Consider the following 143,587-nt stretch of genomic DNA (forward strand, 5'->3'; position numbering starts at 1 on the left):
ACTAACTTTGGCTGAGAGGTCAAGCAAAAGTTCCAGTCTCTCAGACTATAAGAGGTATCTTTAGAATATGGCATCACCACGATGTTGGCTGAATGTTTGCCACATACAGCACTTCCATGCTCAGATATATTCCTTCTGTTCTGGGTTTCTTCAGAACCTTTAAGGTGAAAAGATGCTGGAGCCTGTCTTCATGCCTTTTGTACATCTAAGGAGATGACCGTGTGATTCCATCTGTGAGTCCCTTAAGATAATTTACAACACTGAATGGTTTGGGTGTATTCAGTCACCCCTGAAACTGTGCGATAAACTCAACTTGACCATAGTCACCTTCTTGAACTTGGTTTGCATCCCCTGGTGGGGTTTTAATATTCGCACATCGCCTAGCTTTCCCTTTACCCTTTATTTTTATATAATGATATTTGAAAATGAAGGTTCAGCCTCGAGGACAGTGATCCCCGTGGCTTAGCTGATTGTGTTGAGGTTCGGAAGTAGAACGGTGCTTAAGAAGAGTCTCTGAGAGAAGCTAGGAGGCTGGTAATGAGCGCTTCGACTCTGCCTGGGGAGTCTCTTGAGCTGAGGCTCATCTGTGGGGCTGACACAATGATGCTGAACTCTCACCCAGTCTGACTCTGTAATTTTGAAGGTGAGAAAAATGCACTGCACAAAGTGATTGTGATTTTGAGGAGCGTATTTTTTGTTTGTCTTTTGAGAGAAAAGGTCTCATGTAGTCCAAGCTATCTTCAGACTCACTGTGTAGCCAAGGAGAGCCTTGATCTTGCTTGTTGTTTGTTTGTTTGCTGTTTTGAGAAAGAGTTTCTCTGTGTATCCTTGGCTGCCCTGGACTCATTTTGTAGACCAGATTGGCCTCGAACTCAGCGACCCATCTGCCTCTGCCTCTGCCTCCCTGGGTGCTGGGATTACAGGCTTGTATCACCGCACCCTCCTGGCCTCGAACTCTTGATCCTCCTACTTCTACCTTCCAAGTGCTGGGAGACGGATATACGCCACTATGCCCAGTTGTGTGTATTATTTCTAAGCCATTTTATAATTCAAATTCTCATTAACAATATTTATATCCTACTAAGCTGCTGAAACCCTGTATTTGCCAGAGAAAAGGGGAGACTTCTGTTCATGTCCATGAAAGGACTGAAAATTTCATAGGGCAAAACTTGGATCTGATTAATATGATTAATTTGTATTTTAATTACTTATGTCCTTTATATCCAAGCTACAGCTGAGCAAGGTCGTTCATTCCTATAACCCATGAGAAATGAGGCAGGAGGATCCCAAATTGAAGGTCACACTCACCTACATGGCAAGTTTAAAGCTCACCTGATCTACATGAGACCCTATTCTAAAAAACCCTTCTAAGTATGTAAGCTAATAATAAAATAGTATTATGGAGGACTAAATGTTCAAACAATAGAACCATAGCATATCTATAGTTAATTTTTTAAAAGATATTTAAATTTTCACTTCCTTAAGTCAGGTGTGGTAGTGCACTCCTTTAATCCCAGCACTCTGGAGGCAGAGACAAGTGGATCACTTTGAGTTCTAGGCCAGCCTGGTCTACAAAAAATGTCCACTACAGCCAAGCTAAAATAGAGAAACCTTGTCTCAGGGGGAAAAAAATCACTTTCTTAAGTCAGACATAGAAACATATGCCTGTAATCCCAGTATTTGAAGAATAAAGGCAGAAAGATCCATAGTTCAAGGTCATCCTCACTACATAGTGAGTTCAAGGCAGTCCCAGGATTCTACACTGTACATAGACTCTGTCTCAAAACACAAACAAAAGCTTCCTTCCTTCCACATCTGTGACCCGTGTAGCTCAGACTCATTCACTTACCATATAAACAAGATCACAACTTGGAGAAATGTTTGTGGTTACAAACAGTACATGGTATGATCTAATGAAAGAGAGATGTTATGTTAGGAAACAGCAGTTGAGTATATTTCTGCTATTTCTATATGTAGCCCAAAACATTCTAAATGAGAAAATGGTGAGGCTGTGTCTACTATGAATGTGTCTCCATGACCCGATCTCAGCATTGTTTTGTATAAAAGCTAGTGAAACTGGACACTTGTACCTTCTTTTGTACCCTACCCGCTCTTCCTATTTTCTTTCTTCCCTTCCTCCTGTTCTTCTCCCCTTTCTTCCTTCTTCCCCTGCTCCCATCTCCTGCTCCGTGTGGAAGGTAGGGAATGGGGTGATAGGGTCCAGAATGTGCTGAAGAAAAGACCTCATACTCAAATAGTATGCAAACAACAAAGAGCATTTATTCTGTAGACATCCAGCATGCTGGGGTCACCATTCAGACTCAATGGTGGGAACACACACACACACACACACACACACACACACACACACACACAGACACACAGTGAGCTCACAGGCTCTATTTAAACAACAAAGAGCATTTATTCTGTAGACATCCAGCATGCTGAGGTCACCATTCAGACTCAATGGTGGGAACACACACACACACACACACACACACACACACACACACACACACAGAGCTCACAGGCTCTATTTAAACAACAAAGAGCATTTATTCTGTAGACATCCAGCATGCTGAAGTCACCATTCAGACTCAATGGTGGGAACATACACACACACACACACACACACACACACACACACACACACACAGTGAGCTCACAGGCTCTATTTAAAGGCTTTTAGGGGAATTCCTAAAGGGGGGGTTAGGTAATCATTAGCATGTTGGGAACGCCCCTCAGAAAGGATGGCTACCTTCTGTGAGCTCACAGGCTCTTTTAACAAGTATTTAAATTCCAAAGGGGGTTAATCATTTAAACTAGAAAGCCAAGGCAAAACTGGGTAAACACAGGTGACTGTAGCCAGGTCATGAGTTCATCGTCAGGCAGAAGATCTCCAGATCGGCAGTATATCTTTCTTAACCAATTTTACCAGCAGTAAAAACCATTCATAAACCTTATCTTCCTCTGGACAGGTCATGGCTGTCTCTGGTTGGCTGCCCACTCTTTGCAGCATTTCCAGTGTCTTCTGAACCCACCACCTCTGAGGAATACAGGCCCAGGCCTGCTCTGAACTAACAGAAACTGAAGCCTGTTGCTAGACTTATTTAACCAGGCCTCTCAGGGGATGTGGTTTGATTCTGTTAGCAGGCAAGATGGCATCTTGGTAGTGCCAAGGGCTTGGAGGATCCCAGGCTGCCTCAAGTTCAGTCTGTTGAGGCAAGAAACACCAGAATGCCCACAACATGGTAGGAAGCCCACTCCACTCAGGCCAGGAAGCCCAAATCTTGACAGCCTCAGGCCCAGGCCACCTCCAAAGTGATTCGCTGCAGATGTAAGTTTCTTTCTCCTGCAGCTGATGCTGAGCAGTAGGTTCTTGGGTTTTGCCTTCTTAGCATCTCTACAGGAGGACAGTTTCTTGTGCTTCTGTTAGGCTGCCCCTGGTCAGTAATTGCAGGAGGAACCAGGTAGTCAGGGATGCCGCACAGGTTCCTGCTCACCACAGCAAGGGCAGGGCATGGCAAAACAGCTGGTGGGCACTCAGGTTGTCTTCAAAGTATGTCTGAGCTTCTCTTCTCTTCAACTGCTCCTATTTGATTTCCTAAAGTCCTCCCTCCCAAGTGGCCTGTTAATGACTGATCACCTATTGCCCTTTCAGTAACAGCAGAAGCCCCTTCCATCTCCTCCATTTGGAGGCCAGCAAATCAGTATAGTCTAGTTGGTGGTCTCCACGCCAATGAGAAACTCTGCCTCAAAGACAGACAGACAGACAGACAGACAGACACACACACACACACACACACACACACACACACACGTGGGGGGGCATCACCTTATAATGAGCCCTCTTCCTAATTCCACAATAGCTCTTATAACCTTATGGGTAGAGGCCTGATTCTACACAGACACTATCCACTAAACCTTCAAAATTCACAAACTTAAGTGTAACAAGTTCTACGACAGAATAAATATCATTTTATTCAATCCCTCTTTATTCTATTCCATTAGGAATGTCTTGTGTTGCCACATAATTTAGAAAAAAGTCAAAAAATGAGAGGTAGTCACAGGGTTCTAGATTTCTCAGACAACAAAAAAGTTGTTTCTTCCATAACATCGAGATGGATTCCCCATACATAGCAGATTGCAGTGTATCATTTCATTCAACAGTATGTCAGTGAGTCTTCCTCAGTCATAGCTAAGGGTCCACCCAGCAATGCAGACAGTACAATTACATTTACGTGCTTCCTGTAGTCTGCAATGTCCAAAGAAAACCAACCTTTCTCTTGGATAAATCCACTCTAACTGCTATTCTCAGTGCTTTGTGGAATCCGGTTTTGTTTTGGATTGGTTTCTTACAAAAATTAAACATAGAAATACCACATGGCTCAGCTATTCTACCCCTGAGCATGTAACCAAAGGTCTCTATATCGTACCACAGAGATAGTAGTGCAGCTATGTGTTGCTGCTCCGTTCAAAGTTGTGCCAAAGTGGAACCATCCTTGATGCCCGTAGATGGATGGAAAATTTTTAAAGTGGAATTTTACTCAACTGTAAAGAAAAAATGAAAAGCTCAGGAAAATGGGTGGATCAGGAAATTATATTAAGTGAGACAACCAAAGCACAGCAGACAAAAAACCATATGTTCTCTCTCATGTGCAGAGAGAGAGAGAGAGAGAGAGAGAGAGAGAGAGAGAGAGAGAGAGAAGGCTGAGGATTAGTAATGGGGCTTGGGATGAGGAAAGCCCTCCTCTACCATAAGCTCATGTATTTAAGCACTTGGTCCCCAGATGATGGTGCTGTTTTGGGGAGATACAGAGTAGAACCTTTAGAAGATGCTGCTTCGCTGGGAAAATGTTGTCACTGGAGGCAGGCTTTAAAGTCTACAGCCTCACCCTGCCGCCTCTTCCTTCTCTCTCTCCTTCAGCTTCCTGGGTGTGGGTGGCAAGCTTACCAGCCAGCTTCCTGATCACTCTGCCAGGCTCTTCCCATCAGGATGGACTCTAACCCTCTGGACCTTCTTTCTTAAGCTGATTTTTGTCAGGGTATCTTAGCACATCAGCATAAAAACGTAATGCAGTGTAAAGCCTAAAAAACTAAAAAGGAGGCTGGGTTAATTACTTTTTTTCTTGCTATGATGAAATACCCTGACAAAAGCAACTTAAAGAAACAGCTCATGTTTGGCCATATTTCCAGGTCCTTAAAGTCCATCATGCTGTGGAGGGAAAGTGGGAGCTTGAAGCAGCTAGTCACATTGCATTTGCAATGAAGACTTACACAAAAATAAAGAAACAGAGAGGGATGATTGTCCTCAGCTTACTTTTTTTTTTTTTTAATGGAGTCTAGGATCCCAGCTCAGGGAATGCTGCCGCCTATAGTGGGTAGGTTTCAGTTAACCTAAAGAAGAAGCCCCCACAGGCATGTCTAGAGGCCCATCTCCAAAGTGATTCTAGATTTCCTCAAGTTCGCAATTGAGATTGCCTCTCTGGTTTTTGTTTGGTTGTTTGGTTGTTTGGTTGGGTTTTTTGGGGGGTTGGTTTCTTGTTTGTTTGTTTTGTTTTGTTTTGTTTGTTTGTTTGTTTTGAGACAGGGTTTCTCTGTGTAGCCTTGGTTGTCCTGGAGTCACTTTGTAGACCAGGCTGGCCTCGAACTCATAACGATCCGCCTGCCTCTGCCACCACACCCAGCTGAGCTTGACCCTCTTTAACATTGCTCCCTGTCCACATGATACTCAAACCGTCACTTTCTTTTTATCGTTTATTATTTTAATTTTTAGTATTTATTTGCTTGTTCTTGAGACAGAGCCCCAGGCTGGGCTTGAACTTACAGAGAGATCCATCTGCTTCTGCTTCCTGAGTAACGGGGATGCTTTAATTTTTAAATTGTGTGTGCATGTGTGTGCATCTGAGCATATGTGTTTGTGTACATCTGTGCATGTGCATATGTATTCTCTCCTTCCAGCATGTAGGTTTCAGGGATTGAACTCTGTGTGTCAGTCTTGGCAGTAAGTGCCATGATCCGCTGAGTTCTCTCGCCATCCCAAATACATCACTTTAAGTCATAACCTTCCAGCCCTTTCTGCCAAAGTCTCATGTTCATTTCATAATGTAAGATATAATACAATTTCAAACTCTCCTTAGTTTTTTAACAATTTCAGCAGTATGAATGTCCAAAAGTCCAGTCTCATCCAAGACTCAAAATAATCTTTCTGTGAGCTCCTACAAGTTATAGACTACTTGCATAAATGACATAGAATAGATATTTCCATCCTAAAATGGAAGAATTGAGGCATAGCAAGGACTAATTGGAGAAAAGAAGGACAAAAACCCACCAGGAGAAATACTGAATTCTGGAGTGCTGTGTCCAGCATCTGGAGCTCATGATGAAATTGGTTGTGCTCCCAACGGTTTAGGTAACCTCAACCCTCTAGCTCTGCAGCCTTACAACATACGCAGTTTCTTTATCAGGCTAGCTCCACTTCGTGCCTGCTGCTTCTGTCGGGGCCTATGCCCTGGTCCTGGGTCTCCAGTGTCCTGCATCCACACTGCAGCTCAGGCTTCAGCTGCCTGGCTTCACACAACGGTCCTTGTCCCTGCCACCCACTGCTCGCCTCGGTTACTCTCCGAAAGCATTGCATCTTCCAGGACTACAAAAGCAGTATCCCATGATGACACTCTCATGTGATATTTCCAGCTTGAGATCTAGCTAGTCTGTGTCCCTTGGACCTCAGCTCTACAAACTTTTATGTGCCAATCCTTCAGGAACACTTCCCTAGGCAGTTGTCTCCAAGAAGCAGTGAACCCCTTCAGTGTTGGGGTTGAAGGCTTTGAAAGGGTTGAAAATTGATCATCACAAGGCAGGTGCTCCCTCCACACGAGGGGTTTTGCCTTAGGATGCTCTTCCTATTTCTCGGCATAAAACAAGAGCTCTCTCTTCAGTGGCGCGGATTTAACAGTTCCAGTTGCTTTCTCTAACAAGCCTGAATGCTTTCCTCTCTTGATATTCCCCTTCAAAGTAACTGGTCTGTTACTCTTTAACTCAACTCCGTTCAAATCCTCAGGATATAGGCAAAATGAAAAAGCAGATTGTAGACCAACGTGCCTCATGGCTGGTCCCCTAGTGCAGTTCTTCATGGAAACCTTGTTCCCTCTCTGAAATCCCACAAGCCTACCCGCCATTGTTAGAATTTCTCTCTGCAGTCTCGCCATCCAAGTTGCCACCAGAATGGTCTAGTAAGTTCTGCTTAAGCATGCCAGGGATTTTCTACCCCAATGTCCCAAACTCTTTTACACTCCATCTGCAAGTAAATTCGAAAAGCCTAAAAGCCACATAGTCATGTTTATTACAATGGCAACAATTTTCATTCCCAGCTTTCTATTTTAGTTGCTTTTCCAGTTGCTGTTGTAAGATACCCTCTACAAAACCTATTTACAGGAAAAAAAGAATTTATTTTGGCCCATCTTTCAAGGTGATAGCCAGGCACAGTGGCACATGCCTCTTGGGTCTGGGATACTCAGGGTTGAGGCGGAAGGGACACTTGACCTCCCTGACCTTGTGGGCTGTACCAGCTAACTAAGCCACAATAAACCATTTCCCCCCTTAAGTTGCATTTGTCAGTCGCATTTTGCCAACAGCAGCAGAAAAATAAAATAAGACTGAAACAGACACCAAGAAGTGAGGCTACTGCTGTGGTAAACCTGACCACGTGGTTCTGAGGCCTTGGAACTAGTCTGCAAAAGGAATGTGGAAGTGTTTGGAAGTTTAAATTAGAAAAGCCTTTGAGTACTGTATGTAGAGATTAATAAAGGATTCTGGTACGTGCTTTAAAAAATGTAGAGCGAACTGTAGCCTGGGAGCCCAGTTCATGAGGTTTCAGAGGGCAAAAGTGACTCTATCCAGAACAGAATAGGGTCAGGGTTCCAATGTGTGATATTATGGCCAAGGCTGAAGCTTTTTTGTTTTTTGGTTTTTCAAGACAGGGTTTCTCTGTGTAGCCTTGGCTGTCCTGTCCTGGACTCACTTTGTAAGCCAGGTTGGTCTCGAACTCACAGATATCTGCCTGCCTCTGCCTCCCGAGTGCTGGGACTAAAGGTGTGCGCCACCACACCCAGGGTAAGGCTGAAGCTCTTAATTCTGCACCTTTTCTGTGATCTTGAGTGAAGCTGCTTTTAAGGATAACGGACTGATTTGTTTGGTGGAAGAGAGGTGTGCAGGCAGAGGTGAACGTCTCAGCAAAGGAGATTATAGACAACAAAGCAACCAAACTGTTAAAGAGACTAGAAACACACACACACACACACACACACACACACACACACACACACAAACCTGGAGCTCAGTCCCAGATAAATGGGAAAGCACCCTCAAGACAAGACCACACCCAGCAAAAGTTCCAACTTGTAAATGTGTGAACAGAACTAAAAGACAAAAGCTTAGCATGAGAACCCAACTGAGGAGTTCCGTGATCCACAAAAGCAACTGACTAAGAAAGTGTTGTCTAAGGGTCAGCACACAGGAGCTGATAAAACTGACATCCAAGGGGCCTAGGCTTCATCCCAAACTTGAGCAAAACTGTTACTGGTCTCAAGAGACATGAAAGATGCAAGACTGGAGGTGGGGGCACAGAAATGGAGTCTTGATCCCTGGTTTCAGAGAGCCATGGTTTCAGGAAAGGTTGGAGTCCCCGAAAGGTGGCCCTGAGAAGCTGTTCTGTGAAGCTAAGTTTTAGTTAGAAACCAAGATGTTGGCATAATGTTCTTGTGGACTGTGAACAGTTCACCCTTGTCCACGCAAGTGCTGGTTTCTCTACCCCACTATCTGGTTTCAATCTAGACATTGTATTGTGACATTTATTCTAAGTATCTCCTGTCTCAAGTTTGTGTAAACATGTCATCATTTGCCAATAAGAACCAACTAGCCAATGCTGAGCAGTGACAGAGAATAAGGTGGGATACCCTGGTCCAGTGAGGGGAGGAGAAAGACCGTGAAGGACAGGAGGGATGCACATGGAGAGGACCAGGAAACACCAGGAAGAATGAGCTGACCTAGGACATGAGGAAAAAGCAAGTATAGTGTGGGAAATCTGAGTGGGAGGAAACTGTACTAGCTTGGAGGTTTAGGATGGAGTAATTATTGTCACAGCATTGTGCTATAGGCTAATTAAATAGATCCTAGTCTCTCTGTGTGGTTATTTGGGTATAAAGCAGGTTAAGGAGTAACCGCTGAATTATTAAAAGAATAAATCAATATTAATATTATTAATCCTTCAATAGCTAGAAATGGAAAATCCATAGTATGTCCACTGAGGAAAGCTGCATTCACAGAATGGAGTGAGCTCAAGAGAGAGGATCGTGCATTTCAACATTTAGTCCCTAGCTAGCGGCACTGGCTAGAGAGGTTGTGGAAGTTTGAGAAGGTGAAGCCCCACCCACCCAGGAAGTGGCTCATTAAGCATATAAGCATTATAAGCCTGGTCTGCTTCTGCTTCCTGATTGGTTCCTATAATGAGCAACTGCCTCAGGATTCTTCCAGTACAGTCCCCACTGCCAACATAGACTATAGCCCCTCAATCTGTGAACCAGAGAGATCCACCTCCCCTTAAGTTGTTCACCAACAATTTTATTATAGTGCTAGGGAAAGCAACTATACACTTCCTACAGCCCAAATAACAAACAAGACTTTCTCCTGTTATTCACTCTCTCAAGACTGTAAGCCAGGGTGCAGCAATGAAACCATTGAAATGACCATTCCAATAGTTAGGAGGAAGGATTTTACTGTAGGCGAGAGAGAGAGAGAGAGAGAGAGAGAGAGAGAGAGAGAGAGAGAGAGAGAGAGAGAGAGAGAACACAGCTAGAGGCATCAGGAGAGTCCAGAGCAGAGAGAGAAAGAAGCAGATTGACCACGGCCAGGCCTAAATCATGCAGGTTATAAGGAGGATGAGTAGCTGTGGGGAAGAGAGGCCCATAGACTAGAGCATCCTGGGAGCTGAGGGTAGAGGAGGAAGTGAGCAGGCTCAGGAAGTGGATTTGCTGTGTATGCCAGGTTCATGTGAGTAGGAACTGCAGGAGTCTGGAGGCTTGTGCAGACTTTGATACGCTGCTAAGTGCCACAGGTATGTCAATGGAAAGGCCAGTGTCCCTTTTGTCAAAGGCAAAGCCTGAGTCCTTTTATAGTCCAACTTGAGCTGGGCCAAGACTGTCATCTTGGACCAAGGAAGTGGGCCTGCCCTTTCAGGGTGTTTGGGGTTCTCTTTGAACCTGACAAAGACCAAAGAAATAAGTTTTCTAACTTAAGAAACAATGTCAAGACAGTCTAGGCCATTTGTTTGGATACACACGCAGATGTAAAGCTATGTGACTTGAGCCTCTTTGAGCACACTGCCAACCACCCAGCAACACTGGGGGTGTTGACGACTCTGACCTTAAACTGTTCTCTTTTGCCTTCCAGAGCATCTACAGTCAGTCTCCCACCCCTCCGGCAGCCCCATCACCTCGTCTTTCCTATCAATTCGTTGTTACTACACTTACATTTAATTGTGTTACTTGTGGTTTTCTTTTGCATTTTCTATTGCATTTCTACTCTTATTTCTTGGTTTCCGCAGTTACCTTAACCCAGATAATTACCCGATTGTACCATGATCCTATGAGGAAAATTAATTTACACATGCACAAAGTTCATTATGAAAAGAGTGTTAACAAACCACTTCCTCCAACATGCAGTAGATGGGACATTAAGAACTTTAGAAACACGTCCTGCAGTGGCCCAAGGCTATAATCCCAGCACTCAGAGAGACAGAGGCAGGTGGCTCTCTGAGTTGGAAGCCAGCCTGGTCTACAAAGCAAAACAGAGAAACTCTGTGTTGAAAAAACAAAACAAAACAAAAAGCAAATGAAAAACCAAAACAAAAGAACTTTAGAAACAAGTCTTACATCTCTGATTTAAACCTTGTAGCACTAGGCATGGTGGTGACACATGCTCCTCGGGTTAGGTGGTTAGGAGGCTAAAGTGGGTGGATCCCTTGAGTTCATGAGCTCCAGGCCAGTCTGGACAACATAGAAAGCCTTTATTTCAAAAACAACAGAACCCAGAACACATCTGTGGTTGAGTGCTTGCCTAACGTATCCCAGGTCCTCGTTTCTATCTCTAGCACCAGAAAAGGAAACAAACACACTTGTTTGTTTTATCTAAAAAGTAAATGATCAAGGTTTTACTCTGAAAGCCAGTATTAGTAATGTTACCATTACTGCTACAATTACTTTAACTTTTCTGTTACAATTAGAAAAGTTGCAAAGTCAGATTTTTTTTATTTATGCTTAAAACGAAAAGAGTATGCTTAATACTCTTGAATACATTTTCTCCAAGCCCATTAATTCATAAACTTTTTGCTATTGGTGTTAGCTATTCATGCAGACTCAAGCGGCAGGTGGACTTCCTTTGTAAACTTTGTGAGCCCTCAGGACAGGAAAGTACCCAGGCTTCTGCCTGAGGAGTTCCAGCAGCTAAGTCCGTAGACCTCTCTGTCATAACAGTGGTTTCAGCTTCTGTAACTGTCACAAAGGTCATCTCAAGCCCCTCAACTAGACTCTTTGCAGATTATGCTAATTTTAGGTGAAAAGTCAGCCACTAATCCCTGAACAGGAAAACACATCAATCCTCACCCTTGAAATCTCTGCCCTAGAAAGCTCCACTCTCTCAGAAATCCCATATAAAGGCTATGTCTGCTCAGTTCTCGGCTGTCCTCCTGGGACCATAGGCAGCCAACCCTGGATTGTCCAGGACCCTCCCAATAAATTTCTTTTATGAGATTTGCAGCCTGGTGTGACTCTCTCATTGAAAGAAGCTAAGAAGCAACGAAAAAGGAAAGATGCAAAGAAGTGGAGTGGGGCTGAGGCCCCTGAGCTCCTCAGCTCATCTGGGGATACCCTTTCTTGGGAGCTGCAACACCTCTGCTGAGGAGGCTTTCTCTCAGAGCTGTGGTGTCTCAGGTTAACATATCATCCCAGCAGGGAGCCCAACATTGTTCAGGATTTCATGTAACCCATGCTGGCCTCCAACTGGCTACAAAGTTGAGGAAGAAAGACCTTGAACTCCTGGGCTTCCTGCCTCCACAGACCACATGCTGGGATTACAGACATGTACAACCATGCCTATGTCAAATTCATAATTTTTTTGTTTGTTTTTTGTTTTTCAAGAAAGGGTTTCCATGTGCAGCCTTGGCTGTCCTAGACTCACTCTGTAGACCAGGCTGGTCTCGAACTCACAGCGATCTGCCTGCCTCTGCCTCCCAAGTGCTGGGATTAAAGGCATGCGCCACCACGCCCAGCAAACTTATTTATTTATCATTTATTTATTTGAGACAAAGTCTCACTATGGCTGGCCTGAACTCTCTATGTAAATTTGGTTGGACTTGAACTCACGGATATCAACCTGCCTCTGTTTCCTGCATGGATTAAAGGTATATGCCGCTATGCCCAGCTAATTCATAAATATTTTAAGAGTGTCATTTATACTATCAAATTTCCGTTAACAAATAAGATGTCAGCCTCCATATAGTTTAAGTGGGCTTTTGCAGGAACACCACTCTTAGCAACAGCCTCTGGGCAATGGTGTCTATGGAACAATGAGTTTCAGACAGAATTTAGAATTCTTCGGCAGAATCTTGGGCAAAGTGGAAATCCTCCACTTCATCTGCCATTTCAGGCACCATGAAACCCTTCCTCAACCATAACATGGAGCAAGGATTTAACTTACGTTCACACCCTTTCTACACTACAGAAAAGGACTTTGAGAAAAAAGGCAAAGTGCACTTCCAGCAACCTAAGTACCCACTCTCAAGGCAATATTCTAACCTGACTTTGGGTGGCAAAAAGGTACAAAAGTATTATTATGTCTGGGTTTCTTGGACTGGGACATATGCTTTATTTAGGAGGAGTAGGTGGTGTTCCCTCTGAATCTGTCAACAGCACATGTGCCCCAGCCAGACATTCCCTATAAATGCTTCTAATTGACTCCCGTTTTTCTCTGTATTCTAAGAGTATAAAATCAAACATGGTTTCTATATAGTTCAGTAAAATCATGAATAAAGGTGACCATTTGCGAGGAATAATATGCCAGAATATCTTAAAGGGAGGGAATGGTGGCTTCTTCTGTAACCCTGATATTCCATGTAGATAAATGACAGCGATAAACCCTTCTGGTACAAGGGGACTTCCAGCATATTACCATGATGTTGAAGTAGAGCTAATAACATTTATTGTAAAATTTCTAACTATTTAAAGGTATTTGTGGAGACACTGAAGCCTAATGTTGCTTATAGTCAAATATGGCTACAAATATCTCCCTTTTTATTGTTATAAAATTATTTTGATTGTTTTGACTATGTGTATGTGTATGAGAGAGTGGTGCACATGAGGACAGGGGCCTGCAGGGGTCTGAGGTGTCAGGTACCCTGGAGCTGGAGTCCCAGTTGGTTGTGAGCCTGCCAATGTGATGCGTGGAACCTAACTCGGATCCTCCATAAGAGCAGCAGTGTTCTTACGTGCAGCAGCATCTCTGGCACCCTTCTCCCTGTTTCTTAAGGCTTTCTTTTCCTGTCGTTTTATTTCTTCCTCAGTACTAGCCATATCTCTGAATTTTTTTTCTTCCATCATTGAATAAGGCATAGAAATGAGTGTTTCAGTTTTAGCCTATCGTAAAGTTGATCATAACATCTCTATTCATTCTTAAAACAACTTCCAGCTTTTGTTTGGATTTTCCCACCAACTCAAACTCTTCTTCTTCTTCTTCTTCTTCTTCTTCTTCTTCTTCTTCTTCTTCTTCTTCTTCCTTCTTTTCTTCTTTCCTTCTTCTTCTTCTTCTTCTTCTTCTTCTTCTTCTTCTTCTTCTTCTTCTTCTTCTTCTTCTTCTTCTTCTTCTTTTCAGTTCTGGAGATTAAACGCAGAACCTTTAGCATACTAAAGTTCTGTAGTTTGCACGATATGTCCAGCTCAAACTTTCCATCTTCATTTGTATTCAAGCTCACCTCTTCTTGAAAATCAAAGTTCTTCTTTCTCTTAATGGTATCAGTAGTTCTGGTCCCCTTTACTTTTTAAATTTTTCATATTTATGAGAATTTTGTCTGCATATATGTTGTGTAACACATGTGTGTCTGGTGCCTATGGAGGCTAAAAGAGGGTGTCAGTTGCCCTGGAGCTCAGCTGGGTAGTGAGCCATCATGTAAGCGTTGGGGCTAGAAACCCCATCCTCTAGAAGAAGGCCAGGTGTCTTAACTGCTGAGTCCTCGTTCCAGCTGTCTGGAGCTTGAATTGTAGCTAGTCACACTGCACCCTCCATCAGGAAACAGAGGGAGATGGGTGCTGGTGGCCAGCTGGTTTCTGTTTCTTTATTCAGCCCAGCACCCAAGCCCAGGGAATGAGGATGTCTTCCTCTTTTAGGGTGCATCTCCCCACTTTAATTAACCTAATCAAGACACGGTCAGAGGCTAGCCAAATCTTGCCTATACCTTATTGGTGTGCCCAAATGACTCATTGTTAACCATCACAGTTAGCTATTTGAAATGCTTGCTTTTACAGGGCCATCTGGTTTCCCTTTGTACTCAGCATCACACCAAAACTTAATGGAAAGAGAGAAAGGGGGAAGGAATATCAATCATCATTATTTGGTTTTAGCCATGGAGGGAAAAGAGGCTTTTAAATGGGTACCTTGGATTTATCTCTCAGTGGGCTCAAAATAATTACTTTTGATGTCTGTACTGGTTACATGCCTCTATTTTATGCAGTATGCCCAAAGTTAACACAATATAAGTTGTGAACAGTGGAGAACTGGCAGGGTATATAGGAACAAACAAAGCAGGCTACCTTTAGGTCTTGACTGATTGGAGCTATTGCCTCCATCCGTGCACTGTAGATATGACACATAGAAAAATAGCACATAAAAATAATGAAATTCTCATAAAAGGGATGTTAACAGACTGCCTTTAAAATGGCATTTTATTAAGCTGCCGTGGCAGAACACACTGTCCTCTTTCATGTAGATAAAAAGATTTTAAAATGGAGCTGGGGAGGTGACTCAGTAGATTTAAAGCACTTTGTTGCACAAGACTGGAGACGTGAGTCCAAATCTTCCCTGGACTCTGGGATCTACAGTGGGGTTGGAGGCAGAGCGAGGGGAATCCCTGGGAAGCCTGCGTACAGCTACCCTGGCCAATGCAATGGCAATCAGTAAGAGAGAAACCCTGTCTCCAACAAAGACTAGGACCCAAATTTATCTCCTGATAACCACATGTGCACCACGGCAGGTAACCGTGTGTGTGTGTGTGTGTGTGTGTGTGTGTGTGTGTGTGTGTGTACCCTCGCGCACGCGCACACACACACACATACACTACACAATATAGTTCACACACATAAAATTAAAAAATATATTTATAGACAATCCACTATTGTAAAAAAAAAAATGTAGGAGGAAACTTGGGGGCAATTTTAATGGAGCTTGAGAGAAAAGGCAACAGGGTAGACAAGCTGGAGTTCTTCATGGCTTCCAGGAAGAGGGGGTGGAGAGGAGCAAGAAAATTAAGCTGAGAGGGCAAGAAAGCAGCCAAGCCCTTAGCAGTTGGTGGCATGGGAGTGGGAAGGGAGGAAGGGTGTGGGATGTGGGAGAAGGGAGTAATCTTCAGAGAAAGAATGGGAGGGGAGAAAACAAGACCACTTAGAGAGTCAAGCAAGTTTGGAATGTGGGTTATTTGAGAAAGCGAGCTAGGCTGGGGTATTTAAGCACCCACCATTAAGGGGAGAGTTGGTTCTCTCATCTCTTTTCTTTACATTTTGTGTGTGTGTGTGTGTGTGTGTGTGTGAGAGAGAGAGAGAGAGAGAGAGAGAGAGAGAGACAGACAGACAGACAGACAGACAGACAGACAGAGACAGAGAGATGCAGGTGCCTGCAGAGGCCAGAAGAGGACATCAGGCTCCCTGGAGCTGGAGCTCCAGGCAGTCATGAGAAGCTCAATGCGGCGCTGGGAACTGAGCTGTACGCTAAAGTCTCAGCCTGTGCTCCTGACCACTGCGCACTTCTCAGCCCCTTCCTCCCACCTTCTTAGAGTTGCTGGAAAGTCTGTGGGGCCCCATATTTGGCACTTATATGTTACCAAGGAAATTAGGGTTTCCTTTTGGGGTTGCTAGTCTTGTCGCTCAAATGTGATAGGAAGCTTGAAGGGGATTGTATTAAGAGATTGAGGGAAAATAAGAGTGCAGACAGACTGTACACCTCATCAGCTCTGTAAAAGTGTCTAAGTCAGGGTTCTAATGCTGTGAAGGTACACCATGACCACCACAACTTAAAAAAAAAAAAAGAAAAGAAAGAAAGAAAGAAAGCATTTAACTGGGGCTTACTTACAGTTTCAGAGGCTTAGTCCATCACCGTCACATCAGGAAGTCTGGTGGTACAGAGGCAGATGTTGGCGAAGTAGTTGAGAGTTCTCCATCTGGATCCACAGGCAGCAGCAGGAAGAGAGAGAGAGAAAACTAGCATACCCGTCTCGGGCTCTGAAACCTCAAAGCCCATCCCCCAGTGACACACTTTCCCCAACAAGGCCACACCTACTTCAACAAATAGTGCCACCCTCTAGGTGTTCAAATCTGTGAGTCAGTGGGTGCCATCCACTCTCTGGGCCCCATAGGCTTCTAGCCATATCAGTGCAAAAATGAGTTTAGTCCAACCTCAAAAGTCCCCCTGCTATATCAGCGTCTCAGCACTGTTTAAAAGTCTTTTCTGAGACTCAAAGCAATCTCTTACAACTGTAACTTCCATTAAAACCAAAAAAAAAAAAAAAAAAAAAAAAAAAAAGCAGATCCCATACTTCTCCCATAGAATGGCACAGGATATCCATTACCATTCCAGAAGGAAGGAAAGGGAGAATCATGAGGAAACACTGGACCAAAGCAAGATTGAAAACCAGCTGGCCCAAGTGCAAACTCTGCATCTCCATGTTGGATATCAAATTGGTCTTCAGATCTCCAACTCCTTTCAGCTTCATTGACTGCAACTCAACTCCCTCTCTCTCTCTCTCTCTCTCTCTCTCTCTCTCTCTCTCTCTCTCTCTCTCTCTCTCTCTCTCTCTCTTTCCACTCCCTGTTAGCAGCTCTCCTCGGCAGGTACCCGATAACTCTGGCATCTCTGGTATCTTGGGGTCTCTAGTGAAATCCAGGCTTCGCCTTCACAGCCTCACACAATGTTCCTCCACCCCGGGTCTCCATACAGGGACACCTCTGACACACGCCTAACAGCAGCTTTCCTTAGTCACAGAGGGAGACTCCATAATCCCTCCCTTGTATTCTCACAGTAAAGACGTAAAGCGAGAACCACATGTCTGAAGCTGCAAAGTGCTGTTGCTTAATGGGGCTGGAACATGGCCCCCTCTTTCAGTTATATCTGCATCAGATTTCTATTGTTGGTTTTCTTCGCTGCTCAAGCTTTTCCTTTTTAGAAATTGGAAGCTTAGCTGGGTTGGATTTTTGCCCTGAGGTCACTACTCCCTTTATTCCATTTAGCATCGGGCTATTATTAAAAAAAAAAAAAAAAACTTTTTAAATTTTATTTTTATTTATTTTTTTATCTTTTTGAGCACTGGACTTAGTTCTAGTCTATTTCCTGACGCTCCTTATCTCGTCACACTGTACAGTTTGTATTTTTGCTCAGCTTGCTCCTTTCCATTATGGATCGGCATGAGACTGACCACTAATAACCACAGGACAGAGTCAATACTAGGCTGCCTTGACATCTTTTCTGGGAACGCTTTTTAGGCCTCTGAATCGTCTTCAGTTAGGCCGTCATAGTGTAATCGGTCTCGGCGCCACCCTCCCTCTCCACAAGACAACTAGTATGACCCATTCATCCCCGCTTGAAGCATTCAACTGCTTTTCTAGTCCAAAATCCTAAAGTGCACATCCTGCCAATGAGCATCAAGGTCAGGCCTATTACAGCAATACCCAACTCCTGGTACCAACTTCTCTTTTAGCCACTGTTCTATTGCTGTGGACCATGGCATGACCATGCCAACTTTTATAAAAGAAAGTATTTAATTGGGGCTGGCTTACAGTTTCAGAGGCTTAGTACATTATCACATGGCAGGAAGCATGGAGCACACAGGCAGACATGGTGCCAGAGAGGTAGCTGGGAGTTCTATACCCGGATCCTCACAGGAAGAGAGAATGCCATTAGAACTGGCTCAGGCTTCTGAAACCTCAAAGACCACCCCTAGTGACACACTTCCTCCAGCAAGTCTGCACCTATTCCCACAAGTAGGGCCTCACCCTAAGCTTTCGAATATATGAACCTATGGGGACCATTTGTCTACAACTCACCACAGAGAGGGTTTTAAATATAAATTATGAAATATGCGGCACACAACAGATAGATATGGAGAAGTTTATATGAGGATGGGGGGGAGATGTAAGGGAAAGCACAGAGAGAGAGAGAGAGAGAGAGAGAGAGAGAGAAGAGGGCAAGAGAGGAAGAGAGAAACAAGAGGAGGGGGCAAGGTAGGTTTGTCCTTTTATGTCCTGGCTAGGGCCACTCCTAGTGGCAAGTAGGTAATGATGTCATAAGTTGCTAAGCAGACTGGGGTCATAGTATGCTAACATTCCTTCCTTTACCTATAATTAAAAAGCATGCTGGGCGTGGTGGCGCACGCCTTCAATCTCAGCACTTAGGAGGCAGAGGTAGGTGGATAACTGTGAGTTCAAGGCTAGCCTGGTCTACAAAGCGAGTCCAAGACAGGCAAGGCTACACAGAGAAACCCTGACTGGAAAAACCAAAACCAAACAAATGAAACAAAAAACATGAGGACATTGGATTGTTTTTTTAATGCAAGGTAGATTAAAGTATATAAATGTAGGTTCATCAGAAGCAGCTTTGGCCTGCCATGTAAAGGGAAAAGAGAGAGAGAAAAGCAAGAGCAACAAAATGTCCAGAAGATATGGTGAAGGGGAAGGGAAAGTTCTGCCTTGCAGAGTTCAGTGTGGAGGGCAGGCTATGTCAGCCATGTCCTACCGCAGATAGGGACGAGGAGTGCTGGGAGAACCTGGAGCTGTTCGTCCCGGGTCTGGAGCACACAATTTCAGCCATTTGTAAGTGGATAAGGGATAAAGAAATCAATATCTTTGACTGCCTCCTACTGACAGTAGGGCAGTGACGGGGATTAAAGGGCTGAAATGTTGGCCAGGTCCTGGAAGAGCAGGCTGTGCATTTGCTGTCCAGGGTCTGAGAACATGTGCAGCTGGGAGGGGCAATGCAGGGACAGCTGGGACGATCAGTGAGGTTAGACTGGAGCATACATAGTGGATGTGAACATGTTTTTGTTAGGATCCCATGTGTGAGATGTAAAACAGACTTGTGTAAGGGTGTGCAGTGTTTTTTTTTTTTTTTCACTGAAAACAGACTTGTGAGAGAACCAGTGATGTTTGTCCACTGGAAGAGAAACCATGTCTTGTGGCAGCATGGTCTTTGCCAACTGATAACATCCTAGTATGGACGCTGAGAGGATATATATATACACATACACACACACATACATATATATATGTATATGTTCAATGATCCCAAAACAAGAGGCGGGGTTCTTTTGGTCTTTGCTGTTCATCAGGACAATCATAGAGTGAATTGCTCCAGTAAACACTTTGAGGCTCTGGGTTCCGGCTGCTGCTCTGGTTCCAGTGGCTGTGGTTGCAGTCACCTTTGATGAATTGCTGCTTTGCTAGTTAACTGGTCTTTTGGAATCCTGCTGGCTACACCAGTGGAATTGCTCCAAGGAACTGAGTTTTAAAAGGTCTACTTCTCCTGTTCCTATTAATCTCTCTTCTCTCCTATCTAGGGTAGATGGGTTGGAAGGGAGGTAAAAGCATTAAAGAACACCCAATAAATTAGGTTTGAAAAAGTTCAAAGCCTACAGCACCTGTGGGTAGCTGCTTTGACGATGTCCTGGATGTAGGAAATCTGGCAGGATACGGGAACATATATGTGAGCAGAAGGCAAAGTTAGTAGGTTAGGGAGAAATTTTCCTTTCTGTGTACATTTGAAACTTCTGGGAAAGTGAGCAGAGATGGAAGTTTTGGACTGAAGAAGAGAAAAGCTTGAAAATTAGGAGCCTTCCTCCATTTTACCTGATTGCTGGCAATAATTAAATGGTCTTGTTTTTGGGTCTGTCCAAGTTTAGTTGTAGAGGTGTGTAAGCTTAGCAGCCCTTAATGGTGGGCATAGGCATTTGAAATTCTCCAAAAGGCATTCCAGAGGAACCTGGAAAGGTGGCAAATGGACTATTTCTCATGGGGAGGTGAAGTCAGTAATCCTAGCGTGTACCCAGAAATGGATTGTGACTCAAAAAGGCAGGTACAGACTGTCCCAGCAACTCGTCAGTGCGGGTTAGTTACCAAAAGAGCACAGCTCGGTGGATGAGCTGGTCCAGGGACACAGCCACCTAGTGCACTAGGATTTTTTGGTGGCCCGGCTGCGTCTGGGAAAGGGAATGGATGTTGGAGGTCTTGCCCAGTGGGGTAAGTCCTAACTGTAGGTCAGTGAGAAGGACCAGCCTCTGTCACGCAGACTGGGATTGGGTACCTCTGCTCCCAGTGAACCAGAGAGGTGTCAGCCTCTCGGACAGAGGGAAGCACTTACACTGAAGGGGGAACTCATTTAAACAGTTGGTGTTGGGTGCAGAAAGGTGGCAATCAGGTAGTTAGTGGGGGAGTCCCAACATCACTGAAAGCGGGGGAGGGGGGAATCCCACCCTCTGAAATAGGCGACGGTGGGAAACTTAGACTGCTGATTGGCAGTGCTTATCCACAGCAGAGGCGGGTTTCCTGTAGCTTACAAGAATCCCTTGAAGTTTGGAAAAGGAGATACATTTTAGGCATGTTAGCATCATCATTGTTTACAGACTGCAGTGAAACACACATTGGAGGAATAGGCAGTAGACATATAGCATAGCAGAGGCTGGGGGAAAAAACCTTGGAGTTAAAAGCATGGCTAACCTTTGAGGTGAGCTTAGGAAAGGCAGAGCCTTATGGGACTTTTCTGACATCACAGGAACAGTAACATGGGGAGGACAGAAACCTCCTATGGAGCAGAAGGGCGAAAGTTGACCGGATGTTAATTTTTTAGCGTCAGTGCACATCATGAAGGAAGGGCTTCTTCCTCTGTTCAGAAAACTGGATGTATATAATGTATAATGAGAAACATTTTAAATCTATACTTAAAAAACAAACCAAAGGAAAGTTAGGAAATTTGGAGTCTCTCAGCACTAGCTGTAGTCCCCCCCTCCACTCCCACACCCCCCCTCTGGGATGGGACACTGGGCTCCTGCTGAGTCTCAAAATGTACAGGACGCCTACTACTCTCCTTGGCTGCTGAAGTGCGCCACCACACTGAGCTCAGTGCTGCCAGTGCTCTGGCAGCCACTGCCCTTCTGCCATTGGACAGGGCTCTGCCCCCCACACCCCCCCCCCCGCCCCAGGCCCAGCTTAAATGTGCTTAAAAGTCCAGGCTTAAAGTGCAGTGGCTAGAGTTAGGCAACTAGCACTTCCCTGTGCACAGGCCCTGCAGCCTGGACCCAAGTCCCTGGCATGCAGGTGATTTCACTCTGCATGCAGGTCCCTGCTCCCTACCACGCGTTCCCTACACTGCACCCTGAGTCTCTACAGCCTCATGGTATTTCTCAAAACCTCTCACCACTGGCTGCATGGGAGGAAGAGCTATTGCCTTGTCGCCATCTTGGCTGAGGGCAAATACGTGACTAGCTGCCATCTTTGTTTTGTTACAATCATGGCTAAAGGGGTGAAATTTATTATATGAGCATGTGGGGAGAAGGAAGGGGGAGCACCCCAGAGGAGAAAAGAGATAGAGACAGGCAAGAGAGCAAGAGAGGAAGAGAGAAACAAGAGATGGGGTGGGGGTGAGGCAGGGTGTCCTTTCATATCCTAGATAAGGCCACTCTTAGTGGAAGGTAGGTAATGATGTCATAGGTTGCTAGGCAGACCAGAGGGAGCTAGAGGAAGAGATCCTTGCCTTTTGAGTTAGGAATGGAGGTCAGCGAGCAGCCACACTGCAAAAGAATGATAGCCTCATAGGGAAAAACAAAACAAAACAACCAACCAAAAAAAAAAAAAAAAAAAAAAAAAAAAGTGCAAGAGAAATCATGTATAGGCTTTGGCCACCATCTGAAAGACAGAAAAGAAGAAAAAGGAAGTTGTGCTTTTCTGAGTTAGGACTTAGAGCTGCATGGTGCTAGCTCCACAAGTGACTCTGTGAAGGTAGGGAAGGAAGGAAAAGCGCATTATTTCATTAAGGGAGTAGTCATTCCTTCTGTCTCTTTAGCATGGGTTCAAGTGAACCAGCTTCTTGGCTAGTCTGACTGGCCCAGATGGATTAACTCATAAATGAAGAGATAACAGTGTGAAGTGTTCTAATCTTTAGAGCAGATCAGAATGTCATGTCTTCGGTCAAGGTCTGAGGTGTCCTATTCTTTTGGTCAGGTCTTACGGAGTGACAAATCTGATTGTTCATCTTTCCAGTGCTACCAGACAAGTGCGCAGAGGACTCAAAGCTTCAAATGCCTTCAAGGGTACTGTAGCCGCCCCACACTGGGGGTAACCCTAAAATCACTGGAACCAGACCAGGGATTTGGAGCCTACCAAGACTTGTGATATTTCTGGCCTCTAGCTACCACAGGGCCAAGGGCATTGCTGGGGGTTTTTGCCCAGGGGAAAATTGTCCATTTTGGGGTCCTCTTACTCTAAACTACCTACTCCACTTCTATTTCCTGTCAGTATGATTAACGCAGTTTCAGGAATATGATGTTCCTTGGTTTCTGAAGCAGAAAGCTTCCCAAGAGGCATGTTCATGTCCAGGTAGTAGACTAACCTATTTGATTAACTCTTTTTAAAAAGGGGGGAGGGGCAATAGCCTGTTTTCATTCATTACGAGCAAACCTCTCTTAGGTAGTGATCCTACGGCTGTTCACACTGTCTTGTTTCTCCCCAGGGTCAGAGACCAACTCAATCCCATTCTTTTCACAGCAACAGCAGCAGCATAATAGTGATAAATGTATTTAAAAATCAAGTAACACAATAGATTAAAAAGAACTAAAGAAGAAAACATAGACCTATAAAATGGCCAGGCTTTACCATGAAGAAATAACCTTCTTTTAATGAACCAACGAACCTCAACAAACTGGCTACCTCCATCCCTACACACCCCCATTCATATGGTACTGTAAATGTTAAGCAGGGGCTATTATAATGCTTTTATCTTCTTGAAATTAGTCTCACCAGAGCCACAGGAGGTGAGGTCTAAGCTGGCTGTGATGGAGGGGCGCTTTTTTTTTTTTTTTTTAGATTTTTTAAAGAAAGATTTATTTATTTATTTATTATGAATACAGTGCTCTGCCTGCTTGTACTTCTGCAGGTCAGAAGAGGGCATCAGATCACATTATAGATGATTGTGAGCCACCATGCGGTTGCAGGGAATTGAACTCAGGACCTTCAGAAGAGCAATCAGTGTTCTTAACCCCTGAGCTATCTCTCTAGCCTGGAAGCATACTTCTTAAAGTACCCCTAAACCTGCATTAGCAGTGTCATGCATGCTCTATGGCAGAAACATAAACACATGTGTGCCTTTCCACAAGTTCTTCACTTATTGAATAGCAAAAAAATTCATAAGGTTTTGTGGTTTCAATGGCAGCTGTGGGCCAAATATTTGTTTTCCTTGGTAACCCTGGCAGAGACAGGCAGAGGCTTATCTTCTGATCTTATCTTCTTCTACTCTCAGGTCATGTAATAAATGTATCTGTAGATACATCAATTACAAAGCAAGAGGCCACAACAGAATTCAAAAGGTTTTCCTGGTATGATAGAAATGTAGTTTGTTTTGATGCTAAATTAAACCGCCTGGGCTTTTGGGAAGCTGCTGGGAGTGACACTGCTTTAAATAGGAAGCTACAGAGTTGAGTTGGGATGTAGAGGCCAAAGAACCAGATCTAGGCCCAGATGAAGGAATGGGTGGATGGTCCAGATGGGAGATTAGATAGGCAACTGCGGCTGAGCAAATATCACTAGTGGTGACTTAGCTGAGCTAAAGCCTCAGGGACAGTCAGGAGTTCTTTTTGTCTATCAGTCCCAGTCCCCAGGATGGTCAGATGACAGGTTGGTGGGGGTTGTTGTCATCACAGTGCTAGCTGTCTCTTTATGGAGTCCAGGTGAAGGAGCTGTACTCTTGGTCTGATATGTCCATCGCATTCTTGTGTCTGGTTTCCCAGATACAATTTTAACCATCTCATGTGCGGTTACAGTTTCAGTGTGCTCTGATGAATTCATAAGGTGACACCCTTTCTACTCCAGGCCATAAGCCATTTATCAGTCAGTACTGTGTAAGTGGAGCTGGACACATGGTACCATTCACGTGTCCACCCTGGGGCAGTTATCCTCCATCTTCAAAATGGAGTCAAAAGTCATACAGGCTAAAACAAACAAACAAACAAACCAAAAAACCAAAAAAACAACAAAAAACCCTACTTTTACAAAAAGATGAAGGAGTTAGAGCAGGGCATATCCTGACCTTAACTTTCTGACTCTTCAAAAATTGCTTAAAATAAATGACTGCACCATAAACATGTCATCCCTACCATACTTCTCCTACCAAACCTGCCCCCCCCCCGCCCACCCAATATAACCTCACTCCGTGTACCTCATTACGTACTTACTTCTATGGTAAGGTAACTGCCACTATTACGGACACATTCCTATTAAATGGACAAGAGGGCAATCTGTCTCGGAGTGTTTCTCTTCAAGCCTCCTGCACCAGCTGAAGGGCAGCCTGGAGGTGGCGGTGGGTGGAGTGGGAAGCAATCTCTCCACTCTTGTTAGTGGTTCTCCAGGGAACACGCTGCAGCTAGCTTTAGTTCTCCTACTTTTCCATCCGCGTTTGACTCTACAGTGTGAACTTGCCCGTGCTTGGCCATAGTAACACAGCGTCCACAAGAGCCGCGCAATTCTGTGGCGGGTCCAGTCATTTGCCCCATTTCCTCCACCCAGAAGCCTTCTTCCTGCTGGCCTTCCTTCAGTCACATGACAGGAAGGGTGCCTCCGCCGACGTCCAGACGTCTGCCTCTTCCCCGCCCCCCAACTCCCCGGCGCACCGTACGCAGAAGGCACTGGCAGTGAGCAAGCACGGAGCTCTCCGCGCACTCCGGTTGGAGAGCGTTTGCACGGCCCGGCGCGGGTTCCCGGATGTCGGTCTCCCGCAAACCCCGCCCCGCCCCGCCCCGCGCTCGCTCCGCCCTCTGCGCGCCCTGTTCCGTGCCTTGAGGTTGCGGTCAGCGAGAGCCGCTGCAGCAAGTCGGGCTGCCCGCGAGCGTGAGGCTGCAACCTTCTCCTCCCGCCGACGAATCTCCAACCCGGACTCCGCCCGCCCACGCTCCGGGCCCAGGTCCCGTTGCACCTTGCCCGGCTCCGGAGAGCAAGCCACCGTCGCCGCGTCCCGAGGAACCCACAGCCGTCGCCACCGCCGCAATCGCCAGCCGAGCAAGATGGTGAGACCTGGGCTCCCGGATCGGGCGAGGGAGGGCCCGGGGTGTCCTCCTCGGTAGAAAATTCCAGAGGCCTGGCCGGTGCGCGTGCAGGGCTCCAGGTCCTCGGTCGCTTGCTCGTCCCCCGGCCCTGCGCGCACCCGAGCCTTTGCAGCCTTCAAGGCCCTTTGCGCCAGCCCCTGCGCGCCTCCTTCGGGCCTCCGCGCGCCCCCCGCCCCCTTGCAAGCGCCGGACGTCCCCGCGGCCCCCGGCAAACCCCTAGGCCTCCGCGCGCCCCGAGACTCGCCGCCCCCGCCCTCCGGGCGCCCCTGGGCCTCCGGGCGCCCACAGCGCCGCCGCCCCCGGGCTCTTAAACCAGCGGGCCTTCTTGCAACCCTGGCCCCGGCGCCTCGCTGGGCCTTAGCTGAACCCCTAGTCCGGCGGGGCTGCGCCCTCCCTACCCTCCTCCACGTGGAGCCCACTTTTCCGCCCCCAGATGGGTTTCCAGGTTGGGTATGCTGAAATCCTGTGTTAATGATAGTGTGCGGCAAATGGCGCTTTATGTAAGACCCACTTCTCCAGAGTTGTGCTTCCTCCCCCTCACTCCGCATTTTCCAGCAGCGAGCCTTGGCAGGAATCCTTCCACTTTGCTGCCTTCGCTCGTTTTCGTATTTCTCTCGCTGCTGTTTGCAACCGTAGGGGCTTAAAAAAAAATTTTTTTTTCCGCCGCTGCTTTCCTCTGCGTTGGTGAACATGCAAGGGCCAACATGTATATTCGTTAAGACACGGCGCAAGTTGGTCCTGGAGAAATGCTTCTATGGGTTTTTTAATGTTTTCTTAGTATTTTTTTATTTTGTTACCCTCGTCTGTCCGTTGCTTGTGGGAGTTTTTGAACGATGGCGATTTAAAATTTCCCTTCCTTACTTTCGTATTAATCCCTAGGTGGAATCCACCATGTAGTGTTTCTGGCTGACGCTAGGGGTGTGCCTCCTGCCTGTCACGGTAGCCAAGAAATCTATGACGCCTTTAGCTTGTTACCTTACTGGTTCTGTAGCTCCACTTGGCCCTGTTTCCTCTTTGCAATCAAGAATTGTGTTCATAGGAAAACGTAGCCGCACTGCGCTTATGTGTCAGTTATTCAAACATGGCATTGGATTGTAACACAGCTAGTAATTGTCTTTGAGCACTTACCAAAGAATTTCAGACTGATTTGGGTTACTTACAGCTTTTAATTGTACAATGTCCCGATGTGTACGATTTAAATGCTTCAGATGTGGATTGTTTATTGCAATTGAAAAATCGTTTAGGTGGTGGTCAGAGAGCGTGAAGTCAAGTAAGTCAGCTTTTTATTTTATTTTTTAAATATAGGGCTTATTGCCATCACTCAGACCCATGTTAGGAGCAGTTTTAATGAATGGTTCGTGATTTTGGAATGTAGAGGAGTTTTGTTTTTTGTTTTTCCTTAATTTGGGAAGCGGTTCAGACGATTTGGCGCCTTAAAGAAGTATAGAACTTCGACTTTTCCAGACCATTGACGAGCTTTAATAGAATAGTAGCAATTTGAAGTTAGAAATTGCACTTAATATTTTTGTTTGTTTGTTTGGAGACTGTTTTTCTCTGTAGCCAAGGCTAGCCTGGAGCCCATCGCTGGCCTGCTTCAGTCTCTGAGATATGTACCATCGTAACTTTCCGACAGAGGAACTGATAGAAAGGCTATCTGTTCAAAATAGGCCTCCATTCCTTCCTTCCTCACTCTCAGGCTTAGAGTGGATGCCTCAAGGCAGTTACATGGTTTATACGGTCTGCAAACCTGCCAGATTGGGCTATTTTATAGCAACAAAGTAGCCGAAGCTAAGAAATACAATGTAGCCAGGGTCTACCTTGCTTTAATCCCAGCACTCTGCAGGCAGAGGCAGGTGGATCTCTGTCAGTTCAAGGCCAGCCTAGTCTACAACTCAAGTCCAGGACAGCCAAGGCTCCATAGAGAAACCCTGTGGGGCTGGGGTGGGTGGGTGGAGCGTGGGAAGCGGCGGTGAAAGGGGGGGGGTGTGGAGAAGAAATACAATGACTCGGGCTGAGAAGATGGCTCAGCAGGCAAAAGCATCCAATGGCTTCTTTGAGGGCTTAATGAAACATTGTTCATTGCAGTGGTTTAAAAAAAAAAATTTTTTTTTTTTTAATTTTAACTGGTTATATGTGGGGAAAGGGAACGTGTATAAGAGTACAGTTGCCTCAGGAGACCAGAAAGAGGGTCAGATGCTCTGCATTCTCAGTTACATGTAGTTATGGACTCCCATCCTGGTGCTGGGGACCAAACCCAGCTTCTCTGCAAGTTCAGTATGCGTGTGCTCTTGGCCGCCAAGCCTCTCCAGCTCTCATTATTATTATTATTTTTAAAATTTTGTATTGTTGGTACTGAAAATTAAGTGTAGGATTCTGTATGTTGGATCTCTTTACCACAGCTGTTCCCTCTGCCCAGTGACTTTTTGTTGTTGTTGTTTGGCTTTTTTGTTGTTTGTTTGTTTGATATCTTTTGAAATAGGCTTTCTCTGTGTAGCCCTGACTGTCCTGGGACTCGATCTGTAGGCTCTGTAGACCAGGCTGGCCTTAAAGTCACAGAGAGAGATCCACCTGCCTCTGCCTCCAGATTGCTGAGACTTAAAGGCATGGTGCACCACCTCTACCCAACAGCCCGTCGACTCTTAAATTCTTCATCTTCCTGTGGCTCGGTGTCATTGACAGTATTTTAAGATGCACTTTATAATGTCTTCCAGGCCATTATTTTCCTGGCCCTTTCAGCTTCCTAGAATACTTTCCCAGTTCATATTTGTCGTCTTCTCCATCCTCCCAGTTCTGCCCGAACACAGGACTGTGTGGGTGTGGATCTCTCAGGGTTGTTTGGAAATATCAAGACCATGTGCGTAACAAGATGTGGCCGTATGGAGCACCGATTAACTGAGACTATGCTGGGCTTCCGAGTGATCTGGTTAATTTTCCAACTGAAGTCTACGTTTCTGGAAGAATTTGTTACCTTCAGAAAAACCTATAATAGATCCTGTAGCTTAAATTTATTGTCACCCAATTAGTTAAAACGGGAAAGTAAAAGTTTGAGTTTGTTAGGGAATCTTGTGTATGTGTGTATGTGTGTGTGCGTGCGCGGGCGCGCTTAGATGCATGTGCACGTGTTTGTGTGTATGTTCCTTCACATGTAGAGGTGGATGTTGGGTGCCTTCCTCAGGAGATCACCACCTTATTTTTTTTAGACAGGCTTCCTCACTGAACCTGATACTCCCTTATGGATCTGTGCTGGCCAGTGGACGCCAGGGACCCTTCTTCTGCCTCATCCCCAGCACTAGTGTAACAGGTGTTTTCTACCCCCTCCTGGATTTTTACATGAGTCCTGAGTAAGTCAAGAACTCAGGCCCTCATCTGAGCCAGACCTCTAAAAGACTCATTTCTGGCAAGTGTTTTTATTTGCTGCTTGAAAAGCAGTTAATTTCAGTCCGGCATGGTGGTGCATACCGCTAACCCCAGCATTTGGAAGACAGGCAGGCAAATCCTGAGTAGTTTAAGGCCAGACTGGTCTGCCTACCCAGTTCCAGGGGTTTGGGTTAACTTCACTTGCTCCAGGAGTCGAAGCCTATCCTGCCGTCACTCTATTTGAATTGAAAGCTGCTAAACATTAAGGACGATAATAGTTTAGGTATAAGATCTGTGGGTACAGAGCAGCTAGGAATGTCTCCTCAGTCATATTGTTTGTATGGGTGCTGGATTAGATAATACTGATTTGGGCTGTTGAGACGTCCCTTCGAGTAAAGATGCGTCCCCCCTCCACCACTCATCTGCCCCCGCCCCAAGCTTGACATCCTGAGTTTGATTTCACACTGACATCGTGTGAGAGAACGGAGGAGACCTGAAACTTATCTTTGGACTGTCATGCGACCCTCACTCCGCCATACACACAAAGGAACAAAATCAATACTATCTTAGTTTTAAGACAGTTTTAAATTTTAAAGAGATTTATTTCTTAGTCATTTTTAGCTTTTTATAAATGTTTCCATTTCCACAAACTGTGTGTGTCAACCTATTTTATTGCCAGTAGACTTAGAAATCTTTTTTTTTTTTTTTTTTTTTTTTTTTGAGACAGTTTCTTCTCTCATTTTCTTCTCATTGTGAATGAGAAGCTTGAAGTGGATCAGACTATGGGATGCCGAAGCCAGCTAAGAATCAGTCAGCAGTGAGAGGGATGAGCAGTGTGGGAGAGCTAGGTGTCTGCTAAGGCAGGACAGCAGGATGAGTAAGTCAGCTTTGGCCAGGAGAACAAAGCCAGGCTGATCCGTGCACTTCAGTCTGAGTAAAGCAACAGGGATTCATTCATAGCAACAAATATCTGTAGACTATGTCGGTCACTGCTTACTGTTCTCTTTGTTGTAAAGATATTAACATCTGTTTTCCTGTAAGTAGGAAGCATTAGACGAATGTCACTAGTTGGAAATAGCATGTGATGAATGGTGTGACTATTATAGACAAAGCCTGACAAAAATTGAGCAAAGAGCACAGGGAGTTGGGAATTAGAGAAAATTTCGTGATGTAGAGACTTGTGCTCGGTCTAAAAAGATGCTTAGTCTACCTCAGAGGAGATGCGACGGCATCTAGGAGATGTTTCACAGCCTGAAGGTAGGAGGAGAGTGTGTTTTTAGTGATCCTCAAATGTGGGTCTGAGAACAGCATGGTCACTCATCTGGAAGCTTGGTGTGCCCTTCCCTACAACAGCCTGGCCGAACACTGTAGGCTTTATTTTTTATTTATTTATTTTTCTTTAAGGTCTTGAGGTGATTGTGATGCTAAAATGTGAGAGCCACTGCTTAAGCCGTTACTTATCTAAATTGTAGTTGGGTCTGATAATCTACTTAGCACTAACAATGTAAACATTGAAGACATGATTATTATCTCTAAGGAAAGTCAAGGTGAGTAAACAAGCAGTGATTATGGGATATGGGGCGTGCTTTTGACACACTAAACTTAGGATGCTGTAGCAGTGAAGGAGGTGAGAAACAAGTTGAATTCAGATTGGGGTGAGAGTCCCAGCCTCCTGCCAGACTCCAAGCTGTCTTAAAAGGATGACGCACTGTGGCATGCATGCTACAGCTTCCATAATGAGGTCTTTTTTTTTTTTTCCCTATGCTTTTTTTAAAAAAAAGAGTATTTATTTTACATGTGAGTACTCTATCTGCATATACATCTGCAGGCCAGAAGAGGGCATGAGATTACATTATAGATGGCTGTGAGCCACCATGTAGTTGCTGGGGATTGAACTCAGGACCTCTGGAAGAGCAAACAATGCTCTTAACTGTTAAGCCATCTTTCCAGCCCCTTGTGTGCTGGCTGCAAGGCTGGATATGAGGGGATGGCGAGATGAGCAGAACTGGGGTGCATGATGTTTACGAATCAGTAAAAAAGTTAAGAAAGAAATAAAAAGAAGGATGAGCCTCAGTAGAGTGCCTCAGTCACCCGGGAGGCACTCTACGTTCACACTCGTTCACACTCACAGAGGCATGATGGTAGAAAGCCGTTCACACTCACAGAGGCATGATGGTAGAAAGCCGTTCACACTCACAGAGGCATGATGGTAGAAAACCGTTCACACTCACAGAGGCATGATGGTAGAAAGCCGTTCACACTCACAGAGGCATGATGGTAGAAAGCCGTTCACACTCACAGAGGCATGATGGTAGAAAGCCGTTCAGGGACCACAAGTGGAGATGGAGCCCAACGTGGTTTCACATAGGATTTTTTACTTTTATAGGAGTGTGATCTGCTCAGTAGATAAGGCACTTTGATTAAGCATTAAATGCTTACTACTTCTGTTAACAATTGTTTCACTCCAGTATAACATTCAAAAAGTTACACTAGACATTTGCTTTATTAAAATAGGCTTTGTGCGAGACGGTTTTGCTTGGCTGTAGGCTAGGCTAGTCACAGTGTTAAATATATTTTGGGATTACATTGTTAAATATATTTTTGAGATTTATGATACTTTGGACTTATGTACAGTGGGTTTCTCAGTTCATTAACGTCTTTACAAACTGAGAAACATCTGTGTTTAGCATGGCTGTAGGGTAAGGGGTGGGTGGGAGAGAAATGTGAGAAAAATTAATACTAGATCTTTAGAGGTGCTTGCGTGTGATTTCTGTAAACACATTTGAAGCCATTATTTTTAAGCATTAAAGAAGTTTTTAAGCAGCAGAATGACATTTATTTTTAAGAGAGCTTACTTTGTAGTTTGGTTATTTGAATAAGAGGTAAATCTAGATGTGGGAATTAATTAAGAAATCATTACATTAAAGTGGAGCAGCTATTGTGGAAGTCAATCCGGAGGTTGTTCAGAAAAGTTAAAAGTAGAAGTGCCCAGTGAATAAAAGTGTATACTGCCTCAAGATGCAAACCTGACACCTGAGTTCCATTCCTGGGGAAGGAGAGAGCCAACTCCACAGCATTGTCCTCCACATGTGGCATGCATTCATGCAAGCATACGTGTGTGCTCGTGTACACACATACTTACTAAAAAGATAGAACTACTGTGTGATCCAGCTACACTATTCTTGAGTGTGTATATATATAGCAGAATCTAAGGCAGCGTTTTACAGTTTCTTGTGTGCACTCATTGCAGCGTTTTCACCATAGCCAATGCATGGTCCTCCCCTGGGTGCTCGTCAGCAGTTGAATGAGTAGCAAAAATGTACTATATACATACAATGAAGTTTTATTCAGCCAGCGAATAGAACGGAGTCATGTTATTTACAAGGAAGTGGATAGAGTTGGAGATTGTCATGTTAAGCTAACATCTAGATTTAGTGTTTCATACGTGGAACAGATTTAAATCAGTGGTTCTCGACCTTCCTGGAGTGATTCTTTAATACACAGTTCCTCATGTTGTGATGACCCCAGCCATAAAACTCATTGCTACTTCATAACTGTAATTTTACTGTTATGAACTGTAGCGTGGGTATCTGATACACAGCCCCTGTGAAAGGGTCATGTAACCCCACAGGGGCCAGGACGCGCAGGTTGGGAAACACTGGTTTAAATGAATGTATGCATGCATGCGTTTGGTCTGAAAGTAGAAGGGAGACAGTTTGGGAGCAGGAAGGAGGTCAGTAAGGAGAAGAGAATTGGCTATGAGTGAAATACATGAGCAAGTATTACAAAGATTTTTTTTTTTCATGCAACCAAAATAAGTAATAAATATAAAAATGACAAAAAAAAGCAAATGTAGTAATTCATTTCAGAAATGTCTTGGTTGGGGTTACTGCTGTTGTGATGAAATACCATGACAAAGATCAACTTGGGAGGAAAGGCTTTTATTTGGCTGTATACTTCTGTATGACTATTCATTGGTGAAGGAAGACAGGACAGGAATTTAAGCAGGCAGGAATCTGAGAGCAGGAGCTGATAACAGAGGCCATGGAAGAGGTAGTGCTTACTGTCTTGCACAGCCTGGTTTGTTGTTGTTTGTTGTTGTTGTTGTTGTGTTGTTGTTTGTTGTTGTTTTTCCCGAGACAGGGTTTCTCTGTATAGCCTTGGCTGTCCTTGACTCGCTTTGTAGACCAAGCTGGCCTCGAACTCACAGTGATCCGCCTGCCTCTGCCTCCCAAGTGCTGGGATTATAGGCGTGCGCCAACACACCCGGTGCTCAGCCTGCTTTCTTACAGCACCCAGGACCACCTGTCCAGAAGTGGCAATACTCAAAGTGGGCTGGGCCCTCCCACATATATCACTAATTGAGAAAATGTCCTACAGGCTTTCTCGCATACAACCCCACCTTCTGGGGACATTTTTCTCAGTTCAGGCTCCCTCCTCTCAGATGGCTCCAGTTTGTGTCAGATTGTCATAAAAGTAGCCAGCACAGGTAAGGACCTGAAAGAATGCCCTAATGGTGCAGATGGAAAGGAAGGACGAGATGTGTCTGTGCTTAGGCGGAAGAGAGGGCCGGGTCTGTGTTTCACTGTTGGGCAGGACTGAATCCTGCCTTGGTGACTGGGTGAGTGGTGAGCCTGTCTAATTCAAGCACAGGCCTGAGTTCCTTTTAGGACTTAGCTCTGTGTTAGGGATTTATGGGGAACACTAGACCCACCCTCAAACTTAAGTTTCCTCAGATGCCTGTTATATCTCTAGTGCTATCCTTTGGTGATGTTTGCAATACCGCATTGCAGGATTCTAAGTTCTGTAGGCCAGAGTGTGAAATACAAATGACGCTGCTTGTGTTTACTCTTTCAGTTTCATACACACCTGATTTACTTTTTATCATACGCCCCCATTGCACCCTTCCTTATTCCTTTCTCCCTCCCACCAAGCCCCCTATTGATACTAGCATGCGACTACATTTAATTAGGGTTTCCTGCAAAGTGTATGGAGGTTGTTTATTTGAGCAGCGGCTGCAGTTCTGAGGAATATGACTTCCTCTTCCCCAGGTATTCCAAAGTGCTTATAGCTGCCCAGGGAGCGAGCGGTGGGGCTTTAAATATGGGTTTGGTTTTTGTTGTTGCTTTCTTCTTCTTTGTAATGCAATCACTAATAAAGATTAGAGGCCAGGCATGTTGATATACGCCTTTAATGCTAGCATTCAGGAGGCAGGGGCAAGCATATCTCTGAGTTCAAGGCCAGAGAGGGCTATGTAGAAAGACCTAGTCTCAAAAAAAAAAAAAATTAAGGTATGGGTGATAGAGGTATGCACATCTGATGTGTGCTTATAATTTTTCCTTTATATTTACAATAGAAATTAATCTCCAGTTGAGAATGAAGTTACCAGGGAACTGCTGTGTATTTTCTGTGCCTCTGCCTGGCTGCTGCTGTGTGTTTTTTTTTCTGCTTCATTTTTCACTTAGCTTGTTTTCTTATTTTTCAAGGCACTGCCTTGCTGTGAAGTCCAGTTCAGAGGTGGTAGCTATAATGTGGTTGAATTTTAACTAAGCTTAGACCCTGATTTCAGTTCCTTAGTGGCAGCAGTGGGGGTTACAGGAGCTCAGTAGTGCAACTAATTAGTGCCTACTAATGTGTGTCTTAGTGTTGAGGCTGGGATATTCATGAAAAAAAGCCAGTTAGAGTTCTTGGTGTGTCCGAGTGGTAGAAGGCATCACAGGAGTGAGTAGACTATGCAGGCTTGGGCCTGTTCCTCCTATAAAGCCACCAGCTCCGCTACAGGGTTCTGCTCTCATGACTTCTCACAGACTGTGCTTTCAGATGCTATCAACATCCTAATTTGATGGTTAGGTTTCAACACAAGAACCTTCTCAAGAGTATATCTGTGCCCTAACTTTCTGCTCCCCTAGACTTCCCCTTCTGGTCCTAGAATCCAAATCTGCAGTGTCATTTGAACCAGGTATAAGTGAGATTAAGCGCAGCAGGCATGCCAAGGTAGAGTCCTCCTGGAGCCCTGAAATTGAGTTAACACTCTGCTAAAACACAGTGGTAGGACCTGCAGAACAGGTGTTCTCATTTCAAGCCCTGTGGCTTTGACTTTTCTTTGAAATGTCCTAGTTTGTAACAAGGATGGCCATTTGCTCTCGTTTCCAGCACCTTTTCATTTGCATTTTTGACCCCGCCAGAACGGCTTTAATGGGCTGCATTTCTTTTTTTAAGGCTTATTTTTGTTCTTGAGACTGGAAGAGAGATTTGGTTCCCCTGAGGCTGGCACCTGAGCCATCCGATGTGGTTGCTGGGAACTGAACGTGGATCTGTCAGCTTGCATGCTGAGCCATGTCTCCAGCCTAAGTAAGCATATTTCTACCAGCATTCTGGGTAGGAGCACTTAATCACTGAGAAGTTTTAGGCTTTCTGTACAGCCCGTTCCTGAGCCTTCACCCCAGTAATGAGGTTAGTTCATTCACAAAGGCAGTTTCTTGGCCCTTTATAGTAATTCAACAGCAGTTTCAGCCAGGTATAGGCGAGACAGCCAAACCATAGTATTGTGGTGTGTGTTGCTTAAGTTTTTCTTAGGTAGTGCTGGTCTAGAGTGGTTATGCATCTCTGGTGACAGTAATCTTAAGGACTAGAATGGGGTTGGGAGTTGAGAAAGATGTGACTTTGGATTCTGGCTCTGGCAGCGGCTGCTGCTGCTGCTTCTTCTCTTCCTCCTCCCTCTCTTCCTCCTCCTCCTCTTCTTCTTCTTCATTTAACATATTTGGCTCTTGACTCCTTTTTTTATATCGTTGGGCCATCTGCAAACTTAAGAGTTGGCTTCTGTGACCAGATTTTCTATTTGCTGTTCTACTGCTCTGACCACCGTTAGCCTCTGTTTCTAGACTCTCATGTGGGTTTGGTCCAAGATTCCCCTCCCACACACACCACTTTTTAAATCACTTTCCTGTTTTAAAGTCTCATGTATTATAACGAGATACATTTTTATCTCTTTATTATTTTTTTTTATTTTTGCCACCCAGCAGTGGCAGCTGAATCCCGAGTACACTAATGTCCCTGAAAACAACGAACGACAACAGCACGTGGTGCCATGTCCAGTGAAGAAGAGCAGAGTGTACTGTTCACTCACTCCGTGTTCTCCCTTGTGACTCACTTTAGTCGTTTACCTGGCTTAGAAGAATTTATTGCATAATTCCTATAGACATTGCCCATCTATTCCTTATTTCCATACTTGGCTTCAGTTACCCCTCACGCCCTGTCAGTAATTTGTCTGTGCCTTTACAAAGCTATCTATCAGATTTATTACCCAGAGCAACTGTGTTAGGATTTTTGTTTTTATTAGTACGTTAGCTATGGAATGAACGATTCTGAGTGTCTATGCCAAAGGGCTTTCCTTAAGCCGAGTCTGCCTAATGTCCCTAGGTGCTGGGCACTGCAGTAGGCACTGCCCATGCTAGGCAGGCACTCTGGACTGAGCTACAGCCTCAGCTAGGGCATCTTATTTCTCAGATACAGTTTTAAGAACATGAAGGCTTTAGGGTTTGGGGGGTAGGGTGGGGTGAGAAGTATAAATGTTATAATAACAAAAGTATCCTATAATTGAGATCTGTTAAGTGCCTTCTTAAATCTTTTATCCATTGTCTCTGCCACAGTCCCTTCCTGGACTGTTTCTGAAGCCAGTGTAGTGCTTTTCAGTTTTTTTTACCTTTAGCGTCTTCACTGTTTCTCATGGTGCCACTGTTTCTCATGTTGCCACTGTTTCTCATGGTGCCACCAGCTGTGCTGTGGAGAGGAAGGCTGCCGGCCTCCTACCTCCAATTACAAGTCACTGCTTCTCTTCTACGCCTAGATTTTAAACTCCTTTGCATGGCATGTTTGCCCTCACCCTTCATTTCTTGCCATTCTGATTCTTTTCTTTTGGGGGAGTGGGGTTTCAAGACAGGGTTTCTCTGGGTAGGCTTGGCTTAGTTTTTGTAGACTACTGGCCTGGAACTGACTCCTTCTGCTTCCCCAGCGCCGAGATTAAGGGTGTGCGCCGCCACACCCAGCGCCATTCTGACTGCTTCTTTAACCAAGTCAGGCTGTTTCTCAAACCCCTCATCCCTTTTCACTTTTTGGTGCTTTGTTTTCCTTTCCCCTGTCTGGTTTGCCTTCCTCTTTGTTTGACAACTTCTGTGCCGCTGGCATTTAATGAAGAACTGCTCATTGCCCTGTGTAGTTAGTGATCAGCTGTTCGTCAGTGACTTTCACTGTAGTCCATCCTGTGTTAGTGTGCTTATATATTTGTTGTCTCTGGTTAGGGTAACTTAACGAAAGTCCTGTGTGTAAATGCCTCCGTAACCATCAAGCTGTGTATTAGGCACACTGGGAAGCTGCCTCGGAGGAAAGTGCTGTTGCTTCTGAAAGTTAGGGAAGTGCTTTTGCTTAATGATTATTTCATGTTTGAATAGGGTGTTATGTGTAAGAATGTTATTTTTATTTGTCGGTTGTAAACTTTTTTCAGTTTTTGGGAAACTCAAAATATGAATAGCAAGCCACAGGTGGTGGCACAAAGGCCTTTAATCCCAGCACTTAGGGAGGCGGAGGCAGGCAGATCTCTGTGGGTTCAAGGCCAGCCTGGTCTACAAAGTGAGTCTAGGACACAGAGGAACCCTGTCTGAAGAACTCTGTGTGTGTGTGTGTGTGTGTGTGTGTGTGTGTGTGTGTGTGTAAACAGTGATTACTTTTCATTACGCCGAATTTGCTTTTTCTAAATAGTCTAGGAACAACTGATGAACTGTGAGTATAATTCTAAATCTTTTTATTTCATTGAGTAAACATGTAATATTCAGTACATGAAGTAGACATTGCCAGATATAAAGATGGAAAAAAAAAAAAAAAGACGGCAGTGGTAAAGAAATTCATAGCATGCAAGAGTCAGGTACTTGGAATGAAGAAGTATTAATAAAACATAACACTTGTGCATAAGGTGCTGTTTCTGCTTGCCCAGTGTGAACTTCATATGTAGCAGTTTGTGAATTTGGCTACATTGAGTCTAGTCACATTACTCAGTAGTGTATAAAGTCAAGTAGTCCTGTACGTGTTGAAGAGCACTTAACTCTGTTATGTGGCCTCCCAGAGTTTCAGGTGATAATCTGTAATGTACCCATGCTTCAGAGCAGTGGGCTTGTTTGGTGTGGTTCCCCTTCCCCCACCCTTTATAGATGTAACGTACCACGAGGTAATTATCTAATGTATTTGATGAATTACCCCCCAAAAAACTTTTTTTTTTAACTTTTTGTTTTAAGAGAACTCAACTACTGAAAAGCAGTATGTAACACTGCCAGGCTTAGTTTTTGTAATGTGGTCTCTTGTCTGTCTCTCTGTGTGTTCTCACACACACCTGCTTGACTGTACTTGGATCTTAGTTACATTTCATGTTGCTCTGATACAGTTCCTCAACACAGGTACTATAAGGGAGACTGGGCTGTTTTTGGTTTACAGGCTCGGGCCATCTTTTCAGCCATCAAGGCACGGAAGTCTGTTCAGGTGAAGAGAGGTGAGAGTGCTGTGAGTGATGAGTCTTGAGCTAGCTTCCTCCTTTTGTCCAGCCTGGGACCTAAGCCTAGTAAACTATGGCCCACACTTTTAGGGGGTCTTCCTAACACAGTGATCTAATCAAGGCAGCATTTCACAGCATGTGTATGGGAGGAACGGAAGTTTGGGAATTATGTGCACGTGGGGAGACCAAAGGTTGACATGTCATCTTGGCCTGGATTCCTCTCCGCCTTACATGCGGAGGCCCCAGGTCGCTCAGTTCAACTTACCTATTAGGCTAGTCTAGCTGGCCCTCCCTGCCTCTGCCTTCCAAGCACCAGTATTTTGCAGGTCGGCTAGTGTGCCCTCCAGGTCTGTGGACATTTGGGATCTGAACTCCAGTCCTCACTATGGGCAGTACTAGCTTTTTAACTCACCCAGACATCTCTTCAGCCTACATAGTCTGTTAAACCATCCTGTAACTCTCTGGCTCTGCATTTATAATTCTATGAAGCAATGCATGTCTTACTGTTTAAGCCACCTGGATACTTGTAACCAAAAAACCGCAATTGATACATCTTTTACCTTAATAATCAGTGTGCTGTGCAGACAGGGTTGCACAGATAAAAACAGATGATGTAGGCTGCCTGCCAGGAGAGGACCACTGCTCCCTCAGGCACTGAAGGGTGGGAAATTATTTCCTCCGTTGTCTGTTGTGTTGAGAAGAAAGTCTTCGCTGCGTTTCTCATAGAAGGCGTTTTCCTTGGGTCTCATTATTTTATCAGTGGCCCGTTTACACACGAAAAAGATTTGGCTCCTATTCTGAAGGTTGAGTTCTTGTAACCTGGCCCTATGTTACTCGCTCCCATCAAAGAGGCTAGGCCTGAAAGCACTGGCAGTTAAGTTACCTCTTTAATCATGTGCTCTGAACGGAGCTCACAGATTACCGATGAGCTTGTAGTGAAAACTGCATCTGCCTTTCAGAGTCTTGCTGTATTTCATCGCCTGTGGTCACCTTCATCACATAGATGCTGCATCAGAAAGCCCAGAATGACAAGCATGTGAGAAGTTTGGTGGTGGGAGCGTAAACATTACAGTTGTTTGGGAAACAGCCCATCAAATGCTAACCATAGAACCACTATGTGGTCTATGAATTCCATTTTATGTATGTTATCCTATGCTCCTCTGCTGGGCATGGCAAGTCGTGTCTGTAAGGATCTAAGCACTTAGGAATCCGAACAGGTTTGTGAATTGGAGGTCAGTTTGGAAAAGACTATCTGAGAAAAACCAAAAAGAATCAGTATACTTCTTTTATTGTTGAACAGCTTGCTGTGTTGGATATGCCACTTTTAATTTAGTTATTGGTCAGGGGTTGCAGGATATTTGATCCCATTGTGAACCCCAAGACTTCTGAACTGTGAAAACCTGTTTCTCGTTTGGTGTGGTTGAGCCCTAACATACACCTTTAATCTAAGAACTTTCTTTTGTTGTAAACTAGTGATTAAGGTGTGTTTCAGCCAGCCCTAGCACACACCTTTAATCCAAGAGCTTTCTGTACACAGGATTTAATAAAGTTAACCCTAGGTCTACAGGCGGAGTAAGAAACCAGCTGACGGAGATCAAAGACTAGGAGGAAGTGTGGATAAGGAGGGGTTTTTGAGCTTTGAGTTAGCAAGCTCTTTGGCTTAGTTCTTTTGGCTTTTCCTCCTGGGCTGTCAGCTGAGCAAGTGAGCTTCTTGTGCGTTTTCCTCTGAGAGAGCTGAGGAGGAAGGTCAGCTGGTGCTTTCTCTGCCTCTGTGAGCTAGCAGGTTCTCACCCCAGTATCTGGCTCCTTTGGTAAAGCCCTTTGGTAAACAATTGGGATTTTCATTTCTTTAAAACAATAGTCAGCCCCCCTCCCCCCCCCAAAAAAACTTGTTCATGAATGTTATTAATAGCATTAATCAGGATAGGCAAGAAATGGAAACAGTCCAAATGAGTGGATAAATACAATGTAGCCATATAATGAAACATTACAGAGTAGTAAAAGGACACATACTGATTTGGTTTTGCTGTGTAGTCCAGGCTGGTCTCAAATGTCAATCTTCTGAGATTATAAGGGTGGGCTCCCATGCGTGGACATTGTATGGGTTTCATGTAGCCGTTGAACTGACCCTAGTGTATTATTGTTGAGTAAGAGCTAATTACTTATTGTGTGTTTTTATACTTTTTAGTGTGTCATCACTAGAGTATGTGTAGAGCCAGGAGGTAAATCGGTGCTTCCCATGGGTGCTGTGAGTGGTATTTGGGGGATTACTAATGGAGAAAGGCAACGTTGAGGGGTGATTGGGTGTGGTGATGGTTGTACAAGCCTATGATCTGCTAAAACTTTTTGTTACGCTTGTGATGAGTGTATGTTGTATGATTAAAAAGCTGATGTTAGGCATAGTTTGGCTTAGGCCATAGTTTGTAAGCCAGTAATGTAAGCCTGTGACTATTTCCATTCTCCTGCAGAGTGATTTGCTTTCTGTTGGACTGTGCTTTCCTTTATTTCTTCTAATGCTTTTATCATTTGCCTTCTGTATACTACAAGTTTTTCATTCACAATTTAAGTGCCTGTCCTACAGTGTCCTTCTAGGTTCAACTATCACTTGATGGTAAACACACACACACACACACACACACACACACACACACACACACACACCACATATGCGTTAGTGTTCTTTGACTATTCCCTGTCTTACTTTGTATTTCAGCTCTTGTGGCCATTAGTCAGTATGTTTCCATAACCTGGCCTTCTGCTAGGACTTTATTATCTTTTCTGTTGGAGGTCATTCTTTTCAATTGTAATAACTGAACATATCATTCCTATGGAATTTTCTAGTTTGAGGTTGTGCTCATTTTACGTAAAAGTAGAATCCAGTACCAAGTTCACATTACAGCCTACAGGAATGGTTGGACAAGACAGTTTCGTGTCATACTGTTTACATTTGCTCACTTGCTCTTTTCGGTTCCCCTCACCTGGCCCATATTGTCTGCTGTCTGCTTGTTAATTTTGACTATTGTGTTAGAAATCAACATTGCTATGCCAGTTTAGCCACTTGGGTCCGTTTTCTCAGGTGGGAAAATGCCTTAATAACTTCATGTTTTTCTTGTGTAATACATACAAACTTTTGTTTTGTGATATATTGTAGCAAAGCTGAGCCTTTTATTTTTTAAATTAAAATTAGCATACAAAGTCTTAAATTTGATTATGGCATTCTCAAAGTGGTGTAGTGATTCTCTTTCCCCCTCATCCCCGTTACTTTTCTGTTACCCTCTTATCCCTCCTGTATCACCACCCCCTCTAGTCTGTTTCCTCTTCCATATCTCATGTATTATTTTCCTCACCCTGCCCCCACTGCCCAGTGTTTCCTTTATAGTCCTATTCCCTTGCTATTATGAATATAGCAGCAAGGAGCATGAGTGTTTAAGTATCTGTGATAGTGTAATGATACCAAGGAGTGGTTTTCTGTATCATATGATAGTTCAATTTTTAATTTTTTGAGATGCCTTCATACTGATCTCCATAATGTTGTACTGGTTTGCAGTCCACCGGCAGCGAATACAGATTCCTTTTTCTTCACATCCTTGCCAGCATTGTTAAATTTCTTGATGCTCTTTGCTGCTATGTCCATAATAGCAAGGAAGTAGGACCAGGCTGGAAATATCCTTCATGGTAAAGTAGACAATGAGAATGTGATATAATTATTATATTAAAATAAAATCATGGAATTTTCAAGAAAATGGATCAGAAAATGATAAATGACATGTTACCTCTCATGTGCAGATGCTAGTCTGTAAAGAACATGAACACACACCCACGCACGCATGCGCACGGGGGTAAAGTCTTAAAAAAAACTATAAAGGAAATATTGGTCTTCTAAGAGGAAGACCTAGGATGATGCCATCTATTTTTGTATGGCTAATAAATAAAAAAGTATGGAGAGAGGCTTAGTTTTTAAGGGCTCTTACTGCTTTTCTTAATTTGTTGTTAATGCTGTTATGAATCTTAGTAGTAGATGATATATTAATGGAAACATACTTATTCTAATATTACAGAATACTGTAGATTATGATAGTGCCAGGATAGACTATTAAAACCTTTACCATAGAACCATGTTCAGTTGGATTAGATTTTTTTGTTGTTGTTTGTTTTGAAATAGTCTAATGTACGTGAGGCTGGTCTTGAACTCCTGACTTTCCTGGATTGGCCTCCCAATTGCCTGCACATGACAGTTAACCATTTGTGAGTCCGTTCCCTGGGGAACCTTGGCCTCAAAGGGTACTAGACTTGCAAATGGAACACATGCAAAGTTGCGGGCCAACACACCCATACATTTTTTTTTTAAAGTGTGGGAATTAATGTTAGACTAGATTAGCAAGCCATTGTGAAAATTTCATCTCCTAAAGTCATTATAAAGACAATTGACAACTGCGCAGTGGTGTTGCACACCTTTAATCCTAGCATTTAGGAGGCAGAGGCAAGGGAATCTCTCAGTTCAAGGACAGCCAAGGGTACATACAGAGAAACCATATCTCCAAAAGCCAAAACCAACCAACAAACAACAACAACAACAACCCCAATTGCCAAGGAGGAAGGGAATGCACAATAATGTGGGGGATTCTTGTTACCTAGCAACCAGCATAGTTTTCAGTTACTGACCAGATTTGGTTTGTGCTGTTCTTGTAATGTGAGTCTTAGAAAATACACAATGAAAAGAATCGGAAATTAATGTCCATATTTTTATTCTTTAACCCTGACATACTTAAACTTTTTTCTTAATTTGTTTCTAATCCTGTTATGAATCCTAGTAATAGATTATATATTAATGGGATACATATATTTATCCTAAGAATACTATAGAATAATGTAGGTTATTATGATAGTGCTATGATAGATTATTAGAAGCTTTACCATTGAACCATGTTTAGTTGGATTGGATTTTTCTTGTTTGTTTTTTTTTTTTTTTTTTAGATTTCTTTATTTATTGTGTATACAATATCTTGCTTGCAAGCCAGAAGAGGGCACCAGATCTCATTATAGATGGTTGTGAGCCACCATGTGGTTGCTGGGAATTGAACTCGTGTCCTTTGGAAGAGCAGTCGGTGCTTTTAACCTCTGAGCCATCTCTCCAGCCCCTGTTGTTTGTTTGGAAATAGTCTAGGTGAGGCTGGCCTTGAACTCCTGATCTTCCTGGGTTGGCCTCCCATTTGAAGGTATGCTGCTGTTAAAAGAACTAAGCCACAACTCTCACCTTCTATTTCTCTTTTTTTCTTTTCCCATTTAGTTTATTTGCAGCTGACAAATTTTTCTTCATTTTTTTTTTTAACTTTTATTTTGGTATGCTATTTGTTTTGATTGATGTTTTAGTTTTAATTTTACTTTTTGTTACTGTTTTGAGACAGTGTTTCACTGTATCGCTCTGGCTGTCCTGAAACTTGATGTGTAGACCAGGCTGGCCACAGACTCACAGATATCCACCTGCCTCTGCCTCACGATGGCTGGTAATAAAAGTGTGAGCCGCTGTGCCTACTCCTCTCCCCCTTTTTAGTTTAAAAAAAAAAACTGTCTCAGCTGTGTTTCCCAGGGTGGTTGAAATAACAGGCTCAAGTCATCCTGTTGTCTCAGCTTCCTGATTATTAGAACTAAAAGCAAGTTCCCTGTCCTTTGGATTTGTAGGGGTTTTGTTTTGTTTTGGTTTTATCTCTCCTTTGGGTGGGGTAGGTTATCATGTATATGTAAATAATTTCAATTATCAAAGTTGTATCTCTACTGACAGTCTAGTCCAAGCCTATGTTCTGTCAGTTCTTCACACACACACACACACACACACACACCCATGCATATCCACAGACCGTTGACAATCTCAAAGTTGTGTGTTGTGGGGACAGTACTGAGAATGTACACAGTTGATCAGGCCTACCATACTGCATTATATGTGTGCCATCTTCCTTTTAACTTACAAGTGGTTCTGTTAAAGATGGTTAACAGTAGACTCTGGTCTTTACATGCATGCAGAAAAAACATAGTACATCGGTTTTTAACAGATGTAAGTTTCCATAGTGAAAGTTACATCCAGATAGCACCATGAAAGAATGGCGTGTTCTAGGGATCAAATCATAGTATAAAGACAAAGTATGAATAAGTCAGTTTTAAATTAGGGCCTTAAAAATTATTCCCCTTCCAAAAGTAACGAGTTCACTTGGAGTGAATTGTTGGTTCCTGGCCCTAGGATAGCAAAGTGAAATGTGGTCAGAGTGTTTGGAAGGATATGTACATGTCGGAAGGGCACAGGGAACCATTTGCCCAATGAGCAGGAACAATCACCGGCCACGATTGAAGTGATTTAAGCATCAGATTAGATGATATTGATAAATTATTATAGCTCAATGTAAAAATCCATGAGTCCATGCCAAGCATGGTTGTGCGTACCATTAATCCCAGCACTTGCAGTAGAGGCAGGTGGATCTCTGAGTTCAAGGCTAACCTGGACTACAGAGTGAGTTGCACACCAGCTAGGACGTGCAGTGAGACCTGTCTGGAAAGAAAAGAAAGGGAAGACAACCCTTAATAACAAAGAAGCCACACTGGAAGAATGATAGGAACAGAAAGTTGCCACATACAGATGTATCGGTTCCCTATTTATTTGAAAGCATCAGAATACCACACAGTTAAAATTTCAGTGTCTAATATGCTTAGCTCTGACTTACTGTGTCTCTAAAAGTTTGGATCACAGGGTCTCAAGGGAAGGTTTGGTTGAGAGAAAGATTCTTACCTACATTAATTGACTGTGAGCAGCCCTCAGTTCCTTGGCCGTTGGCTGGAAGCCACCTTCAGTTCCTTACCCATGGCCAAAGCATGCAAGCTGAAAAATACAAGACTATCAGCAGAATAGAAAATGCAGTTACTTCCAACCTAATACAGAATGATCATACCTTAGGTTTATATCAGAGTATACAAGTGGAGAGTAACACACAATTTTGTGACCGTCTTAGAATCTGTTATGATAGTAATGGCCACATGCAGTTGGCTCATATTGTCTGTATTTGCTAGAGTACCTGTGTGAGGTTTAAGCTGAGGTTTTGAAATTTACCTAGTCTGAAAATAACTTCCCACAAGGTTTACATACTAAATAGCCAAAAAGACAGCATGTCTTTAGTGGGCAAACTGAAGATGCTTTTATTCTTTAATCCAGGGCCTCATGGCTAGCTTTGAGTTCCTAATCTCCCTGCCTCGGTCCCCCAAGTGCTAGATCACAGGCCTTTGCCACCATGCCTGCCTCTAAAAAGGACACCTTAAGTACTTAAAATGAACATTACTAGCACTAGGACAATTTAGCATTTCTGCTGCTTGGCTATCCCCCGCCCCCAGTGTGCAGTGCTGAGGGCCAGACTCTTTATAAAAATCTATGTTCCTGTTCTCTGATGACTGGGGAGAAGTCACTAGCACCTTATGAAGAGGCATCAGGCAAACATGTTGAGATCAATCTAAAAAAAATCATGAAGAAGTATAAAGACATAAATAGACTGAAGAGCTGTTCAGCTGAAAATACTGAAGAACACAGGACAATTACCAGGCTGTTTGAGGATTTCTTTTTTTAATTAAAGAATATTGTTTTAAGGTTTCTAAAAGCAACTCGGGGAGGAAAGGTTTTATTTGTTTACACTTCCACATCACAGTCCATCCTTAGAGGAAGTCAGGGCAGGAACCTGGAGGCAGGAGCTAAAGCAGAGACCTGGAAGGCTTCTCTCCGTGGCTTGCTCAGTCTACTTTCTCACCCACCGCAGGCCCATGCTGCAGGGCTGGCATTGTTCCCAATGGGCTAGGTGCTCCCAAATAACTCTAGATTTGTGTCTGGTTGACAAACAAAACAACAACAAAAAACAGGACAAATGCTATTGAGACAACACCTCACCTTACACACATCCTAAAAAAAAAAAAAAAAAAAAAGAATGGTCTCATGTAATCCAGGCTAGCCTTACAAAGTCTGTGAGGATTGCCTTTGACTTAACTGTTCTCCCTTTATTGCCTGACTCCTGGGTCACAGATGTGCTCCACTATGCCCGATTTATTTTTATTGGGGAGGGGTATATTTATGATCTATATTATAGAAGAATAAAGCTGAGTATAGATATATATTTATTTACCTTATGATATTTCTTATAAATTAGGTGATAGGATAGAATTACGGACTTTTAAGACATTTTAAGAAATGTCTTAACTCAAATTTTAACATGCTTTTCTTCACTGTCACATGTTGAGCCCCGTGCTCTTTGGCTGGGCTTTGTGTTTTCCTTTAGTGTGCTTGCTGGTTCTGTCCCACTCTGGAGTTAGCTTACTGATCTTAGAAATCTTTGTCTATGGTTAAGCTCAGAACAGCCTTTTCATTCATGGCTGATGCGGACATTGTGAGGACTGTACCTCAATCAGTGCCCTGTGTGTTCAGACCTGCCCATCCCTCGTGGCATTCCCAGCTTTCTGAGCGTCAGAGCGTTCAGTCACTGCTAGTCCTTTCTTTGGCTTTGGGGGTTGTGCTTCTAATGCAGCAGAGGATGGAGGGAGCTCTCTACAGATACCAGCTTGCTACAGATTTTAGGCCTAGGTATCTGTTCCCCACGAATGCAGCCTTCTCAGACGTCTCGGCCATCCAGGGACAGACCCCGGGCTCCTGTTTGTCGGTGATTTCAAGTCATTTCTGAAAAGTGTTCTTTCATGCAGTTCCCTGACTTACTGTTTTGCACTAGTCACCCAGTTGGTTAACATTACTACTGATTTATTTGTTTGTTTATTTGTTTGTTTTTTTTATCAGCATAATGATAGTTCTTGGTTTTTCAAGACAGGGTTTCTCTGTGTAGCTTCGCTGTCCTGGACTCTCTTTATAGACCAGGCTGGCCTCGAACTCAGCGATCCGCCTGCCTCTACCTCCCTGAGAACTGGGATTAAAGGCGTGTGCCACCACGCCCATAGTGATAGTTCTTATGCCGGGCATGGTGGCCCACACCTTTAGCACATGCTAGACAGAGGTAGGCAGGTTTCTATGAGTTTGACTGTGGCCTGGTTCACATAGTAAGTTCCATCCCAGACAGAGTTGCATGCCCCAAAGCCAGATACATAGTTTATCTTGAACGTCAAACAGATTTACTTAAGGATTTTATCAAGTGATCTTGTAAATAACTTGGTCATATTGTACAATGCCTGAATTCTGCACGCTTTCTTAAGTAAATTTAAAACATGTTAGCTTTAGGAAAGCTAGGCCTGTAGTTTTTTTTTTTTTTCTTTCTCTCTTTCTTTCTTTCTTTCTTTCTTTCTTTCTTTCTTTCTTTCTTTCCTAGAATACTCTTCCCCTTCTCTGATATGGGGAAATACATAAATTAAGGAACAGGATAACTTTTTATGTAAGGAAATACCTAGAAGTAAGTTTTAAGTGGATGGCTGTTTTATAACGTTCCTGTTAACATCTTGCTAATATTTCAGTTGTGATTTTGAAAATGTTGTTTTACTGAATGTTCATAATTGGTAACAAGGATTTTCTTAACAGTTCATTTTGCACTCTTGCTAACTTTAAGCGGAAATGACAGGAGTGCTCTCATTCTGAGCTTTATATCAAAATAAGTTCATTGTTCTAATGTGCTGGCAACAAGCCTAAAGCCCCAGCAGTTTGAGGGCTGAGATAGGAGACTCGGCAGTTCATCGTCACACTTAACCTACATAGGAAGCTCCAGCCAGTCTGGGCCTCGAAACAGCGTCTCAGAAAAAGAAATAAACAAAACAAGCGTAGTTCACCCAGCAAGGCATGTAAGTGCGTCGCTGGTCTCTAGTGTGTGGGATTCTGTCTGTGGAGTATTTATGCTATTAAACATATTTGAATTGCATTTCAGTAGAATGGTTGCATGTCTTAATGAGAACTTACTCTTTGTCCACCATATTGTTTAGTATGTTTTCTTACCAGTTAAAAAGTAAGTATACTTTATAATTCTGAACATAAATTTGTTTAGAATTTATGTTTCATTTACCTGTTTTGTCATGTAAAATAGTTGTTTAATATTGTAAAGACGTCTGGGTGTGTTTCATAACTAATTGATTCTTTCTTCTTCCCCCAGGGAAATGAGGCGAGTTACCCTTTGGAAATGTGCTCACACTGTAAGTTGAATATAATGTCAATGAGCATTTGTTTTGCTTATAAATCTCTGAGGGGAGTGTGTGTGTGTGTGTGTGTGTAGGATATGTGTGTGTGTGAGGGCAGGGTACATCTCTGTGATGTGTACTTACTGTTTTTGTATCAAATGTAACCTACATTTAAAATGGAGAATGAATGGAACATACTCTTTTTAGGTTATCAGAGTAGGGAATATTTTTAAGAAATAGATTTTATTATTAATACATGTACAATATTGTAATTATAGATTAAACCCTCAAATCTTTGCAACCCAAGGAAGAGTTCTTTTCAAAGTGAATTTGTAATCATGTTGATTTTTGTTTTTGTTTTTATTTTGTTGTTGTTGTTGATCCATGGATCTGGACTTCTTTGTTTTGTAATGTTGATAGCTGTACCTGGAATTCCCCATATCATTGGAGAAAGGGAATTTCAAGAATATGAAAGGTGTACTTTAGTGGGCTAGAACTTGTCACATAACCCGGTCAACTGCCACCTGGACTGGGGAGTAGAGCCTTCCATGCATTTAGGAAGGAGAAACAGTTGTGTTAAATTTGTATTTTTTAATTTGAACGTTGAGAACTTTGGATCCTGGTGGAATGGAGAGGAGGTTGACCATCTGAAGATCAGCAGATTTATAGAGGGAAAGCTAGTTGTCAAAGACTTCTTCAGCTACTGTAAATATTTCTTTATAAGTTTGGGGATGGTTTTTAATTTTTAATTACATTTTATTTACTTGTACGTATGTGTGGGTTATGTGTGCCACAGTGTCAGAAATCAGGGGACAACTTGTGGGGGTTGGTTTTCTCTTTGCACCATACAAGTCAGGTCCTAAGGATCCAACTGAGGTTAATAGGCATAGCAGCAAGCCTCTTTACTGGCTAAGCTTTTTTTTTTTTTTTTTGGCCAGCTCCTTGTCTGTCTGTCTATCTGTGTATGAGGCCTTGGCTAGACTGTAACTTTTAATGTAGATCAGGCTTGTCTTGAACTCACAGAGATCTGCTTGCCTCTGCTCCTAGAGTCCAGGGATTAAAAGCATACAGTGTCAAGTATTCTATTGCTGTGAAGAGGCACCATGACCATGGCAACTCTTAGGAAAGAAAGCATCTAATTGGGGCTTGCTTACAGTTTTAGAGGTTTAGGCCTATCATGGCAGGGAGCGTGGAGGCATGTAAGCACACATGTGTATATAGCTGAATGTTCTGCATCCAGATCCAAAGGCAGCAGGAAGAGAGAGAGTGACTCTGGGCCTAGTTTCTGAAATCTCAATACCACTCCAGTAACACACTTCCTCCTACAAAGGCCTACCTCCTAATCCTTTCAAATAGCACCACTCCCTGTGGCCAAGCATTCAAATCCATCCACCTGTGGGGGCCATTCTTACTCAAACTGTACATCGTGCCTGGTTATTTTAGTCTTATTATGGGTTTGCCTCTGTGGACTACACACATGCGTGGAAGTTGAAAAACAACTGTGAAGTCAGTTCTCTCCTGCCTGTACATGAGTTTCAGGATTGAACTCGGGTCTTCTCAAGGCCCTTTACCCAGCCTAGGTCTCTCATATATATACTAGATGGAAGTTTAATGTTTGAAAGAGTGGGTGCTAGTTTAGAATTGGAATTGGCTTACTTGAACAGTATATTGTAGTAAAGATCTTTGGAAACATTTAGGTCGCTTCTGTCTGTCCACAGTGCTGGTTGGTAGCCTGTATAGGCTGCTTTCTGGAGGTTTTCTGTTCTTGTGCATGGCCCTTCAGGATAGTTGCTGTAATCCTAGCACTCAGGGAGGCAGAGGCAGGTGGATCTCCCTGAGTTTGATTTGAGGCCAGCCTGGTCTACAGAGTGAGTTCCAGAACAGCCAAGGCTACATAGAGAAATCCTGCCTTGAAAAAACAAAGCCAAAAACAAAACCAAAAGATAATTGAGGTTTTACTGCCAATTATCTGTCTCACCATATTGTAATTCCTGTTCAACCTTTAGGGTTAGAAATTATGTCTTTAGAAATATTTGATACACAGGATGACATTTATTATTTTTATTTTGTTCAGTTTCGTTTGATAGTGTGTAATTAGAAATAAAAGACGTGTGGTTTGTGTGCTTGGCATGCTGTTTTTATAATCAGACTTGCATCACGTCAGTCCTGTCTGCCCTCCTGTTTGTGCACCTGCCACCCCCCAGTCTTGAAGTCATAATTCTGTTGTATCTGAACAGCTTCAGTCTCGCAGTTGCTTTTGGGGTTGGTAGGTTTTATTAATAAAGTCTTGTGTAAGCACCATACCTGTCGTGGTTTTCCAGGTACAGTAGGTCTGTTAGTGTGGGGACTGCACCTTTGTCATTATCAGCAACCACCAGCATAATTTGACCTTGTTCTGACACTCAGAAGCTTTAAAACTAGCAAGCAGGTGCCAGACCCCTTGGCAGCCAGAGTACTCATGTCCCTCTGTTTCTGCAGCAGACATAGCTCTGTGAGGTTTGGAAGGTGGAGGCTGGTGTGATTTGTACCACTGTGTTGTTGCAACGTTTCTGGAGCCAGAAGCCTAGCGTTGACTTCATGGCTGCCTGGGTTTAGGGTAGGCAGGACCTGCTCTGATAGTGCCGTTCCACTAAGTGTGGCTTAGAAATGTTCTTAAGACTTTTATGCAGTGTCCTTCCCTCCCTCTGCTCTTCTCTCTTTTCCTTCCCTGCCCAGACCCAGGTATGGTGGCATACACCTGTAATTCCAGCCTTTGGACGCTGGAGAAGGAGGAGCATAGTGAGCACATGTAATGCAACCGTGTCTTAAAAAGACAACAAAAGACTGTGGTCGGTCAGCTGACTCACTAGACTTAGGTGTCTGTAGTAGGGCCCTGGAGAGCACAGTAGTTTTAGGGAAGGTGTATGGACAGATTGTACCCTCACAGGGGAATGGAGCAGTGACTGACCTGGGCTAGACCAGGAGAAACGAAGGACCTCTGTAGAAAAGAAAACAGACAGAGGGACTAATGTGCTCCTCTTGACGTGTAAATAAAGTGATTCTAAGAGAGAACCTTAGTAACAGCAAGTAATTACTCAGAAATGCTGGACATCAAAACTGGAGAGCATGAATGTGGATAGGCCGAGGGCTTGATACCAGAGAACTCCAAGGGAGAAGAAGTCTTAGTAATTCTCGTTTTAAGGACTGGCGGCAACCAGGTGGCTTCTTTGAGAGATGTCAGGTCTCTCATGTAAAACGGCCTTCCTTTATCAGGAGAGGGTGGGGACTTTGGAGCTGGAACGGGGACTGTTGGTAGGTTATGAACGACAAGGTTCCCAATCACTCTGCTGGTGTCTGTAGAAACAGCTCTGTTAGCCCCTTTTGCTGTGGCTGGTTCCGCTTGCTTTGCAGTGAGTTGTGACTTGGGTTTTGCAGTATTCAAATCACTCTTCTCAGTTTGAATGAATTTTTACCGTTGTGTTTTTGCAGTGTTCTGGAGTCAGTTTGTGCTTTTTTTTGCTACGTAGCCCAGCCTGGCCTGCAGCTGTGTAGGTTGTCCTTGCGTCAGTCTCTTCAGCCTTCTGCGGACTTGGCGCATAGGCATGGCCACCACCACATCTAGCTTAGTAATTCTTGGCTTACGTTTTTAAAGACCAGGTCTCGTGTGTATCAGGCTAGCCTTGAACTTTCTCTGTAACCGAAGTTGACTGTCAGCTTCTGGTGCTCCTGCCTTGAGCTTCTGAATACTGGAATTGCAGGCATCTGCCAGTATCTAGTTTGTGAGGTGTGGGTGATGTCGGGCTTTTATCTGGTTGACTGTTACTTGACAATTTTGAAGTATCTGATCCCAGCCCCCACCTCCTCTCTTCCTAGTCCCACCCTCACAACCCCTCCACCATTCCCTCTACTCCTCAGAGAAGGAGAGGCCCCCAAGGGCCTAACCTTAAGAGGTTTCATGTTTAAGAAGATAGACAGCAAGCCAGGCGTGGTGGCGCACGCCTTTAATCCCAGCACTCAGGAGGCAGAGGCAGGCGGATCGCTGTGAGTTCGAGGCCAGCCTGGTCTACAAAGTGAGTCCAGGATGGCCAAGGCTACACAGAGAAACCCTGTCTCGAAAAACCAAAAAAAAAAAAAAAAAAAAAGAAGATAGACAGCAGAAATGCACACGACTATCCACAGCATACCACTTTGATTTTTCATATATTGGTAGTAACTTTCTTTGCTTTGTTCATTTGGTAGCTGATCTGTTTCATGTAGAAGATAAGTACTAAACTGTTGGTCTGTGTAGTATTCTCATTGTGCGTACATAGTGATAGGCTTCACTCAAGTACACAACGTGCTATAATCATATCCCCCCTAATTTATCCTTTCCCTCAGACAGTCTTGCTTCTACTTTCATGTCTCATATATATATAGATATAATTTCAAAACTGAAAGGAAACATGGGGTATTTTTCTTTCTGAGTTTGAGTTATCTTGCTTAGTATTATAATCTACAATCTATTTTCCTGTAGTTGACATAATTCCATTCTTTCATAAGAGTCCTTTGGGGGGAATATGCTTGGGTGGTATAGCTGGGCCTCATACTGGTATCCACGCTGGCCTCACTATAGGTGTTCCGATGAACAGTGTAGAAGAGCCCCACCCCACACCAAGTGTTTGTTTTAATGACAGCCATTCTGATTGCGGTGAATTGGAGTTTCCTCATAGCTAAAGATACTGTAGTTTTTTTTCTTTTTTTTCTTTCTTTTTTGTTTTTTTGTTTTTGTTTTTGGTCAATTTTACTTCATCTTCTTAAATCTATCTATTCATTTCATTTGTCCACTTGCTGAGTAGGTTGTTTGATACTTGTATTTGGTATTTTGTGTTTTCAGTTCTTCATTTTGGATATTTATCTTCTGTCAGGTATATAGCTAGCAAAGCTTTTTATCCTTGCTTGCTGTTTGGAGTATTTGAAATACATTTTTAATTCTAAATTTTCTCCTGGGCAGCTTGTTTCTTTAGCTAAAACCTCAAATGGGGTGGCTACTTCTAGAAAAACTAGTATTTGTTGTCCAAATTGTTAGTTATTTTTTAATTAATATTTTGAGTTGTCTTACTATTTTAGTGTCACGCCCGATTCCAGTTTGGAAGCCTAGATGCTTAATGAGCTGCAGAATAAATCAAATAACAGTAGCAATAGCATCTAGAATTAGGCCAGACTTGGAGTATTTGTAGATTTTGTGGGCACAAACAACTCTTGTTATTTTACCATTTGTCTACTTAGTGCGTGTGCGCCCATGCATTTGTGAGCCTGTGTCTGCCTGTAGGTCAGACAACCCTTCCAGGGAGTTATTTCCCTCCTTCCATGTGTGTTTCAGGGATAGAGCTCAGCATATCAGGCTTTTCATCAAGTGTCTTTACCTGCCAAGCCATCTTGCTTCCCTCCAAATCTTATTTTTATTTCAGAGTCAGAAAGGGGATTCCAATAGGAATTATACTTAATGTTGTCCTTTATCTTTTATTGGCAAAGTACACACACTATTTTTGAACATTCATCCTATTCTTTGGTGTGCCTTTTCTTTTTTAAAGCAAATTCCAGTATCTGATATCCTTGGAAAAGTCTCTTGGTGTAGCATGGGGACAGTTTTGATAAACTTACCACAAATGCTGTTGCCATTGGAGACTTGATTATTTTGGTACACTTGGGATAAAAAGAACCAACTCCAAAGCTTTGGGTATTCGTAATAAGCTAAGAGGGTGAGAGCTGCTTGGGGAAGGCAGATGTCTGAGTAGGGCCTAAGGTGCCCAGAGCCTCACACACCTGATGTGCGGTGTGTTCATTAGCTGGAATTTTGGCTGCCTCTGGTTACTCTTGTCAGTTTATGCGGTTGAGGGATGTGCTTTTGGCCCCTAGCACAGTGTGTCTAGGTGCTTTTACAGAGCCCTTTATATTGGTCATCAGGACTGGTCATGCTACAGCTGTGAGAGAGTGACCGTTCTATCTAAGAATCTGTTGCATCTTGACATTTCTGATGTCAGTAGCAATTGGTATTCAGTAGGTTGGACCCCATTAATACATTTCTTTTTTCCCCCGAGACAGGGTTTCTCTGTGTAGCCTTGGCTATCCTGGATTCTATTTGTAGTCAAGGCTAGCCTTGAACTCGCAGAGTTCCTTCTGACTCTGCTGGGATTAAAGGCGTGTGCCACCACGCCTGGCTCCATGCTGGAACTTTTAACTGGCTTGACCTTGAAATTGGAATTTTCCAAAATCCAAATTATGTTGAATAGTAAGAACCTTTTTGAGAGAGGTGAGAACATTGAGCTGTGAACATTTGGCTTGTGTAAAAGGCAGCCTTGTACCACAGTAATGAGAGGGCAGCTCCTGTGCTGCCTTGAAAGCCAGCAGGGTTGTTCCTGTTGTTGAAGTAAGCACACTATTTAAAATGTTTACCTATGAGTAGTAAGTAATGATAGAGGAATCAGGGTAGAAATGCAGACGGGAGGGTTTCGAGTTTTGTTGATCTAGTTAGAAGTCAGTATAACCCAGTTTTGAAGTTCATCTGAAGGTGCCACCAAGGAGTTGGCGCATAAATCGAAGGTTCGAGTCGTACAGGTTTATCCCCTGAAGGATTGTTTTCTTAATGACCCCGTGTGCATGCTCATTTGTGTGTTGTATATGTGCATGTGGAAGCTCGAGCAAAGCCTGCAGGAATCAGTTCTCACGCATGCGGGTTCTGGGGTTCTCGCTTGACTGTAAGCACCCGACCACTGAGCCTTCTTGCCAGCCCGAACCTGAGGTTTTATAACGCAAGAAATGGGTGTGAGAACCCCGATGGAGGAGTCCTTGTTTGTGATGCTCAGGGACTCCTTGGTGTGATGTCTTATCAACGATAATACAGGCTCTATTAGTTCTCTGTCTCCCAGGAGTTCCCATCGAAAGGCTCTAACCAGCAGCATGTGATATTTCTGTTTACTGCAGATGTCCAGCTTCATAGGCTACCCATTCATTTTTTGAGGCATGGTCTCACTGTGTAACCTTGGCTAGCTCGGAACTCACTATTCAGACTAGCTGGCCTAACACTCACACGGCACCTATTAAATTATTTTATGAGGACAGAGTTGTAGCTGGCACTTAGAAAAATTAATGGAAAGATTAGGCTTAACGCTTCAGCCGGTTTTCAAAATTTGTTTCATGCTGCGCTATTAATTCATTTGGCCCTTCATTGGCACAATGAAAATTCTATGTAATTAGAACAAATTTTGCAAAGAATTTTAATATTTGTTCAATAAAATTATTCTGTGGTTACTATGAAATTAGCAGGAACGCATTAAGTAGGAGTAATTACCCCTAGTAGAATTTTCTTTCTCTAAAACAGCAGCTTTCTTTCAGTTTGGAACAACAAAGAGAAGGTTTCAAGGGGAAAATAGAACATTTTAAGGCATGTTTTTAGCTGGGAGGAATGTGGGTAAAAACTAGTCATGGAGTTCAGTGGAACCCAAAGAGGCAGAGCTGAAGACAAAGGAGAGCTGCAGCCTTGTGTGGTAGCAAACGCCTGTCATCCCAGCACTCTGAAGAGTAGAGAGCGAAGTGCCCTTGCAAATGGACATTTCTTATTTCTAACTAATAAAGCCAGAGAACCCTGAAGTTCTTCAGAGCATCTCAAAGGGTCCAAATCCAATTGAGGAAGTCCACCAGGGTCTTTCTCAGGGAATAGATGTGGTATCAGATCTCATCTCCCTTTAAGCTCCCCCAAAGAGGATATAATTTCTTCTGATTGAGAAGCTTTTCTTTTCCTAGAGAAGATGGAGGAGAGAGTGATGAGGCAAAACCAGAGGGCTGAGCAAAGCTGGAGTCGTCAGTTTCAGTTCCAGCAGCAGCTCTTAAGATTTAATTCCTGTTTACTTAATGTTTCTTTCCCTCAAGTTTGATAGTTTGCTAAACACATGAATTCCACTTAAACTATCAATTTCTTAAGTTGCTTTTAAATTCCTATTAGACTGTTTTTCATTTTTCAATTGCCTACAGTTGAAACTTGTGGTTAGTAAAAAATAAATGAACAAACCATTCAGGGCATCAGTTGTTCCCCACTTCCCCAAATGCTCGCAGCTTCCCAGGTCGAATGATATGAAATCAGCCAGTAACAGCCGCTCCCCCCAGTAAATGCTTCCTCTCCTGAAGTTTTGTTTCCTGTTTTAGTTGCTTCACCCCATCTTTCCTAAAATTGTGTCCTTTTATGTGAGCTGATGGGATTTGTTTGGATTAGATTTCTGTGCTCCTACTATTAGTTGGTTTGCTTTCACCCCAAGGTATTTGGTTCCTTTCATGCTATAATTGCAAGTTTTATCTTACAAGTTTGGGACATCATGAGGCAGCCAATACACTAAAAGAATACTCTTAAGTGTGTCTTCCTGACACACATGGGGAGTTTTTAAAATTTAGGAGGGAGGCATGTTGCCTCGGGGCTTCCCTTTGAGGTCATTCAGCGTCCTAGGGAAGTTCCCTGTGACAGCTTTACCCTATAGAATGGGAAAGAATATATGCCTCTTCAGTGTTTATGCTTAGCTGCTCAGAGAATTTCTATACTTACAGTATCCAGGCCACAGGAAACAGAAGGGACAAAAACAAGTGCTAAGCTAGAGGACAGAAAGATGGCAGACTAAGGCTGTGACAAACACTCTGAAAATGAGGGTCATCTAATGGCCTGTTGAGACTAGCACATAGAGGAGGTCCAGGCCACGAGGAGTAGTCCTCGTTTACCTGAGAAGGCAGCACTGACAGCTGGAGCATGCTACTTGGTGCCGATGAGTGACTTCCTGAAAGTAGATAACCCTTTGAGTCACGTGTTGGATTGCAAAAACACTCCGTGTTTAATTCCAGCCCTTGGGTGGCAGAGGCAGGTGGATCTCTGAGTTCTGGACTGAGTGAGTTCTAGAACATCAAGTGCTCCAAGGAGAAACACCCCCCCCCCCCCCCGTGTGTGTGTGTGTGTGTGTGTGTGTGTGTGTGTGTGTGTGTGTGTGTGTGTGTGTAGGTCTCCGATGGCCTCTGTTGACATCCTTAGCTTTTCGGTTGCTGGCAGCCGACTGCTGAGTTAATATACAAGCCGAAGTGTCGGTAGGGTGTTGCGTCAGGTGGAGAGCTGTGTGTTACATGGTCATTAAGGAAGCTAAGGTCTAAGACAACTCAGACTGTATCTGGAATACACCAAAAGTACAAAATCGTGACATTTTAGTCAGTTCCTTTTAAGGAGTCTTCAGCATAGGTGTGACATTTCTTTAAGTCACTTCAGTTCACCATAACTTAAATTTAATAGGGAAGCTTGCCGGCTATTTAAAAGAAAAAGAGAGAGAATCTGTCCTTAGGAGGTAGAGCCAAGCAGATCTCTGAGCTCAAGGCTAGCCTGTCTACATACATAGCAAATTCCAGGCCAGCCAACGCTACATAGTGAGATCTTGCCTCCAAAAAGAAAAAGAAAAAAGCCATTTGGAAGGAAAAAATAATCTTTCTATAACTGTTCTAAAAGTGTAGAAAAATTACATGTTTACAGTTTGTTGGAATGCTGAAAAACACAATAGGTTGATGTTTGGCTTTTGTTAATTTTTTTTTCTAAGTGAGGAATGGAGTCTTTGGTAAAACGTAGTATCAGATGTGAAAATACATGTTTCAGTACTTGTGCAAAGTACTGATCTGTGACTATGCTCAATCCTGAATAGCGGTAACAGGATGCGCTTAATCTGTTTCAGAGCAGCCTGCGTGGGTGGTTGAAAATTTAAAACTAGCATTTCAAAAAGTGAAATCATGTTTGATGTGTCACCTTGCAGCATGTTTCTCCCACCGCTGGCAGTGTGGGGCAGTGCTTGGATGCCCGCTTTGGTGGAGATGGTAGCAGAGCATTCCCTTGGTCAGTGCATTCAGAGCACTACATTTTCTTTTTTGTTTTTGAAGTTCCTGTTCTCTGATCTTGACTTGAAACACTTTTTTTCTCTTTTCTTCTCCACCTCTAAGCACTGCTCATGGTTTTGTCTCCCTAGCTGGCTTTAAATATTCTAGGTAATTAGGGCACATGCTGTGCTTTTGAAGTGGGAGTTTGGGTCTTCTCTTAGCTGTCAGCATTCTGAAGAAGGCCAGGCAGTGCAGGAAGCTGTAACTCTCAGCCGCCATTTTGAACAAACACCATGCATGTTCTGTAGTGTGCTCTGTGGCAGGTGCCTTGGGCAGAGTTGACCAAATGGCATGATGTCTTCCATGTTTTATTACAGAAGCAAGCTTGGAGGGTTAGGGGATTTTGCTCAGCTATAGACTAGTGTGTGTATGTATGCTCTGAGTATTTTTTAGATAGATGAGGCTAAGCTGGGATGTCTGCTAGATTGAGGCATGCATTCCCGTGGGTTGGTTGGCATTTTATCCCTTTTGTAAGTTGTAGAGTCTTTGGTTCTTTTTTTGTTTTTTGGTTTTTGGTTTTTTTTTTGTTTGTTTGTTTTTGTTTTTTTGAGACAGGGTTTCTCTGTGTGGCATTGGCTGTCCTGGACTCACTATGTAGATCAGGCTGGCTTCGAACTCACAGCTATTTGTCTGCCTCTGCCTCCCAAGTGCTGGGATTAAAGGTGAGTGCCACCATGCCCAGCAGCTAAGTTGTAGAGCCTCTGTACTGGGGGAAATCCCCATAAACCCATCAACTTCCATGTTTTACTGACATCCTTCTGTCCCTTTTGAATTAGAACATGCGTCAGTGTCCATCCTGTAACTGTGTGGTCTATACATTAGTACCAGGGATCATTTTTGCAGTATCCATTTTAATAAATTAAAAAAATATGTTTTAAATGCACACCGTAATAAAGTTGAAAATAAAGGCACCATGGTACAGAGCAGAGACTGATTCAGCCTCTGTCACGGGCCTCCGTGATCAGCTTGGTAAAGCAGTGTCACCCTGGGGTAGCTGGCTACCCAGCATGCTGCCCAGCACGCCTGTGGCAGGAGCAAACAGAAAGGTGGCTGAGGGAAAGTGTCTGTTGTACTAACTTAGAAGATCAAGTTGGAAGTTAAAATCTTGCTACTTTCTTTGTTTGTTTTTAGTTGATGCTGATGAAATTAAAAGGCTAGGGAAGAGATTCAAGAAGCTTGATTTGGACAATTCTGGTTCTTTGAGCGTGGAAGAGTTCATGTCTCTGCCTGAGTTACAACAGAACCCGTTAGTGCAGCGGGTAATAGACATATTCGACACAGACGGGAATGGAGAAGTGGACTTCAAAGGTAATGAAGAGCTTTTGGTTTTTTCAAGTCAGCCTTACAGCACTCTACATACCAATGAAACTGGATTTTTAAAAAAATAGTGTCTCTATGTAAATAGAGATTATGCTAAAACTTGAAAAAAAAAACCTGCATTGCCTAGATTATAATTATTCTTTGTTTCTTAAATTATCAGAGTGTCTCTGACAGTGGAATCTACCACAAAAAGGAACATTGACTATTTCCTTCGTCTTGAGGAAATTATTCTTACTCAAGGACAGCTTAACAATATTAAAACCCATATTTTTCTTGTTTCTTTACTTTCTCTTTAAAGATTGAGACCTGAACTGGTCAGTTTTGGTAGCCCATGTCTGCCTGCTTCATTTCAGCCAGACACCAAGGAATCTTTTGTGCAGATGTTGATTGGTTGATAATATAATTTTATATTTGATCTTATACTTGTAATAACATTTAACTGGAATTGTCAATGTTCTTGTTTGTTGTTTATGAATTCTTTGCCAGATAGTAAAGAAATTATTTTTTAAAACCTTTGCAAAAGTGTATTGACATGATTTGGAAGCTTGGCGTAGAAACCTAAAATGATTTTTGATTTTGTAAAAGAATGTACAGTCTTTTTCTTGTCATAGCCTAAAGAAAAACGGGTTAGATAAGTATCCTTAAAGAGTGTTTTTGAATGTTAACGGCTCACGGGCATTAACACGTAATTTAAATTGGTTAATTTGACAACTCAAAATTCAAAGTCCAGATAAAGTAAAATCTTGTGTCTGGAGGCTTAAAACTCACGATAACTGAGTTTCTTTAGCATGACTTTTGCTATTTTGCACAAGTAATAACCTTTTGAATGTTGCTTTTCTTTATGAAGTTTTGATTTGTAAACATTTTCAACTTTATTTAGAATTCATTGAAGGAGTCTCTCAGTTCAGTGTCAAAGGTGATAAGGAGCAGAAGTTGAGGTGTAAGTATATTCCTTCTTACACTACCGTTCCATGTTGTATTGTAGACTTCTAGAACCATCTCAAGACTTACTTCTTAGTCATAATAGAAGTTTTACATTCTGAAGAAAATCATGTCTGATGTTAGAACACTGTGCTGGTTTTAGTGGTATAGCAGGAAGCAGGTGCTTCTGACACCAGGCATAGTACATGCGGTAGGCGCTACTGGTTATTTGGCCTGGGTAGTCTTCACTCCATAACCGTCTGGCCAGTTATGTTAAGCCAAGCTGTATGCAGCATCTGCGTTTTAAAGAGTGCCATCTTTAAGCCGAGCTTGGTGGCTCACTCCTGTAATCCCAGCACTCAGAGGCAGAGGCAGGTGGATCGCTGTGAGTTCGAGGCCAGCCTGGTCTACAAAGAGAGTCCAGGACAGCCAAGGCTACATAGAGAAAGAAACCCTGTCTCAGGGGTGGGGTGGGGTGGGGGGCGAGGAGGGGAAGGGTGCTATCTTCATAGTCTTGATTTTAGATAATTGGTAATACTGCTTCTCATTTAAAGTGTTTGTGTTCACCTCCTAATTGATTTTCTTTCTTCGCTTTAGTCGCTTTCCGTATCTATGACATGGATAAGGACGGCTATATTTCCAACGGGGAGCTCTTCCAGGTGCTGAAGATGATGGTGGGGAACAACCTGAAAGACACACAGTTACAGCAGATCGTAGACAAAACCATCATAAATGCAGATAAGGACGGGGATGGAAGAATATCCTTTGAGGAATTCTGTGCTGTAAGTGAAAGCCGGCCCTTCTAGTGACTGTGTTTTACAGCATTGAAAGGACAGTTTACTAGACGATCCTGTGAGCCTATTTTGCTTTGAGATTCTACTGTTTTGTATAATTGCCCCACATTCAAGTTTACCTGCTGGTAATTAAGAGACACTAGCTTCAGGAATGAGTAAGTTGCTACAGGAGTGGTTCCAGCATCTGTGAGCGCGTGTGAGCACCTGTGTGTGAGCACCTGTGTGTGAGCACCTGTGTGTGAGCACCTGTGTGTGTGCACCTGTGTGTGAGCACCTGTGTGTGTGCACCTGTGTGTGAGCACCTGTGTGTGAGCACCTGTGTGTGTGCATGTGTGCGTGTAGACTGGAGGTCAGCACCAGCTGTCCGCTGCATATGCAGGGCCTTATTTTTTTTAACTCCTCTCCTACTGAGCCTGACACTCAACGATTTCTGCAGGGATCTCCCGTCTGTCACCAGTGCTGGCAGTACATACAGGTGCCACCACTCCCAGCTTTTTAATATGGGTTTTAACTTGCATTGCAAACTTTTTACCAACAGAGCCGTCTCACCACGGGACCAGTAACTTGCTGTTAGCCTTTAGAAATTACAAGTGGGGCATGTTTTTAAGGTTTGTTTAAAACTAAACCAGTTGAGCTGGGAATAAAGTCTTGGGAGAGCGCTTACCTAACCTCCATGCATGAGGCCCTTGGTCAGTGCCCACCCAGTACTGCAAGTAGCAACTATAGGAAACAAAACATGTTTGAAAGTGCTTTGGTAATGGGGCTGGAGAGAAGGAGCAGTGCTGGCTGCTCTCCTAGAGAAGATCTGGGTTCAGTTCCCAGCACCTACATGGCAGCTCACACCTGTCTATAATGACAGACAGTTCCAGAGCTTCTGACAGGCTCACACAGACATACATGCAGGCAAAAGGCCAGTGAGCAGAAAATCAATAAATTAAAAAAAGAAAAGAAAATGTTTCAGTGAAAATTAGCTCTGTGTTGATGAATTTTAGCTGGCAACACCAGAAACTGCATCATGGGAACCGTCGAAATGGGGAAAGAGCCTTGTCCATAGGAAAGTTAGGTGCTTTGCAATTTTCCTAGTGTCTTATGCCCTTGTCTTTCAAGCAATTAATCAATGAGTAGTTCTTCTATTTGGCCCAGTGGAGTGGAGTCTTATAGTTACTGGGAGCACTAGGAAACTACTAGGACACAGAATCCGGGCCGCCTTTCTTTGGTAGAACGAAGGATTTGGCGCCAGTCTGCTTTCATGCAGCTTGTCTCCTATACCACTGCCGTTGACAAAAAGTATGCTTTTAAAATTTATTTATGTATTTTTTAATGTATGAGTGCTCTGTCCGAATGCATGCACACACGCATGCTAAAATGCACGTGTGCATGCCAGAAGAAGGCATCACATCCCATTGTGACCCACCATTTGGGTGCTGGGAATTGAACTCAGGACCTCTGGAAGATCAGCCAGTGCTTTCTCAAGGTCTCAGTAGGGACTCACACTCCGCTGTGCCACTCTTCCCCACCCCTCCAACCCCCATCCCCAGTCTTGCATCTTTCTAGTCTTTAAAACCAGTAACACATAGATAACACTGTCAGTTCTGCCATCTTGAAATGTAGCCTGGCCCATTGTCCCACAGTTGCGTCAGCTTCTGTGTGCTGACCCTGGTGCCACAGTCTCCTCCTAGGCGGTTGTCTCTAAGGAGCGGGGAGCCCTCAGTTGTGTTCTCACCTCAGGCTTGCTCCTTTCACATACATTTGCATAGTTAGAAGCTTGAGCTTTTGATGGGTGTGGTCTGGCCCTGTCCAACTATCCCAGAGCTGAGCGCGTCTCTTCAACAGCTGCTGTTCTGCTGGTACTGGGTGAGGCTAAATGCATCACGTATTGACATGGTGCAGTCTACTTGACCGTGCCCTGACGCCTAGAATCAGACCCTCCAGGCAGACGCTAGGAAGAAGTAATGGGGGTACAGCAGGCGGGTGGGGGTCGGGGGGCAGGGGGTATATCTACGAAGGAAATGGGTCTGACCCTGTCACTAAAAGCTTAACACCAGCCTCACATACACAGAGGCTCAGCAGTGGAGCACGGACCGTCGAGCGTGGGAAGAAAACCTCTACGATGGAACACAGAAATCAACACAAACCTATAAAGAGTTTTTGGAATAATGACCACTAGGAATTTAAAGTGGGAAAAAACTAAGAACCTCATTGAGTGCGAAGCAAAAAAACTGACCTCAGTGATATATTGAATCCTTGAAACAAAAAAAAAACATAATCAAAGGTCATACATTTCCTGAAATGACTCAGTAATAGCACAGTGCTGTAGCATATAAGTACATAGCCTTTATACATAAAACAAACTAGACACATTGTCATAAGGTGCTGAAAACAGTACAATATGGAGATGAGTCTGAAATTTAACGAGACCCTGGCGGGCAGGGTAGAGGCGAGCACCATCATACAAAGAATCAATCACAGTGACAATTGAATTTCGCAGTATCACAGTTGGAAACTAGACAGAGTAAGCATTTGTTTTGGGGATGAAGAATAGAGCTTAAACTTAGAATTCTGTACAGTAGTAAAAATAAAGATGCATTTAGATACACTTTTTCTCAGAAACCACTAGAATGGTTCTCAGTATCTGGGTCATGACCCCTTTGTGGGGTGTCTAATGCCTTTCACGGGGGTCGCCTAAGACCATGGGAAAACACATACATTTACATTGCCATTCATAACAGTAGCAAAGCTACGGTTACGAAGTAGCAACGCAGTAGTTTTATGGTTGAGGGTCACCGCAACAGGACGAACCTGGGTCACAGCATTTAGGAAGGCTGAGAACCCCTGCTCTAGAGTGTGTTCTGCTGTAATGCATCAGAAAAGAAGGCAGCTGGTTAAGGATTCCTCACAGCATGAGGGTGTCCCTGTAGATCTGTGGCACCTAGCTGAAAAGCCAGGCTTCTGTGACCCCCCCAGTGCTCGGGATGTGGAGCTCATGGGCAAGTCATGGAAATGAAGGAGTCTGTGGTTCAGTGAGAGGCCGCGTCTCAGAAAGCAGGTGGGGAGAGCTGGAGGCAGACAGTTGCTTTCGACCTTTGTCCTCTGCACCATGTTCTCGTCTCTGCGCATGGGCACGTACGCACGTGTGTACACCGCACAGTGCAGATGTGCACACACCTGCATGTGGATGAGAATTTAACTGGGGAACTTAAGTCCCCCACCCTCCCATTAATCCAGCTTCTGAGAACAGTGTATAAATACACTTTTTGGTAAAATGGTACCCTACTCTGCTTTCTGGTTGGCTGTGATAAAGCACGGTGTCCAAAAGCAAGCAAAAGCTTAGTTGTAATCCACCACGAAGGGATCAGGGCAGAAGCTCAAGGCAAGAACCTGGAGGGAGGGACTGATGGGAAAGCCATGCTTACTGGCTTGTTTTCTATGGCTTCCCAGCACCCTCCTGCTCTGAGATGACACCATTCATAATGAGTGGTCCCTCCCACATCAACCACTAATCAAAAAGGGCACCACAGTCTGCCCCACAGGCAGTCTGATGGAGGTGTTTTCTCAATGAACTGACTGTAGCCCGAGTCAAGTTAACAACAACAACAAAAGCCAGGACAGTTGATTTACTTACTAAAAAATTGTTTTTGTCTATTGCAGGTTGTAGGTGGCCTAGATATCCACAAAAAGATGGTGGTCGATGTGTGACTCTTTGAAGAATACCACCCAACACTTTTGCTTTCTTCTCCATCTCTGAAGATCTGCTCAAGACGTCCAGCAATGCTCTCTGTGTATTTAAATGGAAGTATTTTTCTCTGTGAAGCCACATTTTCCAACGTGAGCCTCATGAAGCCAACTAAGTGTTATTGAACTCCTACGCTCTCAATAACTCAGTGTAGCACAGTAAAGTGAAGGACAGCAGCATGAAAAGAGCGTATGAGGATGGTGGAGAAAGGGAAGGGGTTGGCTTTTTAATTTATTTTTCTTCATCTTTTATAACAAGAAAGTATCTATATATACATATGTAAATATTTATATATAGATATATGTAGCTTTCTATATATTTAGTAGGTTGGCTTTAATTTAATATACTTGATTCAGAAACAAAATGTTAGAGTACAAAGTGCCAAGCAGAACATAAAACATCCTTACTTTTATTTCACACAGTTTTATATGTAGATAGAAGATTGTACAATTTGCACCAGGTAGTAGGCCAGCTATTTTTCCTTTCTCTGTGCTTTCTCCTTTGAGAGATTGATAAAGCATTTGTTAATGCCCTATTATTTACCTTAATTACATTTTTGTAACGAGTCTGTTAACTTTATATCTCTGAGTATATTTCCAGGGACTGTGTCTTATTGCTGAGCAGCATTTGATTCATCGCAGTTGGAGGTCTAGTTCAGTGCTGTTGCCAAGAATGGGCCCTGTGTCCATAGAACTGCGTATGTTACGGCTGCTTCAGGCTGATGCTTTTTAAGTAGTCTCAGTAATTTATTTTTATTAAGTGTCCCTGAGAAAAATGTAATTAGCAGTTGTGATTTTTATAAAGGTCAGAAGTTTTCTGAGGCAGTAATGACTTTTTAAAAATGTATTATTTAGTGAAGAAAACCCAAAGTAGTCATGTAATGGCTTAGAATATACTTGCTTCATTATACACAAGTGCTGTATTTTCCGGAGTAGAAGACGGCCCCAACTTTAACTTTTCCAGTTAAAATATAGAATTTGCAGCCCGAGTCTGCTGCACAAGGTGTATGTTCGAAGAGGGGCAGTCTATTTCAAACTCTAAGTGGAAAATTTAAGGTTGGGGGTCGTTTATATGCCAGAAAATACAGTAAGTACAGTCACTGAACTGTGTGAACCATGGATTTTTCTTCTGCATTTCAAAAGACATACAGTTAACCTAAACAAACAAAGTAGTAATATTTAATGAGCACATATTTATGTAAAATCCGATCTGTGGTTACCATAAGGAAAATCTTGCTAAACTGTATGTCATAGGAGAGCAGATTTTGTCTAGATTTATATGTCAACAATTTGTTTGCCAGAAGGCAAGATAGCACATGATGGATTTTTGTTGTTTTGCCCACAAATCATGATAGATGATGACTTAATAAATTTGTGTGACATAAAAGTATGTCATGTTCTACCACTTGACATTATCCCTTCCCTTCTCTGCAAAGGTACTATTGGCTGGAAGTAAAAACATTCTGGTTAGTTTTATATGACAGTCTTCCCTATATAGTTTTTCTATAAAAATTGGTTTTATAATCATGAATGGTAAAGGGCGGGTTGAATCAAGGTAAAAGAATATTAAGTTGAGCACACCTGCCTGCCATCGCTGTTCCTTGAACTGTGCTGCACATCATGGGCTCTGTCTGTGAGAGAAAAATCCCGGTGCTTGGTGTCTTTGCATGACATGGAGTTTTGCATGTAGATCAATTTAAAATGTACCTCTTGTTTACATAATTTGCATAATTTTAAAAGATGATGTTGCCAAACTTTGGAAATGTTAATAACTCAAAGCGAAAATCTCCACTCCATGTAACGACTTCCTCCCTCTGGATCAGTACGTGGCTTGCAATCCCAGCCAGTGGTTCGATCTGTCCCAGTGTCAACTGCCATGTGCTCTGCTTCAAGAGGGAACTAGTCTTTTGTGAATTTTTTTGTACATAATTATTTGTTACAAATATTTTAGCAAATGCTTTCTATATCTCTTGCTTGTGCATATCTTGGCTGGCGTTGTTGAAAAAAAAAAAATAGTGCAAACTATTTCCTTACTGGGGATTGAGGGTTTTCTTTTTTAGTTTGTGTGAGGGAGGTGGGGAGGGCATGGCTTATGTTGAATGTTTAAATTTTCTTCTGCATGATACATGTCATGTTGTGAAGTCTTTAGAGAACTTCATACTGTATGAGTAAGAAAATAAAATATTTGAAACTTGCTTGAATGTATTTTGTAAGCTTTGATTACTAATACAGTTGCTAGTCCTTCCGTGCTTGTAGGATTTTAAGAACTTTGATAAATGTCTTGAACCTTAAGCTACAGGTGAAATAAGCTGTCTTACCTGGAACAGAAAGGCTAATGTTGAAAAGCCTGATTCCACTTACCTCCTTGATCACGTCTCCATTCCGCTGGCCTGGGCCGATTACAGTGCCTTGAGGCTTTGATTTGCTTGTCTTTCACTTCTGTACATTTGTACATCAACCCCAAAGCCAACAACTAATGCCTTGGATGGTTCTCCTGTGTGTATAAGCACACACATGCAGGCTCAAAAGGGACTATTTTGACTTTCCTACTCCCTTCTTCCCAGCATATTGTCCCTGGTCATAGAATAAAAAAGAACACTTTAGATGGTAGTGATTTGCTGGTTTTGTACAGATCCAATTTTTCAGAGTATCACCTATTTATTAGTATGTGGCTCCTGGATTATACATGTTCTAATTTCATTTATTTTTTTCTTGGCAAGGTCTCACTAAACCTGCTGGTCTTAAGTTTTTGTAATCCTGCTGCAGCTTCTTGAATGCTGGGATTATAGGTATAAATACTGTGCAGCAGGAAGGAAAGTTTGACACATGCTCTAACATGAATAAGCCCTGCTAAGTGAAATAGCTATATATTAGTGGAATAGTACATTTCTAGAGACAAATACGGAATGGACTGTGCCAAGGATAATGGGGAGGAATGGGATTAGTGTTAATAACTTCTACAGAGTTCCAGAAGATAGCATTGTTGTGGTGGTTGCACATTATTTTAAATAAAGTTAACTACAACAGTTAATGTGAAAAGCTGTATTTTTATAAAAGCCATTTCTTAATGTATAAAATGTTTTAGAGTGGAAAATGTAGACAAGACTTTTCAACCTCATGTCTTGAGATGTTCATCCTTAGTCTTCAAAAACAATCCCCACATTCCAGATTCACATTGATTTATAGCTTTTAAGTCCCATTGCAACCTTTCGCTTCCCTATCGGCTAACCAAAACAAATGGCTCAGTTCATTGACAGTTCCTGGAGATTGTGGTTTCTTTGGCTAAGTAGGCAAAGCTTTCCCAAGACCAGTATGTGCAGCTTACGGAATGGCTCTGGATGCTTCCAAAAACATAACGTGTCGCTCCAATCCTAACATGGCTCCTGGAGCAGAACAGTTGGGTTTTTCTCCACATGCTCAGCGATCATTAACTTCCATCCCATCACTAGTGCTAGGCAGCGTGAGAACTGGAGCCCAAAACTACTGGGAAGTCTAGGAATACCCAGATTGTACCACAGCTTTACCTAAGAAAAGTCACTTTTTTCTTAACCCAGACAGTGTGTTAGTAACTAAAATGTAGTTGGAGTTGTGACAGATGGAGCACGCAAAAGACCGTGTGGCCTTACAATTAAAGATAAATCCAAGAGCTGGCAGTGCCACAGAAACAGGGAGCTTTCAGGTTGGCTGTGGTGTCCAGACATGAGATGTTCCAGGGAAGAGAGAAATACAAACATACTGCACTTTTTAACATAGAATCTAAACTTTCTCAAGGCAAAAATTACGTTTTTAAGTCTCTGTCTTAATTCCTTGGAATTAAACCCAAAACACTGTCACCTAGCCGTGGAGCAACTTAAGGCACTTGGAAAGGCATTGGACACATTCTCCTTTCTCAGGAAAGCACATAGTAGTAGCAGTCATCATAACTTTGAATCTCACTGGGCAGAGAGTGGGGTCTGCCTCCTAAGGGCTCTATAGACTGCAAGAGTCCCGATGTATTCCTCCTTTCAACAAAGTCATGATACTAAACATTGTCTCCTTTGCTGAGATGCTCTAGCAATTTCCTATTGGTAGATGGTATACACAAGATACAAAGCGGTTTGCACCTCCTACTGACAGGAGGGAACCCAAACTACTAAGCAGAGCGTGACTGCACATGCTTGTAACCCTAGCACAGGGGAAGCGAGGCAAGCTGGAGAGCTGTCTCAGCAGTTAAGAGTACTTGCTGCTTTTCCAAAGAACTGGGGCTTCATTCCCATCCCACATATCAGACTAACTACAGCTCTAAGGGAACACACACACACAGCATAGACTCCTACCCCTATATATACATTTACATAAAGTGGAAGTAAAATTTATGCTGCATGCGGTGGCACAGACCTTGAATTCCAGCACTCAGGAGGCAGAAGCAGGGGTTCTGTGGGTTCACTGGGGCTACACACTTGACACCCCATCTTCAAATACACCGTCTTCACTAGAGATGCTTCAGCTTCGGTGGTTAAGAACACTTATTAACCTTTCAGAGGCCCTGAGTTCAGTTCCCAGGTAATGTGATTCACAACCTTAACTGTAACTCCAGTTTGGGGGTTCTGATGCCCTATTCTGGCCTCTGGAGAATACCAGGCACATACATGCTACATGTACCTCAACGCAGGCAAAACACTTCACAGTTTAAAATGACTACTACCTTCTAGTTATTGTGTCAACTTCCTAACCTCCAATCCTTACAATATTTTGGTCAATAAGAGAAACAAGAATGTAGTATTTAAATTACATGTTTAATGAAGTAGGTTCTAAATAGTGCAGGAAATGAGCATCAAATTCATATACACAGACACTAGTTACAAGAATATACTGTTTGGAGAACATGGCTTTCTTGGGAGAACTGTTTTAGTTTTACCTTTACTGTACAAGATCCAGCATCAGCGTGTATGATGTGTCTCTAAAATCAGTAATTTCTGATGAGTTTGATTACTTACTTGAAAAATACCATTCATTAGCCTTGTGATTCAGGGCTTCATTTCGTAAACGACACAGTAAGTACAAAGAAGAGCAGGTGGGGTTCAATAGTGTAAGCTACTGCCATGACCCAATCCTCAAATAGTCATGGGGCCTGGTACCAAGGATCATGATTCACAGGTCTTCTGAGATTTTAATTAAAATTTTCAGGAAAAAAATGCTTGGAAGGCTAGCTGTAAATCTGTAACCTAAAAATCATAAGCAAGATGCTGCCTCTAAGTGACAGGTTTAAACTATGAATCTTCCATATGATTCAATCTGAGAAATACAGCAATTTATACTTGATGTGTAAGCATTCAAAGTGTTACACATTGACATTTAAATGATCCTGGAAGAAGCTGAGCGCAAGTCCTGTTAAGCCTTCCTTTTCTGCCTCTGTTCTGGCTGGGACCTGAGAAGGAAGCTGAGTTTGAGGTGACTGGGAAATCCCTCTCACGGTTCTATGTGCACATCTCAAGAGTCTGGGACAATCAGAAGCGATGTGCTGATCTGCTGGCCACAGCTCGGATATTGCCATACACCTTTGATGGAGGGTTTCCTGTTTAAGAAAAAAAGCAGCTTATATATACACAAATATATTCAAACACATAGCAACTACATAGAAGACAAATACTTTGCATTTCTAAGAGAAAGAACTGTAAAAAGAGTATTTCAAAAAGAAGCCAGCCAACCAGACCTAAATACACAGAAGAACCTCCAGACCCTCTGAGCTATGACCCTAGTCCTAGATTAAATGCATCCATCGAGTTGACTGGATGTATTCAGCAGCCCCCCCACCCCCGCATCCCCTTTTGTAGAACCTAAAATGTAATGTTCTCAATTTTTCTGGAATGGCTTTTCTGTGTACTTCCTTAGGAAAGCAACAGAGAGTTAAATTATATTACCCAACATACCCTTTCTCTAACAAATGGAATCTAATCAAAGAGTTCTTGCTTTTCGTTAGCCAACTCCGGCTTCTGCTTGGTATCTAACAATGTGAAAGCTACTCTGTAAATGTGGCTTGAATTCCTCTATTCCCCAATCTTTCCAGAGAAAACACCAAAGAAATAAATTGCTCTTACCCAGGATGAGGTTGCAAATGGCAGTTCTTGCCATCCTGATGTTCTGGAAAGAGCCGAGAATGTGAACTTTCCTGAAAGAAGTAAAGTGAGTCAAAGGCATACCCGTATTGAATCTTGGGAAACAAAGAACTCTAGACACTCACAACAGAACCAGATCCTAAACTTGACGGTGTGGTGATGGTTGGCAGTGTTCTAAACACTCTAAAAGCATTTCTAAAGTGAGTGACTTGTGGTTAGGAATTATATATCCACACAGAAAAATTAGCAGAAAGACAAGAACAAACTAAGAATTCCTTTCTCTTTCTTGGCAGGTTCTTACAATGCTGCCCAAGTTGACCTCAAATATGCAGTGATCCTCCTGTCTGCCTCCTGAGGGCTGAGATGACAGGCAGGACCACCACACCAAGATTCCTGGTTACAGGCAGGGAGAGATGGTTTAGTGTGTAGAGGTACCTGCCATCCAGCCTAACTCTCCTCTCAAGCTGTCCCTTGACCTCCACATAGGTACTAATGGCACATGACCCACTCCTCCAAACACATTAAGCAAAACAAACACGTTTCCTGGTCAACAGGTGCTTCCATCCAATGACATTAGGCAGACTAAGCAGCTTATATTTAGACGTATGTATGTATATACATACATACAGGCAGAAACAATGAAAAAATGTCTTCAGATTGAAGGAGCAATGACAGGGTTTCATGGGAAGGGGCAAATGTAATTATAATCTTAAATCTATTTCAAAATTAAAAGATACAAAAAGTACCTTTACACCAGGACTAGTCATAATGGCTCCAAAATGAACCATTTCAGATGTCCACCAACTGTAATTAGACTGCTGCCTGGCTATAAAACAAGTAGCTACTGCTGGACCCAACAAAGTGAAGAAACTCAAAGCAACATGCTACATACACACTGGGCATCCTTGACATGAGTTTCTGGAAACTCCAAAACCAGTGATATGAAGTGAAGCAGTAGCTGGCTGACAGGGACTGATCAGTCGTGCACAAGGAGCTCGGAAGATGGGCAGTGTGGGTGTGGCAGGACTGCGCAACATGGAGCTGCCCGCTAGACTGACACTGCTGACAGGTGAATTTTACTGATGTAAACTGATCCCAAATACCCAGTTTGAATAAACTTTTACATACAGTAAATTCTAAGACATTTAAATTTGCTGATTATAAAGTTAATGACAAACTAGTCATAAGTCCATTAGCAAGTAGATTCTAGCTTTGGACTGCTGAGCCAGCAAAGACTTTTAGGCTAGATTCAGCCATCTTAAACATTATATTTTCATGTCTTTGAAACTTCCAATACAAAAAAAGGCCAGCTGTCAGACTCTGAAGGCTCTGTGCATGAAAGGGCAGAGCAGAACTATGATAGCACATCTGGCTTCAGGTAGAGGGCCACCGATATAATACGGAAGCTACCCTTAAATACAAAGAATATCTACATTGATGCTGCCTAAATAATGTTTAGCGAGAGATGGCATTACGTGAAATCCACAAACCCTCTGTCAACTGCTATTTGCCAACCTCATTCTATCAGCTCTAAGCCATCTGTCTGTCTGACATCAACCTAGGAACAAAACAGCTTCAACCTCTGAGAGGTAGGAACTCCCAGCTCCATACCCAGCACTCTCAGGCTCATCCCAAGAGGGGTACTCCCAGCTATGCACCCAGCATGTTATCCTCGCCCTGAGCTGGCACTGTCTAATTTACAGTTATATGTAACTAAGTTTTTTTTTTTTTTAGCTCAGTGTGCAATACTCACCTTATTACAGAAGGTGTGCCTGTGTGTGTACCTCACATGAAATGTAGACATACATTCCAAAAGGAAGTCTCACAGTGTCATTCCAAATGCCCACTACTTGTACTTCCATTAATGACTTAACAGATTGCCTGAGGTAAAATCTAAATCTTTCCCTGAAATAAATTATTTTAAGTGATTCTAAATATTTCTTTTGATTGCTGAGGAAAAAAAAAAAACCTACAATTACTGAAATTTCCTTTGCTAACTCATCATCCTTTCAAGGTTGGTGACTATTCATCTAGAACCACATACCTAAAAAGACCCAATGGCAAGAGAGGGAGGAATGCAACTATTATAAAGCAGTGGAGCAGTACTTGACCAGAATGTACAAGGTTCCAGGTTCAGTCCCCAGTAGCAGAGAAAGAAAAAAGAATGCAACAAAAATAACTGCTAAGATAGTTTTTCAAACTATGACATTTTCTCAAGAACAGATACTTACACATCTGCCAAGACAATCCGTGTCCGTGTCACATTCTCTATGGTAAATTTGGTTTTCCCTCCTTTGCCAGCAATTCTTCCTATTGCCCTTGACAAGTGGTCTCCTTTTAGGGGCTTAACTAAAAGAAAGACAAGACAGCAAGTGGCTGACTAGCTACTGACTTTCTACTAAACAATACTAAAAACATTTTCTGAAAAATGTTAGTAATACCACTCAATTGAAGGTATTAGAAAGTCAGGGCACAAGGCTGACTGTTCACAGAGGACCACCACATGCTCTCACCATCAGTTATTTCAAAAGACTCCAGGAAGAGGTCGTCGAGCCTGATAAGGGCAAGTGCATCCTACAAAACAAAAGTAAACACCATGAAGGCCTTTTCAGGTAGACACCTGACAGTGACAACAGCAGTGTTGCAACTAAAATTCAGATACTACGATGACAAGATGTGAAGGTTTGGAAAATGACCCATCTATTGGAATGACCACAATGTGTATTTTGACGTCTCTTGAGACCACTTACCTCCACCTGAAATCCAAGAACAAAGGCTTTTACAAAGTCAGCAGCTTTTGTCAGGGCACTCACATCCTTGGTGTCTTTACAAGTCTGAAATAAAGAGGTACAGATGTGGAGGAAATGAAAAAGAGAGCATTCTAACAAACTACTAGAAATGACATTTCTATTATGATTCCCTTCCCCATCAGCCACCCTACCCAATACTGTAAGATGCCCCCTTCAGGTGGGATAAGTATTCTCTTTAATTTGTACAAAGGACGCGCTCCTGCTCCACAGCTGGGTCATTCTACACAGACCTTCTCAAATGACTAAACATACTTTATGACTGATCTGGGTTAGTGACAACATCCTTTCAGCACACCCCATGGTCTCACTCTCATTCTGTCCTCTTTTAAGTGTCCAGACCGGTTCTCTTCTCCTCTCCATCAAAGTAATCTTTCCCAAAGAATTCTGGGCTGGGCGAGGTGGGGAGTGTGGGGGTCTTTTGATTCAGGGTTTCTCTGTGTAGCCTTGACTGTCCTAGACCAGGCTGGCCTTGAACTCACAAGGATCCTTCTGCCTCTGCCTGCAAAGTATTGGGATTAAAGGTGTGCGCTACCACAGACTGGCTCATAATGTTCTGTCTTAAACAACCATTTATATGCTGCTGTTTCCCAAATCAACAAGTCTAGTTCTGACTACTTGCATGTATGACATTAAAGAGAGCTAGAAACAGCTTAAGTAAGAATCTTGTTTGTGCCAGGCGTGGTAGTACACACTAATCTCAGCACTCGAGAGGCAGAGGCACGTGGATTGCTGAGTTCGAGGCCAGCCTGGTCTACAAAGTTAGTCCAGAACAGCCAAGGCTACACAGAGAAACCCTGTCTCGAAAAATGAAATGAAAATTTAAAAAAAAAAAAAAAAAATCTTGTTTGCAAGTAATCACTTGAACTGCAGAGACAGCTGTCACTCCTAGAACACCCACCCTGTAAACAGTATGCTTTACACATCCAGTGCTAAGCTTCACCTTGAAAACCTTCAAAGTTATGTCATCTAAATGCTTACATAATGAGGAAATTAATGTAGTAAAAACTCAAACGCAAGTCTAGTTTCCGAAATATTCCTTCTGGTCTCCCACACAAATTCACAATACATTTGAAGAGACTACCCATTTGCCAAATTCAAAAGCAAACAGGATTATGTTAACAAAATTTTCACATCTGAAATCGGACCCCAGCAGGGTGTGGGAGTGCACGCCTTTAAACCCCCACACCCTTCAGATCTCTTTGAGTTACAGGATAGCCAAAGCTACAGAGTGAAACCTAGTCTCAAAAGCAAAACAAAACAACAAAGCCCCAGACTCTGGTTCCCACCCTGTGTGACTTTTGGTGAGTCACATAAACATTCTAGGATTTAAGTTTTTTCCTCTATAGAATAACATGCCAGGGCAGAAGATCCTGAACAGTCCCTTCTAGCCTGATGACTCTGGCCGAGGCTCTAAATTTCTTAGTTTCCTTGCCTAACCCTTGGGCACTCACATGTCTTCATCATACCTTAATAAGCAAAGATGTACACGTCAAGTATCACTGTGCATCTGACAGACAGTATCATCAACAGATACTACGAATACTACTAACTAGTGACCCTGCAACAAACAAAGGCGTCTAAGCACAATAGTAACTTATGACCTCTAAATCTGTGGTAGGAAGAGAAAGGAGAAAACAGCCTTCTTCAGAGAGCAAAGCCACCAAAAATATAGGCGGGGGGGGGGGGGGGGGGGGGGGGGGGGGGGGACGACGACAAACGGGTGGGGTAGGGGGGTGGGAAGGAAAACAAACCAGACTGCGTCTCCTACATGAAAGGCAGGCTCAGTCAAGCATCTGACTTTTATCCCTTAGAGATGCTGCAGGTGCTAGAATTATCATAATAGAAGCACAGGGACCTGGGAAAATGAACTTAGCACAGACACGGAAGATCTACTGAGGGAGAGACTTAATGAAAAAACCAAATCATTACAATATACAACACTGCAACTGCTGCCCCGTATTAATGCACACCCACGTACCATTCTCCGTCTTTCATCACTTCAACACATACAGAAGACAGCCACAGGACAGACAATATTTTCGAAGGATCCTAGAACCAATTTAGGAATTTAGCCAATACCTGTTTTGAATGTAGTTTTGAGGGTATCTGGTTAATGGTTAAGTTCAATCTAATGATACTAAAACCCTGAAGAAAAAAAAAAAAAGCCACGTACTAGACTAAGGTCTACGAAGAAACGCTGTAGGCTACGAGATGGCTCCCTTTCTCCTTACCCTGATTTCTACATTTCTTGATTTCAGGTTAAAACGTATTTGAAGTCCCAAATGTTCTACAATCGGAGTAAATATCTTCAGCCAGTTTTCTTTTAATGGCGTGTATCTGTTAGCTGGGACGGGAATTTTTCTCGTTTCTTCTTTCCCGGTCTGCAATAAAAACATACATACATTCAGGAGGCGACTGGGGGAGATAACAGACCACCCTACACCTGGCCGCCCGGGCCCAGCCCCGTCTTGTCCCGGTCCGGTCGGGTCCCCACCAGGAGCTGGTCGCCCGAGAGCGGCGGGAAGACCGGCCTCTTCGCCGGCCGCGCCTCCTCTGTATCCATGCTGCCGGCGTCTCCGTCCTGTCCCGCCGCTGACGACTGCTCAGCCTGTCGCTTCTTCGCCCGCCGGCCCGCTCTGTACGTGACGGGAGTAAAGCCGTCCTCCGTCCCAGGGCTTTGCGTCTCCATCTCGGCCATGTTCGAACCCGGTAACTGGGAGCAGACTAACACGTGCGCGTGTTGTACTGCGCATGCGCCCGCCTCCACCAATCAACTTGAGGACTCCGCCCCTTTCCTGAGACGGGGCCCATGCCGGGGGCCTGAGGCGGGATTGGTCCGCGTGACTGAATGGCTGCCCTAGAATATGCTTGGTTGTTGGTATTGCCGTACCCCTCTCGCGCTCTCAGCCAAAGCATTCACAGACTTTTATATGTCTGTGAGAAAACGTCGTGGTAAAGTCAGTAAATCTGCTTGTGCCGTGTGTGGCGAAACATTTGGTGCCGTCTCAGCAGCTCACCAGGCATTATCGGGGGCACCCAAGCCCAACTTGCTAAGGCATCCGGGTAGAGTGTGGCTAGGGAGGGACAAACTGCCCCTGAGATGTTTGCATTCTGGTTTCCAAGTTAGTGCTTGTCTGTATCTACACCATGTCTACCTTCGAGAAGCCTCAGATCATTGTCCACATTCAAAAGGGGCTCAACTACACGGTGTTCGACTGCAAATGGGTGCCCTGTAGTGCCAAGTTCGTGACGATGGGCAACTTCGCCCGGGGCACCGGCGTTATACAGGTGTACGAGATCCAGCGCGGGGACGTAAAGCTGCTGCGGGAGGTGGGTGCAGGCTTGGACTGCTGTTTGGGCGTGCGTTTTCTAGGGTCTGCATTCCTCTTTGCCACAGCCTTGCCCCCAGCAGAAAAGAGATTACAGATTGAGAAATACTGCGGACTTAAAACTTTGGCAACCTCAAAATCTCACTGGGGAACTTTAGTACCTTGGCTCACTGCCAGCCCCTTCCTCCCGCCATCCTCGGTGCGATCCATTGCAAGGTTTCTGGGAAGTGAAGTTAGGGTTTCAAGTCTGCTGTATTCGAGGATCTTTTAGGCTGTTTGTAGTTGTTGTAGTCTACTAGTAGGTATATGCAATAAATTTACATTTCATGCAAGTAAAGTCAAAGGAGGCACCGGGATACCTACAACGAAGTTGGTGGAGACGACTGAATACCCCTGGTCCTTTCGAGATATATCAGTTGAGTGTCTGATAGCCCCAGGCATGGGAGTGGCAATGTCACCGATCTCGTGAGAGTTTGTTTTCTGTTGGGGGAAACAGTGAGTTAAACAGACCAAAAATGCATAAATGTAAACCAAGATGGGTTTTCTAATACACATGTCTATGAGAGTAAAACCAGATTTAGGGTGAGTAGAAACTAACTAGGGCAAAACCAGAGTACAGTATGAAGCTTCCAGAGGGACCAGCATGTGGGAAAGCTCAATGCTAATGGTGGGAGGTAGTTTATTATCTTTTTTAAAGCAAAAACACAGGCACACCTTTAATCCCCGCATTCAAGAGGTAGAAGCAGAAGAATTTCAGTTTGAGACCCTGTCTGAACAACAATCGTAACCCCCGCTTAAAAAAAAAAAATCATAAACATATAAGAGTAGGAACCATTGTAAGATCGGTAAGCCGTTTAAGAGATTTATCCCTGTTCCTTTGAGAAAAACAGGACACCTTTGGAGGCCTTTCAGACTGATGAGACAGGACCAGATTTGTCGTTTTTGTAAAAGGTTGCCAGTGAGCCAATTGCAGAATGATGAAAAATAATTAATATCTCATGTCTTTCTTTTTGAGATGGATGTTCAACTCAAACTCATAACCCTCCTGCTAGCCTCTCAGTGGGCTGGGATTACAGGCCACGCACCACAGTGCTGAGCGGTGACTAAGCAGCAGTTGTATAATTGCAGTTATTACAATGTTTCTCTTTGGGTTGACTGAAAGGAGTGAGCCAGTCACAGTGAGGTGTTGAGTTGGTTTGAAGGAGATAGAGGTTAGGGCAGGCAGGGAATAATTTAAACTTGTATGAGACCATATGTGAAGAAGCAGTGTCCCTCCCTGAGCTCTGCTGAGTTTTCCGGTTCAGTTCCTACTCTGTAGCCAGGCATTCAACTTGGAGATGCTAAACTTGGCTTGGTCTTTCCCACCATGCCTTGTGTTCCTCATCACTTCACTTGCGGTCACCTGTTGCTGTTCCAGTGGCCAGTTCAGACTGACTGAGGAAGTCCTTCCTGATCTCTGCAGGAAGGAACCTTTCTTTACATTTCACTAATGTAGTGACTTTCTCTGCCCAAAAGAGTCTGTCTCAGTCCTCTAGATTGTGAGCTGAAGAGCAGGGACAGTGTCTTCTTGTGTCATTTGTAAGGACCAGCTGCTCGATACATGTTTATTATGGGAATTTGGGAGTTTGACATTCTGGTGTAGGGATTGGTAGCCAATGTGTCGTCAAGACTCTGAACGTGAGAAACACTGGCATAACAGACACTTCACAGGAAACGCTAGGAGCAAATGCCAGTCAACACTCAGCCAGAAAGCATTTATAGTATTGTAATATTTTTTGTTTTCCCATGAATTACTATTTTTACATACATTTCAGTAGTAGTTGTTCCAAGTGAAATAGTGTTTATCTCTTGTAATTTCTGAAGAATTCTAGAAAATTCTTAGTTGTTTATAGTAAAAGTAATATGTGTTTATAAGAGAACATATAGAAAATTTAGGTAGAAATAAAAAAGAAAGTATCACATGATCTGAGCCATTGGAGTAAAAGGGTGTTTTTGCATCCTTTTCATTCCATATGCAATTACTGAGACTACTATAGAGTTACTATGCTAAAAAAGAACTGCAAGTATTTGAACATTTACTTCTAAAAAAAAAAGTCAAGTAAAATATTAGAAATAAAGCACCTTTCAGAACTTAATATTGTATTTTTTGGGGTACAGCAGAGAAGCATACAGGTTATCAAAGTCTCCTATGTATGTTTGGTTGCTAATGATGTTTGTGTACAGGATTTAAAATACCCATGCCTTTTGCCCATCCCTAGAAATATGACCTGCTAGTTGACTTTAGTGAGTGACAGAGTGGGGCCAGGTGAGTTACTGACGTAAATGTTAGGAGACACACTCATTTTGTTATGATGGAATTGTTCCAAAGCCTATGCACCCAAGATAACGTATAAAAGAGCAAGTCAGCCATTGCCTGTGAGGAATTGATTACAATGGAGGGCAGGAGGCTGGGCAGTTTGGCATACACCTTTAATACCAGAGCTCAGGAAGCAGAGGCAGGAGGATCTCTGCGAGTTTAAGACCAGTCTGGTCTACAAAGTGAGTTGCAGAATAGTTCCAGAGTTACATAGTGAGATCCTGTATCAAAAAAAAAAAAAACAAAAACAAGCAAACAAATAAAGAAAAGCAGAGAGTAGGGAGCAGGAGAGATGACTCAGTGGTTAGGGACACCCGCTTCTCTTCCACATTACCCAGGTTTGCTTCCCAGGACCCAGACAGCAGCTTGCCACTGTTCATAACTGCACTTTTAGGGGCGCTTATGCTCACTTTCTCTGGCTTCCTTTGGCACCAGCCATGAATCTAATGCAGAGGCATGTTTGCAGAAAAGATACCCAGACACATAAAAGAAAAAGAAATGGAAGGCAGGCTTCCTTCCCTAGTTGTACAGACTGTTGGGCCACATAAGAGTGGCTAGCCAAGTGTCACTTCATCGTCCTTTCTGAGACTCCAACTTACACCGGACAACTTTTTTTTTTCCTAATAAACACAAAGGTACCATACGGACAGAGACAGCTCTGAGAAATGAAATCATGGTTGAAACTTGGTAGTGAGCTAGTGCAGTGTTGGTGTTTTAGCTCCTGTGCTTCTGAAGTCACTGCTTTTAATGTTAATTAAGTAGTGCCAGGATGTGGAGGAGGAAATGCTGACAAGCTGCAGTAGACCCGCCCACAGGCAGAACAAAAATAGCTCTCATGGCAATTATTGATCTTGGGCTTCTTTAGTCATGCTGACATGTAATTCTGGCATAGACTATTTAAAAAAAAAAAAAATTAGGTCAAGTAAACTATCATTGATGGTCATACTCAATATTATCAATCTTACAGGATTTTTTTTGTGTGTGTGAAATAATTTTAACCAATTAGATCATTATTTTACTTTCAACCAATCAGTTTTCTACCAAAGTTACCACTGTATTCTACTCATCTTCCATAGGAAAAAAAAAGTACTTCACAGTGTTAAAAAAGAGAATTCTTTGGTGCACGGTACACATCTGCGTTTTCATGGTGCACGGTACGCATCTGCGTTTTCACGGTGCACGGTACGCATCTGCGTTTTCACGGTGCACCGTACACATCTGCGTTTTCACGGTGCACGGTACACATCTGTGTTTTCACGGTGCACCGTACACATCTGCGTTTTCATGGTGCACTCTCAGTTACTGATTTCTCGGACTGTCTGAGAACCAGACTAGCCTTTCTGAGCAAAGCAGAGTTACACTGCAGGCCGGTGACATGATCTAATGTTTTAAATGATTTTTATTGGATATTTTGAGTTTCATTCTTGAACAATAAACTAGTAACATCTAAGTTTCTGCTTTTTTTTTTTTTTTTTTTTTTTTGGTACAAAAACAAACCCTGAGGGGAGCATGAAACTATATATTTATCTTATTAAAAAAACGAATGAGGTTTAAAACCAAAGGTGAAAAAAATCTGAAATTGGCTTTAATTCATTCCCACATCTTCTCCCCCACATACACACATTTTAGACTTAGAACTTTTTGTTGTCGATGATGATGATGATGATGTTTCTGCTGACACAGGCTTGCAGAGTGGGCTGCATAGTAAAGTGTTGGGATCACATACTGCCCTGCAGGCAGCGTCCCTTAGAGAGAGCTTGAGATCTGCCTGACTCTTGGGATGTAAGCAAGAGGCATCACTTCTCCTTTTGAAAATGGTATCCCTGGGACTGCAGGCAGGGCTGAGGGAGCGCTTGTTGTGCAAACGTGAGGACCGGGTTTTAATCTGCAACAGCCATATAAAAAGCCAGGCACATCTGCACGCGTGTAACTTGTTCACTTGTGCAGGCCAGAGTCAGGAAGATCCCAGGGGCTTGCTGCCAGCTAGCTTAGCTCCAGGTTCAGTGCAAAGCCCTGTCTCCATGGGATAAAGCAGAGAGCCATAGATCAGGATACCTGAAGTTCTCTCTCTCTCTCTCTCTCTCTCTCTCTCTCTCTCTCTCTCTCACACACACACACACACACACACACACACACACACACACACACAATTGATCTTACAAAGTTTCAATGAGGATAAGGTATTTATATAAACACTAATCCTTACTAAGGTTAAAAACTTAGATCTGAGAGTAGGAAGGTAGCTCAGAGGATATGAGGGGCTTTGGTCTGCAAGCCTGAGGGCCTGAGTGGAAGACTCTAGCACTCACATAAAACAGGTTCCTAACCGCAATGTACATATTAGGGAAAAAGATGGTCTTTTCTGGGAGAAAACATGTAGAACGATGTCTCTTATCATATTCTCAGTACGTGGAAACAGTTTCCATGGTTGTGTACAAATGACATCAGATACCCTCTTAGACACACAGCACATTGAAAACCCAGAGGATGAGAAGGAAGGATCTGGAAGAACACTGGTGCTGGCTTCTCTGTCCCAAGAATTAGTGCTGAAGGGCTAAGGGAGGCTTCCTTACACCCTCGTTCAGAGAGGCAGGACTACAAGAGGCCTGTGGACATTACTTTTCCTGAAGCCTTCAGGGAATAAAGTCTCCATTGTCTTTGCATTTCTGCCAAGAGGTCTGCACAGTATGTACTGCACCTTTTTAATCTGCAGAACAGCAGAGATAGTAGAGCTTTCAGGATTGCAAGAGGAAAAGGTTAAAGGTCTCTTAGTAGCCTAGCCTGCCTAAAATTCAGTGTTGCTTAGCCTGACCTTGAACTCACAACTGCACTTCTGATTCCGTGTCTGGAGTGCTGGGCTACAGCAGTGAGCCATCACATGGGACTCAAATTGGCAGCGTTTGGGTATCTCAGATAACAACAACAAGAAAAATCTCTCTCTGTCCCTCTCCCTCTCCTGTAACCCCGTGCTGGCATGAAGATCTCTGGGTTTTAGATCAGTTTGGATCATGTCTGTCTTGAGCAATGATGTGAGAGACCTTGTCTCAGAATCCTGGGCTAGAAGGATTGCTCAGATGTCACTGTCTGCTCTTCCAGAGGGCCTGGGTTTGATTCCCAGCACACATGCATGGCAACCATCTACAGATGGTTCTGTAACTCCAGTTCCACAGGATCCAGTGACCTCTTCTAGCTTCTGTGGGCACTGCACACACATGATACATGAACATACAAGAAGACAAAACACCCATACACATTAGTTAAAAGTAAATACACTTCACTCAGTGACCCAGAAGCTTTGAGTTCAAGGCCAACCAAGGCTACATAGTAAGACCATGTCTCAAGTTAAAAAACCTTTCTTTTTGACAGTGATAGCTTTTTAAAATTATACAGACTTAACTGAAGAAAGAGCAATTCTTCAGTGTTTTCATTGCTTTTATGTATAGTGTGTTTAGCCCTCACTGCAAAGCCGTAGACATTGGGATTATAAGTAAGTGTTTACATAAGTAAATACCCTCTCTCCTTTCTATCCAGATCGAGAAGGCTAAGCCCTTTAAGTGTGGAACATTTGGTGCCACGTCTTTGCAGCAGAGATACTTAGCTACTGGAGATTTTGATGGAACTCTTCATATATGGTGAGAGGATTAAACAGTGTACCAATGGGATAAGTGCTCTCTGATAGGGTTCTCACTCTTCTGAGAGAAAGAGTTCTCATTTGGAAATAGTTGTTTCAAATATTTAAATTTCTCCTGAAAGTCACGAGGACTGTGTTGTGATACATCTCTATGTCATATTCAGAGTCTATTTAAAATCCTAAGTGTCATAATTACATTCAGGAATGTGTGTGTATAACATGTGTCTGTATGTATATGCATGTAATAACAGTGAACAGACCATGAATGTGAAAGAGCAAGGAGGATCTGTAGGAGGGCTTGATGCAGGGAGGGAAAAGAAGGGGAGAGGAGGAGAGGGGAAGGGAGGGGAGAGGAGAGGAGAGGAGAGGAGGGCTTGGAGCAGCGAGGTAAGGGGAGGGGAGATGGTATAATTATATTAACCTCAGAAGTTAATAGACAAAGGTTTAAAAAGATGCTTAGCTCTTCCCTTTAGAACTTGAAACAATGTTAGTGGTTCTTACCCGCCCACAGGCTGTTTGGGGCTAGTAATTAATGCCACTTTAGCAAGAGGTTTAGTGTTATAGAGTGATACACTGATTTTAATTTTTTCCATGCAGAACTCCCACTTAGATTTTGTTAGTACCATATTTTTCAGACCATAAAATGCACTCTTTTCTTCCCAAAAGGGGACGGGGGTAGGTTAGGGTGTACCTTATGGTCCGATTGCTGTTTTTACTGTTTTTCTTTCTTTTTTTTTTTCTGCTCTAAAAACTGGGTGTGTCTTATGGTCTGAAAAATACAGTATTTAATGTTTTAAGATTTAGACATGACTTTTTAGGAAAATGTCTATTGAATACCTTAATAAAAACCTGCTATGAATGAACAAAATCACAATAGTATCTACTGCCTTTATATAAATCTTATTTAAATTTATTTAATATTTAAAGTTAAATGAATTCAAGTTTTTCTTTAATTACTTTGTAGAAAAAAATTTCAACATCTAAAGTACATAGCAACATTTTGTTTGTTTGTTTATTGGCTCATTTCTAATGATGAGCTGCTTGGTGGTAGGGTTCACTGTTGGTGGCTGCCCTGTAGCTCACAGTGTAGTGGCCTTTAACTCCACAGAGCTCTGTCTGCTTCTGCCTCCCAAGTGCTGGGATTAAAGACTGTCCCAGCTAGATACATTGTTACTATGTATATTCCTCCCTTCCGATCCCCTTTTGAGTTTTGTTTTGTTGGGTTTTTTTTTTTTTTTTTTCACATTTTATTCAGTGTCTGTCTGTATCTCTATCTGTGTGCCTGTGTGTCTCTGTGCCTGTGTGTACATGAACACGGGCAGAGAGCAGAAGACAGCTTCTGGGAGTCTTTGCACCTGTCTTCTCTTGCTCCTTTTAGACCTGGGGATCAGTGCAGGTTGTCAGGCTTGCTGGCAGGTTCCTTCCCCACCCGGGCCATCTTACTGGCCACCCTCTCCAGTTTTATGACTGTATATATGCATATATGCATACACACATATGCACACATAGGTATGTGCATATAATTTTAAACTTATTTTCCACGTTACAAGAGGAACCGTGGTCTTTACTTGCTTACCATGATGACTTCTGCTGCTGTTCCTTTTCTCACAAATGTCAGGGTTTCGTTTTTCTTTGTGGCTGAATAAAATTTCATTGTGTATAGCCTTATCCATTTGTGTGTTGATGGGTCCGTTTACTGCATTTATTTCCTGTGCCATTGAAATCCTGTTCAGAGAATCCTTACCTATGCTTGTATCTCTCAGCGTCTTATTTATGTTTTCCTCTAGCATTGTCAGAGCCTCTGTCTTAAATGTTAAACTCTCGGATCCATTTTGAATTCTTTTTAAAATATATAATTTTGAACTGGTTTTTTTAGGCCAAGTGTAGTAAGTAGTTTTTTTCCCCCCTTAGGAATTTGGAAGCTCCAGAGATGCCAGTGTATTCTGTGAAGGGTCACAAAGAAATTATAAATACTATAGATGGGATAGGTGGACTTGGAATTGGGGAAGGAGCACCTGAAATTGTGACCGGCAGCCGAGATGGTGAGTGAGTGCAGTTTAAGTACTAAACAAATGTTTAATGGAAACCGTCTCCTCTGCACACAGAATCCCCTATGGTTGGCTTGACTCTGCATCTTCCCTTCGTGCATCTGCATTTTAACAGACAAGTCTATTGTGCATCTCTCGTTTGTTTCAGGCTTCTGTGTCGGTTCAGGTGGAGACACAGCACTGAATCTTGTAGTGTGGAGTTAGTTCAACAATTAATAATGAACTTACTTGAAAGACTTACAATCTCTTTATGGGCTTCTGAAACAACCAGTGGTGTGGTGTGAGACGGATGGCGCCTTCTCATTCTCTTTTTAAAAAGCCGAGTTACTACTTAGGGAAATGTCAGGTTGACAGGCACCTGAAAACATGGTCTGAGATCTGTCCGCAGGCACTGGCTTCAGTGAGCAACAGGCTTGGTGTGAATGACTGCATGGGTCCCAGGCTTTATTTTTTCACAGGAACAGTGTTTCACAAAGGAGAGCTAGTGAGCAGTCCATTGCGCCGCCACAGCCACTGTGATCATGCCTCTGCTTTATGCTTTGTCACAGGCAGATGCTTCTGTTTCCATGTATTAATGACTATGAAATTCCATTGTGAGGCTCTACCACTGTACTCCGCTCTGCTTCTGCAGTAACCCTTCAGTGTGCTTCAAGTTTTCTGGGTAATCTTAGGCGGCTTGAAATTATGAAGAAGTAATGATTGTTATGTATGTAGCTCCTTGGGAATATTTTATGATTTTTAAAATGCGTTTCTAAACAAGCCATAGTACACATTCACCTGGCCAGCTATGGTGGGTGAGGGACTATCGTTGGCCGCCATTGATTCTCCTTTCCTGTTAAGTTTGTAGATTAGAAACTGTACTCCATTTCCCTTTGTGTTAGGTCTGTGCTTGCCTACTAATTAATTTTGTGTTGTGAATCATCGAAGTTCTTTGCCAATTCAAGTGTGGAAAACTTACTAGGATCTTAACAACTTGGGTACACCTGTGGCTGAGATGGTAATCTCCAGCAGATTTGTGGCAGTCCTTGCCACATTTCTAATGACCAGTTCTATCCCTGGAGATATAGCTTAAGTTTCATGTCTCTTTTGGGGACTTTTTTTTTACCCCTTCCCTCTTCTTTCTCATTAAATGCATTTAAGTTGATTATAGGCTGTGACACTAGTTAGTAATCCTATAATGTAAATTGATATAAGAATGTTGAAATTTAGTTTAGGCTAATTTTATTTAATAGTTCCCTCCTCACTATTTTATGAGGGAAAGTTATGTAAAACAGAGGGGTTATTTCTTCTTCTGTGTCAACAAGTGAAGCTGGGACCTCAAGCGAGCTGGTCACTCTGCTATGAACTGCCTCCCCCAGTAGTTGAAGTGGCACTCTAAAACCCCTTATAAAAACATAGTGAGGGGGCCTGGAGAGATGGCTCAGAGGTTAAGAGTACTGGCTGCTCTTCCGAAGGTCCTGAGTTCAATTCCCAGCAACCACATGGTGGCTCACAACCATCTATAATGAGATCTGATGTCCTCTTCTGGCATGCATGTGTATGTGTAAGCAGAACACTGTATACATAATAAATAAATATTTTTTTAAAAAGAATCATAGTGACAGCTTATTCTTCTGTATAAGAAAAATGCCAGTGGTTTTATGTGCAGTAAGGAAAACGTAACTAAAATGACACTCTCACTGACCTTTGTACATACAACAAAATGTGTAAGGCATTTTTTTAATTGTACACTTGTCTTTGACTTGTCAATCATAGCCTAGGAGCAGAGAGGTTTCTCTGTGTAACTATTAATTTAGCAATCATTTCTTATACTAGCATATGGGCTATGTTTGGCATCAAGTGCATTTTAATCACATTGACGTTAGGAAAACATGGGTATTTTCAGATCTTGTAACATCTGCATTATTGTCACGTGTACAGGAAACTGGAAAGAGAATGTAAACAGGAAACGTGATCAGCCACTATTGAATTTTGCCAACTCTCTTGTCCATGGCAGGCACTGTAAAGGTGTGGGACCCAAGGCAAAAAGATGATCCTGTTGCTAACATGGAACCTGCACAAGGAGAAAACAAGAGAGACTGTTGGACGGTGGCATTTGGTAAGTTTTTGACAGGCTGCTGTGTTCAAAGTTCATTAAGTTTCAGGAAGTTAACAGTGGTCTCCAGTAGTCCACTCTGTAGACTGTTCTGAGAGTGTGTCCAGGTGAGTATCACAGTCGTCACTGTCAATCTCAGGCTGGGAGTTGCATCTGTACTGCGTTGTTTAGTGTGTGGCTTGGGGAAAGTCACCGGACTTCACTGTTTCTGGGTTGTTGTGTTTACACAGTGGTGCTAATAGCGTTGAGGAGCCAATGAGGTAATACCACTAAAGCTCTTAGAATGGGCATAGATTATTAAGTATTGGGAATGTTTACTATTATTTTGGTAGGTTTTTGCTTAATTGATACGACTGACTTAGTTTAGTACCAAATGCCAGCAATAGGGCTAAGTGAAGCCTCAGATGCAAATTATAACCTAAAAAGTTGCACATTACATTTTACATAGTGTTTATTTTCTAGAAAATAGTTGTGCCATTGCATAATTATATCTTGTAAGTCTGACAGCTGGGACCTGTTATTAATATACTGATAATCATGTTGATCTTGTCAGGGTTGGCCCTTGTCTTTGGCTGTAAAGGATAAGGGCCAGAACGCAGGCTAGTCTCAGCTTCCCAGGTCGCTGCAGTTACAGGCCTGCACCTCTGGATGCAGCGCCATGTTTAGTTTAAACCTTCTGGGTTTTGTTTTGTTCTGTTTTATTCTTTGAAAAGGTTGACCTCAAGCTGGCCAAGATCTTCCTGCCTCTGCCTTTAAAATGCTGGGATTAAGGCATATGCCACCACACCTGGATCGTGTGTGTGTGCGCATGCGTGTGCATGCATGCACATGTGTGCGTGTGTGCGTGCGTGCGTGCGTGCATGCGTGTGTGTGTGTGTGTGTGTGTGTGTTTTGAGACAAGATGCCACTATGTTGCTCAGGCTGGCCTCAAACCTCTGGGGTTAAGTAAAACCCTGCTTCAACCTCCCAGCGAGCTGGAGCTACAGATGAGCAGCACCATGCCTGACTTTAGATTTTTTTTTTTTAATTACTGTGGACATGCAACAGTGAAAGTGAGTCATGTTTGAGCCCTCAAGCATATGGCATATGATTTAGTAAAGAAGGGCTGGCATCCACTTCACCTACAGTATAAAAAAGTAACAAAACATCACAAGAAGCATCAGTCCATGCAGAGAGACGCAGTGGGAGACACAGAGGAAGACCATGTTGATCTCAGACCAAAGAGTCATAGGATTTCCAACACTGAAATTGGGAGGATATTCCCAACATAGAGAATAACTTCAAAGTGCCCTGGGAGGAGATGGTGGAGAAAGAGGCCACAGAGATGCCGTACCCACCACTGTGTTCGGGTGGACTGGGTAGTGGTCTGCCTCGGAAGGTCTGTGTATGGTGCAGTATGTTCTGAGCTTTCAGAAGACGTCCCTGGTGATGAAGACTAAGGGGCGGGGGAAGGCACAGTGGAGATGAGTTCAGAAGTTTTAGGCAGGATTCCAGGTAAGGAAGGCTTGCAGCCATGAACATGATTCATAAGACAGATAGAGAATAAGTAGTACTTGCAATTCTGTGTCCATCAAATGAGGAACAAGGAAAATGATTATGTTCGAAATGACTGCATGTTGGGATTGGTGACAGAGAGAAGGATGTTGTTCATTGAAGAGCTCCACAAGCAGTGTGGCAGTGGTAAGGGAAGACGGTGACGTCAGTTTGGGACCTAGAAGAGCAAGGTACTGGTGCCAGCAAGACCTCACAGCGGAAATGCAGGCCTGGAGTGTATAAGGAGGAAGCAGGAGCCTGTTGAGAATGAAGGCCTCACACACAGGACCTTCCTCTTCCTTCACATCACTCCACCCCCTCGCCCAATTTGGCAAGAGCTATGCAGGAGAACCATCCCGGAGCTAAGCATGCTGAAGTTTACATCATATTCTAACCTGTAGGGGCGGTCACCTGCACGGCTAACAGTGCCCTCCCACTTGTTACAGAGCTTCTGGTAAAAGTAAGATAACCAGGAAAATACTCTGCAAAATCATTTTAAAGCAGAGTTTTCGTTCATACGCTGTTGCTACCAAGGGATGGGAAGAAGCATACACATTGCCGTCTTCCCAGGCCCTGTGATGTGTGAACTGTAGCTGGTCTGCCTTTGCAGTACTGGGATGGATTATAGGGCCCCGTGCCTGCTGGACAAGCCTACGCCATGTCCCGGCCAGAGGGACCATTTCCTTTCTATTTAGAGTCCAGGAAACACTTTCAAGTAGACTCTTGTCATAGAATTTCTAGTAAGCAATTTTTTAAACTTTAATATTCCTCATTTGCCAAAATTGATGAGTGGAATTATCCCCAGTATAATTTTTTAAAATTAAATCTGTCCCAAGTTATATGTGTATTTTGTACCAGTTTTTCCTAGCAGCCTTCACCTTGCGTTTATGAAGACCTGAAATGTGTCTTGATTTCCAGGCAATGCTTATAGTCAAGAAGAACGTGTAGTTTGTGCTGGCTATGACAATGGGGACATCAAGCTGTTCGACCTCAGAAACATGTCGCTGCGGTGGGAGACAAACATTAAAAATGGGGTAATGTGCATTTCTATGATCTCCAACTTCTCTGAGCATATTTGTATCTGTGTCTTCCTCTGACCACTACAGAGTTCTCAGAGGCCTTCTCCAAACCCATGCCTCTCAGTCTTCTGCCAAAAGTTAACCATTTGCGGCCAAACCGCCTTGAGTCTACTGGCAGCCGGGCCCCCTTTACTAAGACAGTGAACACAGGAGCTAGAGAGGTGGCTCAGCCTTTAAAGGCGGGGCTCAAGCCAAAAATGTAAGGACGCAAACGTATACTCAGATGTGGTTTGTACAGAGTGGAGCCAGTAGAGCCGCCACCGCATCTGAGGGCCACAGGGACCACACAGATGATATCAAAATGAGTAGGAAAAGCTTCTCCAAGCACCTTTGGACTTTTGGTTCTTGAGCTGGACACCTTTATCAAAGAATGTGGTTCCATTGAGTACAGTGGTGCACGCCTGTAATTCCAGCATTTGGGGAGGCAGAGGCAGGCAGATCGCTGTGAGTTTGAGGCCAGCCTGGGTTGCAAAGCGAGTCCAGGACAGCCAAGGCTACACAGAGAGACCCTGTCTCGAAAAACCAAAAAAAAAAAAAAAAAAAAAAAAATGTGGTTCTGATTTTTGGAAGGAGGCTTTGACTTACCTATGCTAAATAATGAAAACATTGTGTTGTCACCTTTCACTGAGCACGCGGACATGTCCCTCCCCCCCCTTGATGGTTTTGTCGATCAGATTAACAGAAACTATATTTTGCTATATTGATTCAAAAGGTTGAATGGCTATTCAAGCCCTCCACATGGTCTTGTTGTTTTAAACCGTTCAGATAACGTAAAAGAATCAACAAAGGCTGGAGAGACAGCTCAGTGCTTAAGAATACTGAATGCTCCTCCAGAGGACCTGGGTTTAACTCCCAGCACTCACATGATGGCTCAAAACCATCTAATTCCAGTTCTGGGGAACCTGGCCTACTCTTCTGGCCTCCCTGGCACCCACTATATACCTGGTGTGCATATATGAAAGCGGGCAAAGAATGCCCGTGCACATGCTTTACAAAGTAAAGAAAATACGAGCCTATCAATAACGCACTTTCCACTTTCAGGTGTGTAGCTTGGAGTTTGACAGAAAAGACATAAGTATGAATAAGTTGGTAGCGACATCCCTGGAAGGGAAGTTCCACGTCTTTGACATGAGAACACAGCACCCCACCAAAGGCTTTGCTTCTGTTACAGAAAAGGTAACTCTGAGGGGCTCTCTTTCTATGGAGAGAGGTGGTGTTTGCTTTAGACTACCTCACAGAATGACTCACCAGGTTTCCTCTCTGTCACGTGCTTGTTGGACCGTGTTTTTGTGCAGATCCCAAAGGTTGCCAGCTTTATACTCCCCGACTATAGTAACTATCTAGTTAGCCAGGAATCTTACTTTGTAGTTAAAGAAGCCTTGCTGGTGCCAAGAATTTGATCAGGAAATCCCAGCCTGGTGTTTTCTAGTAAACACATATTATTTCTGTTAATATCTAGTGATTTTTCCAGAAATATCATTTCACTGTGTCATCTCATCCCATTTTGTTTTAATTCTCATTTGCTGTATTAAGTGATATCACTTGAAAACCCTGGTTACTGTGGTCAGGAATCCTAGATACTCAGTGTTGTTTGTTCATGCTTTGGCTTCTACTTGAGATGGCTTAGTGGGGAAGGGCTTTGGCTACAAGATTAGAAAAAATGATAAGGAAAGAAAAACAAAGGGAAATACTTGTCACAACAAAGAGAATATGTCTGGAATAAAAAGTAGCTGCATAAAATCCATGTAGAAACATCGTGTCTTGCAGAAAGGGGGAGGGGAATGTGACCCTCTTTCCTGAGCATAAGAAGGAAGGCAGCTGCAGGTGGTTGTTTCCATCTGATTCCAATGTACAGGTTGTCAGGAAGTAAGGAGCTACTTCCATTGCTTCCTTCACTGTGGATGCTGCAGGATGTGCACTTCCTGCTACCTCTCATCATGGGTGCTGCGGGATTCCTTCTCCCACGGTGGGTGCTGCGGGATTTCACAGAACTCCCCCCTTTGTGCTCCTGATACACTGTATCTCAGGGTATAGTAGTTATTGTTGAGCATAGATTGCCAGCGCCAGATGAGCTAAAGCCATAACAGGGTAACTAAAACTGCAACACTATTTTGCCAGTGTCATTTTAAAATGTAGTTACTATAGCTTTCAGTCTATAGTTAAATTGTTCCATATTTTGTTTGTAAATCACTTCTTATTATCTATATACAATAGTGTCCTTGCAAGTTCATTTGGGCAGTATTAACCTAATCACTGGGGCCTCTCATAACTCAAAGTGTATATTTTGAGAGCCCTGTTTTTACATGCTAGCAGTAATGCTCTCAAATGAATATTCAGATCAATGACAAGACTTATCATTCAGGACTGGAGAGAGAGCAGTTAAGAATGCCCGCTGCTCGACTTGAGTCAGGTTCCTAACATCCATGCCAGGCTCTTCATCACCCTCTGTAACTCCCAGTGCCAGGAGACTTGATGCCATCTTTTGACTTCCCCAGGCACTGCATTCATGCACAGATAGCCCCACCCCACCCCCACATATACACAATAATTTAAAATAAAATCTCCAGGTTAATAATCACTGAAATGGGAAGTGGGCAGCTTAGGTCACACAGCAGCTTCAGGCTTCTACACAGCAGGGTCGCCCTCCCCTGTGTCCTCCTGCATCCCTCCCTTCTCGCTCAGCAGCTCTCACTCCTCATGGCCCCCCAAGGTGCACCAGCATGTTGGACTGAGGCACTGATAAACTGTCAGCCTTTTCCACTTGCCTGCCTTTATTTTCCTAAGGAAATGCATTTTCATTTTTTAAATATAGGCGATACGTTAACATATTTAAATGATGACTAAATTAAATTAAAAGTCATCCAGATATGCAGAGTGTTAGTTACAAAATAGATGCAGCACGGTGAAACATATGTCTTCATACATTGCTGCTATTCAGCTGAGTCCGTCAGCATCTTCCCCATCTCCCTGCCTGTCTCTTTCTGGTCCCCTTCTTCCTATCAAATTCTCCTCACTTCTGCATCCATGTCCTGTATGTTTATCACACTCATTTTTGCCCCTCTTTCCTGGTCATTTATTACTCCCCCTTCCTCTCTCACCACACTTTCAGCTTTTCACAGACACATAAATTTAATTCTAGGTTTTGCACATGAGAGAAAACATCCTGTATTTGTCCTTTTTAATGATGCAATGAAATTCCATTTGTGGGTATGTACTTCATTTTCTTGCTATTCATCCACTGGTAGATGTCTAGACTTGTTCTGCTTCTCAGCTATGTGAATAGTTCAGCAATAGAAGTGGACGTACAGTGATCTCTGTAGTATGTTGACTCAGGGTCCTCTGGTTCTGCATCCGGGAGTTAGGGCATAGCTGAGTTACACAGTCATTCTGCTTGAGTGTTCTTAAGAAATCTCCAGCCTCACTTACTGTACCACTTTATGTTTTTACATTCCCACCAGCAGTAAGGCTTCCTCTTTCTTCACATCCTTGCCATCGTTTGTTGTTTGGTTTCTTTTCTTTTTCCTTTTTTTTTTTTTCAATAACATTTTGACTAACTGAGAATTTCACACAATGCATTTTGATCATATTCACTTCCCCTCCTGCAGCTCCTCCTCCCTCGTCCACACCGCTGTCCATCCACCCACCTTGGTGTTTTGTTTTCTCCTCCCCACCCCACTCTAAGCACCCACTGAGTTGAGTTTGTGTTGCCCAGCCACTCTCGAGTGTGGGATCTACCCTGGAGCATGGCCATCCTTCCAAAGGTCACAGCACTAAGAGAACTAAGTCCGCTCTCCCAGCAGCTGCCAGCGGCCAGTCCCTCACCGTACTGCCATTTTGTCTGGCTTGAGCTTGCTCAGGTCTTGTGCGTGCTCTCACCACTGATGTGAGTTCGTTTGTGTGACTGCCCTGCTCTGTCCAGGAAATCCTGTTTCTTTGGAGCTTTCTTCCATCTCCGTCTCCTATAGACTTCCTGTGTCCTCTTATAGGGAGGTCCCTGAGCTTTGAAGAGAGAATGTGATAGGCTGAGTGCTCCACATTTGCCAGTTGTAGGTCTCTGTGTGGATTAATGTCTGCTGCAAGAAGAAGCTTGTCTGATGAGAGTTGGGGTCTGTGGGCGTGGCGATGCGTCATTAGGAGTCACTTAGTACTATGAGCAGGGTATAGTAGTAGGCTCTGCCTAGGGCTTGTGACCTGTCTAGCCACAGGGTTTTGGTCCCACTAATGGTGCCAGGTATAGGTTCCATCTGGTGACGCTGCAGGCCTTCAGTCTGATCAGAAAGTGGTTGTTTGTTCTCTTTTCCTTTTTCTTTTCCTTTTTCTTTTTCTTTTTTCTTTTGTTGTTGTTGTTGTTGTTGTTGTTGTTGTTGTTGTTGTTATTGGTTGGTTGGTTGGTTGGTTGGTTTTTTTCTAGATGGGGTTTTTCTGTATATAGAGCCCTGGCTGTCCTGGATTTGCACTGTAGACCAGGCTGGCCTTGAACTCAGAGATCCACCTGCCTCTGCCTCCCAAGTGCTGAGATTACAGGCATGTGCCACAGCCACTGCCACCATTACCACCACCACCACGCTGTTTTTGTTGGGGGGGGGTTGTTTTGTTTTTTTTAAGCAACTCCTCTGAACAGGCCTCTCTCCCTGTGGCCCCCCCCTTTTTTTTTAACAAGACCATTATTAGAAATTGAAAGGCTGCTGAATTTTGTGTGTTAGTTTAATATCCTGTTACTTTTCTGAAAGTATTTATTAAGTTTAGAAATTTTCTGGTAATGTATTTAGGGTCTTTTAACTTTAGGATTATTTGCAAATGGGAATATTTCAGTAATGAGAATTGCTGAAGAAAAACCAAACTGAAGTGATGCTGGGAATAAAAAAACTCAATAAACAAACTTAAAAACTCAGAAGAAATCCTTGGTGCATAAAGGATCTGGTGAAAAGTGGAGAATCAGATCTTCAAGGTGAGGTAGAGCAGTCGTATCATTCAGTAACCGTCAATGATAAATTAACTGTAAATTAACGATTATAGTGTGAATTGACTATATATAATATATGAATATATACATATACACACATACATGCATACACATATATACACACATGTAGACGTGTGTATATATGTGTATGTATATATGTATATAACACACATGGGATACCATGAAAAGACCAGGTCATGGAATTAAGGGAGTAGAAGGAAGAGAATACTGTTTGAAAGGCGCATCTTCACTGAAATCATAGGCAGTGATCTTAGTATAGAAAAGCGGTGCCCACGCAGGTCCCAGGAATCTGAAGAACAGCAAACAGAAGTCAAAGAAGCCATGACATATCAGAGTTAAAACACTGAGAACAGACAAAGGGTGTCGGCCACTGCAAAAGACTTAGGTCACATAGAAAGGCAGGCCATAGTGCCGGATGCTTTGAGAAAAATGTTTGCAGTCAGAAAGGCTGCGACAGATCCCATTGTCAACGTGGACTCCACTCCTCTGCAAAAGTGCCTGTGAGAATTAAAGCAGCGGTAAAATGTTCTTTTCTCGCAGCTGAAGAGAAGGGCTGCAGGTCTTGGTTTCGAGTCTCCTCTTCAGGGCTGCCATTTGGTCTTTAACCAGCATGTGTGTTTTGTCTGACTAGGCCCATAAGTCCACCATATGGCAAGTTCGGCATCTGCCTCAGAACAGAGAGCTCTTTCTGACAGCGGGAGGTGCCGGGAGCCTTCACCTCTGGAAGTAGTAAGTCTTACTAAGTTATTTGTGGGTGTGAAGAAAGAGCTGACAAGCTTTCTTTTTCTCCCTTAATATTTGACTTAATTCATTTTGGCATGCTGTTTGCTTTCTAGGTATCGTATAACTGGCTTTCTAAATGTTTTCTTTTACTAATGTATTTATCTTACATTTAATAAAAGTTCTCCCTTATCTGACACAATAAGTATTTGTCATAGTTATGTCTATGCATATGAGAACGACTTAGAAATATTGGGGGTATTCTGCCCCCCCACTCCCCAGATTTGAAATTGTAGGTGGGCATATTCACAACTGTAATCACAGCACTCAGGAGACGGGGCCAGGAGGATTGCTGTGAGTTAGAGGCTAGTGTGGACTGCATAATAAGTTCAGCCTAGGTACAGGGCAAGGCCCTGTCTCAAAAAATAAATAGTAAAGGAGAAGGGAGGGAGGGAGGAGGGTGGTGGTGGGGAATGGCTTTTGGTAGCTTTTGTTTTTTAATTTGATTTAAGATTTTCATTGAATACTGTCTTCTGGGAGAGGCTACAATTGGGATGTAAAGTGAATTAGTTAACTAATTAAAAATATTATCTTCTAGTCATTAGAACATTACATCTGGGAGTTAGTGAGAGGGTCAGAATACTTAGGTTTGGGCAATGAGTTTGCTAGATTCATCATAGTTTAAAAACACCCTGAGGCTCCTGGTTGGTCTCCAGGTGCAGCCTCACCACTGAGTTTCTTTTTGTACACTGAGGCAGGATGAGCTACTGTGGGAGCTATAGCCATGTGCTGTGTTCCGTGATTCCCAGGGGGCACTGCTAGGGCAGCTACCAGTTCAGCGGGTCTTATACAAATTGAAAGTTTGAAAACTTGATTAGCAACAAAAATTCTTCAAGCATTACTCAGAAAATAACAAGTTGACAATTGAAGGATATTTCAAAATTAAAGTTTGGTTACTAATATAAAAAAAAAAAAAAACCAACACCATTTTCAGTATAGCTTGGACTTTCCCATTTACAAACCCTTCCAAGCTCCTCATAGAAGCTGAAAAACAAGGCTGCAGTCAGATAGTACTTGCTAGAGAACGGAAGCTATGAACTGGCAAGCTTGTGATTGCTTGTAATCAAAACAGTGTTTTAATACGCTTCATCCAAACTCGCTTCATTAAGAAGTGTGCTTTCTGTCAGTGTAAGAGCAGGAGGAATGTTTTAGGCATTCTGGCATGAGGTTGGGCAGATAGATCCTTTGATCCTGGAACCTTTGCCCTTCATTCTTCCCCAGTCTTTCTGCAGGTGAGCCTTTGACAATCTCGTTAGCTAGGCCATGCTTGTTTCCTTGATTCCCCAATTCTTGAGACTGCTAAAGGAGCCAGTACCAATTTTCCACTGAATGGCAGCTAGATCCCCCACCTCCAAAATCAACCACTGCAGAGAGAGAGAGAGACTGGGGTGTGTGTGTGTGTGTGTGTGTGTGTGTGTGTGTGTGTGTGTGTGTGTGTGTGTGTGTATGTGCATTATTTTGTTCATTTATTTATTTATTTTATGTTTTTCAAGACAGAGTTTCTCTGTGTAGCCTTAGCTGTCTTGGAACTCACTCTGTAGACCAGATGGGCTTAAAGCTCTGAGACCCGTCTGCCTCTGCCCCGCAAATGCGCCCAGCTTCATTTCGTTCCTTTCAAGTAAATAGTTTGTTGGATCTGAAAGGAAGAAAAAGTGTTTCCTGCCTGTGGCGTCTCCATTTCTCCTGTGTCTTACTGCTTTGTGCTTCTCAGACTCTGGGTCTTCCTTGTTTCGTTGCTCGGTTGGTTGTGGGTTTTTTGCATTCATACTGTGTCATGATTGATACTCATTAAGCTCTGCAGAGCCCAGGGGAGCCTGCTTAGAGCCTTAAAGCATGTCTGTAGAGATTGTTATTTCTTTTGTCCATCTTTCAGATCTATATCAAGTATAATTCCATTTTGGGTCTTTCCCTCCTCTTAGCTTAAATTTTTATACTTTTAGCTGAGAAAAACAATCTGATGTTCTTAGCATTGCTTTCTCCCTTGTGAAGGCCAGTGGTTTTAAGATTTCTCCCCAGTGGCATTGCCACAGTAATAGTACAGAGAAAGTCCTTGGGCTGGGTCTGAGTGGTGGGCTCGGGGGTCAGGGTGGAAGTGTTAAGCGAGCTTTTGTAAATGCTGCTTATCACCTTTCCTCTGTATGCACACGTTGCCCATGGTGTCTTAACATGCCAGATTTATTAAAGAATTACAACAGAAGATTATGGAGAGCACAAGTCAAACTGACCTATAGCACGCTTATTAAGAAGGCCCAGGACGATGCTAGACACCGTGCTATATAAAAGTTTGCAGGAAAAGTAACATTGCTGAGGTGTGTTGAGCTAGGTAAGAGGGGCTGTCTTTACTCACATACGGTAAATATTGGAAAGTTGTAAGTGGTGGCTCAGTAGCCAGCTGAGAGATGAAAAGTCACTGAAGCTTAATATATAAAAATAAGACAATGAATGTCCAGAGTTCTCTCTTACCACTTTGATCTTGTTTTTAGTGAATACCCTACTCAGCGGTCAAAGAAAGATTCCGAAGGAGTAGAGATGGGAGTGGCCGGTTCCGTCAGCCTGCTGCAGAATGTGACCTTGTCTACTCAGCCCGTCTCCAGTTTGGACTGGAGTCCTGACAAAAGGGGGCTCTGTATCTGTAGTTCCTTCGACCAGATGGTGCGAGTCTTGATTGTTACAAAGCTCCAGACCATCTGACCCAAGGCTTTGAACTTGAAACTTTCCAGAGGGTTACTCACAGAATTTGAGATGTGTCCTGCGTCCTCTGGTCTCATTGAAGATGGTTGAATCTGAGTGATGGGTGACTGCCACAGGGAAAAGCCAGCCAACCCCTAGCTTCTTTGGGTGTTGCTGGCCTGACACGCATGCTGCTGCATGTGAAGGTGCCACACACCAGGGTCAGCTTTGTTGCTTTTCCACACATTTCTACTTAAAAAAAAATAATAAAATAAAATGAAAGGAACCAGGTACTGTGACATTTGCTTCTGGTCTCAGCTAATGACTAGACTGAGGTAGGAGGATCAGTTTAGCCCATAGGACCAAGACTAGCTTGGGCAGCACAGTCAGACCCACCTTTAAAAACAGCTGGGCACTGGCGCAGAAGACATAGCTCTGTGATCAAAGTGCCTGGTGCTCCTGCCGAGGACCCCAATGTGACTCAGTATCCATATTAGATGGCTTACAACCCCTGTAGCTGCAGTTCCAGGGCAGCTGATACCATCTGCTGGCTGAATTGGGCAATGGTACTCATAGACACATACGCATCCTTAGATATATATACAAATAAATTGTATTTAAATTTCTAAAAAGTAACAAGAAACCAAAGTCAGTAGTTGTTATTTAACTGTATTTTAGGTTTGTTCTGCATCTCCAAAGTTCCATATTTTCTCTATGCATTTCTGCTTCATTTTAGTGTTTCCACATTATAGGAATCACTTTGCTTGGTTTGTAAAAGTACTGAAAGAACACTGTTTGACTGGATAGACTGGAGAACTGTATTCAGCAGTGTAACTGGTAAAATACTGTGGCTTAAAACCCTCTCTCTTTTACTCAGATGGAGGCCTTGGTTGTCTTTTGACCGTGGTAAAGGATGATGATGGGCTGTTGAAGACTGGAGTGATTTTCTTTTTTAAACCTTTTTGTCAAACCTTTTAAATATATTTTTTAAAATAAACAGGCTTTTAAGGTCTACGGAAGTTTGATTTTGTGAGTAGTAGCCGTACAGTCACTTCTGCTTTGTCCCCTTTCTGACTCCTAATAAGGACACTTTTGGTCACTCTTCTTGACCGTGGCGCACATCGTAAGCTGAGCCTCAGAGCGGACTGGCTTGGTCACACGTTCATTAAAACATGTGTTCCCCAGCTCCATCCAAAGAACAGAGCCACCTACAAATGTACACTATACAAAACTCAAGAATTCTTTATTCCCAAAATGCTTTCTACACGGAGCTGTGGGGGGCTGGAGAGCTGGCTCGTGGGCTGAGTGCTTGCTATGCAAGGATGAGCTCCTGAATTCTGAGGTCTCTTGTCTCAAAAATAAGGTGGAAAGAGACGGACACTCAGCCTTGACCCCTGGCACACGTGTATGCACATGCGTGCACATATTCAAATACAAATCACATTTTAAAAGGAAAAGACTGTAGGTATAGTACAGGGCATCACTATATTGCCCAGTCAAAGGAAGCCCACCTCAGTAGAAAATATAAAGGGAAATTTGATCTTCTAGCCTAAACGTTTTTTCTTTAAAATTTTCTTTTGTAATTTTTTAAAAAACCTTAAGTACTTGTTGCAACTAAGGCAGCCCCAAGGCAGGTGCAAAGCATGAGAGGTGCTCCCCACATCTCCACAAACTCACAAAAGAAACTTAAACCAACAGTAGAGCATTCTCCATCCAGCCTGTGCTGGCACCTGCCTGAACACACTGAGTGGATGCATTTTGTATTTATACAGGAAAGAAAATGTTGCTGGTGTATGTCTAAGGCTACACAGCACAGATGGCGATTTTATTTCCCCTCCTCCCCATAGCCCCACCCCAACCCCTAGGAACACTGACTGTTCGGGAGCCACAAAATTCAATAATGTTCATGTCTACGAGACCTGCCTCTTACCACATGTGTCCTGGCGACATTCTGTCCTAGAGACGGGCTTTGTGAAGCACACGCTTTAGTTTAACAGAAAACTCAGGGTGTACTGCCCCCTCGTGGGTGATGTTTGCTTTGCAGACCTCTGTTAAAACCAAACCAAAAACCTTTAAAATCAAGAGGGGAAAATTTGCACTGTTTAATTCCCAGGAAGCACACAGGACAAACAGAACCCCAAGACATACATTATTTGAAGGAGTATCTCTCCCCAAAATATAACTAACAGAAGAGTCCACACGACACCTGTGCTTGTTCTGATGCAATGACATTAGTAGATGAAAGTTGCATCATTGCCTCACAGAGCCAATCTCATTTCTAGCACTAGGAATGCTTTCTCCCCAGGGAAAAGACTTGGCTTTGCTTTTAAAGCAAGTAAGTGGTTTACAAAATAAATACCCCACACCTTCATCTCCCACTACTCATTTGCTTGGAAGTTCTGAGGACTTCCTCACGCCTTCCTGAAAGACGCTGGGATCTCCACTTACTTTGCTCCAGATTTACATGGGAAAGAAACACCAGTCTTTTTTTTTTTTTTTTTTTCCCCGAGACAGGTTTTCTCTATATAGCCTTGGCTGTCCTGGAGTTCACTCTGTAGACCAGGCTGGCCTCGAACTCACAGAGATCCCCCTACCTCTGCCTCCCAAGTGCTGAGATTAAAGGCGTGCACCACCACCGCCTGGCCTGATCCACTGGTCTTTAAATCCATTTCTACACTAACAAGAGTGATCAAAGCCCCAACCTGCTCTGTGGTGCTGTGGACCATGCAGCTCAGACAAAACCCATAAACCAACCACGTAGTCCAAAGACACGGTTCTTCCTCCCACAGGAAGCCGAAGACACATCTGCGCCACGTCTTCTTCACTGTCCCTTCTTTATTGCACCTAAGCTTTTTATAGCCCACTGAATGTCTGCCCTGGAAGAAGCCTCAGAGACACCACTTCCAAGTCGTCCAGACTGCCTCTGGCTCTCAATCCCTGAGCCTCTCTGAAAGCCTGCATTATTCTGACCTGTCCTTCAGCCCTGAGGCGGTTCTAGGTAGAATCTGAGAACAGCCATCCGCACAAGCAAGACCAGCTCACTGGCAATAAGGGGAGATGCGTAAGTAAGGCAGCAACAGGAACAGCTCTCTGGCTCTCTCCACCCACAGATAAGGAGGTATCTGATCTGCTGATGACCTTATCTGGTAGGAGATGTCATTCACACTCTGAGGTGTCTGTTGTTGTACTAAGGAGGGTTGGATCCTGTTAACTCCTGCTTCCAGCCACACCTGATGGAAGCAAGGCTCAGGAACAGTACTCCAACACAAAGCTGTGACTGACCAGCGAAGGGGACTCAGGACTCCCAAGCCATCACTATGCGGAGCCCTAAGAAGTCACAACAAGAAGAGCCCCAGTAGTCACAGTCTTCTGAGGCACTTGGAGCCTGAATGCCACCTTCCAGGTCTGCTCAGTGAAGTGTCTTAGACAGGAGAAACGACACGATTCTCTGTTTAGGACACTGAAGCGGTCACAGAGGAGTCAAGTCAGAGGGAAAAGTGTTAGCCTGTCTCTAGAAAGACTTGATAAGAATCTCTTCCATAAAGATAACTTTATGGTTTAGACAAGTGTCCCCAAAGGTTTGTGGGCTGAAAACTTGGTCCCATGTTGGGGAGGTGCTATGACATTTTGAGATAGGGCTACAGCTACCTCCAACGAGTAGACTGTCCAGAGTGCAAACGTGTCCAGGAAACCCAGCGTTTGCAGCAAGAGAGGCCTGAAACCTTGGCACCCTCAAAGCAGCTCCCCACAGATGAGATCTCCCAGCCCTGGTAACTTAGCTCTCACATAATTTCCATTTCTGCCTTCATTTCATCTTTTCTATACGTAATAAAGATCCTACTGGAAAGGCTGAACCAAACTAAAAATTTGCATCTCCTTAGTTCTGGGGCTAGAGCTAAATTAGCCTGTGTCTTTTTATTGATTTTTCTCTTCCAGGTTTTTTTTTTTTGGTCATATGACAAGCAGTAGGCCTACAAATGGCACAGAATGAAGACCAGAAATTATGAGGTATGCCCTCCGAAAAGACCGCGGGACTCTAGTCTATTCACTGCTCCTGCCCTTTGCTTCCTAGATGAAGGTGTGAGCTGTTTTCCCTGTCACCTGCTTCCACTGCAACATGCTGCTATCACCAGAAGCACAGAATGATAGAGGCTACCAATTTACAACCTTTACTGTGGAAACTGTCTAAACTGTGAGTGGAAGTCAACTTTTTTACTTTATAAGTAGTCCTACGTCGTGTATTTTGCTATAGTGATAGAGAGCTAGTTGACGCAAGTCACAATGCCGGCTGTCTTTGTTGTGACTCTGCAGGATTTGGGTTTCTGCACAAGGGACAGAAGTGATGCACTGTCTCTACTGTGGCTTCCATGTCAGGAGCACATGATCAAATCAGCACATGTCAGCCTCCCTTGCAGCTATGTGAAGTCACCGGAGACCATGCAAGCAGACCTCCAGAAAGGTGGGAGACAGAACTTTGGGGTGGTGATCTGGAAGGGGAGCACCCCTCCTATCCAGATAATTTACATCATCTCCTCCCTGCAAGAGATGAATGAACATGGTTTATGTCCCAGCCACTGAGAGCTGGGGATTGTGTCTAGTGGCTATGATGCCATAGCCCAATTACTGTGTTTTCTTGTACAGAGAGGAAAACAACCTCCTCCAAGAAAGCAACCTTATCCAAGAGTATACTGCAGCATCTGGGGAAAATTCCTGGGTTCCTGCCCGTATGTGTCTTTGTCCCATAAGATAAAATGCTGCAGTATTTACATGAACTCTACCTGCCTCCTCCTTATATATTTTAAATCGTTTCTAGATTACTTGGAATAGTAATATACTGAGAATGCCACACAATAGTAGTTACATTGTGTAGTAAACAAGATACAGAGCCCATGGGTGCTTTGGCCAACTATACCAGCCGGAAGAATTCAGATTTTTAACCTCTCTATCTGGACTAAGACAAAATCTGTCACACTGTAAGGAAGTATCTGCCTTCCCCAACGCCAACCTATTCTGGTCTATTTGTTATGCTACCAGAATTTCGTGCATCAATTGATATTTATGAAGGGTTCACAAGAAGTCTATGTCACATAATGAGTAAGCCAGGGGGCCCTGGAGTCCACATTTTATAGCTTAATATTCTTGTTTTACTCCCTCATAGACAGTAGCTTGTGAACACATGCCTTCCCTTCCTGAACTCCCTTTCTTCATCTGTAGAGTCTCAGCAATAGTTACCTTACAAGCCTGCAAGGGTCGGCATGTGGTATCCTTAGAAATGCTGCAGGCATACAAGACAAAGCTCAGTACAATTTAATTAACATTTTTCAGCAGGGTTTTGTGATCTGGGGATCTGTAAGACATACTAAATTCATGTTGAAGAACTTAAAATTTAGTCAAAGAGTCAAGATCCATCAACATTTTATTAGCTGTTCAATTGGATGTTGCTAAGTTATGTGGGGGTCAAGAAAAGTGGGGCTTGGGATGTGGCTCACTTGGTAGAGTGATTGCTTAGCCTACATGAAGCCTTAGTTTGATGCCCAGAACCATATATACATAACACATACCTCTAATCCCAGAATTTAGAAGGTAGAGGCAGGAAGATCACAAGTTCAAAGTCATTCTTGGCTCCACAGAAATAGCAAGGTTGAGGCTAGCTTGGGCTACGTGAGAAGCTGTCTCAAAAGAAGAAGCCATCAAACCAACAACAAAATGGGGACGGTCATGCCGGGAGGGGAGCTGATGGGAAAGACAGCTCAACATGGAGGAAGTAGCCTGGACTTGACCTTGAGGAGTGGGGACTGGCCAGAAGAGATGGCCTGGAGGAGAGGTGTGGGTAAGGAGAAAGCACATGGCATGTTGGAGAGAGTGAGGAGAGTGGGACACTAGGGCACTTCCTGCTAGTTAGGAGCTGTGGTTTTAACGCCCTTCGGAGTTCCAGCACCGTACCCCAACTCACACTGAGTGAAGGCACCTCACTATGTCATGCAGGGGTAAAATGTTTTCTGGTGTAGCTGGACCAAAAGTCAAAGTTCAACCCATGCTCCCAGGACAATTTCTTTGGGATGCTTGTGTCCCTTCCTGTTCCTCTGTGTTGACTCCCGCAGGCCCACTTCATACAGCTGCAAGTGCAGAAGACACTATTTTATCACAGGAGCAGGGAGCGCTTTCTTCTGATGAGTCCAACAAAGGCTTGGGTTGGAGAGTCTCCATCTTGGAGTGTCACAGAGCCATTGCTGAAAATGGGTGCTTTGTCATTCGGACATGGCTGTGTTCAAAACGTCTAGCAGTGTGGGCAGCACCACAGTGTCAGTCTGAAGAGAGATTCTGAGTGAGCTGATGACTTTGGAAGTCTCAGCCACTGGCCTACCTTTTCATGGGCTCAGGTCCTAGGCAAGTTGTTCAACATTTGCAGTCTTTCACCTACGACCTGTCATATAGGCAGTGGAGAACACACCAAATGGGCTAAAGTATGTGCAAACCCTCTGAAGAGAGGCAGAGCCTTCTTCAAATCCAGGGGGCCGCTTTGGAGAGGAGATACACCTGACCAGGTGCGAGAAGAACATATGGCAAAGAAAGGTAACAGAATAGGTGTGCACAGAACCGTGGATATGATAGAGAGATAGCACACTCCTCAGTGGCAAGAAAATATGGGCCCAGGTGCTACGCTAGTGCTAAGTAATGGTTGGATACCAGGGCATACATTACTAAATAATAAACAACTTACAGTCAGCCAGGTGGTCTTGATGCATGCCTTTAATTCCACAAGTGGGAGGCAAAGTCATACAGATCTCTGTGAGTTCGGGACCAGCCTGGTCTACAGAATGAGTTTCAGGACAGCCAGAGCTACACAGAGAAACCAACCAGCCAGCCAGCCAGCCAGCCAGCCAGCCAGCCAACCAACCCAAACACAAAACTTATAAGAATCAGCAACAATTTGGAGTCTTTGTGGGCAGATGGGGGAGGCCAGGTTTCAGTTTGGGCCCTGGGATCACCCCTATACATAGCTCTGTTATGGGCACCCTAAGAAATTGAGGGGGAAAGTGGGTGTGTTTTATTCTATTACTGGAATAGCTCATACTAGCGGCTGGGGGGGGGGGGCGGGTTGTGAGGTGATGCCAGGAAAGGCCACTGGTTAGGGTTGCAGTGGAGACGCCAGGCTACTAGAGAGGTGAGGAACATGGAGGAAACCGGCAAGGGCATCGGTAGGTGTGGAGTGGAGCTGGCCAGAGCCAAGAGGAGCAAGGCCGGAGGCAGCATTGTTCTATGGCATCTGTTTCCGTTCCTGCCCTGACTTCCGGCAATGACTGATTGTGACTTGAAAATGTAAGCCGAATACAGCCCTTGCTCCCCAGGTCACTTTTGGTCATGGTGTTTACTACAGGAACAGATAAACAAATGAAAACACAAGGCCAGTACTCTCCTTACAGGAGCTGAAGTAGTCCCTTGTCAAAAGTGTAAGTAATCCAGAATAAATAGATATAAATCCCTTTTGGGAAAAAGGTGCCAGTAATTTTGATTTTATTGATCTCCATTACCAAATGAACTGTGACAAAACAAGCAAACAAACAAAAAAAGGTGACCAAACATTCAGAGAAACACAATAGAATGATTCCCTGAGGACTAAGATTAGCTTTATATGTAGATATGCAAGATGGACTCATCACCAACTCATCAGGGCCTTGTGTTATCACAGGCCACAACCCCTTCTTCTCTGGGCTACAACCCCGCCTCTTGGGCTCCATGCTGACCACCAGAGCTCCAGAGACCCAAATGCAGCCCAGCTGAGATAAGAAGGGGCTGGGGAGCATGCACACTTTATTTAGAAACATAGTCAGAGTATGGTTCAGTGGCAGGTCGTTTGCCTACTCTATGCAAGGTCCTGGATTCAAGCCCCAACCTTGAAAGAAACTCTGCAAGCTGCATATAAGTCTGTCACAACTCACTTGAAACATTTCAATCTCAAGGGCCGCAAGTAGATGTAAAACAAAGCAACAAACAACTGCAAAATCCTGGGGCTTTTTATCAGCATTCACTAAGGCTGACCTAAAATTCATATTTTAATTCCCAGGATAATACGAAGGGTGGTGGGCCAATGGGCACTTGTTGGCAGCTGGCTCTAAAACAATGAGTACCCCAGAAGCCTAAACCCCAATTTTATAAACTGTCAGTCACGACGCCACGTAAGATCAAATAACTGAAAGTGGGGACATGAATATTTTGGCAACAGTGAATGGCTTTTGAATGTTGTCCAGCCAAAAATTATTTTAATATCAAATGGCTAATGAATGTGAAGTTTTTCTGTCAGTGCTGCCTGTGTTGCTTCTTCACCCAACCCCACTGCAGCTTTGGTTCTGAGAACACAGCAAGTGTGCCACGGGCTGCGTGCCGCCACACACCCAACGCCTTTGAATCCCGCGGCCCTGCCTCAAGATGATTGTGCGGTACAAATGGTAGGGTTCTTACTGTACCATTTTTCCTGCTTCAGTAGGAACAGAGCATGCTGGGGAAATAGCCGTGTTAGCAAAGCCCTTGCTTTGCCAGCACAAGGACCTGGGTTTGATCCCCGGGACTTACAAGCTTGACATGGTGCTTGACTTTAGTAGCACTTCTGGGAAGGCAGAAACAGAGGGATCCCTGGGGTCCCTGGCCATCCAGCCTAGGGAACTCAGCAAACTCCAGGCTAATGACAGATGCTGTCTCTAAAAACAAAACCAATAACGAAAGTGGATAAGTGTTTGAGAAACAACACCTGAAGTTCTTTGGCCTCCAAGTAGATGCATATCTATCCTTCACAAGAACATACACACACACACACACACACACACACACACACACACACACTCACACACACACACACACTCATACATACACTCACACATACAGTATGGTGTGTGTGTGTGTGTGTGTGTGTGTGTGTGTGTATGAATAATGGTTGTTTAATAAAAAACAAAGGCTTAATGTTTTCCTACCATTGTTCCTCAGCATGGAAGTATCAAATTAGTATATCTTTGAATTATATTGTATGAGAATGTTTAATCTGAAATATTGTTATTTGAGTTGCTAACTTATGTTTTTACAAAAATTAAGTGAAATGTGGCTCAGAATTAGAATCAGACTTCCAACCAATCCTTGAGATGGCATAAGCGCACCTCAGCTACCCTGCACTCTGTGCCTATGTAAACGGTGTTCTCAGAGATGGTGGTTATGAAATCAAAACACCAGTCATTCCTAAGCAGTGTTAAATCCTTCAGCCAAGACTCAATTCTTTGTGGAAACCACCTAGATGAGAGAAGCATGGGAGAATAGCAAAGTAGAAGGATCCAGAGGGTCCTAGAAACCTACAAGTAGAACATTATGACAGACAGATTTGGGCCCACGGGTCCCACTCAAACTAAGGCACCAGCCAAGGACAATACAGGCGGTAAACTTTAAACCCCTACCCAGATCTAGCCAATGGACAGAACATTCTCCACAGTTGAGTGGAGAGTGGGGTATGACTTTCACACGAACTCTGGTGCCTCACATTTGACCATGTCCCCTGGAGGGGGAGACCTGGTGGCACTCAGAGGAAGGACAGCAGGTTACCAAGAAGAGACTTGATACCCTATGAGAATATACAGGGGGAGGTAATCCCCCTCAGGAACAGTCATAGGGGAAGGGAATAAGGGGAAAATGGGAGGGAGGGAAGAATGGGAGGATACAAGGGATGGGATAACCATTGAGATGTAACAAGAATAAATTAATAAAAAGTTTTTAAAAACCCCAACTAAGTACATAATTCCAGCTCCAGATGATTAAACACTCTCTTCTGACCCTGTGAACATCTGTGCACAGGAATACACACACACACACACACACACACACACACACACACACACACACCTAAAAATAAAGATAAATCTTACAAAAGATTTATAACCACTACAGTAATGATATACAAATACAAGTGAAAACCATCCACTGCTTCAGTACCGCCATGAAGCCTCACAATGCCTGCTCTTGGCAAGGATAAGAACCCTTATATAGTAATAAGGAGAGTGAATTTGCACAGACACTTAGGGAAATAAAATCACCTCAAAAATTCAACATGCTGTAACATCCTGCAGTACTGATCCTGACTCAGTGGCATTGCTTCTTCCTTGTCTTGGGAGTGCCTTACCACAACACTTCCCACACAAGCTTCAGCAGCCCCCTCCTTCAACTAGGCCCCACCTCAGGAAGTTTCTAGTACTTTGTGTCATCAGCTGGAACTGAGCTGTTGACTCAGGAGCTTTGGTGGGACACTTCAGGTCAAAACTATAATATTCTCTCTGTATAGGATCACTGTTTCATATTTATACATTTGTTTAAAAATATATACAAACTGGCCATGGTGGTATATGCCTAGAGTTCTCAAACTTGGAAGGCTGAAGAAAAGGTTGTGAGTTCTAGGCCAATCTGAGTTGTATAGCATGGCTCTGTATCACATTAAATAAAACATACACGTGTAGAAATACCGCACACCAAGAACTGTGCTAAGCAATTTTTCATGGACATTTTATCCTAGTACTAAGAAAAACCTCAGAGGCAGGTGGTTGTTTTTAACAAAATCCCAACTGTTTGATTTTACCAATAAAGAGTTGGGAGCCAGATGCTGGAGTGAAAGCCTGCTAGCTCAAAGAGGCAGAGAAAGTGCCCAGCTGACCTTTCTCCTCAGCAGACATCCCAGAAGGAAAAGGGAGGGCCCTTGTCCATTCTGTCTTAAAAACCCCTCAAACTGAAAGTCCCTCCTTCCTGCTTCCTGCTTCCTGTGTGGGTGTCTCTATCCTTCCTCCAGATTTCCTCTCACTCTCTATGGCTTTTTTCCTATGTTCACTTCCTGTCAGTGGCTGCTTGCTCTGCCTCTTGATATATGGTTGAATTTATTTAATCCTGTTTACAGAAAGCTCTCGGATTAAAGATGTATGCTAGTCCTGAACCTCACCACAGCTACCTGTTTACAGTAAACAGAAAGTTCTTGGACTAAAGCTGTGTGCTAGGACTGAGCCACACCACAACTAGAAACAGGTTTTTTCCAGTACACAATCTTGGGGTTCATGGGGCGATGAAACATCTTGCATCAACAGGTGATGATACTGTTTTGTTTTAGAAGTGAGAGAATAGAAATGATGACAGGTGCAAATGATTCCATATAACCATAAGCTGTTAATAGAAGGTGGGTTGAACTCCGGAGTTCGAGACTCCCTCCTTTGTTATTAATTATTTTCTTTATCAAACTTAACTTGGAGGTAGTTGAGGATTTTTTTTTTTTTCCTGGCTGTCCTAACTCTCGGTTTAGAAACTGAAACTTAGGGCTAGTAGGATGATTCAGTAGGTAAAAGAGACAACTTGAGTCCAATCCCTAGGGCCCTTGTGGGAGAAGGAAAGAAATAACTCTCACAAGTTGTTTTCTGATCTCTACAGGAACAATTTGATGCATATTAGACCAACACACATACAATCAATCAATTAATGTATGTTAACATTTTTCAGGGCTGGAGGGATGGCTCAGTGGTTGAGAGCATGCTTTCTGGCCTTGAAGATAACCTGAATTCTGTTTTCAGCATCCGTGTTAGGCTGCTCACAACCACCTGCAACTCCAGCTCAGGGAATCTGACACCCTTTCTGATCTCATAGGGCAACTAAACTCATACGCACACAGCCCCCATGTAGGTACATATGCATATACATAATTAGAAAGCTTAACTTGTGTTCCAGATTCTTGGTCATTTGTCTTTGGCTCCAGAATACACTGTCTCTTGTGTCATTGACAGTGCGTTTGCGTCCTTGACTGGACTATTTTCTTTCACCAAGTAACATGGAAGAGGTTTCTAAACCACTCTCTTGTTCAGAAGGCTGGTTTTTGATTTACATTTCATGTATCAATTTTAAAAGTACATGATGGTGTTCTGACACACTGAATTGATAGAAGTGGTGCTCATCAGGAAAAAAAAAGTATGTGATGATGAAGCTACAATTTTCTGCTGCTTTACTTAATAACAGTAATACTAAAAATAACACTATAATCTACCTCCATTCATCTAAAAGTAGTTGCATAAACTGTCGCCAATATTTTAAGAAGCAAAGAGAGTATAAAAAAATCCACTTGAATAATGATATGAGATCATTAATGTGATCTCATATATAGCACCCTGGCCTTCCTTCAAGTGCAGTTGTTCTGTCCCATTCAGTTCTCTATCTACAAAACTTCTGAGGAGGGACTAGAGAGATGGCTCAGGGGTTAAGAGCACTGGCTGAGGTTCTAGAGAACCTGAGTTCAATTCCCAGCACTCACATGGCAGATCACAACTGTCTATAATGTCTATACAGCCATACATGCAGGTAAAACACCAATATACATGAAATACAAAAAAGTAAATTAAAAACAAACAAGCAAACAAAAAACAACTATTGGTACCTTATTGCTGCTTTGTGATCCTGGGGATCAAGGTCACAAACTCCAGGCCAAGTTTCCCAGATATTCCTTAGCCTGGGTGAGTGAGCAAGATAAACTGTGAGCTGTGTTTAATTTTAGAATGCTCCAGCCTCAGAGCACCCATCCTGGGACAGAGCTCTCACACAAAACAAAACAGCTATTGAGCACTCACAACTGGAACAGGAACAAAAGTCTCCTTGGAAGCTAGTCTAATTGAGCCATTAACACACAGGCAGGAGTGGTCTGGAAGCACTTGGTCTCACTTGTGACACTCCCTGGGCACATTAGGCATGTCCTAACAGCCTTGTCAACGCCCCTCCCCCGAGTTGCTTATTCCTTAATTAAGATCTTGCAAAGTTTACCATCTGATTATGAGTCAGTCAAACAAGGATGAACAGGCCTTTTGTCAGGACTCAGCCTGGCTTCCTTGTAGGAAGAGGGCAGATGGTTCCACGAAGGGGGAGAAAACAGCATCTCTAGGAGCTCCTTTACATTTCCAAAGGAGAAAAATCTCAGTCTCTAAAATTATGTGAAAAAAAAAGTTTCTGTTGTTTATTCTGCCCAGTTTCTGGTCCTCTGGTACTGAGTCTGGTCAGATGGGCGCCCTCTAATTTATGTACTGACGTCTCAGTTGTGCATGCTGTCTTAGTTTATCAGGACAAAGCTCCTTCCGAAGTCAAGGGCCATCTCTACATTTACTCCTCTGGAGGAAGAGTTTGCTGTGGCTGGACTCACACATTTAGCTGGGGGGGGGGGGAGTCAGCTATGAGCTGATGTAGGTGGAACAACTGGGTTTGTTCCCATGTGCCTCCTCCCATCCTGGCACAATGTGGTGTGTGTGTGTGTGTGTGTGTGTGTGTGTATGTGTGTGTATGTGTGTGTGTGTATGTGTGTGTGTATGTGTGTGTGTGTATGTGTGTGTGTGTGTGTGTGTGTGTGTGTGTGTGTGTGTGTGTTTCACACCCTAAGAGGCCAATAAAGTGCCCTGGATCCCCTGGAGTTAAGAGTTACATGAGCTGTCTGAACTGGGCACTGGAAACTGAACGTCTGTCTTCTGGAAGAGCACAGCGCCCTGTTAACGATTGTGCCATCTCCAGCCCCTAGTTTTTAAGCGATAACTTTCAGTATATGTAAATCACATTTACTTGGACTGATAAGCCTGCATCCGACCCACTGTCATCTTATTGGCCACAACAATTCAAAGAGTCAAAGGTTTGGAAGATATCTACTCTACCTATTGGTGGGAGGAACTGCCACGTGGTGAAAGACAGTCATAGAGGGAGCAGAGAACTTACTGAACAGCTACCTAAAATGTGGAAAATTCACTATGAAAGGCCTCACCAACAATACAGGTGCCATTTATTTATTTATTTATTTATTTTTATCAATTGAAGAAAGGTGTTTGCTGAGGGTGAGGAAATGCATGCATGCAGCAGATGTACAGAGAAAAGGACCCTCTGAAAAGCAGAGGGGAGTCTCAGAAAGCTGAACTATCCCAGTGTATGACTTTAAAGCCGAGCTCAGTCTACATAGAGAGTTCCGGTATCATTAGGGCTATGTAGAGAGACCTTGGAAGGACAGATTTTATATCCTTGAGTTTACAAAATATAGCACCTAGCTTATAGTATAAAGAGTAGGAAAATATTACTGAGAAATATAGTTCTTCCCCATCCACTTTAGCCGTTTAACCTTACTGATAAATAGAGAACTAAAGCCACATGTGTGAGGACTGGAAAAAATTAATTTGTGGCTTGGAAAACTGAATAGGACACACACAGTGTTTTAGAAGGATTCAAGAGTAATTAATATGTAATTTCATTGTACAGTTATCAGTCACTTAGTAAATTATTTTTGTACTAGCTAGAATTGTTATAGAATTTTTCTATATTCATGACTCACTTATCCTGAATGATAGGTCCAAGTCATTATGGACGTCTAAAGCATCCTTCAGATGCATTCACAAACTGTTTCTATGATAAAAATCCATCACTTAACTAAGCTTCTGTGTGAGCTCTGGCCCCTACACCACCAGCTCTGGCCACTCAATTTCTTTTGGAGGTCATGGTTCAAATATAAAACACAAAGTTTACACTTTGGGGGAGTTTTCATGAACATGGGATGCTGAAAGAAAGACAAACCCGCTATGAAGGGGTGCTCCTCCTCATTCATGCTGGCATACACGATATCTTCTGGGTGGTTTTGCAAAATAGTCTGCCATCCACCTCTCAGAAATATCATGTATCAACACAATTTAGAGAACATTGAGATTGCTCACAATAATAATAATAAATAAAAAACCCCTGAAAATCACATCACATTTTGAAGATTTACTAATCATTCCTCAGCTGAACAGCACTGAAGAGGGATACGCATCACACAGTGGCTAAGTGTCAGTGGGCCATGTCAAACTCCTGCTATTTCCTTCTGCTTTCAGTTTCTGGTGTATGTTCCACACTTTTCTCATTTTCCTTTATAACAGTTCTCTTGCACAGAAATAAAAGTTTCTCATTTCCCCCATAATGTTAGGTGAAGAGTCATGATTTTACAGGCTCAGGCACAGTGTATGTAGCTGCACACACACAGCGTATGTAAGGGCATGCACAGCACATGGAACTGTACACCCAGGGCTTACACTGTTGATGCCATAACATCTTCAGCTCCTGGAACTTTGGCACCATAAGAACTCTTTCTGCCTCCTATTCTTTCGGGGTCCCAGAGCCCTGAGGGAAGGAATTTGATGAGGCGGTCCCCTTTATGGCTGAGTGTTCCAAGTGCTGGGATTAAAGGCATGCACTGCCTAGTATTAATGTCTTAATTATATCATCATTTGAAACGGAAAGACACTTTTTTTTTTGAGACAGGGTTTCTCTGAGTAGCTTGGCTCTCCTGGAACTCGTTTTGTGGAACAGGATGGCCTCAGGCTCACAAAGATCCACCTACCTCTGCCTCCCAAGTGCTGGGATTAAAGGTGTGCACCACCACCGCTCAGCTGGAAAGACCCACTTTTTTTTATCTGGATCTTTGAGGTGGGAAGATCCACCTTTGATCTGGACCACACCTTCTCCTGGCAGTTTATTTAAGGACATGGGAGAAGGAAGTTCTTGCTCTTTGCCTGATTGCTCTTTCCCTTGCTAGCAGATTGATTCTTTCACTGGTGACAGAGTGTACTTCTTCAGGATCTCAGCATATAATGTAGAGCAGCTGAGCCAGCCAGCCTCATGGCCTGAACAACTACTGGATTCTTGCACGGACCTTCTATTCATAGGCATGCATTGTTGGATTAGCTGGACCATACATAGTCTGTAGGTCATCCTAATAAACTATACATATATATGTGTGTGTGTGTGTGTGTGTGTGTGTGTATACACATATATGTGTGTGTATACATACATGTGTATGAAGTGCACTGTATACTATATATGTACTTAGATACATATATGTATGTACACACACATATGACTTTGCACTTGGCATGGATTTTTGAAATCTCAAAGCCCACTATCAGAGACACACTTTCTCCAACAAGGCCATACTTCTTAATCCTTTTAATCCTTTCAAATAGTGCCAATTCCTAGTATATGAGCCTATGGGGGCTATGCTTTCTTTCTTCCTTTCTTTTCTTTTCTTTTCTTTAATTTCTTTTTTTTTGTGTGTGTGTGTTTTGAGACAGGGTTTCTCTGTGTAGTCTTGGTTGTCCTGGACTCACTTTGTAGACCAGGCTGGCCTCAAACTCACAGCGATCCTCCTGCCTCTGCCTCCCGAGTGCTGGGATTAAAGGCGTGCACCACCATTCCTGGCTTAGATGTATGTTTAATCTGAGGTGCCCAAGTGATGACTCAGCTTGGTGCATGTCACTAAGCCTGATGACTTGACTTCGTTTACTGGGACTCGAATGGTAGGAGAATTGTCACCTGCAAGTTGTCCTCTGACCTCCCATGTGCACTGTGGCACTTGAGCACACACATTCATGCACACATAATAAAGAATATTGATTGAAAACCCCTGAATAATTGTGTTTTAGCAGCCTTAAAGTATTTTATTCTGTCAGTGACGATCTGTTAAGTGGCTTTTCTCCTAGAGCATGACAACAGAATTTCCTGTACAGTAACATCTGCACACTGTACTACAAAGTAGAAGCAAGTCATTGTCCCTTTAAGAACTTTATGTATCACAGGATGATACATACACATTTAATGTGACTTCATACACATTTAACATTTCATGTTTGTTACCATTGTGTGATATGTAGTTTTTGTATTGTTTGTTTCTGTTACACCAATTAAATGTGATTTACATATACTGAAAGTCATCGCTTAAAAACTAGGGGCTGGAGATGGCACAAACGTTAACACGGCGCTGTGCTCTTCCAGAAGACAGACGTTCAGTTTCCAGTGCCCAGTTCAGGCAGCTCATGTAACTCTTAACTCCAGGGGATCCAGGACACTTTATTGGCCTCTTAGGATGTCACACACACACACACACACACACACACACACACACACACACACACACTCGTTAGCGTCTTAGCTAGGGTTTCTATTGCTGCAATGAAATACCATAACCAAAAAGCAAGTTGGGGAGGGAAGGCGTTACTTGGCTTACTCTTCCGCATCCGTGTTCCTGTCCAAGAAGTCAGGACTTCAAACAGGTCAGGAGCCTGTTCCTCCAGGGTAGGGAGCCGATGCAGAGGCCACAGATGGCTGCTGCTTACTGGCTTGTTTATGATGGACTGTTCAGCCTTCTTTCTAATAGAACCTAGGACAACCAGCCCAGGAGTGGCATCCCACATAATGGGCTGAGCTTTCCCATGTCAATCACTAACCAAGAAAATGCCTTACAGGACTGTCTACAATCTGCTCTTACGGAGTTATTTTCTTAACTGCGGTTCCTTCCTTTCAGGTGACCTTCGCTTATGTCAAGTTGACATAAAACTAGCCAACACAGGAGTGGCGCAGCTTGTAATCCCAGCACTCCCCCAGCAGAAAAGGGTCATGAATTCAAGCAGACTTACACAGCAAGATCCGTCAAAAACGTAAACAAAATATTACAAATCTGGTCTTGTACTTTGCATTTATCCACATCTCCATTGTAAAAAATGTAAGCTGTATTTTCATAAGTATCCCTTAGCCAGAGATATGCTCTAGGGGAGCCTTTCTTTTAAAACAATGTATTTTATTAATTTATTCATATTACATCTCAATTGTTATCCCATCCCTCGTATCCTCCCATTCCTCCCTCCCTCCCACTCTCCCCTTACTCCCTTCCCCTAAGACTGTGACTGAGGGGAACCTCCTCCCCCTGTATATGCTCATAGGGTATCAAGTCTCTTCTTGGTAGCCTGCTATCCTTCCTCTGAGTGCCACCAGGTCTCCCCATTCAGGGGACGTGGTCAAATATGAGGCACCAGAGTTCGTGTGAAAGTCAGACCCCACTAAATGGATAAGGAAGCCTTTCAAAAGGTTAATCCAAGGCGCACAGAGCTTCGGAGCCAGCTTCCGTCAAGGCAAAAGACCAGGATAAAGCTCTAAGGAGCACTCAGTTTGCATCTGTGGCGAGTGAGGGCAGAAGCGTAATCTAGACAAGATGCTGAAGCCTCTTTGGCCATGATCGCCACGCTGGCTAGAGACCTTATGGATCTCTCTGTCTTACACCTGGGGCTGGGACTGGAGAAGGAAGAGCCACGGGACTGAACTACGCTCGCGCGAGACCCGGAGCCACGCACGCGCGGTCCGCAGAGGCGGTGTCATGGCGTCATCACCGCGCGTCCTCTTTCCGGGAGACCGGCGGCCACGGCGTTGAGGTATTGTGCAAACCTGGTTTCGGGTGGGTGTCGTGCTCCTGTCACGGTCTCTTTACTCGCGCCCCGGGATCGAGTCCATCCCGTGGCCCACTGGGAGGAACCGAGCGGGGTTTCTCCGCGGTTAGCGCAGTCCCCTGAGCCTGCCAATGGCGGCTCTCAGGCTTTGCCTTGGTGTGGCCCTATTTTCTCTCTCAACTCCGCCTTCCTTATCTTCCTTCGATTTTTAACGTTGCCTAAACTTTCTAGGGATGGAAAGCGGCACGCTAAACACCTGACGTCATCATTTTCTAACTGATTTTCAAACCGTTTTGCTTGTTTGTTTATTTTCTAGACAGGGTTTCTCTGTATAGCCTTGGCTGTCCAGGACTCGCTTTGTAAACCAGGCTGGCCTCTAACTCACAGTGATCCTCCTGCCTCTGCCTCCTGAGTGCTGGGATCAAAGGCGTGTATCATCGCGCCGGCTTCCTGATTTCAAATCAGGAAGGGGGAAAGAGTAACTTTTCCACGCAGTACTTACTGTTCCGCCCAAGATCAGAATGCTTTGGTGACACTGTTAGCCCATTTGGGATAACGGTTTCCTTTTTTCTGTTTTCGAGATATGTTTTCTCTGTGTAACAGCTCCGGCTGGCCTTCTGTAGACCTGGCTGTCTTCGAACTCCCTCGACCTCCCTAGGATTAAAGGCGAGGCCCACCACGCCTGGCCAACAGCTTCCTGCTGTAGTGGATTATGTTAAGTGGATTATGTTTCTTTATGATCTGGGAAAAGTTCAGCATGGCTCAAATTTCTGTTAGAAGATAGCGTTAATGATTTAAAATTTGTTGACAACAAAATAGTTTTGGCTTGGAAAAAGGTGTATTTGCCCTGATGAGATGTTCATGGTTAAGTTATTTACCTGTTTGGACTAAGAGTAGACAGAACTAGATATCAGCAATATATATCTATATATCTAGTTTATAAATAAAAGCTAAGCCTTATTGAACTTAGAAATTTAGAAAACTACTACTGGTTGGTGGAACTGATAGACTGAATTGTTTTGTTACAAGGTGACAATGTTAACAGAAAAGGAAGCCTTACATGTTCTCAGGTTTTACTGAAAATTACAAGTAACATTATCAGAATCACTGTTTGACCAAGACAGTAGTTTGAGAACTTATATATGCATTTCACCATTATTTTCTAAGACGATGCTATGTGAAACATAATTATAGGAATAGAATTATGGTGTAGAACCATATGGTACAAATTGCTCTCTGGTTCCAAAAATCAATTAAGTATATGTTGGATTTTCGTTCTCTTACTCATATGGTAACTATGTGGAACTCTAATTGCTATAGAGATGAAAACAGCTTTCAGATATACATTACCATATTTTTCTCATGGATCCATGTACTGAGTTCTTAATCTCTTTAAGTCCAAACTGGGACATAATGATAAGATTCTCCAAACTTGGGTACCAGTTAACTTTGTGTGTGGGAGTGTGTGTGTGTGTGTGTGTGTGTGTGTGTGTGTGTGTGTGTATAGAAACTGTGAGTTTTCATCTTCTCTGGGCTATTGATAAGTGTTGTGCTCATGATGGTGAGCAGTGGTGGCATAGATCCAAGTATTTCCTGTGATTTTGAGAGTAAATTACATAGTATGTGGTGTATTGTATTAAATAAAGTTATAAGAGATATTTACCACCAAAGGACTCAGGCCTACGGTCAGGGTTCAGGGAGCATAATAAGGTACTGCAGAGGAATTTTAATCCAGCACCATGGCTACTCTGTTAAGGGATCACATCCAAAGACCTAGGTCTGTGCCATCTGGCTGGAATACAGACGCGCCTTTAGTACACATCTTTAATCCCAAACAATGATGTCTAATTGAGGGGCAGACAAAGTGATGAATCAGAGAAAGATTTGGCAGAATGAGTCAGAGATAGGATATACCTACAGTATAGTACAGTGGAGGAGAGTACAGTACAGAAATTCAGTAGAGCTTGCAGTTAGGTGCAGTTTGGTTTAGTTCAGTTCAGTTAATGTAGTTCAGAGGCAGTTTTCCCAAGCAGAACAAATCATTGAGAAGCCAATTTGAATCAATCAGCTTGGAGAGTTTTTAGCCAGAATAGCATAGTTGAACCAGCCAGCCAGAGTTCAGAAAGAACTAGAAAGGGTGAGCTTATTCAGCAGTATGTCTCAGAGGCTAAAAACATTCTAGGCCTAGGTTAGCAGACAGAGACTGGAAGCTGAAGCCTTCAAGGTTAGGTTATATGGAGTCTAGAAGCTTCCAGACCTAGTCTGAGGCATAGTCAGATTGAAAGGTTCTGTACTCAGTCCAAGGCATGTATTCATAAAGCTTGAGTATGGCTCTCAACTCATCCCATCACCTGAGGAAATAAGAATAACATTTACAAGCTGTGCTGTCTCACTTCCCTGCTTTTCCTTTCCTGGAAATAGCTACAGTTAACAGTTTATTTTCTATGTTTTAAGAAGCTCACATGCATATATAAGAATGTTAGTTTTCTGTTGTTGCCACAAAAATGTGAGATAAACTCTGTGAGTTTGAGGCCAGTCTGGTCTACAGAGGGAGTTCCAGGACATCATGGCTACACAGAGAAAGCCAGTCTCAAAAGCAAAGCAAAGCAAAAACAAACAAACAAACCCAAAGATTTATGAGAACTAGAATGTGTGTGTGTGTGTGTGTGTGTGTGTGTGTGTGTGTGTGTGTGTCTGTGTGAGTGATTTTGAAATGGAATGTCCAACCCAAAAGATGCTTAATTAAGTCAAGCTGCTAAGGGTAAGAAGGGCCTTTTGGTGGCCACCTTTGCTTATATTAGATGCTGTTAGACACTTGAAAAGTGGGATCTTATTCTTGTGGCTTCCTTGGTGAAGTTGAGTAGTTTTATGTTTGTTGGTTACTTGGATTCTTTTGTGACCTTCTGGCTTCTTTGTCTACTTTCTTTGGGGTTGTGTGTAGTTTCTACTTGTTTGTTAAATTGATTCACAGAGGCACAGTTTTCAGTTGTGCTAGAGATGTATTTTATTTGGACTTAGATCTGATCTGTGTGTTTTCACATGAATACATTTTGATACATCAGATAAACATGAAAGAAATTATGGTGTTCTGAGGCTGGAAGGGTAGCTTGAGGTAGGGTGTATACTTAGCACTCATGAGGCCCTTGGTTCAGTTTCCAAACAGCTGCCCTGCCTGCCCCAGTGACATTAGAATGTTTTAAAGAAGGCCAATTGTAACATAATCAAATGATCTGAAATGTTGGCCTTTGTTGGCAAGGTTAGACTTATGCATGCTGTTCAGCAACTGTATGGGTATGGTAAACCCCACCTACCCTTCCCTCTCTCCTGTAGTAGGGCTGTGTGAATGTTGCAGTGTGTGACTGAATCTAAGACTTAATTTGACCTAACTGCTATCTAACTTCCTTATAATGATCTAAGTTTTTGTTTTGCTCTTTAGTTATGAAGACTACTTTTTAAAAAGTTAATGTATGCTGTTAGGTGATTTTACTATTGTGTACTTTAGTATATATCCTGAAATGACAGTCATTGTGTGTCTACAGTACTGTTTTCATATGCAACAAAATTCTCTATAATTTTGATAATGAATGTTACAGATAATTATGCCAACTAGATTATTTTATGAATGAGAAAGTAGGAACCCACAGAGATTTAGTGATTTCTCCAAGGTAACAGTCGGTGTTGAAGGGACACTGCAAGCTCAGGTGCTGCAGGATATTTGATCCCATTGTGAACTGTAAAAACCTGTCTTTTATTTGCTGTGGTTGAGCCTTAACACACACCTTTAATCCAAGAACTTTCTGTTTGCTGTAAACAGGTGATTAAAGTGTGGTTCAGCCAGCCCTAGCACACACCTTTAATCCAAGAGCTTTCTGTACACAGGATTTAGTAAAGTTAACCCTAGGTCAAGAGGCGGAGCAAGAAACCAGCTGACAGGGATTAAAGAGTAGGCTGGACTTTGAGTTGAGTATTTAAGATGGTTGTAGAAGGGGCTTTTAGCTCTTTAGCTCTTTAGCTTTTAAGCTCTTCAGCTCCTTGGCCTTTGACTTTTTGGGCTTTGAGATAGCAAGTCTTTGGCCTTGAGTTTTTGGCCTTTTCCTCCTGGTGAGCTGGTGAGCCTTTTGGGCTTTTTCCATCTGGACGTGAGGTGAGTAGGAAGGTCAGCTAGCGCTTTCTCTGCCTCTCTGAGCTAGCAGGGTTTTCACTCCAGCATCTGGCTCCTGAGTCTTTATTGGTAAAATAGAACATGTGGAATTTTCATTTAAAACAACTCAGGTGTCACCTTCCATTAATGTCCCCTGAACCCTGCATGCAGCTGTAGCGCAAATGCTTAAGAACTGTGAGTACATATATGAGCTTGAACTTGGAAAGGAATTTGAGTGATAGTTAAGAAAGATTTTTTTCATATCTGGGATTTTTCTTCTTTTCTTTTTTAATTATTTTATTAATTTATTCATATTACAACTCAATTGTTATCCCATCACTTGTATCCTCCCGTTCCTCCCTCCCTCCCTCCCTCCCACTTTCACCCTATTCCTCTCCCCTAGGCCTAAGACCAAGGAGGATCTCCTCCCTCACTATATGGACATAGGCTATTAAGTCCTTTTTTTCTTTCTTTCTTTCTTTTCTTTTTTCTTTATTTTATTTTATTTTTTTCAAGACAGGGTTTCTCTGTGTAACCTTGGCCATCCTGAACTCACTTGGTAGACCAGGCTGGCCTCGAACTCAAATTGATCCTCTTGCCTCTGCCTCCTGAGTGCTAGGATTAAAGGTGTGCGCCACCACGCCCGAGATAGGATGAAAGTCTGATAAATACATTCTCGATGTCTGCTGAAGAAATCAACAAAGTGAGTTTCTCTGAAAATTTCGTTTAATTTAGTGTTTTTAAAACTTAAGTTGTATTATCAGACTTTTATTTAAAAAAAAATCTTTGCTTTCAACACAATGCTTTAAAAGATGTAGTTTTCCCCCCGTGTATTTTTACTTCTGAGGTGGTGTCTCCTGTAGCAGAGCCTGGCCTTGAACTTGCCTAGAGCTGAGAGTGCCTGGATCTCCTGATCCTCACTGCCCAAGTGCATGCGGCACTGCGTCCGGGTGAACGTGGCTTTTTGCTTATTGACATGTGGTGTTATAATCATATTTTCGGAGCTTTAGAAGTCTCAGGATTGATGTGTGGCTGGTGTGGACTCTTTCCTCTCCCTCCATGCGTTTTAGGACGAGATGTTGGAAAGTCGCTGCTGCAGACTTGCATGTGGAGATCACTTCTTTACCTTACTCAAAAGTAATGTACTTGTCGTTTTCTTTCTAAAGCTCTGTCTCCGGTATGAACTCTGAATTCCTTTTTTCAGTTGGTCACAATGGCAGGTGAAGAAATGAGTGAAGACTATCCTGTAGAGATTCACGAGTCTTTATCAGCCCTGGAGAGCTCCCTGGGTGCCGTGGACGACATGTTGAAGACCATGATGTCTGTTTCTCGGAACGAGTTGTTGCAGAAGGTATTTGAAATCTATTTCCCACAGATGAATTTCCTAACACAGAAACACTTGGAAGAAACAGTTGATTAGCACTGTCCACGAGTGTTATGTGCAGAAGTGCTGGAGTCTATTTAGGCAGAGCAGCCAACAAAGCTTCTGTGTTGGGAACTTGCTTTTGAAAAGCAAGGAGCACTCGTAGCATTCTTTTTGACAGACTCCATCTTTGACAGTTTATGTATTATAATGATATCAGAGTTTCTGGAAACACTGCAGTATAAAAACAGTAATTAAATAGTTTCTTCTGTCTTTAGTATTGCTTAAGCATTTTCTTCTGCTTTTTTTATATAAGTGAATCATAACCAATGCTTATGTTGAATAATTATTTTTTTAATTTAATTTTACTTTTATTAATTTATTCTTGTTACATCTCAATGGTTATCCCATCCCTTGTATCCTCCCATTCTTCCCTCCCTCCCATTTTCCCCTTATTATTTTTGACATAAAAGTCCAGATTGTAACTCTGAAATTGATGTTAGGAGAATTTTTCTTGGACTGTACAAATTCCTTGTTTAACCAAAATTGATATCCAGAAGCGAAACTTTTTTAGCAAAAACTAAATCACTGGCTATGTTTAGGTATATGTATGTGTCCATGAAAAAAAGAGGACATGAGTCTGAAGGAGAGCAGGCAAGGTGTACAGGAGGGAGGCAAGGGAGGGAGAAGTAGTTTACTTAAAGTGAGACTCAAATAGCCCAAAAGAATAACTGGCTATGAAAACATTTGTGCAAATTATTTCTAGATTACTATAGGAAGTCAGATAAATGTGCTTTTGCTACTTTGTGGTTGGGAAAAGTTTAAAAGTGTTGCCTGCTGGTGTTCAAAGTTTGTGTGTGTATCTTTCATTTTCTTGTCTCTTTCTGTTTTACTAGTTGGACCCACTTGAACAAGCAAAGGTGGATTTAGTTTCTGCATATACATTAAACTCAATGTTTTGGGGTATGTATTTTGCTTTGTAGTTCATTAGAAAGTATATTATTGTGTCAAATGGGATTTGCTTTTAAGAACTGGAAAAGTCCTTCATAGTAATTTTATTGGTCATATTTTTTTTTCTTTTATGTCAGAATACAGGATACCTGTGAGCCACACATAAACTTAATATGTCATAGAGGTTAAATGCTTTGAAATTGAATTAACTATGCAACTTTTCTTCTTTGAATAATGAGGATTTCTTTTATTACAACAGTCTTACTATTAAATATACCAGTTTATTTCATGTAGTCTTTCTCTTATAGTTTATTTGGCAACTCAAGGAGTTAATCCTAAGGAGCATCCAGTGAAGCAAGAATTGGTAAGATGTCTGTGATCTATCCCTGTTTATATGTCTGCTGTATAACTCTTGAGTTTCAGTCTTATGGCCATTATCACACTTATTAGGGAGATCAGGGTTAGGGCAGGATGCCATAATTCTAGTAATTATTTATAACTTTCATATTATTTTTCCTATAAATTCTTAAAATTTTATTCATCTCCTGGGCTACTTAAAAAAAAAAAAAAAAAAAGAAAGAAAGAAAAAGAAAAAACCCTTACACAATTCTTAAAAGTGTATTCCAGTTGATTTACTAGCAAAGATGGGAAAAATTCTCTCCTACCTTTTCAATTCCTCCATTAACTCATTTTCTCAGCAGTAAAGAATTCAGTTCAGCAACAAAGCTAAAAGCTTTTTTGGCACCAGCTGTGTGTATAGTGTCCAGTAATTCTGCATCAGTGACATATTTATAACCTGTAGTAAATCTTCTAGATTTGTCTCTGTATTCCATTTAGATGTATAAGTACACTAAATAAGATCTAATATCTTGGAGTTTTTGCTGACTTCAAATATTAAATCAAATCATCCAATTTGAAGGAGAAAAATAGAAATCAAACTTAGACTTACCTTATTGACTTGGCTTTATGAATAAGAGTTTTAATGAATTTATTCTGTGTGCACATAAAATATAATGCACATGTATATGTATATATGTAGAACACACTTGACATTATATCTTTGTTTTCAAGTCTTATAGTAGCCAGTAATGTGTGTTATTTACATCTTAGTAAAACATAGGTAATTTACTTAAAAATAAATGAGTAATCCAGGCCTTTTTTCTTAATTAAAAAAAAAATGTATAGACTAGCTTTTTTTTTTTTTTTAATCCTTGAGAGAAAAATACACTTAAACTTAAATATAGCAGCCGTGAAAACATTTTAAGGGAAAAGCATAAAGGAATATATGTACATATATATATATCGTCCTATGCTACTGGCTTTAAGAAGTACAGGTTATTTGTCTAGCATTCTAATAGTGTCCTTTTATGAAATTATTTTTAACACGAAGTTAGAGTGCTCAATATTGCATTTGTAAAAGAATAAGATCATTTGTCTTTGTTCTTCTTCGGAATCTACTTTGTAGAAAGCATATTAATTTTCTGGATAAGGATTGGTAAATAACAGTTTTTTTTAAGTCTGTTCCTTTTTGACCTTGCAACAGACATAACTAATTGATTATAGAGTTAGCGGAAATTTCTTTGCTATTTATCATGTGCACACAAATGAGAAAACAGTTACCTTATTTATCCAGTAACAATTGAGTGCCTACTAAGAAGCAGGCATTATTTTCAAGTGATGATGAATTGGAGAAAAAACTAAAGAATGCAGCAGGTGCCACACTTGGGATGAAGGGAAACACTCAGTAACCATAATAAGATAAACACTGAACATACTGACTATACTGGGTGCTGAAAAAGTATTTTATGGGGGAAAAAAGAACCAAGCAGATGTAGTGAATTTTAGTAAAGTGTCCGGTTTTAAAAGGTGAAGGGTGGACTTTGCTGACAAGATTGACAGACTAGAAGAGAGGCAGTAGCTGGGAGGTGTTGGTAGGCAGAGCAGCAAGCGGGGCGAAGGCCCCAAGCCAGGCCAGCGTGGATCTGCTGCCCTGGGATCCACTTTTGCATGAGAGGCAGGAGCCAAGGAAGGATTCTGAGCAGTCACTCAGTTTTGAAGGTTGGAGCAATTGTAAGGTTCTGTGTTTTACTGTATGTTCGTGTAGCTATTTTGTTTTAGTGAAACTTGTTTCTGAGTAGTGATCTGTCATTTACTGTATTTCATGGCTTTCATGAACTTTATTTTACCATTTGAAGTATAAGATTTGTTTATTCTAAGCAGGCTACCAAGATGAGACTTGACAGTATAGTCAGGGAGGAGGTCCCACCTCGGTCTTAGACCTAGGGGAGGGGAATAGGGTGAAAGCGGGAGGGAGGGAGGAACAGGAGGATACAAGTGATGGGATAACAACTGAGTTGTAATCTGAATAAATTAATAAAATTAAAATTAATTAAAAAAGATTTGTTTATTCTAAATAATACAGAAGATTGAAAGTGGTCCAGTGGCCCATGTTTCTTACCTTTAAAGTCTTTATATTTCATTAGAAAACTGCACATACTTACCAGTAAAAATTATGAAATTGAATAAAAGATCTCATATTTTCATTTTGCCCCTTTTAATTATGATACTAGACAGTAACATAAAATAGATATACATACTGCCCTACCCATTTTCTGTTTAGAAAAATGATGGGGGGCTAGAGAGATTGCTCAGTGGTTAAGAGCACTGCCTGCCTGCTCTTCCCAAGGACCCGGGTTCAATTCCCAGCACCCACATGACAGCTCACAACTGTCTGTAACACCAGTTCCAAGGGATCTGACACCTTTACACTAATGCACATAAAATAAAATTAAATAAACTATTTTTAAAAAAGAAAAATGATGGGAGAATTTAGTTTGTTGGTACAAGTGTAGGAAAACTCAGATTTTAGAATTTACTCTTTAGATACAAAATAGTTAAAATTAGAATTTCAGTTAATGTTAGTTAAAACAATAGAGCTGTACATAAAATTGGTTATTGTTTGTAGTGATAGTACAGCATGCACCTTAATCTGGGAGAGTTCAGAACACTGCTAAAATGTTTGGTTCTTTGTTTTTGCTGTTTTTAGACAGGCTCTTATGGAGGGAACCCAAGCTAGCCTCAGACTGGCTTATTTTGAAGTCTTGGTCCTCTTGCCTCTGCCCTCCAGGTGCTGGGGTTTCAGGGTGAAGCCCCATGTCCACTGGAAGGACTTTAAAATGTGTCTTTTTCCTAGACTGTCAGCTCCAAGCATGGGGCATGTGTATCCTGTTCATTTGCACTCACCAGTACCATGAACCTAGTGGGCAGTGACCACGCAGTGCTGCTTCTCACTGAGGAGGAGTGTGGTAAGCCTGGTGCTAGTGAGGAGCTCAGGCGTCATTGCCTTCCCGTTTCTTGTCCTTCTTTTGTCTCTAAGGAACGAATCAGAGTCTACATGAACAGAGTCAAAGAAATAACAGACAAGAAGAAGGCTGCCAAGCTGGACAGAGGTGCTGCTTCGAGATTTGTCAAAAACGCTCTCTGGGAACCAAAACAAAAAAGCACGCCCAAAGCTGCTAATAAAGGGAAAAGTAAACATTAACCTTTCGGTTTTGATGTACATGTTTTCAAAAAGTACATCATTTGTATCAGTTTACAGAGTAGGTGGTTATGTGGCCATGCAGTATTTAATGGATTCCTTTTTGAATTCACATATACATTTGTGTATTAAATTTGTGATACTGAATTTTTTTTTGCTGAGAAAGATTAAGTTGTCATTATTGATTTTCATATAAAGCATCATGATGTTTTTAATATTATAAGATATTCTATAAGCAATTGTGAAATCCAAATGTTCTTTGTAAACATTTGTAGTGTTTTAAGTGAATAATGATATTCTGAAGTGTGCTGTCTATAGATGGGAGTTATAAGGACATCTGTTATCACTAATGATGATAAAATGCAATGACTTCAATACCCACTTTGTTTTCTGTTTAGTTTGTTCAACATGTTCCTATGATTTTTTTTTTTTGGAGTAATTGCTGTCTTGATATTCAAAATGCAAAATTGAAACCTTAAGGCTGTGCTTTAATTCTTCATGTTCATTTAAAATAAAATATTCTCAGTAACATTGATGGGAAATAAGGCTGTGTGTCCTGGCTGGCTTTGGCTTGATTCCCTCTTCCTAAAGGTTGTAGCTGCGTAGCTTACTCGCTGTCTGTGAGTGAGTGAACAAGCCCTCCAGCTGAGGAGGGTGTGAGGAGCTTGGTCCAGTAGACAACGTTTAGGAGTCATGTCCCTCAATTCCCGTGCTTTCTCTCTCACTCTTTCAGATTTTTTTTTTTTTTTTGACAAAATATTTCCTAGGCCATATGAATGTTTTGAACCAAGTTTTTAAAATTAAATACTGCCCACTTAGATACAGGAGGAATCAAATTCTGTTTACATTCTGACTTATTTTTCCAGAATATTTATTATGGAGAATTATGCTTATTAAACCTTCTTAATGTCTGAGCCCCTATTGCTGCTCGCAGCCCACATCGTCATGTGTGGGAATGCCAGGTATAGCCAAGTTCTTTTGTTTCTGAGAATAAGAGTTGCTGAAATTGCCCGGGATCACTTTTTTATACCTAACTTTGAATGCCTGAGTCTCTTGATTTGGGTAGCAGATACTGGATGTGCTCTTAGTCACAGTGGACTTCGTAAGGCTACGAAAATCTGTGATTCGTGAAGAAGTCACCAGTGGATGCAGAAGCTCTCAGCTCCGCCAGCAGATTCTTTTCCAAGTGAAAAAATGTTTATGATGAACATTTGTAGTTACTTCACTCGCTGCTATCTTAATTCTCTCACATTTCCAGCTAGTTTTAAATGACTTTATTAGAGAAATATGTGCTTCACTAAGATAATTGTAGAATGTATTCTCAGTCTTATTCCTTACTAAGAAAATTGTTTCTTGTATTTCCCTTTTTAAATTTCATAAAGAAAACACTTTTAATGAAAATTTCACATGATTGCAGAAAATCATTAGCCAAAGTATTTGTTTCTGAAAGTCCAGCTCTTTATCCTATTGCATTTGGAGAGCCTTAACTATTTTTTAAACATGTATTTGTAGAAATAAAACATTTTGAGTCTATTCCATTTTATTATGTAGAATTTGAAGTAATTAATACAACATAGCAAGGAGCTGAATGGTAGTTTGTTGGGTCATTTGTTTCATAAATTAACACACTGACGTCCATATTTCTTTTTAAAAAATATTTTTTATTAATTTATTTATATTACATCTCAATGGTTACCCCATCCCTTGTATCCTCCCATTCCTCCCTCCCTCCTATTTTCCCCTTACTCCCCTCCCCTATGACTGACTGAGGGGGACCTCCTCCCCCTGTATATGCTCATAGGGTATCAAGTCTCTTCCTGTTAGCCTGCTATCTTTCCTCTGAGTGCCACCAGGTCTCCCCATCCAGTGCTCTGGTCAAATATGGGGCACCAGAGCATTTAGAAATATGGACATCGACTTGCACCCGTCCATATTTCTAAGTGCTGTGCTCAATTCTAGATTTCAGAGCTGATGTCTGTAGCCCTTGTGCTGTTTTTATGACATGTTATGGGACAATAGTCTTATTTCAGAGTTCCTGGAAATTATGGGCAGTTATGCTGGCTAGCCTTAGCCAGAACTGCACAAGGTGGTGGGTGGGTTCATCTGTTAAGTGTCGAATAGTTACTAGTGACAGTTTATTCCAAGTAGTGCTTTTCTTTACGGGTAGGTGCTGTATGTTTTATTAGTCTTCCTGGGAGTTGACATGGAGGGGTTGCAGCTGTGGATAGTCTTAAGAATACTCTTGTAGATACTGATCTAAATGAAATCTTTTAATATTTTAAAGGCAATTTTCTTGTTGTCACAGTTACAGAGTGGGAGGTAGAATGTTAAATAAAAAGTTGAAGTTTATACTTCTGGAATTAGGTTTTATCAAGTAGATGGGATTTTAAGAAACTGAAATATAAAAATCTACTTAAATTACTAAAGTACATTGATATTATTTCTAACTATAGCTTTTAAAATTGTTAAGAAACTTGAATACTTAAAAACTGGACAGTGTACTGAAGATAGACATTGTTTTCTTCCATAGGCTATTGAAGAAAAATATTTTGGGATTGATCATTTATGATTCTATTAAGTTATAGTTTAATACAATAAATTCCCAGAACTTAAGATTTTTCAAAGTATTACAGAAACATTTAGGTCATGATTTTGAACCTTTTTTAGACAGCAGGAAGGAAAACAAGCACTGACCCTCACAGCAGAGCAAATAAACTTGTCCAGGTGTTTCAGGGGCTCTTCCTAAAGATCTAGGCAGCGTCCTGGCTTGTGTGGCTGTGCAGGAAATGTACCTTACTGATACCAGCACTCCTCTTTCCTTACATTCTAATCTTAGACTGGAGTTTTAGAACTACAAACCACATATTGCGTAGTAACTGTAGTTGTCACTGGCAGTTGTGCTTTTACACAGAATTAGAGTAGAACTTGACACATTTGGTTTTTTATTTATTTTTTCTTTATCTCTTTTGATGTTGGATATTGAGCCAGGCCCTCAAACATGCTAGGCAAGGACTCCATCCCCAGTTATAGCACAATTTAAAATATGCCCAAATTAGTGACGGTATCCACGGAAAGGGCAGCTACCGTGAAGCTATTGACTAACTTGTAACCTCACCTACCTCCCTTCCAAGGCCCAAGCCAACCAATTCTGGTCTCTTCCCTTCCCTCCCCTCCCTTCCCTTCTCTCTTGTAACTTGCTAGAAAACCAGGCTGGCCTCAAACTCATAAAAATCTTTCTGCCTCTGCCTCCCAGATGCTGAGGGCAGGTAGGTGCCACCACACCCAACTCAGTCCTGGTTCTTTAAGGGTTGTTTTTATTTCATTTGTGAGTGTTTTGCCTGCATGTATGTCTGTGTATCACATGTGTGCAGTGCCTGAATAGGCCAGAGGCAAGGACTGGATCCCTTGGAACTGGAGTTAGAGACAGTAAGTGCTGGGAACTGAACTTGTATTGTCTCCAAGACCAGGGTGTGCTCTCAGGCACTGAGCCACTTCTCCAGACCCTGTGCTTAAAAGGTGGAAAGACGATGCTGGCTTTAACTCCCTCCTCCCAGTAGGCCTTGAAGTTTATGTGTCTCAGCAGGACCACAGCCTGCAAAATGTCAGTTTCACAAAGTGATATATATTTCAGGTAGTGTACAAAAAGTGATGGCGGAAAAATAAGCTTTTATAAATGAAACATTGAAGAGACTTTATTACCCGCTCTTCAGTTTAGTGTCGCCTTTAAGGTACACCATTTCATTTTGGCAGCTACAATAAATGACTGGAGGAAATTGAGGGTAATAATTCAACATTTCAAGATGTCGCTCTCATAATGGATGTAGACCTACGCAGGGCTCGGACTTAAAGTTTACAGTAATACAGTATCCTGGAAATCCACGGGGAGGGAATTAAGGAACAGAACGCTTGCCTTGCGTGGATGTTATCTGCTGAGATCCCGTGTTAGCAATGTCACTGCTGACACTCCGGTTGCTGTGAAGTCCGGTTTATCTTGGAGTTTATCAAAAAGGGATCGGTTATTAAAATAAAGATTATAACAAGGAGTGTGCCCCAGTGTGGAGTTGGAGCACTCCTTGGTTTGCTGAGAGACCGTGCTGTAACAAGCCTGGCTGCTCTCTTGCATTTGCTGCCTTTTCTCAGTGCTGTTCCTTGAGCTGTTTAAACTGAAGTCATCTGCTACCCTTGTCTCATTATTGTTTTTAAAAAGTTATTTAAGTACATAGTATACACAGACATCTAGTTATTTTTGAGGTAGTGATACTTGTGATTTTGGTTATTAGGTTAAGGAGTATAGAGTATTTTGTAATTTTTCTGGGGCACAATCTTAATTTCTGCTAGTTCACAAAGGAAGACAATATTCAACCTATCTGACCTCTGCTTCCAGTTTTTATTGCTTTTTGTTTGTACTCGTAGGTCTCATCCATTTGTTCGCTCCTTCATTCAATAAAATGCTTAGCTGTGGGCGAAGTTTTGTTTTGGGCATAGGAGACTCAGTAGTTAACTGACATGGGAGTCCTTGGGAGATGCTAGGTTTCTTGTTTTTTGGGTTTTTTTTTGTTTTTTTTTGTTTTGTTTTTGTTTTCAGTGTTGGGATTAAACCTAAGGACTTACTACATGCCAGGCAAGCACTCCACCATTGACTTACACCTACACCTTGCTTCCAACCGGAAAATGGCTGCTATGCATGGACTTGTGCCCCCCCAACTCCCGCATTGATATATCGCAGACCTAGGCTTCAGCACCGCATAATGTCACCTTCTTTTGGAATGGGGTTATTGAGCATGTAGTCAGCGTGAGATCATTAGCGTGTTTCCCAATTTCATATGGCAGTATGGAAAGAGGCAGTGTGGACATGTGTACAGGGAGTTGTGTGCAAGGAAGGCAGAGATTGGCTTGATGCCTTTAGGTGTGAGGGAACAGCAATGTCTGCAGAGCACTGGGCATCAGGTGAGCGGTGTGGAGCAGGAACCAGCGCGCTTCCCAGGGATCTTGGACTTCAGTCTCCAGAGCCATGAGACAGTGCATTTTCTACTGTGTGAGCTGACAAGTGTGTGGTATTCTGTCAGCACTGTCCTGGACACAAATGCAGAGGCCATCCAATGAAGAGAAATGAATAGATGGTACTTATGCATGAAGGTTGTATGCGGTGTCTTGACATGAGGTGAAAGTGTAATTCTGAAAAAGCCCTAGCACCTTAGGGACCAGGTGTAAATTTACTCTTACACCTTACCTAAGTGTAAAACTTACGGACATTTTTAATGTGGTCAAAGATGTCAGAACTTCTATCTTGAAATGTCAGGGGGACGTTATATTTTTTCTGAAGCCCAAACACTCAGGCCTTTCTAACATATTGTTAGGGTTGAATGTTCCATCTTTTAAACTTTGTTCTTTTCATTCGAGAGAAGTAATTTCAGGCTCCTTTGGAGAGCCTTCATGTTTTCAACCAACGTTACCATAATACAGGGCATTTTCTGAAAACAATGGAGCAGTTAGCTTGAAATAATGAAAATAAATGCTTAGCACATCGTATGTAGGTGTATGTAATTTGTATGGTTAGATGAGTGCATGCCACTGTAAAAATCCCATGTGGAATTTATCTGGCTGGATATAGATTTTTAAAAATGGGCCTGTTCCCCATTCTTAAACTGTATGGTGTGTGTGTGTGTGTGTGTGTGTGTGTGTGTGTGTGTGTGTGTGTGTATACACACTCACTTTCGCCTTGCCTTTGGATTTAGCCAGCAAAGAATTAAGAAATAGGTCTTTACTCCTATTAATTTGAGTCCAGTTACTTGCTTTTTAGCATTCTGAATGCCTTTACTGATTTTACTCTTTAGAAGGAGCCAGTAGATAAAACAAATGATAACATAAATAGGCCTTATGAATGTAAAAGCCAATGCTTAAAGGCGTCGCCAAGGGGAGGAGCAAAGCAGCATTCCCGCGGCTATACACTCAAATACCGTACATACGACTGATGGACTTAGAGATTTGACCTCAGTTGCAAACGTGATCGCAATAGTACTCTTTTTTAAAATTAAAATTTATTTTAAGAATTTATTCACTTTACATCTCAATCGTAGCCCCCTCCCTCGTCTTCCCCGAGTCCCACCCTCCTTCTTCCCCCCTCTTCCCTTCCCCTAGTCCTTAGGGGAAGGAAAAGCCCTTTTCCCCTATGAATTGACCCCAACCTACCAAGTCTCACAAGGACTGCTTGCATCCTCTTCCTCTGTGGCCTGATAAGGCAGCCCCATTTGGGGGAAGTGATCAAAGAGCAGGCAACTGAGTCTATGGCAGGGGCAGCCTCTGTTCCCCTTACTAGGGGACCCTATTGGCTACATCTGGGGCAGGTTGTGTAGGTCCTCTCCATGCATGGTCCTTCTTTGGGGCATCCGTCTCCGCTGCGCCTCGCGCCCTGCGCCCTCCGCCCCGCCCCCCGCCCCCGTAGGCCCAGATTTGTTGTCTCTGTGGAAGGTATACCCTTTCTTTAAGACTGGAAGGAGATGATGGAGACCAGCGTAGTTGTTTGTTTCTCTGTCTTGCAAGCCAGGAGGCATGCACGTTAGGACCAGCAGTATCAGTCCTGGCGGGTAAACTGCTAACATTGGAAAGTTGTGCCCCCACCATGCACGGAGGTGAAGTAGCTCAGGAATTTAGCTTGCTTGGTTTTCTACTGCGTGTGATCTCTTTAGTAAAACAAGAAGAGTAATGGCGCTGACCAGCAACACCTTCTGTTCAAAGCTGCGTTACAACCACCAGATACATATTAGTTTTTGAAATTTTAGTCGATAAAACGCTTCAGTGACAGGGAAGTCATGGAACGGTGAACTGAGGCGGCAGATATTCCATTGTTGTACACGTGTGTACATGTGTGTATGTGTACACGGAGTATAGGCTGCAAACATTTAGTACTTTCCCTAAGTCGATATGTAAGCAAACATGACATTTTTCAGCGTCTTAACGCCAAACTGAACCCAAGTTTCCTAAGAAGAATCTGGTTTATATAAAGTGTGTGTCAACTTGTTGTCTCACTGAGGCCCAGCAGTGTTCTAAAAGTCAACTGTGTAATCTGTGGTGTCACTTGGCATCAAATCTTGCATGTCAGAAATGACGTGGGGAAAAAAAAAAACAACTAAAAAATATTTCATTCTAGCAACAACCAAGCATACTTATAAAATTAAAAATTGGAACTGCGGGATTTTTTTATTGCTTACTTTTAAAATTTCACTGAAAGCACTAATAAAGACTAACTACCATGCTTTCTTAATTATTGATATTACTTAAAATTTTATATTTATACAAGTTGCTATTTGGAGTTTTCCAGCCACATTATATTGCTTAAACACGAAACACTAGAAATATTTATATCTAAATTTTTCTTCAACTAAAGATTGAAATAATTTTACTAGCTTTTGGAAGTAGTGTTTATAATTTTTAAAAATCCTTTCACAGGAGAATATGTACAGCTTAGTTCTGCTCTCCTTAGCGGCAACACACTGAGGTAAATTGGGTGAACTGCCTGAATCTGTGGGAAACGTTCAGAATAGATATTTGTGTTGCTTGCTTTTTGTCAACTTGACGCAAACTAGGGTCACTTGCGAAGGAACCCAGCTGAAGAACTGCCTCCTTCAGATTTGTCTGTAGGGGCACTGTCTTGATGAATGACGGAAGGGGGAGGGCGGGGGAGGGCGCCCCCGCCCCGCCCCGCCCCGCCATTCCTGGGCAGCTGGTGCTGGGTTGCTGAGAAAACAAGCTAAGCAAGCTGTTGGGAAGGAAGCCAGCCCTTCCTGCAAGCACTCCTCCGTGGTCTCTCCTGCTCCAGGCCCCTGGAAGATGAACGGAGCCTTTCTCTTCCAAGTTGCTTTGGTTAGTGTTTTATCAAAGCAACAGAAAACAAAGTAGAAGATCACTTCACGCTACACTTGTGTGAAGTGGTTTTGTTGCACGTATTTCCTTCCTTTCCTTCCATTTGTTTAGTGTGTGTACGAATGTGCATGCCACAGAGTGTGTAAGTCCGCGGACAACTTACCGGAGTCAGCGCTCAGTTTTATCATGTGGTTTTGGGGACTCAAACTTAGGTCATCAGGCTTGGTTGCAAGCTCCCTTAACTGCTGAGCTGTCTTGGCTGCACCACTCTGCACTCTTCTTATACAATTAAAAAAAAAATTACAAACTGGGTGTGGTGGCGCAGGCCTTTAATCCCAGCAGAGGCAGGCAGATCTCTGTGAGTTCGAGGCCAGCATGATTTACGAAGAAAGTTCGAGGACAGCCAAGGCTACACAGGGAATTCCTGTCTTGAAAAACAAAAACAAACAAACAAAGAATTTACTAAACAAGCGTTGTTTTGCTATGGTGGTTTTAGGGTCACAGGAGAAAGTCAGTAAAGTTCACATACATTTCCCTACATAGGTTTGTCTTCCCACAAAAAGACTTCCTTTACCACATTGGTACGATAGTTACAACTACCGAAACTACAGACTCTGTAGTTTTTGTTTGGGTATACTGGATGGTGTTCATTCTATGGTTTTTGACAAATAGAATGGCACTCATCCGCCATCTATTTATCGGACTGCATGGTTTCATTGCCTTTAACATCTGTGCTCTGTGTATTTATCTCTTTTTTTCTCTAAGCCCTGATTCCACTGTTCTGTTTTTTCCAGGAGAACGCACCCTGGGAGGCAGACTGTATGTATCTTTTCAAATTGCTTTATTTCACTTAGTGAGATATGTTTAATTTTCTCCTTGCCATTTCATGGCTTGATAGTGCTTTTTTTTTTTTTTTAACCACTGGATCCGGTTCTATCTCCGTGCATGGGCAGCACCTCACTGAAGGATGGCTTGACGTAGGTTTCAGCCACTGAAGGGCGTTTTGGTTGCCTCAATGTTTTGACAGTTATGAATAAAGCTGTTGCAAATACCAGGTTTTTGCGCGAGCCACCAGGTGGGTGCTGGAAATCGAACCCTGGTCCTCTGGAAGAATGGCAAGTGCTCTTCAGTCCTGCAGTGCAATTTCCTTGGAAGACGTTCTGCTTCTAACTTTTGCCACAAGATAGAGGTTCAAAGCAAAACCAAACGAAAACACCCTCAAAGTCTCAAGGAAACAAATATAATTAATTTACTTTAAAATGAGGTGTAGAAAACCTTGCCTTTCTTAGTGATACAATTTTAATGGAGCTGTGACCTGTGTACCAAGATGTTAGAACCTGGAACGTTTTACTCAGGGTTTGAGATGTAAGGCAGTGCTCTGAACTGGAGTCACATTGCATGGCATCTTTTCAGATCAGCTGCTTTCATTTAGCAACAAGCATGCATCCTTCATCCCCGGTGTCTCGTGCCTGGAAGCTGCCGCCAGTGGCCTTGTCTGGACCAGGTGTTTCCAAGTTCTTGACACCTTATGCAAGGAACTGACACAGTTCATCCAAATAGCAAGGCAGTAGGGAATTTTATTTAAAGGGACAGTGTAGGAGACACTGTAAAAGAGCAGCAGAGGACTTCAGCTAGAGTGCCCAAGAGCGTGACTTGCTGTTTGGGTGTCCTCTTATGGGATCCAGGAGGAGTTGGTAGCTAAGGGGCATGGGATGGATGTTTCTCTTGTTTGATTGACAGGCTTGGTTATGTCAGATTGCATTCACGGTATGTGGCCTTTTGCTTATATGCGCACATATTGTGCATAGGCATAATGCGGGGAATAGGGCGCTTCTCTAAAAGTTTGGTCAGAGAGCACAGCTTGCCTTACTGTGCACACACCCAAATCCAGTCCGGACTGAATTGGCTCCTTGTCTGTAGGTTCTGGCTATGTTCCAGGACATGTTCTAAATTCTGAAAAAGGGAATGACTGAGGGGTTGCTATGGAGGAGTGACTTTCTGCTGTGTTGGAAGTGAATTGCGTATGCAGCTCAGGGCAGAAGTGGGGTGTGGGGGGAGGTGCTGAGGTTGCCTAGTGTATTGTTAGGAAACTGCGTGTAGCCCAAGCCAAGCGGGGTCCCAGGTGACCAACTATGCTTCTTTATGCTTGCCTCCATCAAAGCCTCATGGCTTATGTCACGTGTACTCGTATGTGAGGGTGGGTGGGTGTACAGTGATTAAGAGCGTCCCTGCTACTAGCTAGACATTGTGGGCTAACAAGCCAGCTAAAGTGGATGCTATATTCTGCTCACAGGTAAAGTAGCAGGTGCATACAAATGCTGTCCTAGATTATGCAGCAAATGAGGCTAGGACGTGAGTCCGTGATGGACTCTTGTCGTTGCCCCTGCCCCACACTTCTTAAATGAACCACCTGTGAAAGAGACCTGGAGTAGATAGAGCACCTGGGCTTCCCATAGATGCCATTGGTTGATTCGTCAAAGATGCCCTGCAGGGTCAGACCCCATCTAGCTGGCTTCAGCTTGGGTTTCCATGGTGCCAGAGTTAAATGTATATACCAACTTCCACGCATAACTGGAACTATACCGGGGTGCCAGCACTATGCTTGACTGTGTTATCAGTAAGCAGGATGGGGGCGGTTTTAACCTACAATAACCATTTTAAAAAATCACATTTGGCAGTTTGTTCTCTAGCTCAGGTCACTTTACTCATTTGGGAGGAAAACCACAGCTAATCACACTCCTCAAAAGAAACTCTGGGCTAGGAATATGGCTCAGTGGATAAAGTGTGTGCTGCACAAGAACTTGGACTTGAGTTCGAATCCCCAGAGACTGCATAATGCTGGACACAGTAGTATGCGCCTGTAGCCCCAGCTCTTTTATGGTAAGATGGGAAGCCGAGACTGAGATTTTCAGGGGCTTGGGGACTAGTTTGCTGTGACACCCTGCAGCAGCAGCCAACAACAGACAAGACCTTGCCTCAAACAAGGTGAGCATTGGCACCAAGGCTGCCTTCCGATCTACCCATCACCACCACCTAAGCCAGAGAAGTTCTTTCTGAAGCCAGGCATCATGGAAAATGCCTAGAACCCCAGAATTTGGGAAGCAGAGACAGGAGGATCATGTGTTTGGTTATATAGCAAGTTCAAGGCTACCTGGGCCACTAGAGACCTTATCTCAAATCTTCTCAGAAAAGTCATTCATTGCTTGGATTTTTTTGGTTCTTCCTCCTTCTGTTCATAAAGAACAAGCTGTTTATAAAAGATAAGCAAGTCTCTTTAACACAAGGTCATTGACTAAGATTCAAACATTTAAGTCTGTGTGTTTTTTTATTTACTTTGATTATAATTATCATTTAATGGAACAGCTAATACCAGTGTAGTTACGGAGCATAAATGTTTGTTCTTACTTATTGCTGTCTGCTCCTGTTTACTGAATACCTACTGTCTGTGTCAGAAAGTGGAGAGCTAGGTGTCCCCATGTTCAAATGAACTTAAAATAGAGGGAGGTTTCTCTCAAAGGTTCAGGCAATACAAATAGGTACTTCCAAACTGAAATTACTCAGTCAGTTTTTAAAAACTTTAAGAAAGGAGGGTTTTTTTTTTTTATGCTTTTGGCTTTTTGAAAGTCGTGCACATGTCATTTTTATGGAGTTATACAGTAATGCTTACCTGTCACGTTTGAGATTTATCTTGACTGCACTTTCTAATATGAACCACGAGGTGGCAGCAAAAGAACACAGGTTGTCCGGTTAGCTTTACATACTTTAAAAATGTAGTGGAAACTATATTTGGATTTCAGGGATGATGGAGAAAAAAATAAAGTGATTAAAACTTGATGGGGATGGAGATATATCTCAGTTGTTAGAGTGCTTGCCTGCATACATGAGCCTCGTGTTTGATACCCAGCACTGCATAAAAAACTGCTGCAGAGACTGGAAGCTCAAGGCCATCTTCTGCCACAGACTGAATTCTAGGCCATCCTGGGTATGTGAGAGATGGTCTCGAAAAAATTAAATTAAATTACAAAACATGTAACTGTAACAGTCAATGCCCAGACAAATACTGTGATGGATTATTTTCTACCTTAAGTGTCAAAGTTATATTTTATTAACATACAAAGCATACTCTAAAGGTTCTCCTTTAAGAAGTTTCTTTTAGTACCAGGAGTATTCCCTGGGGTTTATGTGAATTTGGTTTTTATATTTATAGTGGCAAATAAAAAGACACACAAGCCAGATACTAAAACACAGTTGTTCGGTAAAACCTGTGAACAGCGAGTTTGGATGTCCAGGAACAGCGGGGGTCTCTTTCCTTTATAATTTATTTTAAACAGCACACTGTGAGAAAAATTGCACTTGATGCTTTTATTCATAGAAATTTGAAAAGGTTACTTTCCAGGCAGATTTGAGTAGTGTATACGCCTCAGTTTCCTTTCTTCTTAACGTGAGAAATCGCCCTGAGGACATTGACTTAAGGAGTCAGGGTTCACTCCGGCCCAGAGCCTCACAGTGGAGAAGCCAAGGCTGCAGGAGCCTGAAGCAGCTGGTTGCATGGCATCTACTCTCAGGAGGCTGAGAGCAAGAAATGCCACCACTGCTCAGCTCCTTTCTCTGCTCTTACTGTCAGGGGGGTTCCAGGCAGGGAGTGGTGCCAGCCACAGTAAGTGGGTCATCCTACTGAAGTGAGGCAGTCAAGCTGGCCCCGCCCCCAGGCTTGCCCAGAGGCCACGTTTCCCAGGTGAATTTAGAGCCTGTCTACTTGACAATCAACACTAATCACCGCACTGGATCCCTGTAGATTCTGCCACACTTTTATGAATTTTCAATGGCTTAGCTTTTTTTTGGTCTGAGTTGTCCATGAAGTCTCAAAATTGTATAATGATTTACAGTCACCTTCAAAAAAATTTTACTTTTGTCTAGACAACTGAAATCTGTTTGTTTAAAAAACAGACCTTGCCATTTTCTCAAGAAAATTCAGCTGCACTTTAGAATGATCTTTCTTTTTAAAAGAACATTACAACAAAGCCTATGCAAATAAAAATATCACACACTAGCCAGGCATGGTGGCACATGCCTTTATTCACTAGGGTGGCAGAGACAGGTGGATCCCTGTAAGTTCAAGTCCAGACTGGGTGTACAAAGTAAGCCCAGGACAGCCAGGGTGCTACACAGAGAAACCCTGTTTTGAAAACCAAAACCAAACAACCAGATACTGATCTTAAATAGACTGAAAGTCTATATTCTCAGTGAGCCTCTTCTACAGCCGTTCTGAAGCGTCACACTGGACCTCACCCTGTCAGTGCTGAGTCTGTTCATATGTATTTATCCACTGTCAGCCTCCCCAAATCTACAGCAGAAAAGCAACTGGCTTTGACTGCTCCGTCGTAAGGTTCCCTTTCTGTGCACTCAGCTCTTCTTCTTGCTCCGATATGGGACCTCTCTAGGTCTTCTTTTGGCATTTACACTGCACCCACATGTACATTTGGCACACATGCGTTTGCCATTGGCTAGATTCCACGTATGAAGAAGAACATGCAGTTTCTTCTTTTTGAGGTTATGTGATATCACTTAATATTTTATACATTATTAAGTCTGTCTATTCTCCTGTTAGTTTTGTGATTAAATTTTTCTTTAGAACTGAGTAGTATTTGCACATACATACATGCGCCCATATGCACACGCATGGCATAAACACGAACATGTACTCACACACATGCACATACATTCACATATATACTCTCTCACATATAGTTTTCATCATCCACTCATCTGTTCATGGATGACTAAATTGATCCTAATTCTTTGCCATAGTGAACAAAGCTAGCAGGAAGCATGGGGTGCAGATATCTTTACAGTTCAGTATGGAGTTTTCCAGGCATATACCTAGGGGTGAAGTAGCAGGGTCACACGGAGTTTTGTTTTGAGAAAGCTCCAAGCTGACTTCCACTGTAGCTGCATTAATTTGCACCCTGACAAAGTAAGGTCCCTCCCTCTCTGCCTCCTCTCCAGCATTTGTCACATTTGTTGATATTTGCCATTCTGAGTGGGGTGTGGTGGTGTCTGAAAGCAGTTTTGGTTGCATTTGCCTGATGGCTAGGACTATTAAACACCTTAAAAGAGAACTGTGTTTTTTGCCTTGTGTGGTGTGTGTGTGTGTGTGTGTGTGTGTGTGTGTGTGTGTGTGTGTGTGAAAACTTTCTATTTGGTTTGTTTGCCTATTTGTCAATTAGCAGTTTTATTTCTTTTCTATTAAATAAAATGTTTTAGAGGGAAAAAAAAAGATATATATCTTACTTGATGGCTTGTGAGTAAAAAAAAAGCAAAACAAACCAACCAAACAAAAAGCCAAGTGCAGACTAGAAGGGACACCTTTGTCCAGGGAGCGGAGTGAGGGGACCTAGGACAGCAACACCTGGGGCTGGTTCCTGTGGTGCTGTGGGACAGCTGTGGGACAGGTGTGGGACAGCTGTGGGACAGGTGTGGGACAGCTATGGGACAGCTGTGGGACAGGTGTGGGACAGGTGTGAGACAGCTGTGGGACAGCTGTGGGATAGCTGTGGGACAGCTGTGGGACAGGTGGGTCCCCTCCTCTTGAGCATCATCATTTCAGTCTCGTCGGGTTTGGAACCCTTGATTTTGTTTCTTTAGAAAAACCTTGGTTTATTTGTTTTTATTTACGTGTGTCTGTCCGTGTGAGTGTACAGCACATGTATTTGGGTGCCCACGGAGGAGAGTGTGAATCCCCGGGAGCTGCAGTTACAGGTGGTTGAGAGCTGCCCTATGCAGGTGCTGGGAACCAAAGTCGGGTCCCCGGGAGAGCAGCAAGTGCTCATAAGCGCTGAACCATCTCTTCAGCACCATTTTTTTTTTTTTTTTGTAGACAACATCATCATAGTTTCTGTGCTTGTGTGGTTTCTGGTGTCACTGAACCATATGCTTTTTTACCCAGTGAGCTGCATAGCACATCTATCAGGAAGCCATGCTGTTTATTATTTTTATGGCTATTTTAAGTTTCATCAGATTCGGCAATCTAATCTTTCATCGCTGGTTTCGAAAATACACCTTCAGGTAAATATGTCAGCAGACTATTTTCCAATACGAATTGTAGGGAATCAGAAAGACTGATAACCACAGAGCTCCAGCTATTCCCTTCTGTCTGTGTCTGTTGACTTTAAGTAAATCCCCGAAGCTGTGTGTACTCTCCGTTTATACAGGGCACAGTGATGTTTGCTTTCTACCATTGACTACACAAATTTTAATGACTATGTGTCAGATTTATTTAAATGGCATTCAAAATATTATGCTGGTGGAACTAAAACACGTGCTATTATTATTATTATTTTTTTTAACTGGGCAACTTCGATAGACAGTTAACTTTTCCCAGTTCATAGTCTACTTTACTTCTCCTTCTGGGTAAGAGTTGAAGAATTTATACCGGAGTTCTCAGACTCTGTCCTTAGGATGTCCTTCATCTAAACCCTGGTGCCATGACTTTCTCAGTTCTGTTTGGATGGATAAGTTTGTGGCAGGCGAGGCCTGGTCAGTGCCTGAATGCCCCAGGTAGTGACAGACTTCTACCCTAAGACAAAATGATTTTTCTTCGATTAGAAACTGGCAACCTCCTGAATTAATTCACAAGAAGATGCTCTCAGCACACGGGCTCTGCTCTTTCACTTTTGTTAAGAATGAGAGTTGTTCCTCTTGGCTCAACCCATTGAGGAGTGGCTCTCCCCCAATGCACAATTTCAGGAGCTTAGGCACCAAGAAACTCCATGCCCAAACTCAACCGCAGGCCAACAAATCAGACATCCTGACAGAGTCCAAGCGGCCAGCACTGTTGGAAGGTTTTTCAACCTGTGTCATTGTGCTCCGGAGTTGTGGCCCCTAAGAGAGGCCATAGCAAGGTACAGCTCAGCACATGGCTTAAACCTCAGATTCTTTCAGCATCCACTAGACTGTCCTTGCTTTTTCTGCCTCACTTTTTGAAAAAGGGACCTGTAATTTGAAGATGAGACAGAATTGTACTAATCCATAGGTCCTCCAAATCAGTCAGCCCCTGTTATCAGCTGATCCGGATCCCCCCCCCCCTTCCCTTTGCTACAGCACTAAGGGAGTTAATGATGGTTTCTGCCTCCCACTCTACTCACCATGCCATTCAAAGAAACATAAAAACGAGCATTGGATTCATCTAATTTCAGACACTGCTGAGTTCTCACAGGTCAGCACAATGCCTCACAAATAGTCTTCCCGACTCAAATCCACTTCATAATTATAAGAAATTAGTGGCCTCCCTACTATCATTTTGCTGAAAGGACTAAATGCCCAGCCACCTTTTAAATACCTTTACATCTCTACATCAGGCCTACTTGTCTCGGCCTTCATCAGAGAACTTTCCTATTGCAGTAGGTGGCAGTTCATGCAGACTCATGGTGGCTGGAATGACTGGCTCTAAATAAGTTTTCTTTTTTCTGTTTGTTTGTTTTAAAATCTTTTATTAATTTATTCAGATTACAACTCAATTGTTATCCCATCACTTGTATCCTCCTATTCCTCACTCCCTCCTGCTCACACCCTATTCCCCTCCCCTAGATCTTTGACCGAGGGGGACCTCCTCCCCCACTATATGGTCATAGGCTATCAAGTCTTATCTTGGTAGCCTGCTTATTCTTTCTTTGAGTGCCAGCAGGCCTCCCCACTCAAAGTCAGTCCCCGCTCTCCACCTAACTGTGGAGAATATCCTGTCTATTGGGTAGATCAGAGTA

At 42.9% G+C, this 143,587-nt stretch overlaps 4 protein-coding genes across 4 annotated transcripts; 3 read left to right on the top strand and 1 right to left on the bottom strand.

Annotated features, from left to right (window-relative positions):
• Positions 1–25,070: 25,070 nt before the first annotated feature.
• Ppp3r1 (protein phosphatase 3 regulatory subunit B, alpha) lies at positions 25,071–66,321 on the top strand. Its single transcript, XM_051164716.1, has 6 exons — positions 25,071–25,570; positions 48,605–48,644; positions 59,664–59,840; positions 60,733–60,792; positions 61,371–61,555; positions 65,216–66,321. Exons 1-6 carry the CDS (start codon positions 25,568–25,570, stop codon positions 65,261–65,263), a joined length of 513 nt encoding a protein of 170 aa, XP_051020673.1. The 5' UTR covers positions 25,071–25,567; the 3' UTR covers positions 65,264–66,321.
• A 4,419-nt stretch (positions 66,322–70,740) lies between these two features.
• Positions 70,741–76,958, bottom strand: Pno1 (partner of NOB1 homolog). The gene is made up of 7 exons (XM_051165078.1): positions 76,699–76,958; positions 76,436–76,585; positions 74,145–74,228; positions 73,908–73,968; positions 73,626–73,743; positions 71,377–71,447; positions 70,741–70,853 (listed from the first exon to the last, which is right to left on the bottom strand). Exons 1-7 carry the CDS (start codon positions 76,900–76,902, stop codon positions 70,786–70,788), a joined length of 756 nt encoding a protein of 251 aa, XP_051021035.1. The 5' UTR covers positions 76,903–76,958; the 3' UTR covers positions 70,741–70,785.
• Positions 76,959–77,246: 288 nt separating this feature from the next.
• On the top strand, positions 77,247–98,973 carry Dnaaf10 (dynein axonemal assembly factor 10). Its single transcript, XM_051164900.1, has 8 exons — positions 77,247–77,534; positions 83,421–83,521; positions 85,432–85,562; positions 87,565–87,666; positions 90,115–90,230; positions 91,317–91,451; positions 95,891–95,988; positions 98,523–98,973. The coding sequence occupies exons 1-8, from the start codon at positions 77,352–77,354 to the stop codon at positions 98,728–98,730; spliced, it is 1,074 nt and encodes a 357-aa protein (XP_051020857.1). The 5' UTR covers positions 77,247–77,351; the 3' UTR covers positions 98,731–98,973.
• Positions 98,974–122,280: 23,307 nt separating this feature from the next.
• Positions 122,281–127,260, top strand: C1d (C1D nuclear receptor corepressor). Its single transcript, XM_051165070.1, has 4 exons — positions 122,281–122,467; positions 123,376–123,442; positions 123,739–123,794; positions 126,807–127,260. The coding sequence occupies exons 1-4, from the start codon at positions 122,330–122,332 to the stop codon at positions 126,969–126,971; spliced, it is 426 nt and encodes a 141-aa protein (XP_051021027.1). The 5' UTR covers positions 122,281–122,329; the 3' UTR covers positions 126,972–127,260.
• The last annotated feature ends 16,327 nt before the right edge of the window (positions 127,261–143,587 follow it).

Source organism: Acomys russatus, chromosome 22, assembly GCF_903995435.1.
Source record: "Acomys russatus chromosome 22, mAcoRus1.1, whole genome shotgun sequence".
Lineage (NCBI taxonomy): Eukaryota > Metazoa > Chordata > Mammalia > Rodentia > Muridae > Acomys > Acomys russatus.

Coding starts and splice junctions, on each gene's coding strand:
- Ppp3r1 (XM_051164716.1), top strand. Junction 59,841..60,732: donor TGGAGAAGTGGACTTCAAAG/GTAATGAAGAGC, acceptor AACTTTATTTAG/AATTCATTGAAGGAGTCTCT. Junction 61,556..65,215: donor CCTTTGAGGAATTCTGTGCT/GTAAGTGAAAGC, acceptor TGTCTATTGCAG/GTTGTAGGTGGCCTAGATAT.
- Pno1 (XM_051165078.1), bottom strand. CDS start 76,902: ATGGCCGAGATGGAGACGCAAAGCCCTGGGACGGAGGACGGCTTTACT. Junction 74,229..76,435: donor CAAGAAATGTAGAAATCAGG/GTAAGGAGAAAG, acceptor TCTTTATTTCAG/ACTTGTAAAGACACCAAGGA. Junction 70,854..71,376: donor CATTTGCAACCTCATCCTGG/GTAAGAGCAATT, acceptor TTTCTTAAACAG/GAAACCCTCCATCAAAGGTG.
- Dnaaf10 (XM_051164900.1), top strand. CDS start 77,352: ATGTCTACCTTCGAGAAGCCTCAGATCATTGTCCACATTCAAAAGGGG. Junction 85,563..87,564: donor TGTGACCGGCAGCCGAGATG/GTGAGTGAGTGC, acceptor TGTCCATGGCAG/GCACTGTAAAGGTGTGGGAC. Junction 87,667..90,114: donor CTGTTGGACGGTGGCATTTG/GTAAGTTTTTGA, acceptor CTTGATTTCCAG/GCAATGCTTATAGTCAAGAA.
- C1d (XM_051165070.1), top strand. CDS start 122,330: ATGGCAGGTGAAGAAATGAGTGAAGACTATCCTGTAGAGATTCACGAG. Junction 122,468..123,375: donor GGAACGAGTTGTTGCAGAAG/GTATTTGAAATC, acceptor CTGTTTTACTAG/TTGGACCCACTTGAACAAGC. Junction 123,443..123,738: donor ATTAAACTCAATGTTTTGGG/GTATGTATTTTG, acceptor TTTCTCTTATAG/TTTATTTGGCAACTCAAGGA.